Consider the following 121,466-nt stretch of genomic DNA (forward strand, 5'->3'; position numbering starts at 1 on the left):
ATGGTTTACCTACTCTTTCAACAATTAAATTCAATATAACCCTAATCTCTTTAACATCAAAACCTATTAACAACTACAAGGTTAAATCCTTTTTCAAATTCTCTAAAAACAATCCTACACTTGTTAAATAAAATCATCAGAATTATATAGATTAATAGAATTGAATGCTAGTCTCACCCTTACCTTATAGAATGAAATCGCAGCTCTCTAGGTGTTTCTCCCTTCTCTTGGCTTTTCTCCCTTTTCTCCAAAATTGGTCGTACGTTCTGTTTTTCTAAACTAGGTCTTTCCTACTTATAACTCCACCATCTATCTTATCTTATTTCTCTTTCTCCCCCCAAACTTTCTAAAATCTCATAACAACCCCTAAACTCAATATTATTTTATTTTCAAATCTTATTCTATTAAATAATATAATAAGCCACCTAATAAATCATATAATCATATAATATATTATAAACTCTTCTTAATAATTTCTAGACACAATTAAATAATTAAATAAAACAAATAATTCAAAGAGGACGTTACACAATATAGATACACCCTTAGAGAGTTCTTAGAGTGTCCGGAGCACTAATGAGCTAAATATAAACGATCCTAAAAAACATTGATACAATATTTCTACTTAAGTTTACGAGCCACTTCACTTATAAATTCAACATTTTCTCTAACTTCTTTTATAAATTCAACATTATATATATATATATATATATATATATATATATATATATATATATATATAAAAGTCACTTCACTTACACTTGAATTCCAATAATTTTTCCCATAAGTGTGATTCACTAACATGGGTAGATTTGATCCATACTAGAATCATGCTTCCTCACCAATCTAAATCATGATTTTGATGTCACTTGTTTTGAGTTCTTTTAATGATGATTTTGTTAATATTGTAACACATGGATGAAATATGACCGTTCCTAGCATTTTACGGACCTTAAGCATAGTATGAGAAAAAAGCCCCTTACATCATGAATTTTTTTTAGCTCCTTGTTGTGATTTTATTAACTCTTCAATTTATTTTATTTTTGCTTTTCACTACGAGATAAATGTTTTTTAGGCAACATTTTAAAATAAATAAAATACTTAATAGAAACCAAAACAAAATAAAAAATCGTAGAAGAAGATAACATGATCACATGCGAAGTAGACTGCAATTTTAACATCTGAAAATAATAGCGCCCAAAAAACAAAAGATTATCAACACTTAATTAATTAAATTTTAGCCTTTCGGACGTAGAATTCTCCAATATTAAACCCATAACAACAACAATAGTTGATACAAAACCAATGTTAAACTTTTTAGAGGAATAAAAAATGCAAGAACTCCTTTATAAGTTACAAGTATATCATTCATCTTTTTATATGTTACAAGTATCTCTATCAAGTTTATTTTGATTATATAATATGAGTGTTAGAATGTTGTTAATAGTATGTCTCCAATGAGGAATTTAAGCACACTTACTCACTTATATCAATACTTTTATCACACTTATGCTAAGAAATTAACTGAAATTAATGAGACATGCATAAATTTTGACACTTGATATCTCAGTTATGCTAATACCCCAAAATATTGTGTCAAATTCACCTCATCCAATATATTATTGATAAAAAAGAAAAGAAAAAAAAGTGGGGTGGGCCGTATGATCATGAATGCGTCTCACATTGTGTTTCATGATCGAATTCAATTCTGCAATCATTATTAGGAACAAATGTCCTAATAAAATATCGCTAATTTCTTGAATAATAAATTTCTTGGCATATGATTAGAAACAAAATGCCAAAAAAAATATATAGGGAGGGTGTTTATAGAAATCTATGTTTAATATGGGTGTATATATAGCAAATCGCACCAAAAAGGCCAAAAGATTAATAGACTTCAGCTCAGTCCGTCATCTTTTTTACAACTCAGTAGTCAATATTTGGGGCCTCTTGATACACTTTACTAAATATACCTCCAATAAACCAAGACCTGCTATATACACCCCTCCCCTATAAAAAAATAAATTAGAACCCTCCTACTGGAATGGACCCTAGGCCATCGCACCCTGGCCTATGCCTAGGTCCATCTATGGGATGAAAATATATATTGTGATTTATATGAAAACTCTACGCTTTATGTTGGATCACAAAGATTATTATTTGCAAGTTATGATTATTGTACTTATATACTAATAAAGAATGATCAATGCATATTTATTTCATGTATTTTACGTAAATATAAGTTTTATTTATAAAAAAAAAATTAATTTGTTAATGTATGTTAAGTGTATCGTATCTAAAATTTTAAAAAGTTTCACAAATGCATATTGTACTAGTTTGAGACCCGTGCCTGCACGGGAAATGTTTTACTGAAAAACTATTTTGTATATTTTATGTGATATAAATTTTAACGGCTCTTTACATGATTCTTAACTGAAAATACAAATTTTTGTGGTTGTTATAACTGATATGTTCGAGAACAGAGTTCAAGGATAAATTGGGTACGATACTCGAGTGATGGAGGAGTGGTACAGTGGAGAAGATGCTCCAATGAGTTTCCTGGTGATGGTTAGAGCGATCGACGAAATTATCTACAAAACAGACACATGCTTCGACAGTCAAGTGAAAAGTGTTCAAAGTTTAGCCTTAACTTTATGAGTTTGCATAAAGTGATCGTGTAAATTTTGTGTGGCAGAGGTGCCATGCTTGTATAGACATCGGAAACCAATAATGAATGTTGGATGGTAAGATGATAGATGAGGTCATCAAGATATCTCATTTCGTTTCGCGATGAGCCTTGAATGTATTGTGTGAGCGCCTTCGAAAGACGTTGTGATCGTTTGCAGATCTTAAATAGATGCGTCGTTGTAAGGCTTTTGATGAGTTGCTAATAGATCGTTGAATCATGAGGTCTGGTCCGGAACAAAAACAAACTCTAAGACACCTATAGATTAAAAGAAATCATATATAGTTAAATTAATATCTATATTAAAGGATATAATTTAACTTTGTAACATCAACTGTCAGAGTTCGAATCTCATATAAGACAATGGTAATTTAGTCATTAGTGTCACTATTATTTATAAAAAATTTCCTTTCTAATTTTTATTAATCACTATACAAAAAAAAATAACTAATAAATGTACCTAAGGTTCTCTAAAAAAAAACACTTATATTTTTTTTTCAATTGTAATACTAATATCAAAAACATAAAAATAGACCCAATCATCTTTTTTTTTACTATTGGAAAACCATACTCAGTACAAATGAAAGGGAAAATTAATGCTAAACAATACATATTTAATGTCTATTTATAGAAAGAAAAGCATGCCAAATTTAACAAATGTTAAGTTATTTATATGTTATTTTGATTTTTGATTTTGAAATAAATTAATATTTTAGAAGTGAAAAACATAGGGTTTGAACTCGCACCACACAAGAAGTTAGTTTTCACTCATAAAAACATAAATTGTTTTGGATGTATGTTATTATTTTTTTAATAATTATTTTATTGCAAAATTATGATAAAGTACTTTTTAAAAATAAAATAAAATAAAAGTACAAATAGGATTAGCTTCTCTAACAACGTGAAAGACAAAAACAAACTCGTATAAAAGGAGTGGAGATAGTCTCCCGTGAAAACTGTATCCAGTTAAATCAAAACCATCAATTTGTTTTTGTTGCAGGAAGTTATGAGTTAAAAAGACAATGAGTGATTGAGATTGCTCTCAGCACCCTCTAGTTAAATTTTCATTTCATAGGAGAGAATCTGATTCCGTATAAAAGGCAAGACAATTCTCTACAATAAATATTAAGAGTAAGTACTCTTTTCATCCCAAAATGAGTGACAAATTTGCAAAAAAAAATTGTTTCAAAATGGTTCTTTTTAATTTTTAATACAACTTCAATTATATTAATTATATTTTTTTTTAATTGTACTCTCTAGCTAGTAGCCTAATACTATTTGCATCACTCCTTTCACTTAAATTCCACTAAGCTTTGACTTTCTTCAAACACTCTTTCCGTCCATATAATTATGAAGCGCGATGCTTGTACAGATGGGCAAAGTACACGAAGACAATAAGCATGCTCACAAGAAAAGTTGAGAAATAACGGAATAAACGATGTTAATTACTACTAATGGCAAAAAAACGGAGAAACAGTATAAAAGATCCAAAGTCATTGCAAGCAAATTACATCCCAAAAACTAAAATTAAGATAGCAGTATATTACTATCACCACAATTAATCAAACTCCGAATGAACGGTAATTCCCTATAAACTAAATCATTTCCAATAACAAAACACAAAACACTATCAGCAGCCAGTCACCCATCTAAACAGCACGAAACACAGCATCCTCCTTCAGCAGCCTCTTGAAATGCAAGCACATCATGACTTTGGAAGCGAAGGTCAGTCTATAAAAACAAGAACCAAAATCATCAGAAACAACCAAGAGTCTTGAACAACTAAATGAAGTAAGTAATGAACAGGGTATAACCCTAATATACCATATAAGCAGTTTAACTTGAGTACCAGAAAAGATCACTTGGACATAAATTTCGAAACATCCACCATGGACAGTCTCAAGTGTGGATGGTTGGTTGGGTCTTTGTACATCTTGATCACGCTGCACTGCTCATTAGGTGGTTTTTTATTCAAGTCGACACTTACATAGATAACTATGTACCGCTCCTTATAAATCAGAGCCGAATTTAATTCCTGAGGGGTTAAAAAAAAAATAGTCTCTACCAGACACTGAAGAAGACTTCACTTCTATGTACAAAAATTTCTCTTTTCTTGCATCCCAAACAGTCAGATCAAATGGAAGCCCAGATTCTTTTGCTTCATTGCACCATTTAACTTCAATCCTTTCATTCTTGTATAGATACTTCATATACCCAAAAACAAACTTTTCTCCTATATATCCTACCTCTTCAGCCTCTTCCTTTGATCTACTTCTTGTGGGTATCTGAAGGATCTATACAATGAAAGGATTGAAGTTAAATGGTGCAATGAAGCAAAAGAATATGGGCTCCATTTGATCTGACTGTTTGGGATGCAACAAAAGAGAAATTCTTGTACATAGAAGTGAAGTCTTCTTTAGTGTCTGGTAGAGACTATTTTTTTTTTTTTTTTGCCTCTGTCCATACTATATCCCACGTAGTCATTTGCGCCCCTAATGCTTTCCATAACATAGGTAAAAACTCATCTTCATTAATCTACCACAATTCTTTCTTGCTATAGAAGCTGAAAATACAGTAAAAAACAGTCAACAACATTACTCCGATAGAAGTTGTAACACCCTCTCTAATTATTTGATTATTTTAATGAGTTTAGAATATACTTATATGATTTGTGTGATTTATATGATTTATTTTGATGAGTGATATTTTATTATGTTATATGTTGGTATTTATTAGCATAATATATATGCTATTTGATTTAGAAATATATATATGTTATTTAGAAATATATATGTTATTTGATTTAGAAATATATATGTTATTTAGAAATATATATGTTATTTGGTTTAGAAATATATAATTTGTTGTAGAAATACACATGATTTGTTGTAGAAATATATATGATTTGTTTTAGAGATATATTTGTTATTTGTTATAGAAATATATTAGAATAGAATATTAATATTTGGATATAAGAGAAAAATAAGTAGGTTAAGGATTTATATAAATAGGAGAGACCTAGTTTAGAAAAAAAATATAACGTACGACTGTTTTTGGAGAAAAGGGAGAAAAAGCCAAAAGAAGAGGGAGAAGACCTAGAGGCTGCGATTTTCATTCTTTAAGGCAAGGGTGAGACTAACTTTGCAATTCTATTAAGTATGTGAATCAATGGTTAGGTTTAACATGATGTAGGATGAGTTTTTGAGGAATTGAAAAGTGGGTTAAAATTGTAGAATTAATGAATAAACGGTGGAAGCTTGTTAGATTGATGTAGAAATTGTCTCTAGACCTTAGATAATGATTATGATGAATTCTGGAATCAAGGTTAGGCTCAAAACCATGAGAATTAGTGGTTTTTGTGAAAAACTGCACTTCTGCCCGTAGCGACATTCATCGCTCGCCTCGCGAGCAAACCTTACCCGCCTCGCGAGTTGCACGTCGCAGCTCGCCATAGCGAGCAGTTGAACTCGCCTCGCGAGCTTGACCAGAGAGCATGCAAGATTTCGTGATTTTGACTTTTGAGTTAATCCTTAGATGCCTTTGAGTGCCTGAACATGTCTAATATTGATTAGGAAAGAATGTAGGATGAGATTGAACCTGGAAAGGCTTAGAATGAAACTTTGAAGAATATGACTGAACTCGCCATGGCGTGCAGAGGCTCTCGCCTCGCGAGCACTAGTATTACAGAGTGCCTTGTTTAGGTTAAATGCGATCTTTGTCGCACGAGTTGTTATGAGTTGAACCTTGGGATAGTAATGAGGAATATATATGATATTAATGATGATCTGTGAAGTTGTTATATGATGATTTAAGGATATTTATAATGTTATATAATTAGATATATACTGCATGAATTATGTTTGATGATTGAAATGTTGATGACGTGCATTTGTAGTTGTTATATATGATGATTATTATTATTATTGAATGATGCTGTTTTGTTGTTGTGATGAATATGATTTACTTGATGATTAATGAGAGAATATTATAATGTGAATTAATGATTAAATGCATTACTTGAAATATTATTGAATGATCTAGATGTTGTTGAAATGAATTGATATTATAAAGTTATACCGTTGATGTGATCTGATTATGCTGCTATTGTTATTTAACTAATTTGCATGAGTCTATATAAGTTGATTAAGACGATGATGAACTCCAAATTATTGGATGTATAAGAGATTTGATGATTAAGATGTTTTGTTGATAGAGTCCATGCATTAGCATACATTGAGCTTTGTCCTGACCACGATTGGAGCTTTGTCCTCCCCACGATGCTGAAAGTATATTAATACTATGATGACGATTGGTACCACATGCATATAAGAGGTCTAAGTTACATTGTCGCATTTGTCGAGTCAAACTCGTTGTTGATGAATTATCATCCATGAGTTGTTAAGTTGTTGATGAATTATCATCTATGAGTTGTCGAGTTGTCTTCTACCCATGTGTTGTTAAATAAGTACCTATGAAGATTATACGATGTTTATGATGTGAATTATATGATGTTGACTGAGATGTTGCTATGTTGTTTAAGATATTGATTATGATATTGTTATGTTGTTATGATGTTGTATATGATACTGATTATAATGTTATGATTTTATTTACGATGTTGATTATATGATGTTATTATGATGCTATATGTTGTGATGTATATAATTGTTATTATTAAGTGATGATTATGTTGTACTATATATGATTATTATTATTAAGTGAATATTATGTTATGTTGTTGTAAGATGATGTTTATGTTGTGATGTATATAATTGTTATTATTAAGTGATGAATATGTTGTACTATATATGATTAATTATTATTAAGTGAATATTATGTTATGTTGTTGTTATATTATTATAAGATGATTAATATGTGTTGTTCATATCATTATAAGATGATGATTTATGTTGTATTGTATATGATTATTATTATTAAACGATGATTATGATGTGTCGTATATGATTATTATTATAGTGAGATGTTGATTACATTGTGTTGTTTTAAAGTTATTAGTGATGATGATTACATGATGATATCTATGAGTTGTTAAGTGTACTTGATGATGCTTATGTTAAGTTGATAAGTTGTCTTTTATTCATGAATTGATAATGAGATGTTTGATGAATAAGTATTATTATGAATTGATGATGTTACTTATAGTTGCTAACTTGTCTTCTATTATGAGTTGCTAATGAGATGCTTGGTGGAGAAATGTTTTTACAAATTAATGATGTTGTTATGTTGTATATGAATTAGAATTAATGATGTTGTTATGTTGTATATGAATTATGATTAAGATGTTGTTATGTTGTATATGAACTATGATGTGATGATCTATGTTGGTTATGATTTGGTTATTATGTGTTATATGATGATGTTTATAATGTGATGAATATGAAGTAAATGATAATTAGAAGTTGGTTGAGTTATTAGGAATTATTACATGAAGGATTATTATTACTAATAGAGGAAGTTATTTATGTTGTTAAATATAATTAATGAATTATATGCTTGATATTATTGTTTTGTGAAATCTCACCCCTTCTGCTTGAAAATGTTGCTCTTCGTATGAATACCTTGCAGGTAATCAAGTTTAGCTGTGAAGTGAGTCGATTCTCTCACTTGTGTCTTTAGGTGCTCTGATACGTAGCGGGATGAGAACTTTGTTATTGCTTTCTATTCCTTACGTATTGTTTTTGAAGATTTATGACTATGTTTTTAGAGTGGATTTTTATGAGACATTTATGAAGAGGCCTTCGTGCCAAAGACTGTTTTAGTTATTGAATAAATTCCGCTGTGAAGTATTAAAGAATTTGTTGTTGAATTTTAAAGGATAAATAGTTATTTATTCAGTTTATGATTTTAAGAAAAGAATGTGACATTCCGTTTATGTGAATACTCTGATTAATTAAATGAAATTTTTACGTTGGGAAAATCGGGTGTTACAGAAGTGAAGTGAATATTTGTTCTGGAGATTACCTAGACCATGCAGGAACGCGTTCTAAGCCAGCTAACTTATTTTTGGTTCCATCCACCACTTCAGCAAAAAGATTTTTAACTGCAACCTTCCAGGTAACAAATGAGTCCAACCGAAATACTCTTGTCAACTGATATGCCTTATCATGATTCTCAAGACTGTTCAAAGAAAAAAACAATAAGTTAATTATTCAAATTTAGGATATGCTTCAGATACCAAAAAACAAACTTTTCTCCTATATATCCTACCTCTTCAGACTCTTCCTTTTATCTACTTCTTGATCTCTGTTCTTTCTTTTCTTTCTACATAACAACAACAAAAAATAAAATTTTAATAAAAAAACTGAAAACTGAGGTTTCACCAAATACTTACGTTAGGGATATACTTCCATGTATAGAAATATTATCTTCATCCTTCTGCAAGTTCTCGTCTTCTCTGAAGTGGAAAGAGGCAATATTTTGTGCCTTAGAATGATAATGCGACTTAGCCTCTTTAAGTTTAGGTCTATATTGTCTTGGAGGTTGAGACTCATATACATCATCAAATTTATATCGGTATGCATTTCCAATATACTCGACTCTATTTAGATAGTCAGTGTGTCCTGTCGCAAAATCGTCAAGAGCTTTCTTATAACATTCTTCATCGTGGCTCATCGGCTCTTCTACAGGATGCATATCTGCACATGAGCTTCCGGAGGCAGCATATCTTCCTCATGATCTTCTACTAAACTAGCATCAATAAAATATAGTCTAATCAAATTCCAAGCAATGGAGACATAAACGAATTGAAAAATGACACACCCCATCATCAAAATATCTTTCTCAAACGACTCAAAACCCGCAAAATCCAATTCCTCCAGCAGAGAAAGAGGTCTGTAATCAAAACCACTTACTTTTCTTAACATGTCGACTATAGTTCCCTTCACGCTAAATCAACCACGATTTCGTTTCACAAAAACAGTTAATCCCCCAGGTGGGTCTTTTAAGAGGTTGAATAGGCATTTTACACTACCTGTCCATACTATTTTCCCCTAAGTTACATTGTCGCATTTGTCGAGTCAAAGTCGTTGTTGATGAATTATCATCCATGAGTTGTTAAGTTGTTGATGAATTATCATCTATGAATTGTCGAGTTGTCTTCTACCCATGTGTTGTTAAAGAAGTACCTATGAAGATTATACGATGTTTATGATGTGAATTATATGATGTTGACTAAGATGTTGCTATGTTGTTTAAGATATTGATTATGATATTGTTATGTTGTTATGATGTTGTATATGATACTGATTATAATGTTATGATGTTGTTTACGATGTTGATTATATGATGTTATTATGATGCTATATGTTGTGATGTTTATAATTGTTATTATTAAGTGATGATTATGTTGTACTATATATGATTATTATTATTCAGTGAATATTATGTTATGTTGTTGTAAGATGATGTTTATGTTGTGATGTATATAATTGTTATTATTAAGTGATGAATATGTTGTACTATATATGATTAATTATTATTAAGTGAATATTATGTTATGTTGTTGTTATATTATTATAAGATGATTAATATGTGTTGTTCATATCATTATAAAATGATGATTTATGTTGTATTGTATATGATTATTATTATTAAGCGATGATTATGTTGTGTCGTATATGATTATTATTATAGTGAGATGTTGATTACATTGTGTTGTTTTAAAGTTATTAGTGATGACGATTACATGATGATATCTATGAGTTGTTAAGTGTACTTGATAATGTTTATGTTAAGTTGATAAGTTGTCTTTTATTCAAGAATTGATAATGAGATGTTTGATGAATAAGTATTATTATGAATTGATGATGTTACGTATAGTTGCTAAGTTGTCTTCTATAACGAGTTGCTAATGAGATGCTTGGTGGAAAAATGTTATTACGAATTAATGATGTTGTTATGTTGTATATGAATTAGAATTAATGATTAATGATGTTGTTATGTTGTATATGAATTATGATTAAGATGTTGTTATGTTGTATATAAATTAGAATTAATGATGTTGTATGAGAATTAATGATGTTGTTATGTTGTATATGAATTATGATTAAGATGTTGTTATGTTGTATATGAACTATGATGTGATGATCTATGTTGGTTATGATTTGGTTATTATGTGTTATATGATGATGTTTATAATGTGATGAATATGAAGTAAATGATAATTAGAAGTTGGTTGAGTTATTAATAATTATTACATGAATGATTATTATTACTAATAGAGGAAATTATTTATGTTGTTAAATATAATTAATGAATTATATGCTTGATATTATTGTTTTGTGAAATCTCACCCCTTCTGCTTGAAAATGTTGCTCTTCGTATGAGTAACTTGCAGGTAATCAAGTTTAGCTGTGAAGTGAGTCGATTCTCTCACGTGTGTCTTTAGGTGCTCTGATACGTAACGGGATGGAAACTTTGTTATTGATTTCTATTCCTTTCGTATTGTTTTTGAAGATTTATGACTATGTTTTTAGAGTGGATTTTTATGAGACATTTATGAAGAGGCTTTCGTGCCAAAGACTGTTTTAGTTATTGAATAAATTCCGCTGCGAAGTATTTAAGATTTTGTTATTTAATTTTAAAGGATAAATAGTTATTTATTCAGTTTATGATTTTAAGAAAAGAATGTGACATTCCGTTTATGTGAATACTCTGATTAATTAAATGAAATTTTTACGTTGGGAAAACCGGGTGTTACAGAAGTGAAGTGAATATTTGTTCTGGAGATTACCTAGACCATGCAGGAACGCGTTCTAAGCCAGCTAACTTATTTTTGGTTCCATCCACCACTTCAGCAAAAAGATTTTTAACTGCAACCTTCCAGGTAACAAATGAGTCCAATCGAAATACTCTTGTCAACTGATATGCCTTATCATGATTCTCAAGACTGTTCAAAGAAAAAAACAATAAGTTAATTATTCAAATTTAGGATATGCTTCAGATACCCAAAAACAAACTTTTCACCTGTATATCCTACCTCTTCAGCCTCTTCCTTTTATCTACTTTTTGATCTCTGTTCTTTCTTTTCTTTCTACATAACAACAACAAAAAATAAAATTTTAATAAAAAAAACAAAAAACTGAAAACTGAGGTTTCACCAAATACTTACGTTAGGGATATACTTCCATGTATAGAAATATTATCTTCATCCTTCTGCAAGTTCTCGTCTTCTCTGAAGTGGAAAGAGGCAATATTTTGTGCCTTAGAATGATAATGCGACTTAGCCTCTTTAAGTTTAGGTCTATATTGTCTTGGAGGTTGAGACTCATATACATCATCAAATTTATATCGGTATGCATTTCCAATATCCTCGACTCTATTTAGATAGTCAGTGTGTCCTGTCGCAAAATCGTCAAGAGCTTTCTTATAACATTCTTCATCGTGGCTCATCGGCTCTTCTACAGGATGCATATCTGCACATGAGCTTCCGGAGGCAGCATATCTTCCTCATGATCTTGTACTAAACTAGCTTCAATAAAATATAGTCTAATCAAATTCCAAGCAATGGAGACATAAACGAATTGAAAAATGACACACCCCATCATCAAAATATCTTTCTCAAACGACTCAAAACCCGCAAAATCCAATTCCTCCAGCAGAGAAAGAGGTCTGTAATCAAAACCACTTACTTTTCTTAACATGTCGACTATAGTTCCCTTCACGCTAAATCGACCACGATTTCGTTTCACAAAAACAGTTAATCCCCCAGGTGGGTCTTTTAAGAGGTTGAATAGGCATTTTACACTACCTGTCCATACTATTTTCCACTAAGTTACATTGTCGCGTTTGTCGAGTCAAAGTCGTTGTTGATGAATTATCATCCATGAGTTGTTAAGTTGTTGATGAATTATCATCTATGAGTTGTCGGGTTGTCTTCTACCTATGTGTTGTTAAAGAAGTACCTATGAAGATTATACGATGTTTATGATGTGAATTATATGATGTTGACTAAGATGTTTCTATGTTGTTTAAGATATTGATTATGATATTGTTATGTTGTTATGATGTTGTATATGATACTGATTATAATGTTAGGATGTTGTTTACGATGTTGATTATATGATGTTATTATGATGCTATATGTTGTGATGTATATAATTGTTATTATTAAGTCATGATTATGTTGTACTATATATGATTATTATTATTAAGTGAATATTATGTTATGTTGTTGTAAGATGATGTTTATGTTGTGATGTATATAATTGTTATTATTAAGTGATGAATATGTTGTACTATATATGATTAATTATTATTAAGTGAATATTATGTTATGTTGTTTTATTATTATAAGATGATTAATATGTGTTGTTCATATCATTATAAGATGATGATTTATGTTGTATTGTATATGATTATTTTTATTAAGCGATGATTATGTTGTGTCGTATATGATTATTATTATAGTGAGATGTTGATTACATTGTGTTGTTTTAAAGTTATTAGTGATGACGATTACATGATGATATCTATGAGTTGTTAAGTGTACTTGATGATGTTTATGTTAAGTTGATAAGTTGTCTTTTATTCATGAATTGATAATGAGATGTTTGATGAATAAGTATTATTATGAATTGATGATGTTACGTATAGTTGCTAAGTTGTCTTCTATTATGAGTTGCTAATGAGATGCTTGGTGGAGAAATGTTATTACGAATTAATGATGTTGTTATGTTGTATATGAATTAGAATTAATGATGTTGTTATGTTGTATATGAATTATGATTAAGATGTTGTTATGTTGTATATGAACTATGATGTGATGATCTATGTTGGTTATGATTTGGTTATTATGTGTTATATGATGATGTTTATAATGTGATGAATATGAAGTAAATGATAATTAGAAGTTTGTTGAGTTATTAAGAATTATTACATGAAGGATTATTATTACTAATAGATGAAGTTATTTATGTTGTTAAATATAATTAATGAATTATATGCTTGATATTATTGTTTTGTGAAATTTCACCCCTTCTGCTTGAAAATGTTGCTCTTCGTATGAGTACCTTACAGGTAATCAAGTTTAGCTGTGAAGTGAGTCGATTTTCTCATGTGTGTCTTTAGGTGCTCTGATACATAACGGGATGGGAACTTTGTTATTGCTTTCTATTCCTTACGTATTGTTTTTGAAGATTTATGACTATGTTTTTAGAGTGGATTTTTATGAGACATTTATGAAGAGGCCTTCGTGCCAAAGACTGTTTTAGTTATTGAATAAATTCCGCTGCGAAGTATTAAAGATTTTGTTATTGAATTTTAAAGGATAAATAGTTATTTATTCAGTTTATGATTTTAAGAAAAGAATGTGACATTCCGTTTATGTGAATACTCTGATTAATTAAATGAAATTTTTACGTTGGGAAAACCGGGTGTTACAGAATTGAAGTGAATATTGGTTCTGGAGATTACCTAGACCATGCAGGAACGCGTTCTAAGCCAGCTAACTTATTTTTGGTTCCATCCACCCAGGTAACAAATGAGTCCAACCGAAATACTCTTGTCAACTGATATGCCTTATCATGATTCTCAAGACTGTTCAAAGAAAAAAACAATAAGTTAATTATTCAAATTTTGGATATGCTTCAGATACCCAAAAATAAACTTTTCTCCTATATATCCTACCTCTTCAGCCTCTTCCTTTTATCTACTTCTTGATCTCTGTTCTTTCTTTTCTTTCTACATAACAACAACAAAAAATAAAATTTTAATAAAAAAAACAAAAAACTGAAAATTGAGGTTTCACCAAATACTTACGTTAGGGATATACTTCCATGTATAGAAATATTATCTTCATCCTTCTGCAAGTTCTCGTCTTCTCTGAAGTGGAAAGAGGCAATATTTTGTACCTTAGAATGATAATGCGACTTAGCCTCTTTAAGTTTAGGTCTATATTGTCTTGGAGGTTGAGACTCATATACATCATCAAATTTATATCGGTATGCATTTCCAATTTCCTCGACTCTATTTAGATAGTCAGTGTGTCCTGTCGCAAAATCGTCAAGAGCTTTCTTATAATATTCTTCATCGTAGCTCATCGGCTCTTCTACAGGATGCATATCTGCACATGAGCTTCCGGAGACAGCATATCTTCCTCATGATCTTCTACTAAATTAGCATCAATAAAATCTAGTCTAATCAAATTCCAAGCAATGGAGACATAAACGAATTGAAAAATGACACACCCCATCATCAAAATATCTTTCTCAAACGACTCAAAACCCGCAAAACACATTTTCTACTAACGAAACCCTTGCTCCTCTCAAGTAGATCGGGACACTTAAAAACAGTGGTTGAGACACTATAAGAACTCAAAACAATATGTTAATTATTCAAATTTTAAGTATAAGAATAAGAAAAATAATAATAATCATTAAACGTACCGGACTAGGTTGATATGAAATTTGATGTTAAAAACATCTTTTCTATTAACGAAACCCTTGCTCCTCTCAAATAGATCATCGGGACACTTAAAAACAGTGATTGAGACACTATAATAACTCAAAACAATAAGTTAATTATTCAAATTTTAAGTATAACAATAAGAAAAAAATAATAATCATAAACGTACCGGACTAGGTTGATCTGAAATTTGATGTTAAAATCATCTTTTCTACTGACGAAACCCTTGCTCCTCTCAAGTAGATCGGGACACTTAAAAACAGTGGTTGAGACACTATAAGAACTCAAAGCAATAAGTTAATTATTCAAATTTTAAGTATAACAATAAGAAAAAAATAATAATCATTAAACGTACCGGACTAGGTTGATCTGAAATTTGATGTTAAAAACACATTTTCTACTGACGAAACCCTTTTTCCTTTTTCCCAAGTGATTAGCAAGTATTGTTAGAATTATTACTTTTGGTCCCCGTGAGCGTAGCTCAGTTGGCAGGGACATGCATTGTTATATGCAGGGGCCGAGGTTCGAACCCCAGATACCCCACTTATTCTCCTTGAAAAAAGAGAATTCTAGCTACTAGGCTACCTGACAAAAAAGAAAAAAAGAATTACTACTTTTGTTTTAGCAAATGAAATAATTATACAATTAGTTACATCTCATTTAATACCATTTGTAAGGTTGCCTTTTATAATTAGTGTCACATAAAATGGTGAAATAATTCTAAATTGCCAAGTGGCAAATTATTCATGTGGAAAGCCATGAGAAGAGAAGCATTTAATTTAGGTCATTGGAAAACATTCTCAATTGTATATAATATAGATAGATTACACCCATAATCGTCCTATAAATATGTGGGATTCATAGTCTACACCTCTCGAAACACAGTTGAAGTGGTTTACTTCTCAAAAATCAAAGTACTACATATTTTTATCATTAAATAGGCCATTTACCCACCAATACCATATATAAATGGTTAACATTTTGATACGATGAAGTTTGTTTGAGTATGTTTCGGATCAATATAAAGCTCAATACGAATAAGCCCAATAAGAAGGGTCCAATAAAGTCAAGGCCCACAAATTCCCAGCACCGTAAAGGTGTACGAAATGCTTCGTGCATGTCACCGCACATAAGAGCATCATGATCAATTTTAGTTGTTCATACCATCTCTAACAGCCTCCAGATTCACGCCACCAACCCGAAAACGATTATTGCTCTCCTCAGCTATATAAGGATGACTCCGTGTTACGCCCCAGACACATTTCATTTATCCTATTTTCGCACACAATCCACCTCATTCACATACTGACTTGAGCGGAGTGTTAACGTGCCTACATACACCATTCTACTCCGGCGACGAAGCTTGCTATCCTTCACAATGGGGCAACACAAACCACCGCAAGAGCAACCACGGTTCTTAGAGAACCACCACCTCATCTTTCTGATCTTCACCAGACATATCAAAGTATATACTCCTCATCTAATTCTCATATAAATGTAATTTGTTTTAACTTATTTTAAAATAAATTCAAATTTTGAATGAATTGTATGGCGCTCAACCAAATTTTATGGTCATTTTGTTTTATCAAGTAACCAAGGGTAATTGCTTTCATGGCAAAGGAGTAGCTATGGCTACCTCAAAGGAAAAAAATATTATTGAATGAGTAAGTATATTTTTATATTAAGCTACCTCTGGTAATATATATTTGGCTACCCCAAGTTTGATTTTAGGTAGAATAATTTTTTTTACCAACTTTACTTACTTTTCAATTGAACTCTAGATTACTTGATCATGTTTTCTAGAAACCAAAGGGTGAACACAAAAAAAAAATAGAGGGTTAACGCAAAAAATATATATATATATTCTTTGATTGATAATGAAAATACGACGCCAACAACAATAATCTATCCCTTTTTTCCAAAAAATTAAATCTATCACTAGTGGCCCAAATAGATTTAACGGTACTTTACTGACCCTTTATTATTGTAAAAACAAATCATTTATTAACACTTTAGTTCTTTTTTTTATAACTACAAAATAAGTAATTAGTACATTATAACCCTTTATAATCCGTTCTTTATTAACACTCATTTTTTCCAACAATTGGGTCTATGAAATTTGCGCGTGATGAAAATGACCATCTTTAAGAAAATGACACCTAGTAATAAAATACGAAGATTCCAACCAAACCATACTACACAAATCCACTATGCACCATCTTCATTTGCATGGTCATGCATTAATGTGAATTTTATTTTTCTGCCCTTGTTTGTGTCCAAAAATACAAAAATGTCTCATTTTTACAAAAAATTACATAAATGCCCTATTTTTTAGAATTTTTTGGTACTTTGCAACCCCCACTTGCGGGGTACCTTTAAATTTTTTTTTTAAAATTTTAACTACCCCGCAAGTCAAACCAGCGTGACATTTTTTTAATTTTTTTTTTAAAAAAATTAACTACCTTGCAACCCCCACTTGCGGGGTATATTTAAAAAAAAAATTAATTTTTTTTAATACCCCGCAACCCCCACTTGTGGGTTTTTTTTTAGGTTTTTTTTTTTAATTTTTAAAATACAAAAAAAATAATAAACAAAAAAGAAGGACAAAAAAAATAATAAACAAATTAAATATCATAATATCTACAATTATTATAAATGCCCGGCTGTCCCACACCCTCGTCTTCGACGATTTCTTCCGCGATTTACTTGAGGGTCATGTTGGTCTTCGTCATTGTTATCTGTAGCTGATTGTATTTGACTACCATAACCCAATGACAACGACACATCGTGTTCCCTTGTTTGCCATCCAATATCCAGAAATTGTTCATTGTTGTTGAACGAAGCCGGAGAGAAGTGAGATAATAGGTTTGTTGGTGTTGGTGGATGGTTGTAGTTTTGGTTGGTGTACATTGGGTATTGTGGGCTGTTGTAGGGGGGGTAATTGGTGTTGGACAGTCCAACTTGGTTTGGGTCATTATAGGAGAAGTAGTTGTTGTTGGATGTTGGAGCTTGGTTTGGGTCATTGTAATGATAATTTGGCATTGAATTTTGTTGGTAAGTTGACTGATAATAGGGCTCATATGCATTTCTCGGGGAGGTATATGGTGGTGGTTGGATGACATTTTGTTGGGGGGTGTCGAGAAATTCATACATTACAGAACCATGAATGTTTTGTGTTGTATGTGGTTGGGATTGATGATCTTGTAGTTGAGAAAAAATTTATTGATCCCAAAAATCATCATAAATTGGTGTTTGGTTGTTGTGAATTTCAGGTTCATGTTCCGGCTCTTCTTGTTCGTCTGGATCTGAATCTGATGGTTTTGTGTCAACTGAAATCCTTAGACGTGGGTTGCATGTGGTTGTCAACCACTCAATATATGCATGACTTGGGGTGAGTGATCTTGGCTGCATGCGAGGTAAAGTATAACTCTGTCGGTTGTCCCAATGTTGGCTCTCTTGTGGAAAGCGAAAACCATTTGATTGGTACCACGTCTTGAACCGTTTGTCCACCTTATTGAATTGTCGCATGTCTCTTGGGGCCCCGAGTATTTCTTGTGGCAAACCAAATTGAAGCTTGACCCTATCAGTTGGATGTCATTCAACTTTGTCAAAACATATAAGGTAAGTTGTTGCTGTCCATTCCCAATAGTCTTCAGGCTGGTTGTATGGAACCTTCTTATAAGGTCTCCATTTAAACTGGCACAAGAGAGAAGTTGTAGTGTAAGGTTAACAATTTTGATATATATATATATATATATATGAACTCATAATTCAAAAATCAATTAAAATATTACATCATGTGGTAGTATGTCATCAAACTTTTTTCTGTAAGATATAGTGTCATGGCTTGGATTCTCGTAGTATCTTGAACCTACACCTGTCCATCTAACAAATGATATAAAGAAATTAGTAGCTAATTTATCAAATAATAATATTAATAAGAAGTGAGAATATGTGAGTGGGTTAATAAAAAAAAAAAAATTGGCCTCGCTTACTTTAATTCTAGTGGCCACTGGAGTGGGTTATCATTTCTCGGAGCGATATAACTCAACTGACAATATCCCCAAACTTGTAACAAGAAATGACATCCATTTAGTGCTTTTATATTTGGATGTGAGGCCTCACACAAGCTACGATAAAGGTAAGCCAAAACTGCCGATCCCCAACTATATCTTCTTGTTTCATTAAAATCCATTAACAAATACAACCAAGAGGTGTGCACAAATAATCCAGTTGTATTTGAAAACAAGAACCCTCCAAAGAGGTATAGTAGGTACCTCCTAGTGTGTTGTATTTTTACCTCCGGAGGAGATTGTTCATTGAAGTTATTATCGACCAGATTATCCTTTAACCACGACAAGGAGAGAGTAAAACCATCAGTTTTGTGTGCCGGAGGAGTTATTCCCAACAAATGAGCACAAAGATTCCACGGAAGAGTTGGAGGAGCCGTAACAATTGAACCTCCAAAAGGTAAGCCGAGTAACATATAGACGTCTTCCAAAGTGATAGTACACTCACCCGTTCGAAAGTGAAAAGTATGGGTTTCGGACCGCCATCTTTCTACAAGAGTGGTTACAATGTGCCTATCAATTTTGTAACGCCCTATTTGAGAAACCTCAAAAAATCCAGCTTGACGTAGATAATCTTGAATAAAAGGACTTGGTACTATGTGTTGTCGTGTACGAGTGACAAGAGGTACACCCTCTGCATCCTAACAAAAAATAAAAAGAGAAGATATAATAAGTAATTTAAAAAATGTAAGTAAAATTAACAAATTAATATTCATATATACCCATCTTCTGATGTGTTCTTCCGTGGATCTATGATCATTTTCCAACCACAAGTATGCCATTTGTTACGTGAGTGAGTAAGGAAGAAAAGGATTGATATAAAAAGAATATGCGTAAAGAGTAAGAATAAGGTTGTGGTATTTGTAATGTTAAACTATGTGTAAAGAAATTGAAATAGTAGTGTGGTATTTTAATTGAAGTGAAGAAATCATGTGTTACTAATGCAATGCATGCAAGCCAACAGTGTTCAAATAAATGTAGAAATGACAATTGCATGTAAAAGCAGAAGCATGCTGTTCAACAGTATTGCATCTATTGCCTCATGAAATGACCATTGCATGCAAAAAATGCATTATTTTCTGCATAAATTTTTTGACTGAAATGACCAAACCATGCTAAATCACGTGCATGGTAAATGCATTATTTGTACTGACCAGCTATCTCTGAAGGGCCAATTAAACTGGCGCGTGTAAGTAATACCCCGCAAGTGGGAGTAGCGTGCTAGCATGAACTAGCGCGTGAGCGCCCCACCCCGCAAGTGGGAGCTGCGTGGTGCCCTACAACTAGCGCGTGAGCCAGCTACCCCGCAAGTGGGAGCTGCGTGGTACTCTAAGCTGGCGCGTGAGGAAGCATATGCAATGCCCGTTTTATTTTTTACACAATTTTCATTATTATAAAAGTGGTGAACCTGTTATAATTATAATTGTATCACACCACTCTACTTCATACTCTTACTCATTTCTTAACATCAAACCATTCAATGGCACCAAATATAAACATTTTTATGTACTACAAAGGAGAAGTTAAACAAAATGAATCCGGCATTTTTTTCCAAAGTCAGTATACCAAAGGTTTTAAAGTGAGCATGGCTAGTACTTACTTGCATCTCAAAAAAAGAATAGTGGAAAAGTTATGTCTCGGAGATAACATGGTTGTGTCTGAAATTATATGCCGGAATCCCATGTTTGTTGGAACTACCACAATGCACTACCAGGCGTTAAGAATAACTGATAACGACGATGTCGAGTTTATGTTTAACGTACATAAAAGTCACAGTTCTTTGTCCTATATAGAGCTTTATGTTATGTTTGAGATGAAGAATCCAACATCTAATGTTAAGTTAAATTACCCATCAAGTTCTAGTCAACACCAAAGTCTACCACAACAACAATATAGCACACAACACTACAACCCGTCATCGTCCGAACCACACTACAACACGTCATCCATTTATGGTGCATCCTTATCGCAACCTTTTCAGTCACAGTGGTCACAAAATGTGTACGAACCATCACAAAGAATAACTCAACCTCATCCATCTCAAACACCATCCCGTTCAACACAACCCGAAACTTTAAACGCTGAAATCGATATATTCACCTCCCAATTCCAAGACCAACGAAATGATGAAGTTCAAGATGATGAAGATGATGATGATGAAGAGCTCCTTGCTGCACAAAACGGTGATGAGAACGAAGAAGACGAGGACGAAGATGAAGAAGACGATCTGCCACAACTACCAATTTTACCAATCCGAGCTTCTTACAATCCACCAAGGTCCATGCGCAACGTCAATGATGACCACTCAACTGAACTTTATCATTCAATGGCTCTTCCGGTCGATCAAGGTATTGCGCCGGGGATGCAATTCCATAACAAAAATGATTGCATTCTTGCAATTAAATTTTATCACATGAAGAAATCAACGAATTATATTGTGAAAAAATCAGATTCTGAAAGGTATGTCCTCAAATGTAAAGATACAAAATGTGGTTTCAAATTGCGGGCCTCGTGGAGGAAAAAAACTGATAAATGGGAGATCAGCAATATGAATGATCATACATGTGTCTCAACAGAAATGACGCAAGATCATCACAAACTTAGTTACAATGTGATATGTGAAAGTGTTAAGTCACTTCTACATATGGATACTTCAATTAGAGTGAAGGTTATAATTGCACACATCCGAGAGAAGTTTAATTACACAGTTTCATACAGAAAGGCATGGAGAGCAAGGAATAAGGCGATTGAATCAATTTATGGTAATTGGGAGGAGTCTTATCAAGAACTACCACAGTGGTTGATGGTCATGGAAAAAGATTTGCCAGGAACAATAATTGATTTTCAAACAGTCCCATCAACAGAAGTGGTAAATGAGATCGTCTTCAAGCGTCTCTTTTGGGCCTTTCGTCCGTGCATCTTAGGTTTCGAATTCTGCAAACCCATTGTCCAAATTGACGCAACTTGGTTGTATGGTAAATACAAAGAATCGTGGAAGGCGAGACCAAGGAGGCTTGGAGTTTCTTTTTCAAGAATCTAAGGCAGCATGTCACCCCACAGGAGAACATATGCCTCATTTCTGATAGACATGTGTCGATAAAGAGCGCGTATGATGATCCACATAATGGATGGCACAGTGCTCCGACAAGCCATGTGTATTGTGTCCGACACATTGCACAAAACTTTATGAGATCATTCAAGGATGGAGAACTTAAGAAGAAAGTTGAAGGCATGGGTAAAAATCATATCTCTTTCCACGTAAATTCGACATATTATTTGTTTAAAAAGACACATCTAACTTTTTCCCAAACAATGCAGGTTACGCCATGAACATCCCTACATTCGAATATTACCGTTCTGAAATTGCTGTTGCAGACCGAAAGGCTTTAGCATGGGTCGACAATATTCCCAAACAAAAGTGGACTCAATCACATGACGATGGGGCCATATGACAAGTAACTTGGTAGAGTCACAAAACAATGTGTATAAGGGTATTCGAGGACTCCCGATCACAGCTATTGTGAAAGCATCATATTACAGGTTGGCGGCCTTGTTTGCTAAAAGAGGACATGAGGCAGCGGCAAGGGTAAATTCTGGTGAGCCATTCTCAGAAAACAGCAGGAAATATCTGAGGAATGAGGTGATTAAATCCAACAGTCATCATGTCACTCAGTTTGATCGGGATCGGTATACCTTTTCCGTCCGTGAAACCATTGACCATAGAGAAGGATTACCAAAGGGAGAATACAAGGTAGACCTGCAAAATAAATGGTGTGATTGTGGACGATTCAGAGCGTTACACCTACCATGCTCACATGTCATTGCCGCATGTTATAGCTTTTGTCATGACTACAAGACTTTTGTCGATAACAAATTCACGAATGAGTGTGTATACACCGTATACAACATCCACTTCGACGTGGTTCACCACCAGACATATTGGCCTAATTATGAAGGACTGAAGGTGGTTCCCGACAAGTCTATGCGTAGGGCAAAGAAAGGTCGTCCACCAATTACTCGCATTAGGACCGAAATGGATGATGTGGAAACTGAGAGAAGATGCGGCGTTTGTAGGATGCCTGGTCATTCCCGCAAAGATTGCATTAATATTAGACATCAGTAGAACTCTAGTCTTTATTTCATATTTATTGTATTTCGTATGTTTTTAATTTTGTAAATATTATGATTATTATTATAATTACTTTTTTATCAACGCCTAAATTTACATTATTAATATAAATTAAAATGGTATGATAAATTGAAAAATTAAACGAAGTATTTATAGTAGATGAAATAATACATGTTTGATAATAATCGTAGATATTGTGGTGTTTTTTTATTATTATTATTTTTGTTTAGAGTAGTATTTTAAAAATTAAAAAAAAAACCCAAAAAAAAACCCGCAAGTGGGGGTTGCGGGGTATTAAAAAAAATTTTAATTTTTTTTAAATATACCCCGCAAGTGGGGGTTGCAAGATGTATTTAATTTTTTTTAAAAATAAATAAAAAAATGTCACGCAAGTTACACTTGCGGGGTAGTTAAAATTTTTTTAAAAAAATTTAAAGGTACCCCGCAAGTGGGGGTTGCAAGGTATTTAATTTTTTTAAAAAAAAAAAATCGAAAAATGTCACGCTGGTTTGACTTGCGGGGTAGTTAAAATTTTTTAAAAATTTTTAAAGGTACCCCGCAAGTGGGGGTTGCAAGGTACCAAAAAATTCTGAAAAGTAGGGCATTTATGCAATTTTTTTTGCAAAAGTAAGGCATTTTTGTATTTTTGGACACAAACAAGGGCAGAAAAAAAAATCCATTAATGTTGGTTTCAATATTACTACTCAAGATATTGGAGAATGAGGACACAAAGATGTGTGCAAAGAATGACTAAAAAAAATGTGTTCAAGGAATGAATCGAAAATTACAAAAGTCTAAAGTCATATTTAATGTCACGGTAGATATGTCAAAATTATGTTGATCCATTCTGATTTACATAATCTATACAACTTCTAAAAATCACAATCAATCGTCATAATTTTGACATATATACCGTAAAATTAAGGTGAAGTTTAGCATGGGAAAGGCTAATTTTTCCCACCATGGGAAAGTTAGTTTTTAACCATTAGATCAAACCAAGAACACATCCTTATCATACTCCCTCATCACTAGATTTTGTAATTTTATTATTTTATAACCATTTTTTAAAAACAAAAAATATATTTCAAAATTAAAATAAACATATAAAAATAAAAAATAAATTTAAAAATATGGAAATTAATTTTCCAAAATTTAAAAAAATATAAATAAACTTTTTAAGTTTTTTGAAAAAAACTTGCTCAAAAAAAAAAAATTGGAAAATTAATTTCCAAAATTAAGTTTATTTTTTATTTTTAAATGTTTATTTTAATTTCGAAATATATTTTTTGTTTTTAAAAAATGGTTTTAAAATTACAAAATCTAGTGATGAGGGAGCATGGTAAGGATGTGTTATTGGTTTGATCTAATGGTTAAAAGTCACGGCCATTAGAATGCGAGAATTGTGATAAAAACGCCAAACCAAACATTGCATAGATAATTATAGCATATCAAATGTTGGTTGAATATTACACATTTGAAAGATGAAAGAGGTGTTTGTTTGTGAGATAATGAAGGAAAAGGACAGCGCAGTTGATTTTATTTTAGGCAGAAAAGAACCAAAGGAAATTTGTGAATTGCAGACGCTGTGACTGTGAGTGAGTGGGGGGCCAGTGCCTACAATTTATCTTCGTAACAGTAAATCCCAATGTGCCACGTGTCTTAGACAAGCCAAGACCAAAACACGTCCTCTCTGTCCAATCACAGTCCGACAACCTTACATCCCCAGATAAAAAGACATTCATGCGACCCCAAAAATAAACATTATTTTTTTGAGAAAAAAATATATCAATTTTCTAAAATGAAAAATCATAAGTGTCTGTCTACGTCGTCCTATGATAAGTCAATTAATAAATTAATTAACAATCTCTTTAGTATTTTTTGAAGAAGTATGATCAATTTAGTTATGTAACATTATCAAATTCAGAAAATATAACTGAATAATTTAAATTTGAATGAAAAAACTACTAGTTTACAATGTTGATGTTCTGGACTAACCAAAAGCTAGCATATGTTTGACGGTACCTTTCTGAGCAAAAACTCGACCACGAAGAGCCGATGTTCGAATACATCTTTGGTCAAAACACCTTACATGCTGCTCAGGCCAAACCTAACAAACTTTGAATCTTTTCAAAAGCACATGCACCTCAATAGCTAATATTAGATTTAGTGATCTTATAATCGTTGAAAGGTTCTTAACAAATGTCATAAAATCTATTGATATGGATTGAACGTAATAACCTCCTCCTTGATATTCTATGGCTCCACGCCTCAACGATACAAAAAACTCTGCCTGCAACATGTGTGCACATTTTCTGTCCTAAAAACGTCTAATTTTTTGTTCTCTTATTGACTTGAGCATCAGAGTGCTTGCAAATGTTCTCAATGCGTATTGCAACTACTATCGCTCACGGTACATCATCCAATGGTTAGGACCTTATAATTTTAAATATAAAATATAATGATTGGCTTAAAAGATTGACGAAGATTTTATTAGAAGGAAAATGTTAACAAGTGCCCTTAGGGCATTGTTTAATAACTTTTTCTCAAAGTTCATGAAATCAATGCATTGAAAATTGGAGTTTTTGAATTTTTTAAGGAATAATTTCTTTATTATGAATCCTTAAGGAGTGCCCTTAGGGCACTGGTTAACAATACCCTTATTAGAATCATAGGATTAAAAATCAAGATAAAAAGAACAGACTACTACATGGTTTTTTTTTGGGGATAAAAAGCTAGTATATGAATGAGTTTGGTCTTGAATGATGAAATAATGAGTTTGGTCTTGAATGATGAAATAATGAGTTTGGTCTTGAATGATGAAATAATTTTCAACCTAGATAAAGTTTTTCAGAATCATGAAATTAGGTGCATGCAAGTGATGAATACGTTACATCTAAAAAGACAAACTCAACTAATCCTTGAGTTAAATATGATGTGATGAAGCAATTCAGAGCATAACATTTGTCCAACTACTCCTATTCTCCTATGATATGTGGCTAAAGTCTAAACAACACTGATGTCGTAAAAAAGATAACTTAATTGGATATATCTTCTCAAAGGAAAAAAAATTAATGGAATCTATACATGAAATAATTTTACAACGGTTTATCACCCAAAAGAAAAATAAGGATTCCATAAAGACACTTTTTTATTTTTTTTTTATTTTTTATGGATTGAACGAAAATACTTATCAATCTATTCATTTATTTTTAGTAATATTTATTTTAATCTCCGAATGTGTAACGAGTAGTCACAATAGTTTCTTGATGTATCAAAAATTCAAAATAATCGTTGATTGTGCACCATATTAGTCAAAATAATCTTTTTTTTTTACAAATCAAAATCGAATATATTGCTCAATCGAAAAGTGATTCACCTCGCACAAGATATGTTAAAAGTGATGAATCACATAATATCTGATACAAAACATGGCACCAATATAGTGCTAAAATTCAAAATAATTTCTTCTTAAAATATTTCGTTAATATTGTCATATCAGCTTAAATATACTTACTTATTATCACATAAGTTTTTATAAGTACCTACTTAGTGTCATATTAGTCTTGATAAGAAAAGAGTTAATATCAACTTTGAAGAATTATTTTAACGTCATAATCTATTTTCACTAACAAAATAGGTATTCAATATTTTACAATTTTGATACATTGAATAATGGGTTAAATATGTTTTTAGTCCTTATAAAATTGGAAACTTCTAAGATAACCCTTACTTAATTTTAATAGGTTTTTTAGTCCCTACAAACAAAAAATTACTTCTAATTTTAGTCACTGTTACAACAAAATTTGTTTAATTATTCTTAATCTCTTAAATTTTTGAACAATTTTTTTGAGACAAATTTAGAACAATATTTTTTTTTTAAGAAAAATTTAGAACAATATGGAAGGTTCATTTACTAAAATTTAAATTTTTTAACAAGAAACGAATTAAATATGAATTTTTTAAAACAACAAAAGTTAAAGATAAAAGTAACAAAATCTGGACGTATAAATCAAATTTTGCGACAATTTTTTGTAGAGGAACTTTTAGTAATGTTCTTAACATGTATGTAAAAAATTGTTCAATAACCCAAGAATTTAAGCATAAATTAAACAAATTTGAATTGAGGATGGATTAATACTGAGTGTAGGAATTTTTTAAGAACTATTAAAATTAAGTAATGACTAAACTTAAGATCGTAAATTTTTTTTTTTTAATAGATGAAAGATTCCAATTTTATAGGGAACAAGAACATATTTTAAGCCTTGAATAATTAGTGTGGCTACTACGGTTAACTCTATTTTTTAATAAAACCATTTATTTCTTGCTAAAAAAAAAAAAAAAAAAATCACTTTTGGTTACTCCGTACACTGCACTCACGACATTACTGTTAACAATCTTCTGTTTTTATTACTACTTGTTTCTCTCACTCACCGTTGTTTTTGCTTTGAAAATCGTGGTCCATACCACCATGACGAAATAACCCTTTTCTTTTCTTCTCTGAAAACAAAAAATCCCCTTCTTCAACCAACATCAATGGCTTCTTCTTATAACCATCGTAGCTATTCCAAATCCCAAATGTACTTCTTCAAAATCCTTCACATCATTTCCTCAACTCCACCTTCTCCCATTCTTCCTATTGATTTGAATCTCTCTTTCTCTTCCATCACACAACAAGATTCTCAATCTTCCTCAAAAACCACTTCCAACAACCAAACAATTCATGTTCAAGAACACAAAACTGTCGATGATGACGTGGCACCGCTGTTGTTAGAAAACAAAAACGAAGAAAACCCAAAAACGTCGTCGTTTCAACGTCCACGTGGCGATAATAACTATCTTGATTTACTTATCGAAGCGGCTAGAGTGTTGTCTGAAAAGAACGGTTCAGACTTGGAGGAATCAGAGAAACGAACCGGAACGGAGTTAATGGCTCGGGTTGTTGTGGATTTGTATGAAAATGAACCGGTGGTTCGGTCTAAAAGAGGAAGGAACCAAGCTTTACCGTGCCGGTTTAGAGACTCGGTGATTGAACCGTTGAAACGCAAGGATCGGAAACTGAGATTGTCGTCTACTACTACTAATGCTAAGAAACGAAGTTACAACGTGAAACGGTAAAAAGTTTGTTTTTTTACTTTTGGTGAATGAATAAAGTTTGCTAATTTTAGTTAGTGTTTTTGTTTACGTTTATTTGAGGTGTTTGATCAAGACGACGTATCGTCTGAGTTAAGAGATGTTTATTGATTATTACATACATTTGAAACACGGATACAAACACCGATATCAGATATCAGATACGACACTGACACGTTAACGTAATTAATAGTTTAAGAAAATCATATAATTCAGTATAATTATGTGTTGATGTTGTATCAGATACGACACGTGTCCGACGTTGGAACATGTCTAATTTAAAAAGTCTTTATGCTTCATAGTTAACTTATAGGGAGAGAATATGTTATGTATAAGATTTTGGATTTGGAATTAGTGTTAATTAATCAAACAATTCTATCTAACTCTGATAAGATAGATAAATAGTATAGCTTGTTTACTCTCTCATTCTTATCTCTTTTGTCTTGGCAATGTTTATAGTAGTTATTCAATGACGATGGAAGTTGATTTATTTGGCAAAGTGGAAAGGGACAATTTGAAAGAATATGATTTGAATGTTGTCTCAATATTTTAATTGCCTATCATGATAGCATTTTATGATAAAGGGAAATTAATACAAAAGTAGGTTTAATGAATGCTGCATTTCTTTTAAATAGAAAATGTTGAATGTAAATTAATTTGGTATACTTATACTTTTGAAAAAAAATTAGTATGCTACCATTATCATTTTGTAACGAATACTTGATGAAAAATACTCCTGGTCACTATAATTTGAACAAACACATAAAATATGTGTTTTTTAATTATTTTAAAAATATATTATTTAATTATTTTTTATAAAAAAATATGTATGTCCAAATAATATTTGAAATACTAGTGACTATCTAAGACTTTCTTGTAATATAGATTAGTTTTTTTCTTTTCACAACCTCATAATAGATTATTTTGTCTTTTAGTTTACTCTTAGCGTTTATTTGGATGTGCGTTTCAAAACGTGTCAAATTCATATCTCGCATCCTAATGCACTTGCGGAAATTGTATAATGGGAAATGGCAGCTAATTTGTTTAGGAACTTTAAATAGTAAATTTTTGTCAAAGTTTATGAAATTAATGCATTGAAAATTGGAGTTTTTGACTTTTTTAAATAATAATTTATTTATTAAGAATTCTTAAAGAGTGATCATAGGACATTCGTTAACAAGACTGATGTATACTCCTTCCGTCTCAAATTGTATGTCACTTTAGAAAAAATATTTGTCCCAAATTGTACGTCGCTTTACAATACCAATGAAAAATTAATGTTACTTTTTCTATTATATCCTTAACTATTTATTACTCTTTTTTTTTTCAATTCTTTCATTTATCTTTCCCATATCATTTATTGAAGACAATTTTGTAAAACAACTCATAATATCTCTTTCCCACACAATATTAATTACATTTCTTAATATGTGTGAAATGCCCAAAACGTCATACAATTTGGGACGGAAGGAGTAATAGCTATTACCTCCGTCCCTATATATAAGACCCTTTTGCTAAAATCACGAGAATTAAAAAAGTGAATATTTATATTAAAGTTGTTTGTAATTAATATTGTTTTTACAATTTTATCCTTAAGAGAGAGAGTTAGATTATGCTTTTCACATACTATTTATTGCTGATCGAAGAAAAAAAATTATAATAAATAGTGGTATGTATGAAAAGAAATAATTAATGTAATTAAAAATAACAAAATTTATAATAAATAGTGGCGAAATTTACGTGTTACGGTGACTTTCTGCTGCAAGTTTAATGAATGAGAAGCGAGTCCAAACGTATACTTATAGCTCATTGATGAAGCATTGGGTGATTTGGCTTCACTCACGCGATCATCAACACTTTCTTCCTACTCCCAAACCTTCGGTTAAAAAGAAACTTTTGCCAACTTACAATTTTAGAAAAAGATAGTATAAGATAAATTTGTCAAAAAAATGTGGAACAATTTTGTGTAATTCATATTCATATATAAAAAATGTTGGTAATACTTCTTCCCTTAAAAAACAATGTTGTTGTTCCGTGAGCATAGCTCAGTTGGTAGGACAATGCAGTATTATATGTAGGGGTAGGGGTTCGAATCTCAGACACCTCATTTATTAATTTTATAAAGTAAATTATAGTCACTGGACTACCTAAAAAAGAAAAAAAATGTTGCTACTTCTATTAATTTAATTAATAATTAACATGATGTTTTGGACAGAAACAAAATGGTAAAATTTCTTTCCGGCAATTAACACTTGAGTTCACACGTAGAAAGAAACCTAGGCAGCTATGTTTTACTATGTATCAGTAATTTTACTGATTTTCCAGTCTGCTATAACTGTTTTAGTTAAGAGCAGTTGGGGTCCTAGTCTAGGCATTCAATACCCTATGTCATACACTCATACTTATACATGTGACGACGGAATATATGATTTCTTCCTTTGAATTTAGTTTATGGTTGGTGGCATGGCAACTCTAGTTTTCGTTTTGGAGAAAGAAAATCATCACGTTTAGACCAAGGGTACAAAGCATCATCTCTTGTACTAAACTACATTCATTTTATTTTATTTTAATCCAAAGAGAGAATATAATAAATAAAAGAAAAAGATACAAAGATTGGGGGACATCCGACTTGACCCAGGAATAACTTAAGTGGAGGATATATCGTGATAAATTAGTCCAAGTGGAACAACTCTAATTTATCCTAATAAAAATACACTAATCATTAGCGCGAAACCAGGTTAAAAAAAAGGGGAAAAGTTGGACAAAAAAACTACATTTATTTAGTACTAGTATTGGACAAAAGAACAGTGTTCAATGGAAGTGTGATTAGATTGCGTAACACAAAGAAATTAAGGACGATAACTAATGTTTTTGTACACCTCTTTTAGGTTCTAAGATTAACATATTTTCTGGATGGAAAAAAAATATTAACATATTTTCTAACTTAAATCTTAAGTTTTTGTTGGGCAACTTAAATCTTAAGTTAAAAGGAAGTAAATTAGACTTCTTGCCACGTTTATACAGTTGACATAAACTTACTTGTTAATCACATATATAGAGTTGTACCTAAGTCTAAAAGAATATGAAACTTTCTACTTTTTCTTTGAATGGGTGAACCTTTTTCTTTACCAACTCAACAAGGAAAATATTTACTATTAAATTGTCATATTATATATTTATAAGTAAATTGAGATTCTCCTGTGAAAAAAACAAAGCTAAATTGAACTTTTGAAAAATAAAAGAATTTATCCAAAATTTTGAGACAAAAAACTCTAACTTGGGTCACTAGAACATGCAAGGTAAGTGGAAGACGACAATCATATTTGGTCTTAGAATTTTAATTGATTAATACTTTTTTTACCCAATTATTTGTTTGTTGTGTCCTATGTTTTTTCTTCTGAAATTCTATTTGTTTGGATTCTGTAATCTAAATGATATTGTAGGTATTTTCGGATTACGAAATCTGAAAATAGTAAAACTAATCAAATGTGTTGTTATTAATATGAAAGGTTTCTGTTGACCGTCGTACGATTCTGCAAAAATCTGCAAAGCAATTTCAGAAATTGTATGATCGGTCACAGTCACCATGATATCATAAAACACCCCTTAACTAAAATATGAGAAAGAAAGTGAAAGAATTGATGAGAAGTGAAGAAGGGATGAAAATGTTGAAGCATGCAAGGCTATTTATAACCACATAGACTTATCCTACATTGTAACGACACTCAAATGAAATGTTTACAATGTCTAAACCTATCAAAAATGCATAAAAGACACCACAAACTGTCCAACCCTTTGGTGTAACGCCACCGTTCACAGTCTAGGATGGTTTGGATTTTATAAGTAGAATATTTCGGAAGTATTTTGGATTATATAATTTGAATTGTGCGAGACTGTGTTTAAGCTTGATCTTTGATGTATAATATTGGGGAAAAAGTAAATAGCATAATTCAATAGCATAAAAACAACATAATAAGATAAGTGATGATGAAAGGGAAGGTGTTCCTAGAGGAGTTTCGGAACTTGATCTAGGTGACCTGCCAACCTGCATGTTTCTATCGACAGGGCATTTGGATCAAGTTCACAACATACTCTTCATATGCAGATCTGCAAAATAATATGTCAATAATTCTCTTCACATATCAAAGTGATTAATCTCTTGTTTAACGATTTTCTGTTATCATTAGGTTTGGTTGACAGAGTCATAGATTTTGGGGATTGTAAAGTCTATTAACTTTTGATTGATTATACCACAATTCTGTCAATTCATAGTTGAATATCTCATTCATATTGAATTGTTGTTTCCACATTATATATTTCTTATCATTTATACTTTGTTCACAAATTCAAATAGTCGTAGGTTTTTAAAAAGGTAAATTTTCAAAACCATGCTTTCAGAAACGTATTAATCAGAAAAAGCTATTCACCCCCCCGACTTCTTCTTGCACTGTCATATAAGCCAACGATTTTGTGTAATAAGCTTATATGACATTGTACTGTGAAGATATGATCTATTAATAAAATAAAAGTTTTATTCATTTTTGTTTCATTATATTTCAATGTTCTTTAAATCATTTATTTTTTTGGAAAAATGGGAAATACAAGATTTCAGATTATATATGACGAAATCCTATTCGGGTTACATAATTCGAACAAAGAATATTTTAAAGAAGAAAAAAATATGACGCGTGAGAAACTCGCAGGATGGAAAAATTATTAGCGATTATATATAGTTAATCTTATAGCCCAATGACTTATAGATAGCCCAAGCCCATGATGAGCATACGAAGTAAAAAAAACATAAACAACTTCATCTTCTAGGTCATTAATGTGCTTCCTTAAAAAAAAATGTTTCCCCTTATTGCTCTTCTTCTAGTTTCATTTCTTCCAACAATACACCAAAAGGCTAAACCACCATAAAACTTCTCCCTTTTAATTTCTAGAACACAATGAGAGATTTGGAATGTGACACACCCTTCGCAATGGTCCTCATCAAGTTCTACTTGTGCCAAGGGTTGTGAATTTCTAGGCCATTCCTTCGTTGTGCTAAACCATCTGATGTTAACTAGATGAAGAAGTTTGAGCCTACCTATGATGCGAGAGATTATTATTGTAAGGATCCTTTTGTTTTTCTCCAATATTGTGACCTTTTCTCAAATATTTAGTGATAGGGTTTGAAAGTTGCTTTTGAGTTTTGATAATGAAATTGGTTGGAAAAAATCATTGCATCTTTCTCCTTAAAGAATGAATTGTTATTTTTTCAGCCGAAAATGATTATTTGCAACATTTTTTACCAACTATTTCATGCGTGGATTGGCATAATTTACGTAGAATCTAATCGAAGTAATTTGTGAGGATTTTGTGAGAAGTCATGATTGAAAGTTCATGGATAGTTCAAACAATTTGATACTTGTATGGTGAAGCTAATGGAATTGATAGCTTTATTGTGAACAAGAAATGTGTGAAATCATTTTAGGAAAGTATGATTCTATAAAATATTTTAGATGAAAGATTAGATCATCTAAGAAAATAGAGGATGAGGAGATAAATTCCTTAATTCTATCATGCTCAAGATAAGATATCGTGCGTCAGAAATACTACTGTGTATAATGAAGACATTTTTATAATTGTCATGCAAATATTACTACTAAGTTGGAAAAAAAAGAAGAAGAAAAAAAGGACTATGACCTATTAAATTTTTTTAACATAGCCACTCTCACACAATTACCCCTAAAAAGTTATGTTTTTTCAAGACATATAAAAAAATTATGAACATGAAAGTAAAGAGAACAATCAAAATCAATGATAATGTAGAGGTGGGGAATAACAGGGACTTTTCAATCACTTATTAGTGATGTAGGAGTTTATGAATATAGCTATCAGTGATTGCTATGATTTATATTTATTTAAAATATAAAAAAAAATATTATATTAGAAAAATAAAATTGACCAAAAACAAAAATAGAAAAATAAATAAAAAACACAAAACAACAAACCCTCTTCTTCATCTCCCTCTTTATCTCTTCCTTTGCTTTAAATGTTTTTGTTTCAACCCAACCCATTTTAAACCCTCTCTTTTCAATTCTTCTTCAATATAAAACCCCAAATCAAATTAAAACTCCCAATTTAAAAATTCAGATATGAAATTTTTGAGAAAGAAATCGACAAATTAGATCCAAAATTGAAAGGGAAAGCTTTTGAGGAAACATAAATTGTTAATCTTAGAGAAAGAAAGCATGATCCAAAACTTTTTTTTTCTTCCTCTTTTTCTCCCTCTTTCGCCATCCATTTCAATCATATAAGACAATTTTAGCATTTTTCTGCATTAATCCACAATGTTTTACTCCCTCCGTCCCTATTACTAAACTCTCATTTGATTTTATTTTTTTTTCTAAATGTAAACTCTTTTTAAATTACTAGAAGCATTTTCTTTTTTCTTAAACATACCCTTAATTAATACTACTAATTTGTCTTGAAATATGAAAAGTCAAATTTAATACAAATACAAACAAAAGGCAATTTGGTAATATTAACACACAAAACTTGCACATTAATTACACTAACAAATTTTCTTAAGAAATGTGAAAAAATGTAAAGGGAGTTTACATATAGGGACGTAGGGAGTAGAATTTAGACTGTCCTGAAAGTCTCATGACGTCAAGAAATGAGTGCCTAGCTAATTCCCAATACATGACCTGAATCTCCTGCTGTAACTGCTTCACGCAGTGGTCGATCTCAGCCATTAAACACTGATCCAACAGTTTAAATTTTTCTCAAGTTTTCAACATTTTGATCTCAACCACTAGAATTTGATCGGATGGCTCACATGCCTGCTATTAGAACAGGAAATCTGCTTCCCCAGTATATGCATTAAAACTTGTGTACCGATCAAGGGTCCTCTAGGAAGCTTCCTAATACCAACTAGACAACTTGCCAAATATGCATCAAATTATGTGATACATTTAATTATATGGACCCAGCAGAACCATGGCTGAAATGATTAGGATTGCCCGACTCAAAATACCGATAAAACTAAATATACGAGTATTTGAAATTGGAAACCGAATACACTGCAATTCATAGTTTGGTTGATTGAATTTGCAATATAAATTTCATTACTTTATATGATTTGTAAATTGTAATCATCATAAGTACCCTGTCATATAGTTTTGTTTGAAGACTACTCATATCATAAGATTATAAACACCGAAGGGAAGGCATACCGCATGCTAATTAATGCAATGGATATATTGCCACATTATTTTAGGGATTATACTGCAACTTGCTTGATGCATTGTTGCGTCAATGTCACATCTATTAGTGTGTTGTTTGTTATGAAGTCGGTAAATATTCAATCTTGAACTTGTACACAATAACTCACACTCTTTCTCTAAACCTAGCAGCCACACAAGACAAACACTCTTTTTCTTTTTTTGGGTCCACTCAAAAGAAGTGGTTTAAGGTTAATTTTAACTCGAAACCACTCTTCTAAATTGTTTTTTCTTTCATTTTGTGTTAAAAAAAATGATGTTTAAGAATATTTTGTTTTTCCTTTCGTGATTTCGTTGATTTAATATGATGTTGTTTTGCTTTTCTATCTTGTTGCAACGTTGTTTTTTTTTCCCTTCTTATTGTGGTGTTTGTTCGATTTATATTGATAGATTGACCTTGAATTAATGCATTGCAAATTCAATCAATAACATTGTCGTTTTCAATGTTACATATTCAGAGGCAAGAGTATTTCAGACACTTTAGTTTCGTCATATTTATAAGTTTTATCATATTTGTAGATATTTTACATTTGTATGTTATTAATCTGAATATTGTGAATGTTCGTATATTCATCCTTTTCAATTTTAGTGATTTTGAATTTGTAATGTTAAATAATTGTATAAATTCGAATGAACGAATGCCTTTTAATCCAAAAAAAATAAAATCACAGTTACGCTATATTCGGCTTATGTAAACAAAACAAAAAAGTGAAACAGAAACATGTGAGAAAAGGAATAGAAAATAAGAATATGATTTAGGGTTAATTTTATATTTACAGTGAGAAAACATAATTTATTGACGTGACATTTAACTTTGATGGTTTGTTCAACATTTCTTTAAAATTAAAAATAAAAAAAAGTCAAAAATCAGCACATATATGTGAGAGCAAGTCAAAACCCTAGTTAGGATTTCAAAAAATTTAACATTTTTTGCGTTTTTTATTTTTTAAGAAAAGTCATGGTGGCTATGAGAGATGGGTGACATACCAATAAATGATATCACATCCACATAATTCTGGGAGAAAATTTTGGTGGGCGGACTACCAAATCCAAATAGTAGAAACATAAGATAGGATACAAAAATCACTAAAAAATGGTTTAAAATCCCACAATCCAGTTATTAACTTCTTTTGAAGTTAAAAAGTGTAATTAAGTTTATTATTTTATGGTTCACTAAGATGATAAAATAATAAATAAATGCAAGAATAAAGAAATCTATTTGCGACTCGTATATATAATTCAAATGGTTAAATAATCAAAAGATGAATATGATGGGTTGTGGGTTCATAATTGCAATTTTCTTCACTTCTCTACTCCTATCATGAGTAAATTTTGCCACGAGACTATTTTAAATAAAATCAAAAACAACTTATTTGTAGAACAACATAAACATTCAAATTCTAGCTGAGATTATAGATAAACACTTTGTGTCAAGACAAGGCTTCAAATAATATTTACTTAGAGAAAACCTTGGAAAAATTTAAAAAGTAGTAACATAAGTATATCTAAATAAAATTGAGATAACAATAAGGGGAATGAAAATATAGAAGAAGAAAAATAAAAACAAAAGCAAAAATTTCAATCATGATATACAACCATTTTGATATTCAGAAGAATTTTGAACAGACTCCCCACAAAAAATAATCTATTGCGTCGGAGAGTACTTCATCATGACAATACATCTTGTGTTGGAGGGTGTGACAAACAGGAGACGGCGGTTCACTTCCTTCTCCGATGCGACACTTTCGTTAGCTTATGGCACCTTATTTATCAGTGGATTGGTATTTCTTTCATTCCTCCACGGTCGGTGGCTGACCACCTACATCATTTCGGTCAGTTAGCGGGTTTACCGCGAGTTACTTACACCTTCCTCAAAGTTATTTGGCACGCTACAGTATGGGTTCTTTAGAAGGAAAGAAACAACAGGATTTTCAACAGTAAAATACAGGATATGGCTCAGTTATTAGAAACAGTCAAGTTTATGTCTTATTCTTGGTTAAGGGTTAAGTCTCTCACTTCTGCCTTTAGTTACACTGACCGGTGGCGGCACCCTTTATTTTGTATGGGTGTTAGGAACTAGTTCTTTTTGCTATTTTTTCGTTGTGCATTTTGGCAACAGACATTTAACTTTATATCCCTCTTAGGTGGTTCTCTTTTGCACACCTTATGCGTGGTGAATCACTCTTGTTGAGTTTAATTCCATTACTTCTTAAAAAAAAACTTTGTCAATATATAAAGATGAAAAATAAGCAAAGGTTTTCGCTGATGAAGGTCATTAATTATTTTTGCAAGTGGCTTATCCATATGTAGTCAAGGAGACTATGACATGAAGGTCCACAGGTTGCATCAACGACGACAGAGAGCATATTAATAATGCATGGGTGAGCAATTTAACTCGTATTCATTGAATACTAGGCAAAAACCATGATAGATATCATTGTTATTCTGTTTAGTACTAAATAAATGCATGGAATTCTCCTTTAGTTAGTGTTATACAAAAAAAAAAAAAAGCATTAACTCATGTATCTTGTCTATAATATAGACCAGATACATCAATTAACCGATTAATTTAACAAGTATTTTTTGTTTTCCTTCTTATAATAGTGACTAGGAGAGTAGATAATAAAATTGATTAATCAAAAAAATACTCATTCCATTCCATAGCAATGTGATTTAGTATTATTTTCGGTAGAATTCTAACACATCAATGTGACTTTTTGTCTATATTTTTGAATTCTTTTCCGTCTCAAAAGTGCCTCTATTTATAGAAAAACTAATTATGTCTATTGGTGAAGAAAAACGATCATTTGAACCAATTTGTTGATGAATAGTCACACTACTTTAATTGCCAAGCATTACACCTTTTCATATCTATTCAACAATTGCAACTTAACAAAATATATTTTGGAAATTTCTCTCGCAATTAATTCTTTATTTTTTTATGTGTATATATAGACCGCCACTCTCTGTCACTTTACGTATAAAAATTAAGAGTCAGAGGCTCACAATTCAAGTCTTCTTCATATTTTTCATTCGTATTTTCCACTCTCTCTTTGTCTGGTTATGATAGCTTTCAATAACCATAAACCACAAAACCAAACCTCATCTTCTCCAACCCTTGATTTTCCTCACTATAGATATTTCAGATAACGTTCAAAACACCACTTACCACCATGTCCAACGTCAAAAACCACCGTAACAGCCATGTGGAAACTCACCGGAGAGGAAGACTAACAGAGAAATCATCATCTTTTCATGGTCACACTTCTGCAACACTGTCCAGTGCAAAACTCCGGCGGCCTAAGACTATGCCGGACCTTGTCCAGGACAGGAAACGTGCGGCAATGACTACGTTGCCACCGGAGTTTTTTCCCAGACAGCCGACGAAGTTACTCATTAAGGTTATGATGATGGGCAGCCTTGGTCCCGTTCAAGTGTTAATGACGATGGAATCTACGGTTGGAGATTTGATAGCGGAGGCTGTACGGTTGTATGTCAAGGAAGGCCGCCGTCCAATCTTGCCGTCGAAGGATGCTTCTTGCTTTGATCTCCATTACTCTCAGTTCAGCTTAGAAAGTAAGTTATGTTTCCAACTTTAGTTTTCATAGTTCATTTATTAACAAGTGAATTTTCACTTATAGTTCATGTAATAGTACTGCATCTAATTTCTCTGTCAACTGAGTTATGATCACAACGTGGACGTTAGGTTTTTATTTAATATATCTTCTGATTTAGTTATTATTTTCTGTTGGAGGGAAATTGATTTGTTTTATGTGTGCAGGTTTAGATAGAAATGAGAAGCTTAGGGAAATTGGATCAAGGAACTTTTTTATGTGTCCAAAGAAACTTGAAGAAAGTGACAATGGTGGAGACCGTAACGTAACGGCGTCGTTTAGTTCATGTTCCAGACAAGTTGAAAAAGTGAGCAAAGGTTTTGGTCTTTTAAAGTGTATAGATTTCTTGCTATGAAATGATTGGGTGAGAACAAAACAAATCACCACTTGCCAATGCTGCCAAAAACAGTTACTAGTATTTCCAATAATTTATTGTTTATTTATATACTCAAAATAAATCTGTAAATCAATGAAATTATTATTGAACAGTTGTATCAATGATCATTATACATAATTTTATACATGGTTATTTTCTTTTTTTTAAGAAACTAAACTACGCCACAAAAACTAATCCATAGTGATTACACATAATGATCAATGAGCTACGTAGTTATCCTTCAATTATTTGTGTTTGTGACGAAGCAAGTGTCCTCGGATATGAGTTTGCCAAATTTTACTAACATGTTGCTTGTAAAATAAGACGTCGGCTATGATAGTTGTAAATTTGCGGAAATGGCCAAACAATGCCATGTCCTGAATTGATCTATTGTCATGTTTTTTTCTTCCTCATTTTTCGTTTTTATTTCTTTGCGTTGTCGTTTCATATTTTTCCTCCATGTTATGTTACGCAATGCTGTCTTCAAAGTCTAAGATAAGTCTACATCGTTGATGTTGATATTTTCCTTGTCGAGGAATATCATTTATAATTGGTATACTAGGATAAAATGAAAAATAGTACTGTAATTTTCTTTTCTAAGCTATATGATAGTGAATATTGTTATGAAATTAATCAAAATTCAAAATAAGATATTGTAGACTATCGAAAGATTAATAAGAGATAAGCAGGAACGGAAAAAAAAAAAAAAACTCGCTTGTTACTCACTTTGTCATTTCTGTTATTAAATCTTCTATTGTATTTGATTGCTATGTTAAAATTATATTTGAAATCTTTGTTGAGTTTTGTCAATGCATCATCATTGAATGTTGAAGCTAAGATCTTATATTGTTGTTAAGTTTATTATTTTATGGTTGACTAATATGACTCTGAATGTACCATAGAAATAAGAAGAGACTCCAAACAATAAAAGAAATATAGTTTATATTCTTCCTTTTTATTTTTTAATACAAGGAGTGGTATTCATTTGATAAAGTATATCAAGATGAAACACGTATTCAACACCACTCAAAACGAAAATGATGAATCTGCGAACAGAATCACAACATCTGAGTTAATGATATAAAATGACAAAATACCTAAACATAATGTGGTGAAATTAAAGTGATCAAATATTCATGATTATGGATGTGCAATATTGAAGATCTAGTCATATGATTGAATATGTAATTGATTAAAGTTGACATGTCAATCCGAACTAAGTGTGTGTTTGATTCTGCGGTGGCAAAAATTGATTTTGATTTAATGATTTTGAGTAAAAGTGAGTTGAATAGAATTGTTTTATGTTTAGATACATTATTATGAAAATGATGCTCATCATTTCATGTTGTTTGGATAACTTGAATCAAAATTAATTTTAAATGTATAATTACCAAAAAGGGTTTGAATATATGTATTTACAATTATATTTCATTTTAATTTATGTAAATATTTAAATCTAATTTGTCCCCTAAAAAGTTCAATATAATTAGTATTATTAAATTTAGTTATTTATAATTGTCAAAATAAATTAGTTATTTATAGAATTGTTTTGACTAGACAGGATAGGATTATAATTGTCAAAATAAAGAGAGTGGGGGTAGCACTTATAGTAGAAAAGTTGATAGAAAATAAGCTTAGATAGTTTGGGCATGTAGAGAGAAGACCCGTAGATGCTGTGGTAAGAAGAGTATATCAAATGGAGGAGAGTCAAGTTAAAAGAGGTAGTGGAAGACCTGAAAAAACTATTAGAGAAACCATTAGAAAGGATTTAGAGGTCAGTGGGTTGGATCCAAATTTGATGTATGATAGAACATTATGACGTTATTTGATCAAGTAGCCGACCCTACTTAGTGGGATAAAGCTTGGTTGTTGTATAGAATTGTTTTGACAAAATTATTTATAGATTATCAAATCCTATTTATATATATATATATATATATATATATATATATTAATAACTGATCAAAAAATAATAAAAGAGACTTTTTTATTATGTACACCGTCAAAATAAATAGGACTGCGGTTTAATAGTACAAAATAAATTAACTGTTATGAAACTATTAGAATAAGAAGAACAAGAACAAGAACAAGATTAGAAGAACAAGAACAAGATTAAAGAGAAGAAGAGAGAATAGAGAGAGAAGAAAGAGGATTATATTATTCTCTTGTGATGTATAATTAGGTTACATATAAGCTCTATTTATAGAGAAATACAATGACTTTGGGAGCAAGCACAATATGGCCCAATAAGCTAACAATATGATCCAATAACCCAATTGCTATATGGACATCCACTTGTAATATTCATAACACTCCCCCTTGGATGTCCATATCGGATATGCCTCATTAAAACCTTACTAGAGAAAAACCCAGTGGGAAAAAATTTCAGTGAAGGAAAAAGAGTACAACATCATTTTGTGTTATAATCTGCCTCGTTAAAAACCTTACCAGGAAAACCCAATGGGATAAAACCATGGTTAAGGGAAAAAGAGTACAGAACACATCTTTGTCTCCCCCTCATAAAGACAATTATATATGAGACGAAGAAGTTTAAACAATCTTTTATGCTAGTTACTCAAAATCTTTACTTGACGGTGACTCTGTAGAAAGATATGATATATCTCCATACTCTTCTCCAAATTAGCAGCTCTTGTGATATCTTCATATTGAGTTGTTGAAAGAACCTCCTTTTAAAATTAGAAAACCACAAGTTTCTTGTATGTGTGAAATCATAATCCTTAATAAAGAGCATTCTCCACTTCCTTGACGTAGTGCTAACATTTTGAAATGATCGGATGATATTGTTGTTTCTCTAAGATACAAATTGTATGTTTGACTTTGCTGCAATATCTGTATTTACTAATATTGACAAAAAAATACCACAATATATATATATAATAAGCAAAATGCGTTCGTGTCCTCACCTGACCAATTCAAATTGTTCATGATTTTCTTGAGGACATGATCTTTACTCACATCAAGTGACATCACAATCATTCTAGTACATAATCAATTAGATTTGTCCATAAAAACATTTATATAACAAAATTTAGAATCTCTTCAGGAGTTCTAATATATATACGATTATAACAAATTCATTTCAAATCCTTAAAATGGACAAATGATGTCATCTTTCCAATAGATTTGATATTACGATTCACTCAAATGAAATCCTTCAAGTAGTTTCATATAATACAAATAAATTGTAGCACATTTTCATATAATTTGAGCCTTTCATGTGCTACTGAACTTAATCAAGTATGAAAAAGTTCTTGGATTCACTTCTGGTGAATATGTCTTTTAAAATAAATGGTAGGCATTTACCAATTCACTTCAGGTGAACATATCAAACTTTGTATATATGTAATTTACCATACTAATTCCTTTTTCGCGCGAAAAATCATATATAGTCATTTACCTTCACACCTTCAAATGTGCAGACTACAAGTCCAAACAAAGTATGCTTCATGAAACGAGTTTGATTTCAGTAGAATTGTCTCTTTCCATTCTGTAGATATTTTCTTTATCTATAATCTTTAGTCGACTTTAACACATGATCCTCATTATTACTTATCACATAGCGCTATATTATATGCAAAAACACATCAACGTTGACTTCATTTCGGTTCCATCTCATTCCATTGAGATCTTGTATTCATGACATAATTTATCAATATTTTATAAGTTTCAGGTACCTGATTAGTTCTTCTGGAACTGAAAAATCAATTATGTCAGAAAACTCTTTTAGAGTTTCTATATCCTCGTTTTGGGTTATCTTTCCTTTAAGCTCCTTTTCTTATTCAAAGCCTTTTATATTTGGAACCGATTGATCTATCATGCTTCAGGCATGATGAAGACTCATTTGCAATATTAGATTATCCGATATGGACATCTATTTCGATTGGAGCATACATTAGCAGTTAATAAGATTTGTTTACCTTTGCAAATGAGTTATATTTTGAGGATCAAGAAGAGACAATAATATTTCCTTTCAAATAATTTATTTGAACTTCAGGTTCACAATTTTTAGCTGCTTACCATCTCCCCCTAATATTGGAAAAACCAAACCATCAATTGATAATCAGCCTACTAGGCTGTAAACAAGTTGGCTCAATACAATTAAAGATAGATGGAGATTTATATCAAATACATTTTCCCAATATTCTTTCAAGATTTATCAAAATGCATTATATTGGAGCAATTGTGACATACACAACACATCCAAAAATTCACTTGGATGAAAAATATCAGGTTGTTAACCTTAAACCAATGATAAATTAAGGGGAGAACTTACATATAGTAATGTGTTGGCTTGATGCATATCAATATCTCAAGATACAAAATTATTGATTTCCAAAATTGAGTCTATAAGGCATGATCTCATAACCAAAACAGAGTATATAAGGTATGTTCTGATAAGTATCAATCATATAACTAACTTTAGACGTCAAAAGAATGGATCTTCCAGTCCATTTTATTAGCATATGCTTGTTCAATATCAATTTCAATTGAAAAATGATACTTATCAAATGATTTCTGAAAATTTCAGAAAATAAACTCTTAGTCAAATTTGTTGAGAAAATAATCTCACAAACTTCTGGTTGTGAATATACATGTGATCATTTAGTTGATGCATCGATTCAAATCATATAATATTCAAGTACTTCACATGATCAGTGTATTAATTTAAATAGCACCTTATATAAGTGAGGGACTCGTTCTTTTAAATTGTCAACTCTATCTGGGAAGTAGTAACACACAATAGTTACTAGATTGAAGAATCTTCTGACTCTTCAATATATATCCATTTTTTTTTTCAAATAGTTTATGCATCATAATAGATCCGGGATAACCCAACCGGTCTTGCCAACGATTTGTAAACTTATGGTTTACAATAATATGTGCTTCCACTGCACTAATAATATAATATGTAAACTTCAGGTTTATAATAATATTTGATTCATTTGTTCTAATCCATTTGAAATTTGAAACATGATTTGTAAACTTCTAGTTTACGATATTATGTGCTTCCATTGCACAAATAATATAATATGTAAACTTCAGGTTTACAATAATATGTGCTTCCATTGCACTAATATAAGTGTATTATAAATAAGAGACAAAATAAATTTTCACTCACTTATTTTCTCCAAAGTATATCTCGTAATATAGAGATTTTTAACATTAAAATTTTATGAGAATGCAATCTCAATGTGTAATGTAACAATAAATTAGCTCTTTGGGAGCCTTCAATAATTTATTTATTTTGAAGTGCAATGCTAACATTGATTCCTTGCATCATAAATTATGAAATATACTTTTGGCTCCCCCAAAATGCATGATTGAAACCACATTATAGTAGAAAATTTAATAACAATAAATTCAAATATCATAATCATGCTATAAATCAAATATTCAATTTCAAATGAAATAAACTTGAATCTTATATATACGAGAGAAAAAATCATGTCAATATTGATTCACTACATGTGAATATAAATATTTACCCATATATTGTAGAATCAATATTTCTCAAAATTAAAGAATCAAACCTTTGTATAATGTACTACCAAATTGAATCACAAAAGTTGAGATTCATTATTAAAATACAACAAATCTTCCACAAATATATATCATAACCAATTATATAGCATTTCTTTATTTATTTTATAACTAAATACAAAGTTTATACACATAAAATATGTGAATCAATTTTAATTTCAAATAGAAATTAAACAGTAGGATATAAAACATTATTATTATTTTTTTTTTAAATAAAAATAAATTTCAGAACAAATCAATTCACCTTAATTAAATTAAATCTTAATCTTTATTTGCTAACAACATATTTCCGTTTGATGTTATAATGATCAAATACCCATACTTAATAATTCAAAACAAATATTCGTATACATGACATTTATGTGCATATCGATAATGGATCATAAATAAGTTTAAATCAAAATCAACAAAGAATTGCCCAAATTACATGAAAGCACAACCATAAAAATAAAATATTTATTTGTCATCAAAAGAAAACACAAATATTGAATAGAACAAATAGATGTACATATTTCCTTATAAGAAACTTCAGTTTTTCGAAAGTATAGAAAATTTTCTATCGTGAAGTCAATTTGCTTCTAAAAATAATGATTTTATCCAATTTTTATTTCAACACAAAAAAATTGTGACAATCCACTAAAACAAAATACATGATTCTAATTGGTGTCTATCAATCAAATTGACAATTAATCCATAACAAACAAGAGCCATAAAGTCAGACAAAAAAAACGGAATTAGTTACATTATCTTTTTGAATTAGTTTCTTATTTTGGAAAAGTAAAAATATATAGAATTTAGAAAATAATTTTTGGATCAAATTTACAAATAAAAGATAATTGATATAATTTGAATCCTTAATTTTTTTTTTGTAAGAAAATAATTACATCTTTAATTTAATATTATATTTGAAACAAACTCAAACGTAAAGATATGTTTCAAATCAATAATAATAATAATAATAATATATATATATTTGGAAATAATCTACAATTAAAGGAAACAATCTCAATCAAATAGAGATTTTTAAAATTAAACCAAAAAGATAAATAATAATTTAATCAAGTGATAATTTCAACTGAATCTTAAATCAATATAACATGGAAATTTGGTGAAAAAAAAAATACACACCAATTCACAAAAGAAAATGAGTTTTTTCAAGAACTTTTGCATGAACTACTCACAATCAAATCAATTATTTGTGCAATCCATGCATCACTATTGAATTCTTCAGGAATTCATGGAGAATAAAATTGGTTGATTTTTAAGTTTTTTGTACGATCCTTCATAGATGTATCACTACTGAATTCTTCAGGAATTCATGGAGGATAAAGATTTGATTTTTAAGTTCTTTAAGAACTATGCAATAAATTTAAACCATAAAATAATTATCCAAGCAATCCTTCCTTCATAGATTAACGTTTTTGAATTCTTCAGGAATTCAAAGAGAAAATATTAAGTTCTTCAGGAACTACGCTGTTGAATTCTTCAGGAATTACTAAGGAATTCACAAAGAATATTAGTGAGTTCTTCATGAACCACACTTTTGAATTCTTCCAAAAGTCACATAGAGTAATATTGACTTCTCCAGGAACCATATGATAGATCTCTTTGATTTTATAATACGAGATCAATCCTTATGCAATACTTCAGGAATGCATATGGAATAAATAAGCACAATAATATAATACAATTCACATAATAGTGGTTCAATGTATCTCTAAGAAACTGATTCCAATTGATTGAATTATAATAGTATAGTCTATAATCATCGATATGAAAATTAAAACTTATTTTCATATAAATAGTTTAAAAAGAATTACATACCTCAGTTGGTTAGAGTCTCGTGCTGATAACGTGTTATGAAACTATTAGAATAAGAAGAACAAGAACAAGATCAGAAGAACAAGAACAAAATTAAAGAGAAGAAGAGAGAATAGAGAGAGAAGAAAGAGGATTATATTATTCTCTTGTGATGTATAATTAGGTTACATATAAGCTCTATTTATAGAGAAATACAATGACTTTGGGAGCAAGCACAATATGGCCCAATAAACTAACAATATGATCCAATAACCCAATTGCTATATGGACATCCATTTGTAATATTCATAACATTAACAATTTTTTCTACCAAAAAATATATAAATTGGAAATTTCTCCTTTTGGTGCAATTTATGTTAAACTGGACAAAAACTACTGCAGCACCAAAACAATTTGTTGAGTGAAAAGAAATATACTCTTCACGTATGCATTAGAAGCAAGGGATAAATATGTAAAATAGAGAGAATCCACTGGTATCAAATAACAAAACAATTACAGTGATTCTCACCGCAAACGCCAGAAGCTTGAAATACCAGCTTCGTCTGAAATCGCTTTTGATGCCAAAATCAATTTTGAAAATAATGATCCAAACACTTGTTTTTCATTAGACTCATTTTTATCACCTTTAAACTCACGTTTTAAGATCCCCACTCCCCAACCAAACGAGTACTAAATAAGCATCAAACCAAAACATAAAATCAACCAACGACAAACAAATATGATGAGCAAAGCAACGTCATACTTAAATGATAAAATCACGAAACATAAACCTAAATCTATGCGAATATTCCTATTTATTTATTGATAAAAATTCTTGATATCTTAAAATATTTTGGTCTGTAATAATTAAAAATGAATAAAGAAAAGAAAAGTGAGAGGCAAAGGAACAAGTATGACACCCTAATAGGTTTCTCTATAAATATGTTAGAAAACCCTTAAACCCTCTTCTCTTTCTCCTCTCCACCGTTTCGCTCTCCCTTTCAAATGGATCGACCAATGGAGTTTTGGGGTAAAATTCTACTCTCTATTTCTCTATTATATCTCTTCATTTCAATTCAAATTTCACTTTTAACCACTGCATTTTCACTTCATATCCCTGTTTTTCTTGCCTCAATCACAAAATTATCGTCATATTTTGTGTTCCAGTAGTATTATACAAAAAATCATATCAATTATGCAATCAAATCTGAGAAAAATATATCCAATTTGAGAAAACTGATTTCTCTTTTTCAAAATTTGTAACAGTATGAATGTTGCTAGTTCATATTCTTCTTGTGTAATTCGTATTCACCATGGTATCACGGTGGGTATTGTAGCTTCTGCAAAATCATTGGGTTATCGTGATTCTGGCATACCCAGTGTGACACCAAACATACCCGTAGACTATGATAACGTAGTTTTTTTACCGGTTTGTAAGGCGAAGGGGTGACACTCTTTATAAACTCTATTAAAAGTCATATCTTTTTTCTAATACACCCCCCTCACATCCAACAATATTGGGTTTAATGCGTTATAAATGGTGGGTGACTTGGTTTTACAATTATTGATGGAACTCATTTTTGAGAGAAATGTTTAGAAAAGTGAACTAGAAAATAATATTCATTATGAGAGAGTTGTTACATCAAATAGTACATATCTAATAAAATCCACAACTGTTTTTGTTCTTCTTTTCTTTGCTATAGTTTTTTATTTTAGTTCAATTGTTAGATAGAAATTTTTAATTTCCCATTGTTAGATAGAGATTTTTAATTTACTAAATTAATGTTGCAATGTTTAATGTTGCAATGTCGTCTTATTTAACATTGGTTTGTATTTTAGGTGTTGAGGTTAAGGCTGGACAATCGGTTAAAGTTGATCCAAATGATCAATGTACGGGATACATTCACATTTCTCAAGTAAGAATTTGTTTATGTTATTTCCACATTATGGTATTATTATCATTATTAGTTATCTAAGAATTATTATAATCAGGTTTTGAAATATTATACTTGTTATCTTTAGGTTGCACTTGGGGAAGGGAAGAAAGGCGAAGCAAGTGAATCTGTTGTTCTGTATTTGAAAGTTGCTGATATGAAGTTTGTTATAGGAACTCTTACTAAGGATTCCTTTCCTCAGACTACCTTGAATATCGTTCTAGACGGGGAGTCTGAACTTTCTCACAATTCAAAGGGCGCAAGTGTCCATTTTTCTGGATACAAACTTATTTGGTATCTTTCACACTCTTGATTGGTTATATACTTTTGTTTAGCGTTCTTTGATTGGTTATATACTTTTGTTTAGCGTTCTTTAGATTAGAGAATGTTTTGGAGATTTGATTTGATTGACCAATGTTTTAAAAACCTAGTTGAAAACAAATGAGACCTTTGAGTCATGATTCAAATGTATTATGTAAATTTGTTTAGCTTCTCTTACCCAATGTGTTTGGAGATTTGATTTGACCAATGTTTTAAAAACTGAACTGGAATTGTTGACAAAGTTTGGTCTAACACAAAACTATGATTGAACCATCAAAATAACCAAACTTTATTAACGGCTGGTTCAAGGTTCAACTGGCTGAATTATTTAGTTCGGTTTTTAACACATTGGTCTGGACCTGTTGTATTCATTTTATTTGTTAATATTGATGGCAAAGATTATTAGCTTATCATCCTAATAAATGTGTAACATGCCTCACAATTTTTTTATTTATCTTTCTTTTTCTCTAAATTTTGTATGTGTTCCTTGTGGCAGCGGTGGTGATGATGATGACTCTGACAGTTCTGGTGAGACTCAATTGTTTCTTTAAAAATGTTATATTGTTCTGGTTAAGTTGGTTGCTCAAACATTATTTCACTTTGTGTTATTTGGACAGATAGTGAACCTGAACTTGCTCCTTTGGTGGACCGTGGTAGATGCTGTCTCTTAATCTGAAATTTGTTGTTATCTGTACATAGTATAATGCTTGATAAATAACTAATAATTACCTGCTTTTATGAAACGTTGAATCAAAAGCTCAAGCTTTGAAGGCTGCTAATTCTGGTAAACCTGCTGAACCTGAAGAAGAATCAGAGTCTGATTTTTCTGGGTCTGATATTTCAATCAATGAAGAGGTATATTAGTAACTTCAGGTTTAAATTGCACTTTCTTGTAATTTGTTCTTTATGTGTGATTGACGTATCATTATTTTTCGTTGAAATCAATCCATTGTATGCTAAAAGGAAATAAAATGCTTTTTCTTAAGAGTTTATTTGATTTTTCTCGGTAAACATTGGTTTTACCCGGTATGAGAATTGATTTTTTCTTGCTAGTATAAGTGGTATTCAATGTTTTTTCTTATAGTAAGTTCTTTCATTTGGCATTTTAGAGTGATACTGAGGAGAGTGAGAGTGAAGAAGAGACTCCTGCTAGTGAGAGTGAAGAAGAGACTCCTGCTAAAAAGGTAATCAACTGTTGTAAATTGCAGTTCTATGTTTTGTTATTTATTATCTTATGATTGTATTTTGCACAAACTACACTAGTACTTATACATGGTTTAATGTTTTGAAGGTGGATGAGGGCAAGAACAAAAAGAGAACAAATGAGACCGGATCACAAACTCCCGTTCCTACCAAGAAAGCTAAAGATGCTACTCCTGAAAAGACTGGTAATGTTATTATTCACACTGCTTTGTATTATACAATTAGGGTCGTGAATGGGAATACATTTAGCACTTATTCAATTAGTGTTTGGCATATGATAGCTTATGCAACAAATGATTAAACATAAGGTGTTGTTCATAAGCTTATTGAAATAAGCTAAAAAATTCCTACAGGTGCTTATTTTTAGAAGCTAACAAACAACACCAAGTGCTTATGTCATCGTCACATGTTAAATACTCAAATAAAATCCAGTGAAGCTATTGCAAATGAGTCTTAATTTACCTCACAGTTTTCTGTTTTAGATATCTAATTTTACAAGTCTGTTTTTACATGCTTGGTTGGTGCTGAGTTTACGCCAATGTTTTTTTTTTTTTTTTTTTTTTTCATTTGTGCCTTAATGATAAATGGATTCGTATCGAGTGCATAATAAATTTATACATTTTCCATGCCATTCTCTGTTTGAATGATAAACGTGTTTGCTTATAGTAATTGTTTATATTTCTTCCTGTTTAAAGATCCATTATGCAGTGATCATCATATCTTAATTAAATTTGTGTTGTAGATGGTAAAAAAAGTGTGCATATAGCAACTCCCCACCCTATGAAGAAGGGTGGAAAAACTCCTCAGAATGCTGCAAAGGACCAGAGTCCCATTTCTAAGAAGTATGTTTTTTATTTTGTTAACAAATATCATTTGAACAAACCTTCTGAATAATTTTGTTGAGTTAGATTATCACCTAATTGTGATTTTTTAATGCTATTTCCAGGCCTGCTACCACCAAATCTGGTCAACAAAATAAAAAGTCTAAGCAAGATCGCCGTTGATATTTCATGTATTACAGTTAGTATGGTAATGTCTGATGTTTTATCCTAGCTTTAGAGTTGGTACACTGGAAAATTTAAGGTGAAAACATAGTTTGGAAATTTTGTTGACATTGTTGAACCCCCGATATTTAATCTTGGTAGTAAATTTGTGTCTGGGTTTTGGAGAGCGTCAAAGTTCAACATGTACTTTGATATAATTTTTTGGTTGAATCTAATCTGATGCAAAGCTTTCCTTTTACTGGTGTTCCATTTTTAAGTATCATAAATTATATTGCTTTCATTCGCTGCTAAGAAAAAACTACGTGCAACTAGATTCTTTAATAAAACGTGCAACAAAGTGTTTTTGAAATGGAAATGATCCCAACTTGTCATGTGTATTTTGATTTTGTTTGAGTTTTAAAGTATAGTGTTTGCATGCTGTTATTCTGCATTGTGATTGTAAATTCACTGTTCTATTTTAACAATCACTAAATCAAGGTATCAATGAATGTTGATGATAAAATAGAAATTGTTACAAGATCATAGAGATGTGAATACTTTGCTACTCTAGAGTCTTGTTGGGCGTGATGTCTAAGATTAAATTATTTAATGTCATGTCATTTTAATTTAATTATTGATTTAATCATCCAATAAAACTTGTTGGTACTAAGAATTCTATCTAAAGAAATCAGACAGATAGCTAACAGTAGTAGTTTGTTCATATTTTACTCTATTTACCTATATTCCGTTTATTATCAATTAATGGAACATATAAATAAATGGACTCCATTCTTCGTTCGGTCGAAACTTAAATATGTATTTCTCTGTTTTGTGCTTTTTTTAAAATGTTTTTGGTCGCTGTAAGCAAGATTTGTTTTTAGTTCTCATGAAAAAAAAAAAAAATGTTCCTCCACGAAAAGTGAGTTTAAAATTTGATTTATGGATCCGAATTTTCGTTGCTTAGTCTTGAACTTTTGGCCTTTTAAAAAAATATATTTAATTAATTTTTCTTTTGAGGCACCAAATTTGCGAGGGTTAATTGCATGTTAAAAAATTATAATTTTTTTATAAAAAGAGATTCTTATAATGTTATACCAGAAAAAAACTATTCAAAAATTTAAATTTTAATAACAATTAAACAAATTTTAATTTAAATTCATCAAAAAAATAAATAATTAATCTTCGTGAGCTTAGCTCATTTGGTAGAGATATTGCATATTATATGCAGGAGCCAAGGTTCAAACTTCGGACACTCCACTTTTTCACAATTAAATTATGTGAATTCTAGCCACTAAAAAAAGAAAAAAAGAAAAATTAATTAAATTTTAATTTAAGGGAGATTAAAATCATGTGCATGAAACTTTTATAGAGATGCAAACATGCAATTTTTTTAGGAAGATTAAAAATACACACACTAGCGTAAAGACAAATATATTGGTGTCTGTCTTAAAAATACACACACTAGCATAAAGACAAATATGTTTTGATCTCTATAAATACGTAAACTTTTCGTTTTATTCCCTTTAAAAAATTTCTTCAACTTTTAGTTCCTCAAAAGTTTTCCATCTTCATTTTTGATCTCTTCTTTAAAGTAAACTCATATATAAAATTCATATTTTGAATAAATTTTGCTGAAAAATTTATAATAATTTTTTTTAACAAAACATAAATTTTTATTATGTTTTTGACGGTTAAAAATTCATTTTTTGTTAAAAATTATATTTGTTTTTGGAGAGATTTTTTCAATATTCTACACAATTTAATTAACAGATAAAAAATTAACTTTAAAATAAGGACCATAAGTAGTGATTGAAAATTTATATGAACTAAAGTTGAAGTAAAATTTTAAAAGGATTGAAACAAAAATTAACATACTTAATGGTAATCTAGAATTCCGTGAAAAGATAAGTAAAATCTGAAAAAAGATTGTTGCACAAATTGGACTCTATTCTTCGTAAACTAATGCAAATAAATAAAATAATATAATTCACAAAATAAAAGAAAGAAAAGAAAAGAGAAAGGCGGGGAAGTTGAAAAACCCTATTATTTGAGTATAAATATATGTTAGAAAACCCCTGAATGTATCCTGTCTTTTCAATTTCAAACGGAACTCATGGAACCACTGTCAGAGTTTTGGGGTATATCCTCTCCTCTCTATGCCATTTTTTCTTCTTCATTTCGTTGCGATAGTTTTTTCTAATTCCATAATTTGTCGAATTTTGTTGTTGCAATGTAATCTTAATTTGAATTTTTTAGGTGTTGAGGTTAAGGTTGGACAATCTGTCAAAGTTGATCCCAATGATCTATGTGAAGGATACATTCACATTTCTCAGGTTAGAATTTATTTATGTTATTTCCATACTTTATATTATTATTATTGAATCTAATCTGTAGCACTGAGACTTCTGATTGAAGCTGTGTCCTGTGTCCGACACCATACACATGTGATTACGTTCAATTAATTCATTTTGAAAAGCTTTTATCAGAGTCGGCGTGTTTGTGTCAGTGTTTTATACTATTAGTTATCTCTTTAGCACCGATACTTCTGATCGAAGACATGTCCGGTGTGTGACTCTCACATGTGTGATCACATACAATTATGTTATTTTCTCAAATTACAACCGGTGTCGGTGTTGTAACTATCATCTGTGTTAGTGCTTCATAATTAGTGATCTAACTTAGGTGTTTAAATATTACATTGTCTTGGGAAGAAAAAAAAAAAACTTCTAAATTGTTACTTGTTATCTTCAGGTTGCACTTGGAGAGGTAAAGAAAGACAAAGCAAGTGAACCTGTTGTTCTTTACTTGAAAGTTGATGATCAGAAGTTTGTTCTGGGAACTCTTATTAAGGATACCATACCTCAAATTGCTATGGATATCTTTCTAGACGACGAGTCTGAACTGTCCCACAATTCAAAGAATGCTACTGTCTATTTTTCTGGATACAAAGCCTTTCGGTATCTTTCACACTCTTGATTTATTATAAATTGGTTTAACAATGTTTAGAGAATGTGTGATTGAACTTTTGTATTCATTTTTTGTTTTTATTTAATATTTATGTGTATGGAGCTTTGACCAATATGTTTTAAACACCGATTTGGATCGGAAACTAATGAGACATTTGAGTCTTGTTCAACTACCCTAAACAGCTTGATCCGAGACAAAACCATGATTAGACCGTACACATAATCCAACAAAAGTAATGGTTGGTTCAAGGTTCAACCGGTTGAATCGTTTGGTTCATAAAACACTGGTTTGAACCTGTTGTGCTCATTTTATTTGTTAAAATATCAACGTGTAACATGCCTTTACTATTTTACCATTTATCTAGCTATCTTTCTTTTTCTCTTAACTTCTGATGTGTTCTTGGTTGCAGCATCGATAATGCTGATGACTTTGACTCCGACTCTTCTGGTGAGACTCATTGTTTGTTTCAAATTGTTATTATTCTTCTGGTTAAGACGGTTGCTGAATCACTGTTTTGCTTTGTGTTATTTGGACAGATAATGATCCTGAACTTGCTCCTTTGAGGAAACGTGGTAGGTGATGTCTTTTAATCTGAAATGTATTGCCAGCTGTACATGATAAAATACTTCTTAGATAACTCACAATTATCTTCTTTTATGAAAAGTTGAATCAAAAGCTCAAGCTGCAAAGGAGGCTGCTAAATCTGGAAAACCTATTGCTGAAACTGGTGCCTTGGCAAAGAAAGTCAAGATTGTTGATCCAAAGACTGGTAATATTGTTGATCCAGAGAAATATGAAGAAATATCTGAAGATGAACCAGATTCTGATTTTTATGTGGATGATCATTCAATTTCTGATGAGGTATTTTAGTAAGTTCAGGTTTGAATTGCACTTTCACGTATTTTGTTCTTTATGTGTAATGTTTTGTATCATTATTGTTTCTTTGCAATTCATTGTTTTCAAAAAGTAAATAAGATGCTTTTTCTTATAGTTTATCTCACACTCTCAGTCTTCTTGGTAAACTTTGGTTTTTATTGTATGAGAATTGATTTTCTCTTGCTGGTATAGTGGCATTCAAGGTTGTTTGTTGTAACTTGTAAGTTTTTTTATTTGGCATTTTAGATCGATACTGATAATGATGAGAATGTTCCAGAGGCTCTTGCGAAGAAGGTACTCAACTGTTGTACAATGCAGTTCTCTGATTTGTTATTTATTATCTTATGATTGTATTATGCACAGGCTACACCAATACTTATACATGGCTTAATGTTTTAAAGGTGGCGGCATCGGCTATAAATGCTGAGATTAATACTGATAATTATGATACTGATTTATCTGATACTGATACTACTGATTCTGATGGTGATGAAGAGACACCTGCCAAGAAGGTATTCAAATGTTGTAAAACGCAGTTCTGTGTTTGGTTATTTATTATCTTATGATTGCATTATAAGCAGACTACACTAGTACTTATACATGGTTTCATGTTTTGAAGGTAGAAGCACCACAAGCTTCAGTTCTTACCTATATAGCTAAAAATGCTACTCATGAAAATATCGATACTGATACGAGTGATAGTGATACTACTGATAGCAGTGATGAAGAGACTCCGGCTAAGAAGGTATTTAACTGTTGTACAATGCAGTTTATGTTTTGTTATTTATCATCTCATGATTATATTATGTACAGACTACACTAGTACTTATACATGGTTACGCGTTTTGAAGGTGGATCAAGGCAAGAACAGAGAGAGATCAAATGAGGCTCTATCACAAACTCTAGTTCTTACCAAGAAAGCTAAAATTGCTACTCCTGTAAAGACTGGTAAGGTTATTTCACACACGAGCACACACTGCTTTGTATTATATAATTAGAGGTGTGAGTGGGTATACAATTTAGCACTTATTCGACAAGTGTTTGACATATAAGAGCTTATGCAACAGATGATTAAAAATAAGCTATTTTTCATAAGCTTATCTGAAAAACTTAGTGAAAAAAGCTCTGAAATGCCTATCCCCCTCACACAAGATCCAGAGAAGCTATTGCACATGGTTCTTAGTTTACATCATATTTTTCCATTTTAGCTGTCAAGTCTGTTGTTAGATGCTTAGTTGGTGCTGAGTTTATGCCAATATTTTTTCACATTTGCGTGTTCATCATAAATGAGTCGTATTGAGCGCATGCCAAATTTATACATTTTCCATTTCATTCTCTGTTTGAATGATAAATGTAATTTCTTATAGTACTTGTTTATATTTCTCTCTACTGAACGATCGATTATGCAGTGATCATATCTTGATTAAATTTGTGTTGTAGATGATAAAAAATATGTACATATAGCTACTCCCCATCCTATGAAGAAGGGTGGAAAAACTTCTCAGAATGCTGCAAAGGACCAGACTTCCAATTCTAGCAAGTATGAGTATTTTTTCTTCGAGAAATAGTAACACGATTTGATACAAACCTTCTTAATAATTTTGTTAAGTTAGATTGTGTGACTTAATTACGATTTTGAATTGTATTTCCAGATCTGCCTCCTTCAAAGCTGGTCAACAAAATAACAAGTCCAAGCAAGGTCGTCAGTGATTTGCATTTATTGCCATATTTGTGGAGTAATTTTCCTTGTATTACAGCGAGTATGGTAAAAACGCTTTATGTTTCATCCTCGCTTTTAGACTAGTAAGCTGTGCAAAGTTTAAGGGAAAACATAGATTGGAAATTTTCGATTGACATTGTTGAACCCATATATTAAAATTGCTACGTTAATTATATCTTGGTAATAAATTTGTGTTTGGTTTTTGGAGAGCGTCAAAGTTTCTTTAGTTGCTAACGAAAAACCACATAAACTAGATTCTGAATTGCTTTTTCAGGAAAAAAAGAAAAACTAGATTCTAAATCAAATGAGTAACACCATGTTTTGATTGGTGGTAGATCACTCAATCTCACATTATAATACCCGTGCAATGTGTATTATGATTTTGTTTGAGTTTTAAAGTTTTTGCATGCTGTTATTATGCATGCTGATTGTTGAATTCACTGTTTTTTTTTATTTTTTTATTTATTTATTTTTTTTTATTTTATCTAAGTTCACTGTCTATTTAAGTATGCATACAATCACATATCAATGAAACAAAAAAAATGATACAATATTAGATAAATGAGGGAGGGCCTGTGTGTGGGTCTTTACCGATGTACTGATATAGAATATAGAATAGGTGCTATCAATCGTGAAAATTGTTGTTGACACATTTGGTTTGGCTGAGAAACACGAGTAAATTACTCAAATGTCCCTCGGCAGTTAACTGCCGAAGTTTACTAGAACCGGCTGCAGTTAACTGCCGAGGAAAACCTCGGTAGTTAACTGCAGATGAACTTCAAACATGAAATTAAACATGATCTGGGCAAGGAAGGAATGCTACTATCCATTGATGTTGTCGCCGTTCCAAACCCTGCACGTCAATACCATCTACCGAAAATACTTCCTCCGCCGACATGGGTGTTGCAATTGTTTTGATTCTTTAAAAGTATTACAAGTTTAGATTTTTCAAAAATTAGAGAGAAAAATTTCTAACCTCTTCCATTTTCATCCAATATTATTTATAAACCAAATAAAAATCAAATAAAAGTCAAATAAATCTCCTTTGGTGCATCAAATTTGTTGTTGTTATGTTAGTATGTTACTGTAAATGGTTTAGCTTCTTATTAATTATATCATGTGTTCTTTTCTGCTATGAATTCAATTTTTTGGGGGGTCTATTAATCTGCTATGAATTTATGTTCTGGGTTCCTTTTTTTTCAATGGGATGAATAGAAAATTAATTGAAAATGGGTTTAGCTTGTTATATGAATCGAAGCTTTGAAAATTTAAACCATAGTTGTTGCAGATTTGTGAAGTAATTGAAACCATGTCACCGTAAATTTCGATGATTGAAATTGGTTGGTATATTGCTGTTCTGCATCAAAAAGTGTTGAATTTATGAGGAATGAGCGATAATAGCCAGAAGAATGAATAGAAAGGGATTTGAGAAGTCCGGTTTGGTAGTTGTTTTTATCATCGAAGAATGAATTGTGTTTCAGATCTGCATCCTTGTAATTTCATGTTTGAAGTTTCTCGGCAGTTAACTACCGAAGTTTTACTCAGCAGTTAACTGCAGCCAGTTCCAATAAACTCCGGCAGTTAACTGCCAAGGGATATTTGAGTAATTTATCCACATCTCTCAGTCAAACTAAATGTGTCAACAACAATTTTCATCAATCGTGGATATAGCAAACAATAATAGTAAGGTGTAGTATTTGTTCAAATTTTACTATATTAGTATGATATAGTGCCATATACAACAAAACTTTATTTTACCATATTTCTATCTAACTTATTAATTTAATTTTTCTTAATAATTGTTCCAAACTTTCATATGTTTTTAGTGATTTGACTACCCTCTGTCTAACTTACTTTTTTAATTACATAATTTATGTCTTGCCTCAAGTGGTCATGCCACCAAAGTCTAATTTCCGCAATCTCAAATGATCTTATAATGGACACGTGTATCATATTGCACAACATGATTGTTAGAGATGAACGTGTCATATATGGTGGCAATTTTGATTTAGTCTTTTGATCATATGAGCAATGACCCGGCTACACCGCCAAACAAATTCTAATAATGATTTTCAAAAGTTCATCCATAGAAGACACCGTGTTTGCGATAAGCAAGTTCACCAACATCTTCAACAAGACTTAATAGAACATGTATGAGAGCGTTTTGGGCATGAGAATAACCACAACAAGAAATTATTTTAAACATTTAGTATATTTTGAGATACTAGTTTATTTTAATGTATTTTTTTATAACTTAATTGTGTTATGTAGTACATTATCGATACTGATACGAGTGATTGTGAAACTACTGATAGCTTCGTGGAAACCACGCATCACTGCAGGAAGCAAAAGAATCTAACAATGACAAAGACAGCACAAAACTCCTGAACCGCTATGACACTCCATCCATATACTCCTAAACCGCTTTGATACTCGATCAATAGACAGAGCCAGACAACAAAAAAAACTAGAAATCGAAATTTATCCTACTCAATCGAAACTGATGCAATCATAAATTTTCCGAAATGAAAGATCTATAATTATCACACGAAGAGTAGTAATGCGTTCACACACATAAATAAGTTGCAAAGACAAACCAGAAACTAGTCTAGAATAAAGTAATAAACACCAAATTGAAAAATAATCTTAGTAGTAATATAGTCTTATGCAAGGTCACTTCATCGACTTGCAACACCGAAAATATTCTAGAATTCTAAATCATTGTTGAAAAGAGTCTGGAACCTGACATCATCACCAAAATGGAGTACAGTTGTGGTCAGGAATCTAGCAAGTTTCAGAAAATTCCAGCATTGCCTCCCACCTTTTGTTTTTTTGCTTCGGGGGAAGGGAGCTGTCTGGTTTTATAATGACCCTATAATAAGGGCCAATAGCATGGTAAACTTCTCTCATTTCCTTTATTGTCGCACAAGTTACAGCCGGTAGTGGGAGGTGATTGGATCTTGGATGTTTAACTTTGTCAAGTCGGCCAGACTTTTTGTAGCTACCGATTAGATCCCGCAGAATTCTCTTGTAGTCATTTGAATCCATGCTGTCGGATACATTGAAAGAGACTGGTCCCTTTTTCCGAGTTAAACAATGATTAAGATAACACTTACATTCAATGTAGCTTGAAACATCCACACGAGTCTTTTCATGAGTCTTTTCCAAAAAGCATAAATCTGGAAACAATCTGTACTTGTACTTCTTGGTTGATGTTGAAGTTCTGAAAGGAATTGGTACTTCACAGGATGTTGGATGTTCAAGAATTTTGTCATGTTGACGCGACTCTGAGTTGCTTGAAACATCCACGGAAATCTGAAGAGTATTTGAAGAGAATGTCAATGACTTTACATTGGCAAGGCCTAGCAACCAAATCAATAGAACCATTGGAGGCTCGTCCCAATGTAAATGAATGTTTGCAGCAATATTTACATGTTTCACAGAAGAAAGACCGCTTCCACATATTTTCTGATCAGGAATACCGGTAAAAGTAAAGGTACAAAGACTCGGACCAGATAACTCAATTTTGGCAAAGTCGGATGAATCATTATGCATAGCTAAAATGACAAGTGTCTTGCTTGATATATTTAGGATATGTGTATCCTTAACCGTACAATTATGAATTGCCAAACTATTAAACCTGCCAAAGGCCGAAAAGGGCTCTGCATAATCATTTCCATCACGTTAAAGGCGAAACTCGTCAGATTCAAATTGGCTGTCGATACCGACAAATTCAATGATTTTGGAAATACTGTTTTTCATCATTTTAATAGGATGAAGTTCATAATAGATAAATACCATTTTTTCATCGTTTTAATAGGATGAAGTTCATAATAGCATGCACATCACACAAGGCCCTTCATCAATTAAGGTACCTTATAGGATTATTATAATTTAGTTGAAACATTAACTCATGCTATCATAGTTTGTAAATTAGAGCTAGCTGAAAGATCAATAATTATCACACAGAGTAGTAAAGCGTTCACACATAGAAATAAGTTGCAAAATGAAAAGAAACTAAGTAGTACTATAGTCTTTAAGCAAGGCAACAAGTATATATAGTTGTTCGTCATGAATCAATAACTGCTGTCCTAATCCCAGCCTCTGACTGAAATCTGTGCATCTCAGTCAGTAGTTTCCTCCTTGTGCCTTCAGGCAAACCCCACTCAGTACCAATAATGACCGTCCAAAAGGAGCCAATATCATTGTAAAGATTTTTCATCACCTCTGGGGTGCAACAAGGCACGATCGGCAATGGGGTGTGATATCTTGGATGTTGAATTTTGTCACGCCGTCCCTACTTTATGATGCTAGCTATTAGTTCCTTCAGAATTTTATCGTAGGACGGCGAATCCACATCTTCGGATATGTTGAAAGAGATTGGTGCACCTCCCTAAGTCACATACTGATCAAGCAAACTATGAAATTCTTCGTAGCTTGAAACATTAACGGAAATCTGGATTACACCCCTACATAAGTTATGAAAACAAGGGTTTGAGGAGTTACAAAGACTTCTACAGTTTGAAAAGAAGAAGGCAATAATGGATCAAAATATGGAAGGAAGTAAGAGAGGACTTACATTCTCTTCTTCTCGTCTTTCTTCTTCATCTTCTTGTTCATGTTAACAGGAAGAGAAGAAAGACCAGCGAACATGGTTCTATGAACTACCAATAATCAAAGGAAAAAATAAAATAAAAAATAAAAAATGTTCTAAAACCCTAATCACTTTGAAAAATGTATATAAATATAGATGTACCTATTTTGGAGACTTTGCCTTTTACAATTTTGTTCCTGAACGGTTGATCCAGAGCAGTAACTGGAAAAAATAGAGAAAGAAAACATATATGGTCACAACTACCATCAATAATCAAACGAAAAAAATTAAAAACCAATTTCTTAAACCCTAATATAGCTTAAAATAAGATGAAATAGAGTAGAATATATGTTCTTATTGTATTGCAAATTACATCTGATCATAGGGGTTTTCTAGATGAGATTTGGGAAATAGGATATAGTTTAGGGGTTAGTGTGTTGAGATAAAAAAGAATGAGTTTATGATGATAGAAGATTGAGCAAAACAGCAGACAATATATTGGAGCAAACAACACTGTTCAAATTATGCTTTTGATCTGATCTGTTTGATGGAATTAATGTTTTGTAGATGGTAAAAAAGGTGTGCATATAGCAACTCCCCACCCTATGAAGAAGGGTGGAAAATCTCCTCAGAGTGCTGCAAAGGACCAGACTCCCAGTTCTAACAAGTATGTTTTTTATTCTCCTTCGGGAAACACTAACAAATATGATTTGAACAAACCTTCTTAATAATTTTGTTACGTTAGATTATCACCTAATTGTGATTTTTTAATGCTATGTCCAGGCCTACTACCACCAAATCTGGTCAACAAAATAAAAAGTCTAAGCTAGATCGTCGTTGATATTTCATGTTTTACATTTTGTATGGTAACGTTTCATGTTTTATCCTAGCTATAGACTTGGTACGCTGTGGAAAATTTAAGGTGAAAACATGGTTTGAAAATTTTGTTGACATTGTTGAACTCCCAATATTTAAATCTTGGTAATAAATTTGTGTTTGGGTTTTGGAGAGCGTCAAAGTTGAATGTGTATGTTTTGCTATAATGGTGGTCGATTAAACCTCTGATGCAAAGCTTTCCTTTTACTAGCATTCCATTTTTCAGCATCATAAATTATATTGCTTTCTTTCGCTGCCAACAAAAAACTAGAGCAATTAAATTGTTTGCTCCGTATTTATAATACACATGCAATGTGTGTTATAATTTTGTTTGGGTTTAAAGTACAATTTTTACATGCTGTTGTTCTGCATGTTAATTATCAAATTCAATGTTGTATATACATTCATTGGTATCAATGAAGGTTGATCGACCAAATAGAAATTGATACAAAGATGTCTTGGTAAGCAAGACATCTAATGTTCAATTATTTAACTACATGCATTTTTTTAATATTTAATTAATTAAAATTAAATTAATTTTTTTTTCTTACTATGCATTGTTACTTGATAATAATAAAACTCTTCAGTACTAACGAATTCTCTTTAAAGAAATTAGGCAAGGCATATGATTGTGTCTATATGAAATTTATTGGTATATAATTAGTGTCCAATGGTGAATAGAGAACAATTTGGTTTGTTCAAATTTTGCTATGATAGTATCATGCACTCTTACTATAATAGATTTTTTTTTTATTCCGACCTCCTATCAGATTTATTTTCCAAAATGACCCACTTTCTATTTTTGTTCGTTTTTTTTTTTTTTTTTTTGTCGTTTTCCTCATTCCCGCCATTTGAAACGGCGAGAATGAGCCCCTCTCTGACGCATGTCTGCGCGTGACAGGTTCCGTAGGTTTGACTTGCTTTTTTTTTTTTCTATTTTTTTTTCATTCCCGCCGTTTGAAATGGTGGGATTGGATATTTGATTTTTTTTTTTGTTTGTTGTTTTTTTGGCAACATATGTATATTAAAACAAACAAATAATAATAAATAAAAACATATTAATGATAATGATGATAAATATTAATTTAATTGAACACATAATACATAACGTTATTAACTACCAGTTATTTATACACGGACAATTTTTTCTAATATGATCGGTATGTCGACACAACCCACATTGTCTCGGCGTCGAAGTCCTCTCTACCACCTCCTCGTCCATTTCAGTCCTTATGCGAGTACTATTGAGTCGACCTTTCTTTAGTCTTCGCATGTTTGGATTATGGCAAAGCAAGGGACCGTCGTATGGGGGCCAATAACTCTTATCGTGGACTACTTTGAATGTTGTGTTGTAGATGGAGTAAACACTCTCGTTTTTTAACACAGTTGGAATAAGGGTTGTGTAGTCATGGTGAAATGAAGAACACGCGGCTATGACATGGGAACAAGGCAAATGTGAAGCTTGATATTTCCTTTCTCAGTCAAACTGTTCGACATGATGGATGTTGCACTTAACAATGTCATCCTTAATCACATTCTGGCAATATTCACTGAACAAATCTCCGGAATCTACCCTTGCAAACGCTTTTTGAGCCCTATCGGCAAAGAGACATGCCAGCCTATAGTAGGTCGATTGGACTATAGGTGTAACAGGTAGGTTGCGTGTTTCCTTAAACACATAGTTCATGACTCAACGATGTTGCTTGTCATGTGGCCCCATCTTCGACCCTCGTCATATGCTTGAGTCCATTTTTCTTAAATGCATAAATTAATATTTATCATCATTATCATTAATATGTTTTTATTTATTATTATTTGTGTTTTTAATATACATATGTTGCCAAAAAAACCAAAAAAACAAAATCAAATATCCAATCCCGCCATTTCAAACGGCGGGAATGAAAAAAAAAATAAAAAAATAAAAAACAAGTCAAACTTGCAGAACTTGTCACGCGCAGATATGTGTCAGAGAGGGGGCTCATTCCCGCCGTTTCAAATGGCGGGAATGAGGAAAACGACAAAAAAAAAAATATGAACAAAAATAGAAAGTGGGTCATTTTGAGAAATAAATCTGATAGGAGTCAGATTGGGAATTTTTTTGACATACAGGGTCGGAATAAAAAAAATTCACTATCATTTGACATCACTTTGTTAGGAAACAATCGTGGATAGTTAAAAATGTTACTTCCATTTTAATTGTCATTTTAGCATTTTTTTCTCTATATCTCGTAAAAATTGTTACTTTAGAATATTAATGTAGTATTTATTGTTATTACCACTTCCACCCTCCGGTCACTATTATAAGCAAAAATTGACATTTTAGGTTCATTCAATAAATGATGTATGTGGTCTTTCTAGATACATCATTTATTGAATGAATCTAAAATATCAACTTTTGCTTAAAATAGTGACTAGAGGGTGTATATACTTTTATTTATTGAATTCCACTTGTTTAACTATTGCACTAACTACATTTAATGATTTGTAGAAAACAAACTACATTTAATGAGGATGTTTTAGTAAATTATTAAAATTTTATCATTAAAACCAACTTAACTAATCTTTTTGTTAACAACTACAGACAACTCTAAAACGACTATTAAAATAAGACACATGAAGTATCTTTTTATCATTAAGAACCAAACTTAATATTTTTATCATTGAGAATTAAACTTAGTGCTATGAATTTACTACAATTATACACACTATGCACTAATCACTTGCATTAAAACATGTTGTCATATCAAAACTGGTCATGAGATTGAATAAAATAGGTGGTCAAAACCTAACAAAAAAGTAGATAGAGGGAGTCAACAAAATGGATATTTTAACCCACTTGGGTTGATCAGATGATATTGGTTTGAGACTTGAGAGTGTGTTTCTCCTCAAAGTCTCATGTTCGATTCTTTCCAATGTCAATTTGGGGGGTTAATTTAGTTTCTTAAAAAAAAAAAGAGGATGTTTTCGTTGTATTATAAATGGATTATATGGTGTGTTTGGGATGGCGGGTTCAAACAACGATATCAATGTTATGCACCAATCTAATGTATTCAACAATGTTATGCAAATGCGAACACCTAAGGTCTATTATTCAGCCAATCATATTGGATACAACACGAGTTGTTATCTATCAGATGACATTTATCCTAAATAGACTACATATGTGAAAAACATCCCAATGTCACAAGAAAATAAGAGAAAATTGTTTGTCGAACTCGGATTAACGAGTCTCGATATATTTTTGTAGTGATTAAAAGTTTAATTATATTTCGACAAAATTATCTTTGATCAATAATTCATTAAGATCGATGATAGTTGAATAATTTAAATCGTACGTAATTCTACTTTATTTATCTTTTTTGAGGGAATTTAAAGAGGAATACTTCATTGGGCACAAAACCAAATGTAAATATTTGGGCACACACAAAACCAAAAAAAATTAAAGGAAAATAAAATTACAATATTATCAATTGATATATGACTAAATACTTTTTATTTAATTTTGTTAATTGTATGTGAGTGTGTTCAAATCATATTTATTTAATCTCGTGTTTATGAAAGAGTTTTTCGAATTTAAATTTGTTTTTAAATAAAAATATAAAGTTTGTAATAATAATAATATAAAAAAAAAATCCTTCCGATCGACAACAAATTTAGGTGATATTTGTCCTCGATTTTCCCGCAAGCAGGTAGCCGGTAGGTCATATTTGTCCTTCTTCTTTCATCTCCGGCGCCGCCTATCACCTCCTTCACGCACCGCCGCGCTGTCTGGAATCTATAAAAATTCAGCTGTTTTTGTTAATTGTTAGTGGTTATGGCTATTGTAAATGAAGAAAATGTTCAACAAGAATTTAATCCACCGAAGAAGAAACCACCTACTGAGGATGAGAAGAGGAAGAAGAAAATTGTAGCTGGGAGTTTGATGAAAGCTTTGATTAGACCTGGTGGTGGTGATTCTCATCCTTCAGATGCTGACCAGGTTTGTTTCCGACCCAAACACAGAAAAACTAATTAGGGTAATAGTCATTTTGGTAGCTCAATGTGTAAAATAGTTCCTTAGTGCTAACATTAACTTTCTTCATATAGAGACTTATACGACAGTAACTAAGTACTTATGGAGACTTGTATGACAATGAGTAAGTATATTGATGGACCGACATGACAATATTGACGAAATATGACTAACATAGGGCGCAATCAAGATTATTTTAAAATTTTGATACATTGAGAGACTATTGTGGCTACTCGTTATACATTCAACAACTAAAGACGACCATTACCTTCAAACTAATTTGTCCACAATTTTAAAATGTCACAGATTAGTTTAAGTGTAATTTTTTTGTCAAGAGCTAAATTGTACCACGAGAAAATTGTCGGGACTAAATCGGGGTCTTTGAATGTCAATTCAAGGTCTTGATAAAAAAAAAAATCAATCTGGAACACCTAAATTCGATAACTTTTTAAATGGTTAATGCAGCTCAGGTTGGAACCAGGTTAATGATTTTGCATATTAAATGGTTAATGATTATATTAAGATTGGATCACTCATTAACCATCATGTTAACTTAATTAACTATGAATTTGATTGAACATTATTAACCACGAATTCAGGTGCTCCAATTATAAGTCGATTTGAACAATTGAGTATCAAGGTTAATCACATTTAAATTTGTGTTAATGAAGTTCAGTTGATGGTTAATGAAGTTCAATTCCTATATATATTAACGAAATCTAACATTTCATTAACTACTTTTGGGAATTGTGCTAACCTTAAAGAAATTGTCAAGTTTATGTGTCCCAAATTGATGTGCAAATAACATTTATGTTTTGGAATACATATAGGTAAGCTAGAAATGGTTTGGTAATGCGGTCAATAATTGTAATAGGCAATGTATTATATAGTGGATTGATGTTACGCAATGTAATATAATATCATGAATCTCAGGTTATCTATCATTCCACAATTCGAACTTTGGATGGAGTTGTTGTGGAATCTACCCGATCCGATCATGGAGGTATGCAATTTTAACCTGCATGCGGACCTTTTTTTTTACGTCTTTTAACTTGGAGGAATGATGATAGTTAGTGCTGTTGATTGTCTTGCTTTTTCTTCTGAAAAGTGACTGTTTTTTGTTTTGTGATTTTGGTAGTTGCTTACTTTATTTTGGTTTGAGAGTTGGCATGGGCGAAGTACTTCTTGTCAGTTTGTTTTGTCGACTGCTAGGGTGTGTTTAGTTTCAGTTTGTAGACTAATTCTCTGGAATGATTTGGGAATACTAGATTCTTGTGTGTGGTGCAATCTGAGAAAAATATTTACTGGCATTATTGCTCCCTAGGAAAAGAACATGCTCAAGATTTGCTTGTTTTTTTTTCCCATCACTAAGGGTGAGTTTCTTACTTTCCCTTTGGAATGTAAGTTGTTTTGGAACCCAGACAACTCTGACTTCCACTCCAACTTCCTCATGCCACATTCTGTCTTCCATTTTTTAGTCTTTTTTGTTTGGTATGAACTGAAGAAATTTCTAGAATATTTTGCAACAAATATTATAACCGAACATATTTGTTAATTTACCTGAGAATAACAAAAGCACCCTAGGGATTACAAAACCTTGACTTGAGTTCCTTGGTTTTAGAGTTTGAGGCACATATTTCTAATTTCTAAGAACACCTGCTGTAGAAAATGTTTGAATTTGGATCTGCAGATCTAGTAGTTAAGTTTGAAGTAAAGTTAGTATTCATGCTGTATTTTTGTCTTCTGCGGTAGACATAATTGATGGGCTAGACACTCGTTGTCATCATTGCAACAGGCAAGGGAACACCAATAAGACATGTATTGGGTAAAAGCAAGATGCTATTGGGCTTGCTAGAAGGAATTCCAACGATGTTTAAGGGTGAAGTGGCAATGGTAACATACTACTATATATTAGTTTTGTCTTTCTTATCTATAAATTTTTGCTGGTGATTATTATGAAATCATCTTGTCTTTATAAAATCTTCATTGGTCTTAATTTACTATGTTAGTGGTTTCCATTGGGGTTTGGCTTTGATGGATCTTTAGTTGGATACGTGAACAATTATAATCTGATGGCCTTTTCATTTTCCTCATTTGCTTTCTGTTAAGCGGATATCTTATCCACTTAGTGATTTATGTATTTAATTTTTCACTTTAAAGGAGGATAAATTATCTATTTGTACTGAAATACTTTTTCAATTACTTCCAGTTCAAGATGAAGCCTCAGCTGCATTATGGTGAGGATGATTGTCCTGTTTCTGCTCCTGATGGTTTTCCTAAGGATGATGAACTCCATTTTGAAATTGAACTGATAGAGTTTTTCAAGGCCAAGGTAAGGATATGATCTTTGAGTTTCATCTTTTATTCCTTTTGTTTACATTCTCTATCTTTTTTTATCCTGATGAATTTTGGGTTTCGTTATACTCTGACCACTTATTAGCTGATTGAGTTTTTTTAAACTGATTTTAAAGATATCCTTTTCATGCACAAAAAAAGAAATTTCTTTTAAATTGTTTATCTTTTTATACACTCTACAGTTTTGTATTATCAGTGTTGCTCATCCTTACTTTTCTCTTCACTAATATTGTTGGTGTTTCTTAGTACTGCAGTACTGGTTTTTAGATTTATTTGATTTTTTTCCTTGTTTTCAGAGTAACTATTTATCTTGATCGAAGTCTTTCTTCTAACCCTCATTTGTTGCTTTTTTTTTTTTTTTTATATTTCCAGGTTATCACTGATGATTTGGAAGTGGTTAAAAAGGTATAAGTGTCTAGAATGTATGACTGCATGGTTAATAAAATTATTGTTTTTGTGTTCCCATTATCTTGGATGGCGCATAAAATGGAAAATGTGAATGTCAGAACAAAAGAAAATAAATAAAGGAAAAGAGCTGTGTTGTGTATAATGCAAATGTTCAATATATGTTCAACATGGAAAATTGGAAGTTGGCATCCTTATTTTTGGATTGTCTATCTTTCATAATTTCATATCATGATTTTAACTTGTGGTTGTGATTGCATTGAAGGGAATCCGGATGTTATACAATTCACACCATAGCTAGGTTTAGGATAGGTCATATCGATTTATGGGTCTGTTGTAGATAGCTATACCTGACATTTACAAGAGATATTGATTTGACGACCTGAACCGCTGATATCCAGTGACACAGAAGAAATTCCAACCTTTTAACCCAAGGCTCCCCTTTGTTCTCCTGGTTACATTGCAACTGCCAAAGTGTTGGTCAATGTGATCTAAAACTGCACCGTTATTACTTCAATTGTGGTTGTAGACCTTGATTTAAAACACTGCTTCATGCAGGAAGCCTGTGAGTGCATTTTTAATGACGATATTCTTCTGAAATAAATATTTATAAATTTCCCTGTTTCATATCAAGATAGAGTTCAATGGTTTTGACGCGTAGGTATTGATTATAATCTTGTAGATATTCACAGGAGATTGTTTTGGAAATTTGGATTTGTATCATAGCATTCTAAAAAAAATCGTAAAATTTGATGTCACTTTTATATGTTTTTGTGTTTATGTTTTGTGCTCAACAAGTCATAATGAAAAAGGAGTCAATCAAGAATAACATCACTTTTTGCAGAAAGGTGTACATTTTTTCACCAATCGACTTTCTTTTAGTGTAGGTTGTACGTGAAGGGGAGGGTTGGGAATCTCCAAGAGAACCTTATGAAGTGAAGGCTTGGTAAAACAAATCTTTGCTTCCACCTTGTTCATGTAAGGCAGTATAATGCATTGGTGGAAGTCTCTGATGATTTTTGTCTGGTCATTTTACAGGATTTCAGCAAAGACAGTTACTGGGAAATTGATCATGTCACACACAGAAGGAGAACCATACTTCTTCACATTTGGAAAATCAGAGGTAGTTAAACCGCTTCACAACTTGTTTTTTTAATAATGCTATAATGGTGGAATACCTTGCACTGATGGTAGCTGGCCACTCCTAGCGTGCCAAATATTTCAGCTATGATCTGATATGGCTGTCCCCAAACTTTTTATTTCCTGATTCCACATGTGAAGCAGCTCCCCCAAAATAAATACAAATGACAATAAATTTATTTATTTTCTAGGCATTGTTTTGTTGGCAATATCTTACAAAATGTTTTAATATTGAGTAGCTTTCTACCCCTTGCATTTGGTGATTACCCTGCTGATACACTCAGGTACCTAAAGGTCTTGAAATGGGGATCGGAACAATGGTTCGAGAAGAAAAAGCTGTTATATATGTTACAAGTCAGTATTTAACTGAGTCTCCTCTGATGCCTGTTATAGAAGATTCTGAAGTCCAGTTTGAAGTGGAGCTTGTTCATTTTGTTCAAGTGAGCATGATCTTCCTTTCTAATGAACTTTTTAACTGTTGTGTCATGTATGTATTGTATATAGTAAGATATAATATGATAAAAAATTACTTTTTCTCGGCATTCTCCAATCATTATATACTTTACTAGTTTTACTGTGGCATTCGTTCATTTAATTGAGTTCTCTATTTTTACCTGATTTCTAACATGTATGTAATGTGGTAGCTTTTGCATTCCTTAAACATGGTGCATTAGTTTGTATAATAAGCACCGAAAGGTTTTGGTATTGGGGCTTGGAAATATACTCCCTTGAATTTAGTGATTTCACTTTCTAGGCTTGATGGAAAACCCATTTGGCAACACTTTTTTAAAACTAATAATACAAAGGATGGGAGCTCATTATTATTATACCAAAGTAAAAATGTTAAAAATAAAGTAATACTAAATTTATTGAAAGATAAATACTTTTTTTTGTCAAGTAGCCTAGGGCCAAAATTACACCCATTAAGGTGAATAAGTGGGAAATCCAGGGATTCCGGCCCCTGCATATTGTGATGTCCCTACCAACTGAGCTATGCTCACGGGGATGAAAGATAAATACTTTTAATATATGAAATAAAAGTTACCCAAGTTACGAGGCATTTTAGTACAGAAAAATAAGGATAGACTTAATAACAGAGATTTGAATTACTCCACAAATGAGAAAACGAAAGGTGTATGCTAACCTCCTAGTCTGAAAGCGCTATAAAAGTCACTTACTGAATGTCCTCTTCCCTACCTTTCCTTCCTAACTTTTAATACTTTGAAAACGAAAGGTTGAATACTACATAACCTCTAGGGTATGCTAACCTCCTTTTCTTCAAATACTTTGCTTTTAATAAACTTTGCAAGGAGGATGAATAATCGGAGAAGTTACTAAATTAATGTCATGTCCAATATTTTGTACATGAAATATGGATTTTGTCATGATTATAGACATACATAAATTTGTATGTACTATAATTTCTCTCTTCATAGTCATTCAGAGACCTGGATTTTATCCTTTGTATTATTAGTTGTGTCTGAAACACGTGCTTTTGTATTTTTGATTATTTTCTTCGACCAAGATGTTTAGCATGTGAATTTTCTTGCTGGAAATATATCAACAGGTGAGGGACGTGCTTGGAGATGGACGCCTAATAAAACGTCGGATTCGTGATGGAAAAGGTGTGGATTAAGAATATAGTTATTTACTAGTAGCATACAAAGAACAGAGATTATGGGATCCTTCATGATTTCTCTTTAGCCAAATAAATAAATAAAAAGGAAAGAAATAGAAAATAATGTTGTGAAAATGCCTGGCTCATGCTTGAGTTACACTGTTAAGATGCTTCAATTATACAAATTCAGTATTAACCTTTCCTTTTCTCAGTTTTCATTCTTTTTATTTTTGTAAAATGGTATGCAGGGAGACGGAGCCAAATTTTTATTCTTATGCTTACATTTACAAAGTCTATGCACCAGTTGATCATTTATGTTCAGTTATTTTAATGATATTGTATTTTGTTTGTAAACAATAGGTGATTTTCCAATGGATTGCCCCCTCCATGACAGTCTACTTCATGTTCATTACAAGGGTACTGTTCTCAATGAAGAAAATAGGGTTTTCTATGACACGAGAGTTGATAACGATGGCCAACCATTGGATTTCTGTTCTGGAGAAGGACTTGTGAGTTTACAATTTAATAAGCATAAACCAACCAATGTTCCATTTTACACTTATTATTTATTTTATTAAAGGTTTTGTCTGAAACTTCCATGCGCGATCGCTTATTTAAAATGTTTGCCTTTCATTTTCATGCAAATAATGAACAATTACATTGTAATCTCTTTTGTTTTTCTTTTCAGGTACCAGAGGGATTTGAATTGTGTGTTCGTCTGATGCTACCTGGAGAGATGGCTCTTGTCACATGTCCGCCAGACTATGCTTATGATAAGTTTCCAAGGTTGTTGATGAACTTTTAGGTTTCATAAAGCATTTTACGATCCCTTATTGAATATGTTCTTTATGTTTTAATCCACTGTCATTTTGTTCAATGATGCTTCATGACACTATAGGCATGCTATTTATTTATTTATTTTTTAATCAGGCCTTCAAATGTTCCCGAGGGTGCTCATATTCAATGGGAAATCGAGCTTCTATCTTTTGAAATGCCAAAGGTAATTTGAAAAAATATTTAGTTAATTTCTAGTTATTTACTATAGTGGATGTACATTTATATGTGGCAATAATAGGACCAACAAAAATGCTGTGGTATTGAATGTTCAGTGAAGTACTGACCGTAGCAAAAACAAGTTTGGCAGAAATTAGAATGCTGAAATGTCATTTTTGCATTGATTTTTAAATTAAGATTATTTTGTGTTTTGGTGGAGTTAGGTTTCCATACAAATATTCTCGAGATAGTTTTGAAGTTTAGATGAAATACAACTGTTCTATGAAATAAAACAGCAGGTGATTAATCACCTATGTGAGATTTAATATTTCCTTCTGTAACAATAATTAGCTTACACAACTTAATAACCCCGTTTTGGTTTCTATTTACATGTTGTTTACTGAACTCATTAATATGCCTGATGCATTATGGACATGGTCCCTATTACAGGACTGGACAGGAATGGACTTTAAAAGTATAATGAACGAAGCTGAAAATATCAGAAACACGGTATGCAAATGAACCTACACAATTTTCTACATATGATTGGTCTTCTATTACTGGTGTTTTGATGGTACAAGACATAATTGTCAAACATGCTTACGTACATGGCTTATGTGTGTTTTGTGCAAAGTATGGAACTAGGAGCTAATATGCTACACCTTTTGTAAATAAGCTTTCAATTTCAATTGTGCAAATTTTAATTTTAATCCTTAACGTAAAGATATCACCTTTCTGATCAATCAATGAATTAGTTTTCTGGCTTGGTTGTAGTCCCTTTATTTTAGGCTAAGTGGAGAGGTTTTTATTGAAGGTAAATAAATTTGTATAGATTGGTTTTAATAGACAGCTAAGTTACTTATAGTTGCACTTGCACTGAATGCATTTTAAAGCAATTGAAGATTAGTTGACAATGTGATAGGATTGGATCAGAATATAGATAAAGAAGTGATTATTGGCAGAAATTCTATTACACCCTAGGTATTTGAGACCTAGTTCCTTTCCTCCCTAAATTTCTCCCCAAAACTGAAAACCCCTGCTTTTATTTCCTTTCATTATGTATAGCCTTTACCATTAGCATTTATACAGCAGATCATTGGTCACGAGTTCTACTCCCAGCCATGCCATTTTTTGAGGGGTAACCTTGGCGCAACTGGTAAAGTTGTTGTCATGTGACTGAAAGGTCATGGGTTCAAGTCCTGGAAACAACCTCTTGTGTAAAACAGGGTAAGGCTGCGTACAATACACCAAATGGTGGGACCCCTTCCCGGACCCTGCATATGCGGGAGCTCTAGTGCACCGGGTTGCCCTTTGACAGGGTAAGGCTGCGTACAATACACCAATAATGGTGGGACCCCTTCCCGGACCCCGCATATGCGGGAGCTTTAGTGCACCGGGTTGCCCTTTATGTATAACCTTTACCATTCCCTCGCTAACTATACAAGTATTTGACTAACTACGGCCGTCTAATCTACAGTTTCAAACTGCCATTTCTGTTACTAACTGATTAAAGCCCTGTTGAGCTCAATGCCCCTCTTTAGAAATGAGTAGTGCTAGCAACACTCTCTTTTGAACACTCTCTCTTATTGGTTTAAATCATTGTGAGTCTACACTTTGGAAATAGAACCCACAAAAAGTGGTGGGACATGCATGGATTCCATCCAATAAAAGAGTGAGTGCTAGAGAGTGTTCAAAAGTGAGTGTTGCTAGCATTCCTCCTTTAGAAATATATGAATAGGTGTCTTTAGGTAGAATTTTATGAAATTTCATTTTCTGGTGTAGTATTGTTTTTGAACTATGGATAATTATTGATTATTTATTTCCCTATGTTGGGGTCCTTAATTTTTTCCTTGGTAGTAGTTCATTTTTTGTAGGCATTTCACAACTCAAGGATAGAATCGTTGCCATAGTTTCAGTTAAATTCTGTGTTTAATCATGATAAATACGAATTATACACCAATTTCATTTGGCTATGAGAATCTCTCATGCTGTAGTTATTACAGGGTAACAGGTTGTTTAAAGAAGGAAAATATGAACTTGCAAAGGCAAAGTATGAAAAGGTATTTTTCTTTCTTTCTGCGGCGTGTGTTCCTATTTCTTGTAGAGGTGTCAGAATTTTTAGATAGTTCAATTGTAGATGATTCTGCATCTGGACCGCAACTATGTGTTTAAGTCCACACAGACTAGAGATATAATCAAAGTAGTCCTTATAAGGCTTGAGAATTCCTCACATATTGAGCTAGAGTTTAGGGTTGAGGCTATTGTACTAAAGCCTATTCTTGATATGTTATTGGTACACCCATATTTGTTGACCCTCCAGATGTTAGCCCCGGGTATGCAGGTATGCAGGTATGAGGGGTGTCCAAATCCAACACCGACTATAGATATTACCAAATTAGTCTTTATATAAGGCTTGTGCAATCCCAACATCTTTTAGCTAGTTTTTGGACTTGTGTCAGGTCTAATATGCTACTGATAAGATTTGCATCTAAGGATCATAGTAATTGAATTGTACTTAGTTAAACCGTGATGTAATGGCACACACCTGTGTCAGGGTGTAAACTGCGGCTGCTCCCTTGCCAAGGTCCTCAGGGTTATAATTTTTACATGGAGCATTAGCTAACTGCAAAATACTTCACCTACATTTTGACAATTTACTTCTATTATCTATATTATTATTCACACATTATCATTTTTTCGTAGAGTAGGCCAATCTGTTTGTTAGGTATCGACTAGTTGGAGTGAAATCAGAGGCTAAAGAATAGCAGTGACCTAATTATTGTTTGGAAGGAAGAAAGATGAGATACATGTGATGGAATCCCTAGGTCAGAATTACACATAGGAGAATATTATATTAAAGGAATCATAAGCATAAGTATTAAACCATTTCTCTTTTCCTGTTCCATCACATGTGCCTCATCTCTTCCTTCTCAAAAACATTTACATCACTGCTATTATTTAACCTTGGATTTAAAGCTTCCGGAATCACCGTACAATGTAAATACATAAAACCAGCCCATAGTTACCCTATTACATAATTTCTAAAACAATTTCTTAAACTCCCGTATAAGATAGAGCATCTAAATCTTAGCACAGAGCTTGTTTCTGATAGGTCGAAACTGGGGTATCGCTTCAACAAAAGATCTGTTATTTCTGTCAATTATGTTCAAGTTCTACCAAATTTTCTGCGCTAGGATTTGAAAACTACTAAACTCTACTCAGATTTTGTCTCTGTTGTAATATCTAAACTTATATTGAAAGGATTGGATTTATAATTTACTTGCATTTGAGTTTTGTTGTACACCTTAATGATCACTTGGATGTTTGTTCCTCACTCAAGGTTTCCCGGTACCATCAATCTTATTAACATTATCTGGTAGTTGGCAACAGGTGCTTCGAGAATTTAATCATGTTAATCCTCAAGACGACGAGGAAGGAAAAATATTTTCAGATACACGTGTACGTAACTGGTAGATTGATTTCTGTTCATATTAAATATTTTATTAATAAAGGGGAAGCATGTTTTCCTAACTTATGACTGATAGATTGATTTTTTTTTTTTTTTGACAAAACTGATAGATTGATTTTTGTTCATACTAAATCTTTCTCTCTTTCATGATTGAAGAATTTGCTACACCTGAATGTTGCTGCATGCTATCTAAAGTTGGGAGAATGCAGAAAGTCCATTGAGACATGTAATAAGGTATGTTTTATGGCCTAAGCTATCATGTAGCCTTTATTTATTTCATTGGAATAAAGTTAATGAACAGAATGGCTTATAGCAATAATTGGTTTTTCTATTTCGAATTTGTAGAATACGATTCATTGGCAAAGCAAGTCATTTGTTTTTTTTTTTCTATGATTAAGAAGTTCCAATTACGATGCAGTTTTCTGTAATATAGAAAATGCAAAATACCTTATTGCTGAAGCCTGCATTATTTCAAACCCACTTAAAACTACTTCCCTTTGTGATTCATGTTATCATGGCTCCATGGTTCCTACCATATATACAAAATAATACATATATTAATTACATAATTATTGGATTCAGTCCAATTTAGATGAGGATATATTCTGTACATCTGGATTCTTAGAGTTCCATATCTTAATTTTGCCTGTCGTCGTGTGTTCTTCAATGGACCATGCAGGTTTTAGAAGCAAATCCTGCGCACGTTAAGGGTCTTTATCGTCGTGGAATGGCCTACATGGGCAATGGAGATTTTGAAGAAGCAAGGGCTGATTTCAAAATGGTAAACCTTCATACTCAACTTTCTTTAGAGTATAAGGTATAAATGTCATCCGTTTCTGAAGTCAATTGTGTGCTTCTATTTTAGATGATCAAAGTCGACAAGTCAACTGAATCAGATGCAACTGCAGCTCTTCTAAAACTGAAGCAGAAAGAGCAGGTGAGATTGGAATTGCCAATCAGTTATTCTCTTATATATGCTTGAGACGTCATAGGGGGTCTAGCTCAACTAGTTTGAGCTAAGGGTTAAGGAGTTGGAGGTCTTGGGTTCAAACCCAGATAAAGGAGGAATTACTAACGTTTCCCATTAAAAAAAAATAAAAATGCTTGAGACGTCACCGCAGGAAACACTATGACTTTATTCTTACACGGATATTGATTAATTTGTAGGAAGTTGAGAAGAAAGCTCGGAAACAGTTTAAAGGGCTATTTGACAAGAAACCTGGAGAAATTGCAGAAGTTAAAGCTAATGACGATGAAAATCAAGTCACAAGTGAAATCCAGAAAGATGGTGAGGTACATGAACAAGACTCATCAGATGGAACGAATTCGGAGGATTCACATGAAGCTGCACCTGACGCAGATCAAAGGGGTTGGTTTGCTCACTTTTGGCCTAACGGTAGTAGAATTTTTTCGTCTCTTGGGCTTCATAGATGTACCATACTATAATTCAACTTAGACCATTGGCCATAATACGATTTTCAAATGGAGGCATTTCAGATCACTGTATTACCAGAGTTTTTAGAGAGTTCAGGCATGTTACCAGGAATAAATTTGTGTTCAATTTTATATTATCATCTTAAACACTTGTAATAGTTAGTTAAATAAAATTGTATGCATAATAGGAAATAGCAGAAAGTGACCAAAGTGAAGTAGTTGTTAAAAGTGCTACAATATAGTTGTAATATTATTATTTTAACTTGATGTGAGGATAGACATGATATGTAGTGCAATGAAAATGATGAATTTGGATCCTCTTATGGGATTTAATGTTGGCAAAGTTTTCCAAAAAATTTGTATCGTTTAAAACTAAGGTATATGTCACTTATCCTAAGGCATGATAATCATTTCAAGTGATAACTTATCTTTTATGGTTATCTTTATATGCTTATATGAGGCTTACTAGCTTAGAGGTCATTGATAATTTGATCTGATTTAGCTCCAATTATTATATTTGAACAAGATCTCAAAAGGGTTCTTATTAAGGCTGGGGAAGATGTTTGGTTGCTTTTTTGGGATACTTGCATCAACAAAAATATAATATTTGTGTAATGAGTATATGCCTTAGTTTGTACTTTGTAGGAATTAATCTTTCTTCACTTTTGGTTTCTACTAAGAATTCGTAAGATCTAATAAGTCAAGAATAACACTACTTGAGTTTTAATTTTTTGTTAAGAATTAAATTGCTCCGTACCAAAGTCGCTTATATCTATTGACTTACAAGTAGATATGTATGCACAAATTCTCCCTAAAAATAAAATAAAAATGTATGCACAAATTCATCGACCTAACTCTCACAGTTCTCATGAAATCTTTGAGTTGGATCTTATGTGATCTAGGATTCATCAACCAAGCATGAAACTCTTTATTTGATTGCCTCTTATAAAATTCAAATCATAATAACTCTGAATACCACAAACTTTTGTATGTTATTCAACACAGGGAGAAGGAAAAGTCATTATTGATACTCTTAAGTTTTCTAGTAAAATGCAATATCGATGAATAATATAATTAAGTTGACCAAATCTAATGCTCACATCCTAACATAAAGGGTTTCATTGGACTAAAAACAATGTTAGAGAAATACAAAATTAGAACATTTACAACATGAAATACATGAACATATGATGTACTCGTCTGCCAAGCCTCTCCCTCCTGTCATGTAGCACTCCCCTTCATGCGAATCCCTCTTCTAACCTACCATCAAACATATGTAATACATGACAAACTAAATGTGGTGTCTCTGTAACTATTTTAAGCCAAAAAAGTGGTTGTAAATTTCATAATTTTCATTTTTTTTTTTATGGTTTTGTCATGCATAATGTTGAAAATCATTGTTTAATAAATGATTATAGTATTGTTGTAACAAAAAAAAAAATGGTTATAGTATTAGTAGGTATATTTGATTGTTTATATTAAAATGTATTTATGGTTCTATTACAATGTTATAAAATCAACAAGAAGATAAATTAAGTATTTTCTTTCAACAATCTATCTGATACGAAAATGAGAAGTCAAAATTATTTAAGGTTTTGATTTTGTCTTTCAGAAGCAATAGCTCATAAGCATAATAAATATTATATATATTTTTTTTGTCATGACATATTCACAATAATCCATCACTTACTACTACATTTATAAGAAAATATATACATGATTGTTTTATTGTTTTCTCAAAGTTTATAAGAAAATAATCCATCGCTCTATGTGTGTGGGTGTTTGCACGCATGCGCTTGCGCGCACGTGTGCGCGTGTTTGTGTATGTGTGTTTTGTTTCATTTTTGGTTAATGAGTGATTTATGTCAAAACCGATTTAAAGATATAATGAATCAGTGTTTTTATTTTTATATATGATACTGCAATTTTATAAATATTAATCATTTAGATAATTAACTTTTCTTACATCGCACTAGTCAATTACTAGTTAATAGTTTTTTTTTTTTGAAGGATAGTTAACAGTTAAAGAGACAACATATTTAGTTGCCATGTATTACATATGTTTGATGGTAGGTTAGAAGAGGGATTCACATAAAGGGGAGTGTTATATGGAAGGAGAGATTCGACATACAAATGCACGATACGTTGTGTGTCTCTTCTCATAACATAAATTTAAAACTAAGTCACAATAAAGGAAAATACGACTAGTAGTTTCCTCCTGCCCTTGACGAAAAAAAAAAAAAACACATAGAAGAATCCTCTTGTGAGATATAACACCACACATTGCCAAATTTCACCTAGTCGGAGCACGATCAAGAAGAAGCTTTCAAGAAAATGCAATCACTTTTGATGAGCTGGACTTTTCCACAACACCTTGAACACTCTATCCTCCACATCACCCTTACTACCTTCCAACAACAAGTCTTCCAACATATCATAAGTCGACTTTACCGAGAACTCACCATCACTAATCATTCGCCATAACCACTTATTAGAATAATCACCATAACTCACCCCCTCCAGAAGCTACACTTACTTATTCAAAAGCTCATCCATCCCCTCTTGGTCTCTAAGTCGAACATCCTCCACCCTTGCCCCTTCATATCAAGTGTTTGTTTGGTTACCCAGTGAAAACAATCAAAGGCGCTTTCTACTTATCAAACGCGATTTCAACATTTTTGGTTCTCCTCCCACACTCTACCGTCGTCGTACGTTTCCATATTCAAAATTGATTATGAAATAAGTGGCTATTCCTAACTTCTTGAAATTGAGTCTCTCTACCACATAAGCACACAACACCATTTGTCTATTTTGCCCTTGAGTCTCATCAGTTCCTTTCACATAACTCTTTATATTTGACAAATCTCTTCACCTACTTGCCAAATCTGTTACTCCATCTCACTGCTGATTGTGGTTCCCCAAAGAACAAGGTTGAAGAAGACACCGTTGTGGGAGGAAACATGGTTTTTGGCTCTCTTTGTTTTCTTGCTCCAGCCCATCAGAAAGCCTTTCTTAATGGCGCAATAGCTTTTTAATAATCTATACACAATTGTATATTAAATGATGAAACATCAAATTAGATAATTAACTAAACCTTCTTTAAAAAAATACTAAAAATGCGTAAAAAAAATAACTAACTAAAAATGAAAATGAAATTTGTAAAAGAAAATCAATGAAATCTGTTTTAAATGCACCATATGAGGAACCCATTTTGGTCATCTATATAACCAAAAGCAATTTTGACACAAAATATCTAAACAACATATTTCATACAAATCACTTCTATTGTAAATATATCTAAACATAAAACACTTTTCATTCAAACTAACTTTTAACCAAAATCAATTTTATAAAATCAATTCCACCAAAATCAATTCTCACCACCGCATAACCAAACACATGCCAAGTAAATTTAAAAGAAAGTGACTCACATGCATGAACAGAATTCCTATGAACTCCCTTTTGAAGAAAGAAAAATCCTATATACTCACACATAGACTAATATATGTCTCTATTCTTTGTATTAAGCTAACATATTATTTTATATTAAAAATTAGTATAAGAAACTATTTTCTTAATAAGTGTACACATTCAAAATTAGGGACATGATATCAGACTAATGGAGTAACATTTATCGGAATGACAAAAATAATATTTGATCTAAACAATACACGGGGTAGTAACAGTTAATTTTACTTTTTAGATTATGTGGTTTTAATAAATATTTAATATTATTTTTGTAAAAAATTAATATTATACAAATTATAAAATATTTAACCACGTTTATTGAATTTCTGGATCCGTCCTTGTTTAAATACCAATGACAAACATAAAATATATTTTGAATTCAAACATTGAGCCCTTCATTTATCTCTATCTCACAAGATGATTAAAACATACTCTAAATGAGCTAGGAATCAAAGCAAAAAAAAAAATAATCATAAATAATAATCATTCATGAAACCTATGAAATTCCATAAAATCTCAAATAATAGATGATGTTACAAATAATATAAAAAATACTGACTTACGAATCAATGCTTGAAAATAGGACAGCTATATTATAGGACACTGGGAGGATCTGATTCTATGTTGAAAATTAAAAAACAATACAAAATAAGTGAAGCAATCTTATGACATGGAACAAAGGTTGAAACTTGAAAAGCCAGCTTGCAAAGAAATATATAGTATTTGTGCTCAACATGAAATATATCGTGTAAAGAAGAAAAACTAGCTGTTGCTTTGAGTTTGACCTTTGTTTTATAGCATTAGGACAAGCTTTTTCAGAAGAAGAAAAAAATAATCTTTACTTGAAAGTTTCTATCAAATAAAGAGGACAATCATTGTAACTTACCTTTTTTTACTAATGTGTAAAAATTACCCTGGCCTTTTCAATGATCTTAAGAAACTTAATTTAGCACCTACTTTATTATATTACCCTAAAGTTTACTAGTTTAATGAGATTGCAATGTGGTTGGAGATTAGAGATACTGCCATTCAATTAGAGGTCATTATAATGTCCCATAAATTCACTTTGCAAGTACACTTACTAATAAAATATTGGATTATTGGTAGATGTGGATATAAAATTAACGAGAAATTTTATTTGAACATCCAAAAATTAACAATTATTTAACGATTAGTATAAAAATATATCTTTTATAACTGTTGATGTGACTATAAAAGAGAATTAATTAATTACAAAATGAAATAGTATCTATATAGTATAGATATACGTTGTTGGACAACCGAATTGTTGTCAATATGACATTTCTCAAAATTAGTTTACATTGATCAATTTAATTTATAAACATCGACAACGTAAACTATTTTTATACATGTGTGAAATTAAATCACACTATGATGTCATATTTTTAGATTAGTTAGTAAAATATTTTCGTAACTATCTCTATGAGCTTAAGTCAGTTAGATTAGTCAGGAAAATCTAGCCACTAAACTACTTAAAAAAACCACAACTATCTATTTATTGTTATTTGATTAGCTGCATGTGTAAAAAAGTGTTACACTTTCATTGCACAAGAGAAATTAATTCCTACATTAATAATGTATGTATCATTTTCTCTAATATTTTAGTGTGGATTGATTGTGGGGGCATATAATTTGCAATGTTAAACAAAACAAGACATTAAATTAAAGTGATAAAAAATGGAAAAGGTTCACAGACAAAGACACTTTTGCTTGAAGTAACAAAAATGACAATCCATCATTGTTGTCATCACAAGTTACATGAGAGGATACCTAAAAGAAGCTACATTGTTTTTTTTAATCCTTTAGTAAAACCCAAAACGATCCTTTGCTGTAAAAAGAACATCATCATGCCTTAAAAGACATTGTTGAGCAAAAGGTTGTGAACTTGTGATAGGGCTAAAATTAATTGAACCAATTGCATGGTGACAATTGGCATAAGAATATTGGTTAGTAGAAGCACAAGTCTAGTACAGATGGAAAGAAATTATGATTGATGTTGTGGTCTTATACTTTTATATATATACAACAAACAGCACATGATATGTTGCATGTGAGTTCTTATCCTAAAGTTTATTTTTTATGATATAATTGAAGCTATGACAAAAACTGGAAAATGGTATCCCATGCTTTACTCACATAGTAATATGTCTATTAAGTAATAATAAGGGTGAAGAAAAATGAAAAAGATGAAAATGACATTTTACTTTTGGACTAGTGAAAATGACTGGATGATGATTTGCAATGATTTTACTGTGTGGAAGTTACTGAATTCAAAGATTTTTTTACTCAACTCAATGAGATTGTAACTTAATTTTTTTTAAGTGTTAATAAAGAATTAAGCACAAGGTTTGTCCGAATAAAAATTTAAGCATACGTCCCCTAAATTGTAATCGAGTGGTATAAATTGAGACGAAGAAATACTAAAAAGGATGTCTAGATTCGTCGACTATAAGTTAGAGAATTTGCAAATCCAATATTATAAAAACTTTCTTCGTTTTTCGTTACTATAAAATCTTGAGGAATGGTAACCCCAAATAGTATTTTTCTATTCTTTTGTATAAATCAAATATCTTTACGCACAATTATAAAAACTAATTCATTGGATTCGTTAAGATTACACACAACAAAAGTTTTCCCTCAAGATTTTTTTCCCACAAGTAATGTTGTCAAAGGATTGCAAATATGCAGATGAAATTGATTCCTCAAGGGGAAAAAAGACAAATAAAATGTATCAAAAGTGCATAATTTATCCACCCAATTATTTGTCACAAATTATAGAAAACTAAATAAATAAAGGTCCAACAAAATATATAACTGTAAAAATCTCACCAAACAATCTATGCAAACAAAAACCACACTATCTAACAGTCTAAAGCTCTAATTTAAGCACTTTTTTTTTTTTTTTTTTTTATAGATCTTGGTTGTCTTCAAGCCTTTGTACTCCATTGATTACTTCTATCTTCTTGATTGATGACAATGAAAATCTTGGAAAGAACTTCTCCTTCCTCTAAATTAACTGTAGATTTGGTGCAGCGTTTCGTTGCTCGAAGAATTTTAGACTCCCTTCTTGTACTTTGTAGAGGAGAAACTAGGACAATATCGACACGACACTTACGAAACTTTAAGGATTTTGGCTCAAAGTGGTTTTACACTATGGTTCCAACATAACCAAATCCTACAATTGTGAAGGTTAAGGTTTGTAGGAAAAGGTAGATAAAGTAGTTGTGTTTTCCATGAACATAGTCATAGCATCCACAAAAGAAGAGAAACACTGCAAATCCTAGCTCCAAGAAATTAAGCCTGCAAATCGGAAAAAACCGCAATTTTAATTAAGACCTCTACATACATATATGATACTTCAAAAAATTTGTTAATAGTGAACTATAGTACAAAACTAGGACAAAATTCCCTTTTGTTTGGAACTAAAATCACAAGAAAACAGAAAAATAGAACCTTATAATATTATGAGTTCATTCTATAATAATTCTAATTTGGGTTTTTTTAGAATCTTCTGTCATGTGCATATGGTTATATTCTAAAATCTTCTGCAAGTCTCATGTGCATGGAAGAAATGTGTATACCTACTTAATCATTCTTAAATGACAAAATCACAAGATAAAGAATAACAAAAGAATCAGTTACTAGAAACAACAAAATAACAAGGGTGTCACACATTATTAATATTTCCTTCAATCATGAAATTATTGGCCAAACTACAAGATTCCTATAATGCCAGCTAGTGTGAGTGACAAGTGACAACCACAATGAAGATGTAGAATTTGAGATTTAGACAAAGATACCAAAAGAAGATACAATTATTTTGATTAATAAATAGATAAATATGTAACTAACCTTTCCATAAATTTGGATCTTGTTTTCTTTTGAACTTTGACATTGGTTTTCTTGGCTGCATCTCCAGATTTGTCTTTTTTATTGTTGTTGTTGTTTACAGAATCTCCAAGTTTTTCAGTCACAACCCATTCGTTAGCCCTCCCATATTCTAGCAAACCGATTAGGGTTGCCTTGGTACGATGCAAAGACATGACATTCTCGAAAAGGATCCAATAGAACAGAAGGTGAATTGACCTGCAAAAGTTTCACACGATGAGTTTGATATAAGAACGGTGAGTGTATGTTTGAATTGACTGCACGAAACATGGATATGATAACATGATAGAAAAGTAATCGGACCTTGGTGTTCCGACTGAGTTGAGAATGGTGATGATGGAAGGAATGTAAACAGCTCCCCAAATTGGAACATGAACCTCAGGAACCAAAATTGTGAGGGGAATTACAAGACAGTAGAAGAAGAAAGTGACCATGTGAGCTACGATCTTGCGAACAAGGAAAAAGCTGTATATAACATACACTTTCTTCCAGAACTTCACTTTCTGCACACAAAAACCAAAACAGAACATCATTAAAATTCGGAACATAAATGAAAATAGAATTAAGTTCTTTGTCTCTTCATTCTTAATCTTAACAAACAAACATACCTTGTTCCTTATAATCTCCATCGCCATTTTGCGGAACAGATTAGCAGGACCACACGACCATCTGTGCTGCTGGAATCTGAAGGCTCTCAGAGTACTTGGAAGTTCACTGTTTGCCTATAACAAGAAAATTGCAACAATAAATATCATATTGTGATATAAGAATGATCTTATGCATTAGTCTAGTCATTACAATCAAATCTCGACCGCTGAATTAAGGTATAATCCAAATTCAATGGTCGATGTTTGAATACATTGACTAGTCTACTACAAAAGATTATGAGCACGGAATAAAACCATCATAAAATTCACAATCTATAATCTAGTTAACTTAAGATAGAAGATTTACCTGGAGGTCTCCAAGGTACAAAAATTTCCATCCCCTAAGACTTGCTCGAACAGCGAGGTCCATATCTTCAACTGTTGTTCTATCTTTCCATCCTCCTGCTTCATTGATAGCAGCAATTCTCCAAATACCGGCCGTCCCTGCATTCAGGTTCCAAAATATGAAACATTAGTAAGTAATTGATGTGATCACATTATCATGACTAATAACTAATTACTAACATTTGTCGATGAAAATTAGAAGGTATAAAGTGAATTACCATTGAAGCCAAAGAAAGCATGAGTAGCTGATCCAACTTCTTGCTCAACTGTGAAATGGTAATCCAAAGACATCTCTTGCATTCTTGTCAACAAACATTCATTTGCATTCACTGTCACAAAAACCATTCTCAATATTAGTATAATAACACATCAATAATTTGTTACTAGAAATTAATTTAATCCTGCTCTATCATTAAAATGTAAAAATCACTACATCATAAAACAATGGTCTAAATAAATAAAAAATTTACACTAAGGTTTTGACTTTTTTTACTATATATGTTTTTGTTAATTAACTTTAACTTTTTCACAAGGTAAGGTTTATCTTGATGACCAATATCATTAGGTAAGGCAAAGTACAATATCACAGGACAAATGCATAATTCCGTTACAGTGGCCAACCAAAAGGTAAGATACAATAAAGATAAAGTCAGCTTTGGCCCCACATAGACACATGAATTTTATTTAGCAAAAAATCTTACAAAAAATTAAAGACTACAATATTAGAATAATGAAAGCAAGATTTAAAGTAATAAAGTATACCTAAATAAATAAACTAACACCACTACTACTTAGTATTATTAAATCACATAAATAAATGAATTAATATATATATTAAAATACAAGTACCTAACCAAATATTATTATTATTATTATTATAAATGAAATTAAGAAATAGTTTTGTTGTGAATAGTTGAAGTGTCGGCAAGGAAGGGTAAGGTCGACCATAAGACACATGGTGCTACCCACACTGACACATATTATTATTATTTTATGTTTTTTATCTAAACCCTAAATATACTGCAAAACCACGTGGGAAGTGCCTTTGATGGAACTATAGTAAACTTTGATATTTGGATGCATTCATATATGACTTTTTTACCCTTCTTTCATTTTCTTTTCCACAAATTGAAATAATGACAGTTAATTATTTAATTATATTTTACTTTTTTTATCAAGTTAAATTCAATTTGCACAAAATTGAAAATGAGTCAAATTATTTCTTCTAGTAGAAAAAGACTTGTAATACATAATTTTCACCTTATGAGAATTAGACCCATTACTGTTTTTTAGTTGACCCCACATAATCTTTTTGCTAAATTTAGAAGTTCAACTAAATATCATAGCCGCCCAGGTTTTTTTTGTAACATTATATTTAACTTGTTAGAAAAGTAGAAGTTGAACTAGTTGTTTTTTCTATTTGTTTCTACTTAATAATTAATAATAATTTTCCACTTTTAATTTTATATTAACACTAATCAAAATTCTAAAGTATGAGTCGTTAGTGTTCCCTACCCGTGATTGAAGGGTTTGTTTTCGTGGACCCATTCCCCTAAACCGGGCCAACCCAAGTCAAACAAGGACAAAATTGGAAAAAGCAAAAAGTACACTCTCCTACACAATCAATATAAAAAACAACATCACATAATCATTTCTATTTTTTTTCTTCTTCTTCATTTTTAATAAATGCCAGCAAGCCACCGACACTATGAATCTAGGAATTCATCAAACATAAAAATAAAACCTTAGTTTTTTTTTACTATAAGTCAAATATATTAGTTTATTGTAAGTGTAAAATTTTTGTTACACTATTAATCAATGTAATTGTCATATACACTTAAAAATCATTTGACTTTAATCATATCATAATTATTTCTAAAATCACATAGATTTGTTGAATAGTGTAACGATTTTATCGACAATGTATCAAAATTAAACTCGATTAAAAGATGATTAGTGTTGTGCTTACCAAATCTCCAACGACCTTGAACAAGAGCAATTTCAGGATTACCAACAAGAAAAGGAATGGCTCTTCTAAGAAAATCAGGAGGAGGACTAAAATCAGCATCAAATATGACAACATATTCACAATGCTTGACATAGCTACGTTTTAGTCCTTCTTTCAATGCACCTGCTTTGTATCCACCTCTTGTTTCTCTAATTTGGTATGTTATATTTATTCCTTTACTTGCCCATCTTTGGCATTCCATTTCCACTAGTTGCTGCATTCATTCATGAAATCAAACTTAATTATTTTTTTCTTATTTCATTAATAACAACAAAACGTACTAAGGATTTAATGCGATATTTAATTCCTCAACACCCTACTTTTTAGTTAAAAAAAATCTAAATTATCAGTTTTGGGATTGGAAATGATTTTTATAATCAAAGACTTGATCATCATTTACTAAACACAAAAAAAATTGAGTCAAATTGAAAGAAAAAAAAAACTATTGTTGGGACTATAACTTTGAATAGAAAAAGTATGAATTTTATACATTAATAAACACAATTAGCTTGAAAAATGACATTAAGCTTGAAAAAAATTACCGAACATCGGTAATTTTGTAAAAGCTTAAAAATGTAATTTTTATCGAAATCAGTGTAACATATCATGATTATGACAAACTCACTGTGTATTAAAGTATGGAGTAAGAAAATGCAGATCCTTATTGGGTGATTGAAGAATTAAACTGGAAAATTTTGACATGAATTTTTGGAATACCTTAACAACAGGGTCAGTAGAATCATCAAGTACTTGGATCACGAGTCGATCCGTCGGCCATGAAAGCCCGCAAGCCGCTCCAATTGAAACCTTATAAACCTGTAATAGAAAAACAACATTAATCAGAATGCACAGGTCTTTTACTAGTTTATACTGTAAAAAAAAAAAAAAGTTACCAAAAGAATCCAAAAGAACAAAAACAAAGAACATAAGAGAATCTTTCTCTGACCTCTCTTTCATTGAACATTGGAATTTGAACAAGAACAACAGGAAAATTCTCGCCACCAAGTTCTTCATCATCTTGAAGAGGCTCATACTTATAACGTTGTTCAGGTTTTTTCCAAAAAAGCTTAACCAAAATGATAACAAAACCCATATAAACTCTTTCCATAAAAAGCATAAGTGCCATTGCTAATGAAATGTAAACACAAGCATTCAAAAATGGTACAATTAATGGTGCTTTCATTACATCCCATATCATCTTAATTTGACTTGACACATCATAGTTCACTTGAAATGACTCTGGTATATAAACTTTAGGTTCTGACTCAACCATTTTGATTTTTATGAGATCTCTCTCTATTAAAATAGCCCTTTAAACCCTTTCTCTCTGCACCCCCTAAAAATCAAAACTTGTACACAATTTTGACTCCTTAACCTTAAGAATGCCTATGAATGTGAAACAAACAAAGGCATTCTTTCTAGTTCAAGACAGTGAGAGAGAGAGAGAGAGAGAGTAAGAGAGAGAGAGAGAGAGTGTGTGAGAAGGGCAATGAGTGTAGAGATAAAGAGGTTACTTTATAGTCAGACACTATGGTGATAGATTTTTCCATCTACCATCAATGTTTTTTAATATATTTAATACTGATATTTATTGTGAATTATTGATTGGTTCATTTTATTTTTTTTCCTTTTTTATTTTTTTTAGTCTTATTCACAGAGTGTCTTTTGCCTCACTGGAATGGAATATGCTGCTCTGTGCTTCTTTTTTAACTAGACTATAATTTTATTTTGACTAAGAATATAATCTCTGTAACTCAAGTTTGGTTTAGTTTTTTAACCATTGTTTTCTTTGACTTAATTTCTTGAATTTGGTTATTTTGAAAATAATTTATGTCCATTAAGGGATGACTGGCTCAAGTAATTAATTAATTTCACCAAAGAATGAATAGTTTGATAGAGCTCGACATTGATTACGGGTTAGAACCATTTTAATCGCACTTTCTTTATCTTTCGATCGAACTTCCAATCACTAAAACTTCTTTCTTTTGCGAATTAGAAGGTTAGCACAAAAAAAATTGTTCACAAAAATAACTACTTGAATATGAAAATTAATTTATTTAAAAAGATATTAATATAGAAAATATTGAATGTGCACTATTCTGGAAATTATATTTATTTAAACAAATTATTTGACTATTTAGGAAATTTCCTTTTATATAGTAAAAATAAAAATAAATTACCTTTTATATTTCCTTAATTGCAGAAGGTTATGAAGTACGATTTCTGATATGTGAATTACCTGAAACTATTCTTAATTTTTTTTTTGGTCAAACCAAAACTATTCTTAAATTTGTCCTCATGGCAAGGGATAATGCACAATATATGTAAGGACTGGGGGTCGAACTTCGGACACCCCACTTTTTCATCTTAAAGGTGAATTTCTCTAGCCATTGCGCTATTGACAAAAAAAAAAATAAAACTATTCTTAAATTTAATAAGTAAGTTACTATTATTTTTCTACTGCAATAGGTTATGATGAAGTGTGATTTCAGATATGTTTATTCAACAAATGTCTTTTGCTGTAATTTTTAAAATATTGAATGTAAATTCTGGATTATTTCGTTCGTATTAAGAAAAAGTGTAGTAATTTACAACTTTTTTTTTCTTTTTTTTTTTAGGGAACAACTTTTTTTCTTATGTGTTAATCCAAACGAAATAATTCAGAATTACAGCTTTTGATAACATTATTTGTCTCCTTTTTTTTTTAGAGTTATTTCTCTTTTTCAATAATACTCTTATTAATTTATTATGTCATTTCATTTAATTATATTTTGTTTTGTCCAAAATTTTTTTAATTATATTTTGTAATAAATATTTAAAGATATTATTGAAAAAATATAAGAAAAATATAAGGATAAAGAGGGTATATTTCTTAAAGGGCTTGAGATAGTTCTATTTTTGTTTATACATGAGACATTAGAGATTAGTTATTCTTCTTCCACAACAAAAAACTTACCGTCCCTCAGAAAAAAAAAACAAAAAACTTACCGACTCTATAAAAAAAGCATAAGAAAAATAAACCAAAATTCAAATGTATTTAGTACAAAATTTAGATGAAAATCATTTGACTTTTCATCTTCCTTTTTCTCGGGGAATGACATCATGTGATTTCAATGCGAGAAACATAAAAATGTCAAACTAATAAAGACTATGCAGTTAATGTGAGAATAGGAATTAAAACGAGACAATCAATTTTAGAGCTAAAATTTAAACAAAGTACTCAAAAGTGCTTACATGAAATGACACAAATCTCTTTTAACTTAATTAATATCTTTGAGTTTCAATCAGAATCCTGACCAAATTCATGATAGAAAGGTGACTCATTTTGCAACAGAGGACATGTAATACGATTTATGAGATAGGTAGCAAGTAAAATTGCATAAGACCAAAATTGTTTATGTAGTTTTGACTAAAAAAGTAAAGATATTTCCACATTCAAAATGTGTCGGTTCTTTCTTTCCACCTCTATGGGTTTCAACGCAACTAGTTTGATGTTATATGTCGTAAGCAACATAAAACTCAGGCATAGAGAACTAATGACCATTATATGTCCTTACAGTTTTAATTTTTCAAAGTTAAATGAGGTTTATCAAATAATGAGACAAATATCCTAATCTAAAATGCCAAAGAGCTTCTTGTGGAATAAAAGTTAAATGAGGTTTTGCTTGTGATAAGGCTATAAGCTATGTTGGCTAGAGGTGAAACTTGTAGAACAAGGAAGTACAATCCCTCAATCAAATCAGCCAAACCAATCATCTTCAAGCTCGTCTTTTCTTGAATCAAACATTTATCATTATTAAAGGTTACTATACAATAAGCATCTATACAGAATTTGGGCACAAATAGATTATCTATATTAATCTTGAGGACATATAACACATCCAGTGCTATCAAACCAGGTGAGGATTGTACAATGTCTGAGAACTTGGTTGTTGCCTACCATTTGGTAATCTAAAATGTACTAGTGAATTTTGCGTATATGAATAAAGAATATTAAAGAAGAACATATGTGACAACTTGCACCAAAATCTACAATCCAGGAACCAATTGTAGAGTGATTCAGATAGTAAGAGACTCTAAATATAACTGAAGTAATGTGATTATTCACATGAGTTGCTAAAAGTTCCACATTGTAATTTAGAGATACAAATTTAATTACCTTGAAAGAATTTTTCTTTTGTGCATTGTGAATGTGAGAAAAATACAAGAAAAGGGGGTTGAATTGTATTGAATTTTTCAAACTTTTTCTAAGTTTTCACTGATCAGAGTCTGAATGGGTTCACAGTCTGACTTAGGTTCTGAGTGCATCAGATTAAATTAAACACAAAGAGAGAAAGATAGACACAAAATAATTATTGGTTCCTTCTACAAACTAGGAGTACTCCAATCCCCTTGCACTTCCAAGGAATTTTCACTATAGTCGCTAAAGATTATAAATGCTCAAGCACACAAACAAAAGACTTCAAAATTTTCAAGTACACAAACAAGAGACTTTTAATGTTCAACCACAACTGAAAGAGACTTCTTACAATCTAACTTAATCAAATAAAAGATTGTTTGGTTTTACACTTGATATACAATTAGATGTGTAAGTAATTGTTGGTGTAAGCCCTAGAGGCCAATAGTTTATGTTAAATCTATCTTATGTATCATGACTTTTATTATTGAATAATATATGGCACTCTTTATTATATTTAGATAATGTTAATAAAGTCCTTAGAATAGATAGTTCGTGTAATAATATATTAAGTGTGACTTAATCATGAGATTACATTATCTTATAGAACGCTATTCTTAAATGTATCCGTAGTCAAAGCTTTAATATGAATAAAGGATAATAATAAAGCGTCGAGACTATTATGTATGTAGACTGATGACCGCATCTCATGGGTCATAGATATGAGATATTAAGTCTATACATAGATATAAATATTAGAAGTAATATTTATATTGGATTGACCCACTGTGAGAATACTACATAGTAAGTTATGAAATTGTCATAAGATATTCTCACAATGATAATAATGTATATTGCTCTTAGACCTGAAACCACTATGATCTCTAGATGTGGACTCAAGTGCTTTGTTGCCATTCTAACGTTGTCTGTAAAAGGATAACAATAACGTTGGTTGATGGGTACTTGATGAATCATGCTGAGGGGCATGAGTGTTCTAGATGGGATTTGTCCCTCCTCATAAACAGGAGATATATCTTTAGGCCTCTTGATGAAATATGACTATAAATATGCATGGCCATGCCGAACTAAGTCAATATAAGATATTGGACTTATTCGTTAAATAGTATATTTCGGAATCAAGATAAATAAACATTGATCTATACAAGGGTGACACTATCTATGCCTTGAGATCAATGAAGATATTGAGACAAAGGAGTAATTATACACATATGTGTTATCATGAAAGGTTTCGTCAGATCACTTGACATTCTTGTCACTTGGGTAGCAATGATGTGTTGCTAGATACCGCTCATTGTTTATGGTATTAGATATTAGATTTAATATCATTGCCAACGTGACTAGAACCTAAAGGGTCACACACAAAGAACAGTCAAAAGAGATATATATAAGTACGACTTATATAAAGGGTGCGCTTAGTAAATAATGCTAATGATTTAGCAAAATTTACTAAACTCGTATTGGGCTTAGTGAAGTCAAAAACGAGTTTGACTTGAAAAGCACATAAGGAGTTCTATAAATAGAAACCTAGTGCAATAGTTTGCGGTTACGTTCTTCCTTGCAGAAACCCTAGTTCTCTGACTTCCGTCTTCTTGGCTAGCACCGAGGTTTTGGAGGAGCACTGTTCGTGTGGACTCAATAGAGGCTCTGCTGTTTGCTTGGCTGTGATCGAGATTCCAGTTCGCAGATTCCACCGATCGCTTTCAGACTATTCATTTTAAGGTAACAATCGAATCACTGGTTCAAGTTCCAATTCGTAATGATCCAAGGAAAGTAAATCGAAATTTTATTCCGCTGCTTATTCTGTTAATGTCGATTTACCTTCAGTAATTACAAAATAAAGTAAGACTTTTAAAACTTTAGAATTTCTAAGATATGAACTTGATAAGAAATTCTTAAGTGTTTGCTTTTGAATTTGATAGAGTAAAAACACTTGTAAAAACTGCAGAGTCTCGTTGATTTCTCCAAGTTTTCAGCTCCTTATATAAAGAAGGATTTTAGAGACGTTGGAGAATGCCAATGCATTAAGAGTCCTTGAGAAGCTATCAAATCAAGACGTTAGAATGTTGTCTGGTATGGTTAATGCCATTTTAAAAGACATTTGAAAACCATTATTGCAATCAGAATTGTCCGTTTAATTCCTTTTGTCTTTGAATTTGACTTAGCACGTGTTTCAGAAGAAGACAAATTATACTTGGTCAGATCCTGAAAGTGACCCTTCTTAGAAGAAGACAAATATGATGTGGCTTCTAAGTCCTCAGAGTCCGGATAACTCAGAGTCTGGGTGACTTAGAGTTTGGGTGACTCAGAGTTTGATGATTCAAAGTCTGGCCTTTAGTAGCTTCTGGATGGATTCTTCACATCTGATCACATGTTGACTTCTGATTGACCTTGCTTGTCTTGTTCTTCAGATGCTCTCATACATGTTTAGACCTTGATAAATTTTAGTCCATAGTCCTACAAACTTAAACATATACTAGCATATCCAATTGTTCTTCAATACTTTGTTATCATCAAAACATCAGAGGCATTGTACAAATCCAATTTTGTTCCAACACATTACATACATCAATTTCATTTTTAAGGAACACAATGCTTAGTGCAATGGATTCTTCGATCGAGCTCATAATCCAAGAATGCATAAGCATGTTGCAATGATTCCAAGCCTTGAAACATGGATCAAACTCCAATGGGACTAGAATTGAACCATAAACCAAATCAAACTTATTCTTACCTCCATGAGTTTTCCTCATTTGAATGAGCCCAAACGTGATAATTAGAGTGATTCAAAACCGGTGTAATCACAATAGAAGAAGGTCCATTAGAAGTATAAACGTAGTAAGAGTTTCCAAGTTGTTGAGAAGGATCAAGAATCGGAGAAATCACATTTCCACCAGCGTTACCATTGATGACTCCAACACCACGAACCATTGTAGAAGAAGAAACAATCGCATCAGAGCTCAAAAGAGATTTGATACCATCATGAAGTTCGTCATTATGATGATAGAAGATGAAGAAAGTGCAAAAAACACAGAGAAAGAATAATTATTTTTCATCAAGGAGGAGTTTGTATATTGAATGAATTAATGAATTAGTTACAAAGCTTCTATATATTGAAGATGAAAATCAAACTAACTAATAGCTATCAATAACTAATTATAAAGGCTATGTTAATCTATTGCCTATACACAATAATAATCATGTAGCTAATTGAGTATGTTAACCCTAAACAAGTTAACACATATTGAACTGTATATCTTAAGTTTAACAGCTAAAACTGAAATCTATCAGTTTGAATCAGGTAGAAAAATCAGCGTCCACATTAAATCCAACCTTTTTCTTTTTTTTTAATGAAAAATGACTCTTTTTTGGTCTTTAAAATGTAGTTTGTTTAGAAGTTTTTGTATATTTTTACTTGTTTTTAAGTTCAAAATAGTAGCAATAATAATAATAATAATAATAATTCTAGCAAAAGTTTTGGCAAACCGATTAAGGCAAGTTATGAGTACAATTATTCCTGAGGCACAGTCAGCTTTCGCGAAGGATATGTAAATTCTTGACAGTATCCTTATAGCTAATGAGGTAGTTGATGAGGCTCAAAATTTGAAAAAATATTTGTTGTTGTTTAAAGGTTATTTTGATAAAGCTTATGACTTTGTTGATTGGGGTTACTTGGATGATGTCATGGGGAGGATGGCGTTTCATACTTTGTGGCGGAAGTGGATGAAAGAGTGCGTAGGTACAACAACTGCCTCGATTTTGGTAAATGAGAGTCCTACTAGCGAATTTCCTATGAGAAGAAGGTTAAGACAAGGTGACCTGTTTTCCCCTTTTCTTTTACTAATTGTTGTAAAAGGTCTGAATGTTATGATGACTGCTGCGACAGAAGCTAATATGTTTACTGGTTATAGTATTGGTTCAAACACTCCAATTGTGATCTCTCATCTGCAATTCGTGGATGATACTCTTCTGTTAGGCGTTAAGAGTCGGGCAAATGTCAGAGCCTTTAGGGCTGTCCTATTTCTTTTCGAGGCCATGTCGGGACTGAAAGTAAACTTCGATAAGAGCTTGTTGGTTGGTGTAAATATTGATGAGTCATGGGTGCATGAGGCCACCTATGTTCTGTCGTGTAAAATTGGTCGGTTACCATTTATTTATATGGGCCTTCTTATTGGGAGTGATGCTAGATATTTGATTTTTTGGGAGCCAGTAATTTACTGTATTAAGGCTATATTGTCTGTTTGGAAGAGTAGAAATATGTCTTTTAGTGGTCACTTGACTCTTCTTCAATCCTTCCTGTCTTCTCTTCCTGTCTACACCCTTTCTTTTTTCAGAACTCCCTCAGGTATATATAATCTCCTCTCTTGAGTCTATTTTAATTAAAAAAAATTGGGGTGGGAGTGAGGATTATAGGAAAATTGTTTGGGTTGATTGGAATTTTATTTGCATGAGTAAGGAGTATGGGGGTTTGGGGTGCGATTGCTGAATGAATTTAATATTGCTCTATTAGGTAATTGGTGTTGGAGGTGTCTGGTGGATAGGAATGGTTTATGGTATAAGGTGTTGTCATCTCGTTATGGCGAGGAGAGAGGGTGAATTAAAGAAGAGGGAGGGATGGATCTGCCTGGTGGAGGGAGATTGTGGAAATTCGTGAAGGGATTGGTGTCGAGGGAGGAAGTTTGTTTGAGGAGAGCATTCAAATGAAAATTGGTAATGGTTTAAATACCTTTTTTTGTCTGACCGTTGGGTGGGGGCGACTCCATTTAGGGAGAGGTTTAGGAGACTTTTTGATTTATCTGTTGACAAGTATATGAAAGTGACGGAGATGTATTCCTTGGGTTGGGATGAAGGAGGGGAAGCATGGGGGTGGCGTCGGCAGTTGTTCGCGTTGGAGGAAGATTTAGGGGGGGAGTGTAGAACTCTGCTTTCTAATGTTACCTTGCAGGATGTTAGGCAGTGGCATCCTAATGTGGGTGATGGTTATACAGTCTGTGGTGTGTATCAAATGCCCATGAGGCAGGAGATGCATAATACATACGCAGCAGCTACCGCAGTTTGGCACAAAAATGTTCCTCTTAAGGTTTCAATTTGTGCATGGCATCTTCTTCGCAACAGGTGGTCTACAAAGGATAAATTGGTTCGTTGTGACATCATTCCGTTTGATTCTCAATTGTGTGTGACCGGATGTGATTCCAATGAATCAGCAGACCATCACTTAATTCATTGTCCCACTTTCGGTGAGATATGACAACATATCAAAACTTGGATCGGTGTGTATTCAGTGAATCCCCAACATATAATGGATCATTTTATTCAGTTCGCTTACCTTCAGGAGGCTTTAAACCCCGTCGATCATTCTTGCAATTTATTTGACTTTGTAGTGTTTGGGTGATATGGAACAAAAGAAATCATATGTTGCTCTCTAACAATGCTAAAACAATTATGCAACTTCTGGAAAAAAAAATCAAAATTACTTCTCTTCAGTGGCTGAAAGCTAAAAATGTCTATTTTCCTTTTGGTTACCATATGTGGTGGCAACAACCTCTTGTCTATTTAGGCATTGATTGATTGTCTTTTTTGTATATATTCAAGATACTTTACTGTATTTTGCTTTGCTCTTCTTTGCACGCCTTGTGCTAGAGAGTAGAGCTCTCACTTTGTGGTGATATATCTCATTTTTTGTTGTCCAAAAACAATGTAGAGATAACTATATGAAAGGACATAATAAATAATACTCACTCCGTTTCATAATACTTGTCCATTTTGGAGAATAATTTTGTTTCACAATACCTGTCTCTTTCAAGTTTCAATGCAATATTAATTATTGTCTTGTCAATAATACCCTTACATATTTATTGTAGAGAGAGAAAAAATAGAATAAAATAATAAATGGTTAAGGGTATTATAGAAACACACACATAATTTCTTCAAAAATAACAAAATTTATTTGGTTTCTTGGTTAATACAATTTATCCAAAATGGACATGTATTTTGAAACGGAGAGAGTAATAAATATTATGATACAAATAAAGATAAATAATTCTATGAAAAAATAATAAAATTTATTGATACGGGTAAAAATAATTTTAAAACCCGCAATTATAAAAGGAAAATAGGCTTTTTTGATGATTATAAAACTCTCACAATTTTGTACCAAAAAAAAAAAAACCTCACAATTAAGAGTATTCTCTTAATGAGCTCTATTGTTTGCTTTTGATGATTTATCATAAACTTATATATCAAAAAATGTTCGATTAGTTTCTTAATTTTGTTTCTTCTTCGGACTTAGACACTCTATTGTACTTACAGAAGAGAGTAAAAAGAGGCTATAGAATTAGATGAAATCAGGCCGCATGTAATGGCAGACCAGAAGGCGTATTTCATGTTATTTGCATTGTAATGAGTCCAAATTCAAGCTTTGTCTTATAGTATGATGAATGAATATAAATGAAGTAATAGAAGTTTCTTTTTTTTTGTTTTTTTTTTGACAAAATGAAGTAATTGAAGGTTGCTGATTTTATTTGTATCACCCTAGACGGTTTGATAAGAAGACTGTCCAATCAAACACGTTCCATAACTGAAAGTCCTCCTGAGCCGTGAACGGGGGATATTACCGCAATTAACTCCATACCTAAGAGCTGAAGCATCTAAGATGGCGGTGCCTACTAGTTTGGTTCCTCATACTTGAAAGATTCATAGACTTCTCAAAATATTCTTATTTTTTAAATAATTTAAAAGTTTCATTTATAAGAGACATAAAAAAACACGAGAGTTTCATAGATTTTTATGTTTAGGGGTGTAAAAGTTCTATAAAAAAAAATATCTTGAAATTGAAAATCATTGAGCGACTGTAAAGGGATAAGTGAGAGAAATGGAGAACATTGGAAGTTAAATTTTTTAGTCACTTTTGTAAAATATTTAGCCACTTTTGTAACACTCTTGATCAAAGGGAAGGAGTGGTTTGGGTAGCTCAATCGATTTGATCTAAGGGAAAATGAGTTGGAGTTCATAGGTTCAAACCTTAACGAACAAGTCAAAATATTAATTTAACAAAATAACTACGAACGTTTGCCATTAAAAAAAACTCATGGTCAAGGGAAGAAAACGGGGAAATGATAGAAATTAGGTTTGCTTTTCTAGAGTTTGTTGAATTTAATTTCTTATAACTCTTTGTATCTGAACCTAATTAGGTTTGCCCTCTCCTTGAGACATAGGTCAATTTAGGCTGAATTGGATAAACAAATATTGATATTTTGTTCTTCTTCTCTATATCTTGTTCTTTGGTTCGATTGTGATTTTGTTTTACTCTTGATTGTTATATTATACCTATATTTGTTGTTGCTAGAGATTGATTTGTTTATTTGTTGCTAGCGATACTTGCTTCGCACATGATACATCTAAGTTTATTGCTGTGATTTAAGTCCGAATTCAGAACGGAAAAGAAACCCCATCTTTTGTTCAACATTATCAATCTCATAAATCAAATTTTCCAGCAAAGCAGATCAATTGAAGAGATAGATGAATATTGCATCTTTCACCTTTTTCAAGTCTCTAGGGTTTACCTCTCACGAAACAAGCGTTTGTCGGTGCCTAAGGAGAATAAGAGACCTTTATAGCGCTATCAAAAGTCTATGAAGAAATTTGCGGTGCTCAACTGCTCATCAACCATTCAAGCTGGTCACAAAGTGAGTAGATTTGCGGCAAAGCAGATATTTTTGTCCACATTGATTAAAGATTATATGTTGACTACATAATTTTATAGTGTAAAAATCATGGTCATATATAGAATGTCTCATCTAAAGAATTGCATTCAATTGTAAATTCATGTCTTTTTAGATGGGAGACTTTGGATTTGATAGGGAAAATGTGAGAGAAATTTTTAAAATATATTTGGAAAGTTGCAATTGTTAAATAGAGATCTTTTAGAGAAAAAGTGTATTGTTTGATAATTGAAACAATGTAACTATTCATGAACAACTCTCTTAAATAGTTGTTTTTCTTTACCAAAGGACATAAGTTTCTCTATAAATAAAAATATTTTTGAGGCAGAAAAGAAGTCAGAAAAAATAAAAGAAAAAGAGATAGAACATCACATTCTTGTGTGTCTAAAATTATGTCAAAAAAAAATACTAAATCATTATTTCTTTTCTGTAGTGCACGAGAGAAATTGACAGAACTTTATTATGTAAACTATCATTGATCGATACACTTGATGTGAATGTACAAGGCACATCAATGATTCAATCATATCCTGAAGGGGGATTCACCAGTATACCCCTTTGCATCCGGTTGACATTACTAGTAGGGGCAAATGGAATCTAAATATTAGTGTGTCTACACACGCTTTGAAATTTATGTGTACTCTTCATCATGTTCATCTTCATCATCTTCTTAGTCAAACTATTACAGCAGACCCCAACACAGATTCTAACAGAAAATTCATCGCATTTCATCAAAAATATATAAGTACATCTTATGCAATGTGGGATTATTACACAAATTGGTTTGAGGCAGTAGCTTTTAAAGGAGACTACAAAGTACAACGTAACCTAATTTTAAGTGATCAAAGATCAATATTTGTTTATAATAATCCACTTAAGTTTATTTGGTGTTGACATGAGACCTAAAAGTGTGCTCCTTCTCAAATCTCATATTTGATTCTCTCCAGTGTTAATTCAGATAGACTAATTTCATTTCTTAAAAAAAATGTTGGTTTACAATGTAGTTGATTATGCATAAGCTAAAAAATATAAATATTTACATTTACTCCTTATTATGCTTGTGAAAGCGACAAAGTAGAAGCCATGAATAAAATTATTATTGGTTTGGTGAAGAAACTTAATAGATCAAAACTAAGAAATTAACATAATATACATTAGAACAATGTTATGGTATATGGCATTAACACAATGTTTAAGTTAAAACCAATCTAGAGTCAATTCGGATTTAAATAAAATTATTTTAATCGTTGAATGTGTCAATCGATATCATTATAATCCATGATTAACACCTAAACAACAAAAACACACATATCTACGTATATAATATTAAAACTACAAATATCTACAAATACACATATTTAAACATGCACAATGAACACATACATGAAAAATGAGAGACGTATAGAGAAAACAGATAAATGTGCTAGACGAAGAAAATGAGGAAAAGCAAACAAGCTGTGAGTGTAATCATATAGAGAAATGCGCAACATAGTTAATGGCTGTGACAGAGCGAAGACGAGAAGGGGGCATGGAGAAGAACGATGAGAAGAGGAGAACAATGGTTTATTTCCCAAGACCGGGGAGAAAGTTTCGAGGGTTTATAAAACACATTTAACAGATTTTAAACCGGTTGTGCAAGTAATGGACATAAAAGACATACTTTTTAAACCCATTATCTAAATAATCAGCTTAAAACAATGTTTTCAACTTAATTTTAAAAATGTCACCATGTTTATGTTTTATACCAAATTTGCATAACCAACTAGCAAGAGGCATCTTTTAATCCGGATTTCGCACTAGCAATAACACCCTTTTACTATGTACAACAAAATAAAACACAACATTAATAACAAAATGCTATAACATGAAAGCATTACAAACATATGAATCAAATGTTGATGTCTGTTGGCTATAATAAGAGGTTGTTGTATATTTACTCGTGACATTGAAAGAGACATGAGTGAAGTTAGTGAAAGAAAAAGAAGCACGTAACTATGGGTGTGGGGGGCTATTTTTCACAAATGAGACAAGTGAAGTAGGGACAACATTGTCTTCCAAACAAGGGTGAAGAAACATGTTGTTGGTAAGTAAAACATCTACAATTTAATGATATATGCTTGCTGTAATTCACTTTTTCTATATGCTCATTGAATAAGTACATCATTGGAAAATTATGTGTAAAAGTACACCGACAACCACTATTCTGCAACCAATTCTAGATAAATCATAATGAAAGGAAAAAAATGAGCATTTTTCATTTAACTTTAACCCTATTCTAATTCAAGAAGACTCTATAAAGTATAAAATGACTGATCGATTGAGCACGTCAAAAAAATTATCCCTCACTCCTTTTAATGTTAGACCCAATATAGAATGAATATTATGTTAGTTTTTCTTTTTTTTTTTTTTTTTTATGAAGAAAGAATGAATTTCATGTTTTTCTTTTAATAAAGAATGAATTTGTTAGCATTACCGTTAAAAAGTCTCACATCGGATAAGAGATGATCCTGACAATGTGTTTATAAGTGGCAACAACCATCACCTCACATGCTGATTTTGTGGGGCTGTGTTAGGTCCAACCAGGTTTAGGGACTTGGTTAAAACTTTTTTTGGTTTAGAGACTTATTTGTAAATATTCGAATAATTTAATATGATATATAAAGTAAAAATATATTAACATTTATAAATATGAGATAGAGAGAGTGAGAGAGAGGGGATAAATATATGAAAAAGGGAGAGCGAGAGATGAGAGAGATAGTGAGAGAGATAAATGGATAAGAGGGATATACGAGAGATGGAAAAAGAAATTTATTATGCATCTCTATCTCTATCTCTCTCGTCTATCTCCTTCTCGAAGGGAGACAAAATATGGGGGAGAGAGAGAGAGAGATGGAAATAAGATAGGATATAGACATATTCAATAAATTCTCCCTCTCAATATATTTCTCTCCGCTCTAAAATCCGCTCTCTATTCACTATATTCTATATCTTTTATATATCTCTATCTCTTCCCAATTTTTCTATGCTCACCCTCCTATCATTCACACACACAGTCTCTCATCTATCTTCTTGATTGATAATTAATTACATTTATAAACTTTATTTATATATAATATGTTGTACGTCCTTAAACTATTTGAGGATTTTCAAATAAGTCCTTAAACTAAAAGTTATAATCAAGTTGAATTATTATTATTTTTAATTAGATATTTCTATTATAGGTTGATTAATCATTGATTAACATTAGGGTCCATTTTGTTTGAGAATTAGGAGGGGAGGGTAGGGGAGGGGAGGGGATAGAAGGGAAGGGATTTTAACGGAGAGGAGGGGAGATATTTTAATTAAAAACGTGTTTGGTTCGCAAGGGAAGGGGGAGGGATTTTAAAATTATTTTACTGTTTTATCCTTAAACTTAATTAAATAAAAGAAACTACTTGTTTTTACGATTTCAGAGATCGACGAAAGACAAGGACACACCTAAGCTGCTTATTTTATCTCAAACTGGTTCATATCTTTTGCACAACAAGACATGAATAGGTGAATTAACAGTGAAAAATAAGGAACAACAAGTAATAATAAGCTGAATTAAAATAAGATAATAATAATAATGCGGCCGTTGATAGCAACAAAGTAGTAGTAAGAGTGGTTTGAACATGTAACAATAAGAGTGATAGATGATATATAATAATAAAAGTTATTACAAGGAAAATATAACAAAATAATAATAAAAATTGTTATAAGAATAAGATAACCTTATAATAATAAGATTGTTACAAAAATAATACAATCTAATAATAATAAAAGTTGTTACAAGGTTAATATTGAGATTTGAAATTAATTTAAGGATAATTATGGCAATGCAATAAAATTTTAAAGAGATTTGCTCTCCTCCCCTCCCCTCCCCTTCTAAAAATTGAACCAAACACTTCAAATTAAAAATCTCCTCTCCCTTCCCCTCCCCTCCCCTCCAAAACTCTCGAATCAAACGGAACCTAGTATAACAGAAGGACCTAATTACAAAAATACAGAAGTTTAGAGATATGACTACAATTTTATTAGTTTTGGGACCTATTTGAAAATACATGTAGAATAATCATAGCAAAAAATCATGCTTGCTTTTCACTTGAGGAGATTAAATTTTGACGGAGTCACATGTCGATTTCGTTCTTCTAGATCTCTTTTATTATATCTCTATAGTCAAATAAAAAATCATTTTAATAAATTACTTTTATATTTTTTTCTTTATTTATTAAACTTATCTCCTTAATTTTTCCTAAACAAACCAAGAGTTACGACCAATTGAGAAATAATAAGCGTTGTTTTAATATCTTTCTTTATAACTAAAAAAATCAGAGGTCTTCGTATCAACACTGACATTGAGATTCAAACTCAAACTTATTTAAAAAATAAACTATATTTTTACATCAAGTAAACCGATATTCGTTGAATGTATTCACATAAATTTTTCATTTGAGTATGATGTATATACTATACTTTGTGCATTAAATGTATATCTCAAGTGGATTGGTCAATTAACCATAGTATCCTCATGGGTGGCTAATCATATGATAATATAACGTAATATAGTAGAAAGTGACATTGAAGTCAAAATTTGCATATGACATGGGTTGTGGGGCGTGTTTCAAGCCTAGAGCCATGTGTAAGGTCACTCCGGCACAACTACTTAGATAGTGAGCTTTTCTTTTTTCCTTTTTTTTTTTCTTCTTCATTTTATCATATATTTTACTTGAGGTATTGAATACTCCTTTTCTACTTGTTCCATACTCTATATTTGTTGCCATTGTTGGGTGAAATAGAAGCATCAAGTACACTCAATAACCTTATTGATTTCATATCACACGACTTACTGACTTAGAGATTACATATACGTTAAATTAATGGACCGTCAATATATTTTTAAGGGCACAAATGCCTTCAGAAAAGTTTAGGCATCCTTCAGAAGAGTTCTTGAAGTCTAGGAGCGCCGCCTCAACAGGCTTCTAGAAGCTTTTAGAGCACTGTAAAATGACTTAAGGCCCAGGTTGCTTGAGGCTTAAGTCACGAGAAATCAAGCCCACGGAAGACTATAAATACTACTCTTGGGATCATTCATGATCAATACAGTAATAAACCCTAATATCTGATATTGTACTTACTGCAAGTACAATAATTAACTTTAAACAAATTTATAATTTTTTGAAATCACACTCTCAACAATAATAACTATGTGACACAGTTACAGTTTTTATTTATCTCTGTATCAAACTTTGTGATAATTGCTCACTCAGATCGATACTAATCAAATCTAAAATCTTAAGAGGAGTATACTACTCCAAGATCTCAAGTCAATACCAGCATGTCAATGTATCAAATTTTGTTAACATCATGAGAATGTCCATTGCATTGGGTTGTTTAAAACTGTTTTTTCCTTCTGTTGTTTAAAACAGTTGTAATTATATTGTAATGCGTCGAGTATTCTTTGTACTTCCTTCTAATAATATTTGTTTTCTTATCTAAAAAACATAAGAAACTTTGTATCACTGCATCTTTCTTTATTTTGTTTAAACCCCTCTTCAATGATCATATGTACTTTGTAACTGAAATTCTAGTCGCTTTCCTTTTTAAGACTAAAGTTTATTGGATTGTTTCCATTTTTAACCGGAGATCAATAGCATAACCAAAGTGATGATGTAATGGAATCTCTAGCTGAAAAAGAAAAAATGCACATACGCAACACGATAAAATAAATCTAGTGGAATTTTCCATTTATATATACTACTACTCTAAATTGCATAAACAATGACCACTCGATTAAACGTTTAAAGCTTGATAATTTAAAATATTACTAGAACTTTATTTTTTAAACAGTTAAATATGACTTGAACGTCTCTTAATTTTAAACAAATAATAAAGGTTAGTAAAAAATAAATAAAAATAGTAAAAGGACTTGGAAAGCTGGAAATTCAACTACATTTAAAAAGAAGGTTTTTAAATCCACCAATGGCTATCCAAATATCAGTCTTTATTTATTTTTTTCGAATAATTCTGGTCTCTATGTTTTGCCTTTTATTTAATTTGGTAGTCTTTTTTAATTTCTCCCCTCAAATTTACCATAAACGACACAACTAATTGACATGGTATATAAACACGGATTTTTTTATTTACGAGGCTAAAAAAGAAAAAAGAAAAAAAAAAAGAAGAAGAGAAATCTATATTCTACGGAACCAATTGTTTCCAATGAATTAGCTGTCAAAAGGTCAAATAAGTCTGGTGAAAGATCGTTGTAAATCATGAAATTTGAGGAGGAAGAAGCTCAAAGCTTTGCTAAGAAGTCAATACAACTATTATCTTCCTGAAGGATGTGAGCAATGGATATAGTCCAGTCAAGGTTAAAAAAATTCTTGATGTCTTTAATTAAAGTAGCATGTGGCAGTAGCGCGGTGCTGGCTGCTTGAGAATGTTAACACAGTGGAGAGAGAGTCCGAATAGGAAATAATATCTTGAAAGTTCACCTTTATAGTCAGGGAAAGCCCTCGATGTATTGCACGTAGTTCATCTAGAAGGATGTCAATGTTTTTTTTTTTCTTTTCTAAAGAAGCTAAACTAGTTAACGTAAATTGACAACGAAGATAATTGAACTTGAAATCTGGAGAAGGAGCACACTACAAGGTCTCAAACCAACACCATAAGACTTATCCAAGTGGTTTAGAAGGGCGACAGTGTTATGTGCAATGTAGCATGAGAATCCTAAAATCCATGTCTCAGAAGGAAGGCTTAGTAAGCCGCTAAAGCCTGCTCTGATGGGGTTACATAGAATGTCATCAACATTGATAATAATGGAGATGGGATCAGTTATGTTCCACTGAACCCATCTATTCAAAGATCTAGTAAGGGGTGTGGGATAGAAGAAAGAATTTAAAGTGGTAGATAAATTTCCAACTTAAGTTGGTACCGGGGCATCTAAGAAGCAAATAGAACTTCTATTTCTCTAAAATCACCATACTTCTGCAACAAAGATGTTGGAATTGGGTGAGGAAAGGGCATTCTTTAGCCAATCACAGCGGTCCATACTTTTTTGAACTCGAAAAATCTGTAACCTAGAAAATGCCAGATATTTTTGGAGACTGTCTAGTCTTTGATGCAATGGAGGAATATCTCATCAAATGATAGACAACGAGGACAAAAGCCATTCAAGGTAAGATTTCGATGACTCGGAAAAGAAAGAGCAGGGACAGAGTCATATAATGCTAGCCATACAAGAAATTTGATTTTTCTTTTTTTGGAATTTTAAGACACCAAATCCAATACCATGAAAAAGTCATGCATATATTGCTTCAAAATCCAAGAAAAATCGAACTTGGTAGTGCAGACACCTTGGGTGTTATCCAACCAAATAAAGGCATCTTCAATGTTGGGGTTGAAATGAAGCACACAGTTGTTGATTTTATCAGTGATGGGTTGTGGGAAGTTAGCGTAGAGGATTGCGAGATTAGGCGTTGATGTGTTGTAAAATTCATTGATTTTTAAAGCAAGGTCGTTGATGCGTACAAATGGTACGTGGGAACAAAGAGGGCGAAATAAGGGTTAATACCAAAATTAGAAGGAGGAGCCACCATATATTGTGCGCCAGTGAAAGCCGTCTTTGAGGACATTCTTAGCTTTAGTGATGGATTTCTATGAAGGCGAGTCAAATGTGGAGCTGGAACTAGCAAGGATACTAGCACTTGAAATGTATTTGTGAAACAAAATGTTGACCCAAATCAATGAAGGAAATCCCAAACAAGCATACTAAGGAGGGATAAGTTAACGTCTCTTGTTGTTTGAATGTCGAGTCTTTCCCAAATCATTGTTTTAGCAATTTTATCTCAGCACACCAAATTAAGACTGATATTATCAGAACTTTTCCAGATGAAATTTTGAGTTGCTCTATCGACAAGATCTCAAGCGCTTAGGGGAAGATTTGTGATCTGCATACAGTATGAGGGGAGATAACATAACTAAAGTTGCAAGGGCCAACCTTTTGAGATTGTTTAGAAGAGGATGCTTTCACAAGGCTAATCCGATTTGGATCTTCTCAATGATAAAATTGAAGTTGCCTTTTTTTGCTTTGCCTTTGAAGATGGGGAAACCAAGATACCTTTTAAGAGAAGTCCTCTTCTGGATGATGGATATAATGGTGATGTGTGTGAATTTATCATGGGGAACATTTGAAGACTATATGGTCATGGATTTAGCAAGGTTATTCTTTAAGCCTAAAGCCCAAGTAAAAGTATCAAAGAGATTAGTAATGGATTTGAGTTGATAGTTTTTTGCCTTGTTGAAGAGGAGAACATCATATGCAAATAAGAGGTGAGAAATATGTTGAAGAGCCGGTTAACCATGACTTTGACAATGATTTTGTAGACAATGTTGCAAAGGCTTACAGGTCTAAGTTCCTTAAAGATGGTGGGAGTTCCAACTCCGGGGATGAAGGAAACGAGAGTTTTAGACATAGGCGAGTCAAAATAACCAGTAGAAACGACATTATAGACAAGGCGAAAAATTTCCATCACCCACCATGTGCCGATATGTGCTAAATAGAAGTTACCCTTGTCCTTATAGAGAAGCTCAAGTTGATTAAATGGATTTTAGAGATTTAACATGAGAATCATACTCATAATTTGGAAGGTAAAATGAAAGATATGAAAGATCACATTTCTTCTCTTTAATCTAAAGGGGAGGAGGGCGACTTTGGGGAGGAGAAGGTGGAAGAGTTACATCATCTTTCAGCTTATTTGTTTTATGTGGCTAAAACTTTTACAAGTATGCAATGATAGAAGACGTGCATTAATTGGATTAAAGATAGATACGTGACTTCTAATTTTTTCATGAGATAATGTCAAACATAATAAGGATAAATTCGATACTTTCTTTCAATGTTAATGAGGAGTAGTTCAATGGTGTGGTTAATATTCACACTGAAATGTATAACCATTTTGAGGCCCATTTTAAGGCTGGTGATATGGTTAGACACGGGGTAAACATTATTAATATCAAGAACCTCAATGTGCTAGAACGGAGAGACTTGATTACACCATTTAGTGAGGAGGAGGTTAAGCTTGCAGTGTGGGATTGTGACAACTTCAAAAGTCTGAGATTAGATGGTATAAATTTTAGGTTTATTAAGGACTTTTAGGTCAAGCTTAAATGTGATGTGATGCGGTTCTTATTGGAATTTCATAGAAATGGTAAACTTGCGAGAAGCTTGAATTGTACCTTTATAGTTTTAATCCCAAAAGGTGGATCCACATAGAGTGAATGATTTTTGACAAATTTTGCTAATTAATTGTATGTATAAGATTTCGACTAAAGTGTTGGCTAACCGTCTTCAGAGGGTAATTGAGAGTGTTACCTCTAACTCATGATCAACTTTCATTAAAGGAAGGCAGATTATTTCAGATACCATTCTAATTGTAGATTCTGGGTTAGCATTCTATAGCATATATGAAAGCATCACATTACTGATTTAAGATAGATGCTAATGAGTGCTCTAAATACATTCTTTAAGGTTTCGTATTTAGGGATGGAGGTAGTAAAATATTTGACTCTTTTAATAAATAATTTCTTAATAAAAAAATCTTTAAAAAATACGCTTAAAACACTAGTTAACAAGACCCTTGATTTAAGACCGAGAGGATTATACCCACTTGTTTATTGGAAAAAATCAACGTATACATAACTATTTTATATAGTTCTATTTTTAAAGTGTAGATATAAGTTGATTTAAAACAATAAAAGACTGAATGTTGGAAAAAGAGTTTAAAAGAAAATGTTGCTAGTATCGACCGATTATTAGATGATGTGCTCACATGCATAAGTTTAGTTATGATGCCAATACCATAGTAATACATACATTGTCTTTATTCTTTCCCAAGGAAAAAACTAAATGCATTTGGAAGGCTTAGATATGGCTATATTGGGGTTCATTCACACTAAAGTCTTAAATAGGGTGTTTACTCAATCTTAATTTATTGAAAGTGTCGTTATCAAGAACGTGGTATGTGCTAAGACTACTAAGTACTAACATATGGAGCGGTTTAACCAGATAATCTTTCACACTAACAACCATTTTTTTGTACCACCGACACTAACAACCTTATTACTAGTTATTACTATTACTAATACACCATCCTTTTGCTTTTTCACACTAACAACCGGAGTAGTTCATTTGCAAATAAATCGTTAATTTAATCACTAAACTATCAAGTAAATCATTAAATTAACACATGTTATATTTATATAGTAGTTTAGACATTAAAATGAAATTTTGAGACTACACTACAATTGAGTCATACACACTGACAAAAACATTAACATTCGCAAGCTGGAAAAACTAATCATGTGAGCTATTAATGTGTGACATGAAATTTAGTGATCTGGACATATATATAATTTAATTATCTGACATTTATCAAGCCCTTGATTTAGGAGTCATGTCTGTCATGTTGTCAAAATTTTGGGCTTCTTTTTGTGATTGTTGTTCTTCTTTAATTTCTGTAACATCCTCAGGAAACAAGATGCCCTGAGTTCCAGACATTACATGCAGCATCTACAATCTGAAAATCATAGTCCCTTTTAATTTCAATTCTCCTAAAAAAATTAGTAATTAAAGTTTTTCTTATTCATGTGAAAAATTGAACAAATGTGATTCTCTATGTTAAACCTATCTCCATCATGGAACATTATTCTTGAACTTAATTACCTATAAAGTATATATTATTATCATTAGCTCAGTCCTGTAACACATTGATAATGTGAGCAATATATGCTTAATTAGGTGAGGCACAGTCTGATTGAGATTAAGATAAAAATATTTATTTAAATCACTCTTCAATTAAACTAAGAAAATGAACCACCATTGGGTGGCACAAGTAATAGTAAACATTTGGGGTAGCCTTAACCATTTGGTTAGGGATTCGACCGTCGATTGATGCGTATGAAAAAACATATATTAAGAGAGTATTAATTTTTAAATAGACTTCAATTAGGTCAACCATTTATATGAACTTTGATCACGTAAAAAAATGGATATTGTTAACGAGTGTTCCTGGAATACTCTTTGTAAGAATTTTAAATTAAAAAATTATTTTTTAAAAAAGTTAAATATTTCAATTTTTAATTCATCAATTATACAAATTTTTCATAAAAACTTACCATAACCCTTAAATAGTGTATCCAAGACACTTGTTAAGTATTTACAATTGCAAGATAATACTCCCTCCGTCCCTATATTTAAGCACGCGTAATTCATTATTTTTGTCCCTAAATGTAAACCCATTTTCAAATTACTAAATGCATTTATTTTTTTTCTTAAACATACCCTTAATTAATACTACTATCTTGTTTTGAAATATGAAAAGTCAAATTTAATACACATACAAACAAATAACAATTTCGTAATATTAACACACAAAACAGACACATTAATTACACTGACAACTTTTCTTAAGAAATGTGAAAAAGGCAATGAGTGTCTATATTAAGGGACAGAGGGAGTACTTTGATTTACCAAAGAAAATGTTCCAACTATCATCACAAAATCAAGTCCAAGTCAAACTCAATATAACATGTTGCCCTATCCATTTAATGCAAGCCATTTATTTTTACTCAAATGAGTGAAATTTATAGAGAGATTTATTTTAGAGTCTGCAGATTCCAACATATATAGAAACTATCAATCTATCATTCTTAGACCCTTTCTCAAAATCTAGCACCTGGCATAAAGTTTTGAGTTTTCTTGATGTTTTTAGTAGATGTTCATAACTATCATGTGAAAAAGGGTTACAAATACAACCTACCACATTGAGTGTGTACTACTGTGTTTACCTACCCTACTTCTTTTGTTCTTTATCTTTCTTGTTTACTTTATTTTCTTTATTTTAAAGTTATATCTTTTTTTCTTCTTCCCTTGCAGAATATGTGAAAAAGAGATGGATACAATACACCTGCATTAACTTTCTCAAATGTAAAGTTAGTAAAGGAATTTGTATATCACATAAATTATGTGTGTTTGTTGAAGATATATTCCCAAAGCTAACAATATTCAATGAAAAGATTGAAAGGAATTAAACCCTAAAACATGATAAAACATGTCAATTTATCATTTTTTTTTTGTGCCCTCTAAAATATGAGGCTATGTTCAATTTCACACTCTATAAATCCGCTAATTAAGGTGTCATACAACTTAATTTCCGCATTAAATCTTTTTTAAGTTTAATTAACAATAAATATCAAATCAATGACATTATCAAGAATTTTTGGAGGGGACAAACTCATTTTCATTTCTTCTTTTTCTTCACTTTTTCTCTTTTTCTTATGCGTGCAAAAGAAAAACACAAGTTTATTTTTCTCAATTTTTGATTTGTAGGCGTCACAAATCACAAAATACATGCAAACTACAAACACGTAACTTTCAAAACAACAAACTTTGACAACTCTTAAGTTAATTAATTGTTATTGCTATGTCACCTATAATTCTCCCAGCAATATACGCATTATTTTGCGCTATTAAATTTGTGATATTGAGCATTTTGCTTGTAACTATTAGTTGCTATGATTTGGATCTTTCACCAAAAAAACAATAATCAATAATTAGTATTGGACATATTAATTTTGTCTCGTGTATGTATACTCACTTACTCACTCATATGCCTCTTTCTCAATGTCCTTTAGGTGGGGGTAAGTAGGTCTTTCTTTTTTTAGATGTCCAAAATTGGAGAGGCACAAAAATAAACAAGTGGACTTGCCAACCACAAAAATCAATAATCTATATTAATATATATGTTAAAACAAGATGTGACCCTTGAATTCATCTAGATTTTTTTTTTAAGGAGGAATTCATCTTGATGTGCATAGGAGTGTAGGACTGCTGGCCCATGAAGGCTACTAATGCCCTCCCTATAGGTCGCATTCATAGAAAGACACATGGTTAAGAAGATTGTGACAAGGAGATATTTAACACTTACTCTCCTAAATATAAGTTTTTTATGAGATTATTTTTACATTTGTATAAGATTTTTTTATCAATTAAATAAGCTTCTTAAAAAAAAAAGATTTTTTTTTATCAATTTTTAACTGTATTAATTATTTATTTACTAAAATATTTCTTTTTAATTTACATTTTTTCATGCAAAAAATCATATATATTATAATATCATAAAAAAAAAATTAGGAACATTAATCAAATCTATCTCTTTAAGAGTAAAGTTGTCAAATGATGTTAATTGTTAGTAATTTTAATACTAGAACTAATTTTTTTGAGTAGGTAGACAAAGTGACAAACAACTCTTAAAATTTACGTAAACAATTGCGAGATTTTGAGTTTAAATCATGATAAAAGTGTTCATCCTAACAATAGAGCTGGGTCTTACAGACATGCATCTTTTTTAATTTCAGTAATTTAGTCAATAATCATATATTTAATTATCTAATTATAGAAGATGTAATGTTTTAATTAAACTTTTTCATAAAAATATTTTAAATTCACACACACTTATACTTATTTGTTTGGAGTTGACTTTAAACCTCTACATTGAGATTATATATTGTGTCGGTTGTGTTAAATTGGACTCATCTTTCATATATGCTCATATGAATCCACCTAAATAAATCATTGTATACCTGCTTTCAAGGGTTAACTGACCAACTACCCCTTTAACCTCTTCAACGTGAGAAGTCTTATTTTAATTATGTGTTAGTTCTTTTTTTTATTAATAAAAAAAAACTATGTTTTTATATGTGAAATGTAGTTCAAATGAAACAATAATAAGAGTATGATTGTTGTTTGTTTTTGACAAAATATAAAAGTATTAATAATCAGAGTATACAAATTATACGATTAGTTGGTAAAGTCTATTATAATTTCTTTCAAATTTTTATAGATTATTAGATTAATATTTTTGATGAGTGTCACGGAGCCGTCGGAAGCAAATTATGAATAATGTTTGTGGAAATGGTGAAAAGATTAAAAAAAGAAGAAATGGATTAATAGCCAAATTATTTTACTAGGAAAATAACATGTTTGTTTGGAATTAAAAATGAATAAAATATTTATTTTTTTATATGTTTCCTTCCACATGCTTAACGAGCTCTTGATCTCATCAATTTTCTCCTTCGTCAAGTTTGAACTCAGAACATTAACTTTATATTCTTTACTTCAACTTATGCACTTGAGCTATCCAACCCCAAGAGTTGTTTAATTTGACTCAAATAGTTAATGATATTGGATTAGAGTCAAATTGTTCGTGAGTTTTTCTCGACTAAAACCAAAGAGTTAAAATAATAAAAAGAATTCTTAACATTAAGAGATTATTAAATCATAACTTTTAGGTCAAATAACTTATAATATATATAGATCTCTTTTACTAGGCACCTTTTTATATATTGAGGTATTCTAAGGCACCTAAAAACCCCTCCCTGCCTTTTTTTTTTTTCTTCTATAATCCATTTTATACAAGCAAATGGACAAAAATTTAAAGAAATAAATGAAAAAAGTAAACCCATCAGATACAAAATGCTCAATTATTTAGAATAAGAAATGAGAAAAAAATGAAGTATCAAATCTGATCACAGGGTCCTACTGTATCCACCAAAGAAACCCAATTTATGCTATTTTATATGACTATAGCTTTAAGATTTAGGTATTATTTTTTATATATCGTCTTGGAAATCATGTATAAGTACTATTCAAGTAATGAAACTGTCGGTAGCCAATAAAAATCATTCCCAAATCTAATTATTTTACCATTGATAATTATGTGTAACTTGTATGAACTCTAGTTATTATTTTCTACTAAACAAATGCTACTTGCTTTTTTTTTTTACAAGAATAAATACTAGCTACACCATTCCTAATTTTATAACTTGACTTGGAGCATTTTTATATTGTTCTAACCAAAGTCCAATTTGAAAATCAACAATGATAAATCATATATCTCCAAATTTCATACAATAATTTAACACAAAATTTTCTATCCATCTCTCTTTTTCTATCATGTCATAATAATCAATGAACTCTCATAGAAACATTGTGATTTGGTTAGATCATCTGTTTCTGTTACACCTAACTAACCCATTTTGTTTTATACGTACTATCACCAAACTTGGTCATACATACCACTATCTCCAAAGCCAATATCTTTTTCTTTATCTTTTATTTCGTCCTTTCCGATATATTTTTTTTCTTTCCAAAAGATAAAGAACACACATTTTTTCCTCCTTTGTTTTTCATTCCGATATAAGTATAATATAAAAATATAAAATAAAATTTGATGTTTACATTCACTCGTTGTCACATTTTTCGGGGTAATAACAGATACCCTAGAATCTGAAACTTCATTTTGATTAAGACTATCTGAAGTACATGAAGTCCCCTTTGTTGCCCCCTACAAAAAGGGAGTCATCTTGGTGTTTTGTAAAGCAAAATATTTATATTTCAGTGGAATTAAATGTAAACTAATATACATAATTATTTTTATTATATTTGATGATATCATATCAAAAATATCTTTTTAAAAAAAAAATTAAAAGCACAATGATATTAAAGAGAATAGAAGGCGTCCAAACTAGACTTTAGCCTTTTGCGCTCGTATATATATTATTAAAAAAAATAAAAAATACATAAGAAAAAAACTGAGGGGACATAAACTTAACTTTTTAAATTCACACAAAAGTGTAGGTTGACCCCAAACTGATAATACAAAAAATTAAAACAACACATGCAGATTAGTCTCTAATTAAACTATGATTTTTTTTAGGGGCTGAAAATTTATTTTTTCAATAACTCTTTTATCCTAATAAAATAAATTTTCATAAGTCCCGTGAGCTTAGCTCATTTGGTAGGACAATGCATTATTATATGCAGGGGCCAGAGTTTGAACCCCGGACACCCCACTTATTCACCTTATAAGGTGAATTCTAGCCACCAGGCTACCTGACCAAAAAAAAAAAAATTCATAACGATCAATTTTAGTTCAAAGTTTTTTTCAAAATTTATTTATTTATTTTTTACTGTATAAAGTTACAATATAATGAATATTTAATTTGACCTAATTTAGTAGTATATTATTATTTTTTATAAAACTTTGTGTATATACTTATGTTTATATAACATACATTGTTTAATTTTGTGCAAATACTTAATTCTCTCAAATAAACTTTGCCTTTGAGAGAATTAAGACCGTGATTTGTGATGATTATGTGAGTCTACTAGACAGTGACATTAACCGTAAACGAATTTTGTGGACAATAGCTGCGCATGGTAGAGAACAATGAGATAATGGCTAAAATTATCGATTTTGATGGAGATAATTGTCGGAAAAAGAACACACATATACTCCTAAACATTTGACGTTTACATTCACTTGTTGTCACATATGTCCAGATTTTTTTGACAGATGATGGAGAGATTTAGCGGAAGGTTATTATGAGAAACATTAGTTCCATTTCCATATTGGTAATAGTTTATTGAGATTGTTCTCGTAAGCTTAGCTTGGTTGGAACAATGTATTAAATATATAAGCTTAGCTTGGTTGGTACAGAAAAAATAGTTTATTGGAATTGATGGATAGTCCATCCGAGTTTATAACTAGCATCAAGATCGGCATTAACGTGTTTGTTTATCTGTTTATTGATGAATGTCGATAAAATGGTAAAAAATTATTACACTAAAACCAAATATTTCCTATGAGGTCAAATTAATGTTTTTTATTTTATTTTTATTGTGTACAAGATTTCTCTTACTTATGTGAATTGTTTCCTCCTATTATTATGAATTGTTCTTATTTTAATTGGATTTAATTAATTTTTTAATTGAAATTTAAATAATATTCTAAAAATAATAAAATAATTTAAATAAAACAAAATTCAACCAAAAAAGCGTATCCCTTTTATATTCTACATCTAATTGCAACTCATCGATTTGTACCGAAAATATATGTTCCATTTTCTCGTAGTATATCGCCTCTTTTTAAAATTCATTTCAAAAACAACAAAATATTATCTTTAAATATAAGTCTTATTTTAGAATATTAAATACATTTATTATTTTATTTATTCTACATTTTTATCATAACTCCTACTACAAATTTCTTTTAACATATATAAGTAAAAATGGAAAATGGCTTACACTAAAAGAAAAACTAATAGATTTTCCTAAAATAGATCTCGACTTTGCAAAATAATAACCACGTAATCCAAAACATTCACCGGGTTTAGACTTGGAGTATATTTGGGTGGAGGGAAAAGCTATCAACTGGATTGACCCATCCTAAAAAGCTATCAAGTGGAAATAAGTGAATCTTCATAAGGATATAATTTATCACTATAGGGGTTGAAGAGTTTACAATGGAAACATGTGGAACTATGTAAAAGTCTAGTGTAGTTTGGGCACATGGATCTTCAAGAGGGCATAAGGAATTTCAAAGGTTGAAGAGGTAAAGGTGAAAAAATGTGGGTCTACATAGTGTTGTTAGATGCAAGGTGAACGAACGATCATACTCTGAATCTTGTGTGACTACTAAGGGTGGTTGGTGCAAGTTGATGACTGTGTCAAGATCAAGGTTTAAGTGGGGATTGGACTTGATCAATATTGTCTTGAATAGTAGTTAGATGCAAGGATAAGCAGCAAAGTGGCTGATGGTTAAATTTATACCACCATCAATTTAAAGGCAAGATGAAGATTTATTGAAATGTGTCTTGAAATCTCATATGGATGTGCAAAAATCTTATGTTGTTGACTTCAATGTATGGTGCGATGGGTAGAAGTTGTTGCACGAGGTGTAGCTGTTTAAGCATTCCATTTAGGTCCACTTTCGTGGCTTGTGCAATGCACCAGAGAGTTGCATGATGACTTAATTGCATGTTTGGTTTCGTATGTTTATTTTAGATTTTAAGTTGGTCCCTTATGTTTTTAAAAGTTTCAAGTTGGTTCAAAACGTTACTCACATTGAAATAAGTTAGTCTCTTCCATAACTTGTCGTTTAAAGATCCGGGTTGACAATATGAGTGATGAAATTTAACTTATTTACAAAATCAGTTTTAAAACATTTTTTTATTTTTTTGTTTTATTAAACACAATATTATGTCGTAGAAGGGACTTACTTATTATAATGTGAGTAATGTTTTGGACCAACTTGAAACCTTTAAAACGTAAGGGAACGACTTTAAATTTTTAAAACATAAGAGACCAACTTAAAACGTAAAATAAACATACGAGATCAAACATGCAATTAAACCTTGTATGATGCATATGGGTTGCATGATGATGATACATAATGAGGAAGCATGATGCACATGTATGGTGCCTGTTATATAAATAGGCAACACAAGTTTTAGGGTTATGTGTGTTAAAAATGTGAATCTTGGGGGAACCAAAATACATAACTCTCAGAAACTGGTTGGTGTATATTGGGGAGATATTCATGAGGTGAAAACATATGGGAAACACATGAGAAGGTGAGAAATTTCTATGTAACTTGGGTGAATATTAGGAGACTAGAAGAGAAGATCTTTAGGAAATCAAATGCTAAGAATTGATTCCTTTTATGGATATATTATAGGTTGGGAAACACTTGTAAACAAATTGGGTGGTGAAATCACCGAGTCTCTTGGTCAAGGGAAGAGAATAGGGAAAACAACATAAATTAAGGTTTGCTCTTAGAGAGCTAGTCATAAGCTAATTTCTTGTAACCCCTTTATCCCTTTGTTAAGAAATCATTGATTATGAATTGGAGAGATCTCTCATCTCCATATAGGTTAAATTTGAGCCGAACTGAGTGGACAAATATCATAGTACTTTCTTAGTTCAATAATCTCTTTTATCTAGCTTGTTGTTCATCATTTGAACTGTGGTTTTACTTTACACTAATTTTAGATCTATAACTATTGGTTGTGATTGTTTTGGTTATTTGTTGCCACTAACCCATGCTCCATACATCTAAGTTTATTGGTATGAGTTTTGAGTTCATATTCCCTAAGTCTGGGGCATCTAAAAGAGAAGCAAAGGTACACGACATATCCACAAGCCGAGTAGTATGACAAGCACCGTGAGTAGTCCCCACCCCCACCAAAATGGGCATTGGATCCCCCTCACCGTGCACAAGAGCATTAGAGAAAGAAGTGGAAGTCATACTTGTCCCCCCGAAGGAGACAGACGAAGATCCGCCACACCATGCCTTCCCGGAGAGTCCCTCGAGCTCCCCCTATGCTCTCCATCCCCAAAGAGCTCACACGAAACACTTGGAGCTCCCTCCTTACTTAACGAACCTTTCCGCTTCGGTCTCCCTTTAGGCTTCTTCCTAGGCCTCCCTCCTTTCATCTTCTCCTTAGCATCTCTGGAGAAAAACACCGGTTGTGGCGGTGACCCCGAACAAGCCGAAGAAATAGAAGATGAGACAACCCGTGGATTTGATATTTTGCTAGTTGAAGAAAAATCATATGCTTGCAGATTTCCATATCATTCAGCATCTGGATTATTTTTTTACTATTGTTTAATTCGTTTATAAACAAAGTTTTTTTCTCATATCTAGCGGTACAAAATATAATCAAATATGTACAAACTTTTCATTTTGTAACTATAATTATTCTTAAAAAATGTTATTAAATTAGATTAATATAAATTATTTTCAATAATTTTGTAACTCATAAAAATGAAGAACAATGTTTGTAAGACCTACTTCTACTGACAATATCGATGTCATTTAGTTAAAGCTCTTCATCCAAGTTTAAATCTGAGACTTCACTATTATTTGTTAGTTTTTGGTGATACTTTGTCTGCAAATAAAAATAATGAAAGAGCAAAAAGAAATATAAGTAATTGTAATAATATAAAAAAAATATGAATTATGAGTAAAATTTCTTAATTTGGGTGAGCTTAGATATTTTGTTTTAGACAATTATATTGTAACATTTGAAAGTGACAGAAGGTTTTAAGGCTAGTGTACCTCACGTGGGAATTTTCAAAAACAAAGGTGTTCCACCATGCAACTGGGTCCAAGTCCAATTTATAATCTCCACAATTTTTCACATCATATTCTCCTCCCTGTCCCAAGGATACCCCCCCAAGTCGTGAGAATTTAGCTGGCTCTCTCAGAACTTGTCTGCTCTAAATTCACGCTAATGTCTTATAGTTATAGGTAACCATTGGATGGTGAGTCCAGCGGAAGGGTGTTTAAGTGGTTATGTGTGATGGCGTTTCCCGGAAATGCTCAAACTTCGTGTCAAATTTTTGCAGGTTTGGTTAGGAAGGGGAATGAGTCGAAGGTTTATTGTTGATATGATGTATGGTTGTGTTGTTAATTTGGAAGGCGAAAAATAACCGTATTTTAAACACTAAATCAACTTCAGCGGGATAGACTATCGATGCAATAAGAGTCTATCATGGAGTTGGTTTTTCAGGAAAAAATTAGGAACCCGTTGTCTTTTTTTATTTTTTTATATTTTTTATGAATGGATTACATTACCATAAGATTGTATTCTTAGATAGCTTGGAAAATATTTTTGATTATAACATAATCATTGCTTTGATAAGGTGAGACCTTCTTGTACTTTATCCCCCTCAAGAAAACTTCTTGTACTTTATCACATCTTATGAGTTTAGTATCTATTATTATACATATTTCTGAACTTAATAAATTTTCTTTGTTGTTAGGAAAAAAAAAATATAATCGAAGTTTCAATCCAGGCAGAGAAAGGTAATAAAATTTAGTGTTCTACAATCTCCTATGATCTCTCGAATAAGATTACATCTAATGGTAAATTCATAAACAATAAATAAATAAATAAATAAGGCTGTTATTCCACCCCTTCATTATGGTTTCAAGGACCAGTTATTCTATCGTGTTTTTAAGACTAGGATCTTGGGATCTAGCAAGGCAATGATTTTGGCCCATGCAACTGAGACCCACAAAAAAATGTACCACTTACATGCTTCCGAAAATGAAAGAGGTTAGAAGAAGTTGAGATAATTTTAATTTGTGAATTCTTTTCCCGCCCTTTTCATCTATCGCGCGTCCTCGAAGGTTTCAAAATTATTCCATTTTAGATTTTATAGTCCGAAGCATATTTAATGTCTTTTCGGTTATAAAACCCAACAATATTTTAGGTTGAAATAAGTTAGGCCGATTTACACTTTGTAAAGGCCAAGTCCGGTGTGTCACAAATCTCAAAGTTCAAGT

General features: G+C 31.6%; 6 protein-coding genes and 2 long non-coding RNA genes across 9 annotated transcripts; 5 read left to right on the forward strand and 3 right to left on the reverse strand.

The window, feature by feature from the left end:
* Nucleotides 1-38,689: 38,689 nt before the first annotated feature.
* LOC11430299 (uncharacterized protein At4g22758) lies at nucleotides 38,690-39,841 on the forward strand. Its single transcript, XM_003606217.4, has 2 exons — nucleotides 38,690-39,285; nucleotides 39,491-39,841. The coding sequence occupies exons 1-2, from the start codon at nucleotides 38,883-38,885 to the stop codon at nucleotides 39,676-39,678; spliced, it is 591 nt and encodes a 196-aa protein (XP_003606265.1). The 5' UTR covers nucleotides 38,690-38,882; the 3' UTR covers nucleotides 39,679-39,841.
* Nucleotides 39,842-47,943: 8,102 nt separating this feature from the next.
* LOC11434564 (histone deacetylase HDT1) lies at nucleotides 47,944-51,761 on the forward strand. The gene is made up of 10 exons (XM_003606218.4): nucleotides 47,944-48,091; nucleotides 48,901-48,977; nucleotides 49,084-49,289; nucleotides 49,813-49,844; nucleotides 49,934-49,969; nucleotides 50,074-50,171; nucleotides 50,426-50,500; nucleotides 50,608-50,704; nucleotides 51,262-51,361; nucleotides 51,466-51,761. Exons 1-10 carry the CDS (start codon nucleotides 48,067-48,069, stop codon nucleotides 51,521-51,523), a joined length of 804 nt encoding a protein of 267 aa, XP_003606266.1. The 5' UTR covers nucleotides 47,944-48,066; the 3' UTR covers nucleotides 51,524-51,761.
* Nucleotides 51,762-53,506: 1,745 nt separating this feature from the next.
* Nucleotides 53,507-57,274, forward strand: LOC11434112 (histone deacetylase HDT1). 2 transcript variants are annotated; one of them, XM_024783062.2, is made up of 12 exons: nucleotides 53,507-53,640; nucleotides 53,759-53,835; nucleotides 54,254-54,459; nucleotides 54,879-54,916; nucleotides 55,006-55,041; nucleotides 55,134-55,330; nucleotides 55,592-55,639; nucleotides 55,747-55,857; nucleotides 55,965-56,090; nucleotides 56,197-56,293; nucleotides 56,786-56,885; nucleotides 56,998-57,274. In XM_024783062.2, exons 1-12 carry the CDS (start codon nucleotides 53,616-53,618, stop codon nucleotides 57,053-57,055), a joined length of 1,119 nt encoding a protein of 372 aa, XP_024638830.2. In that variant the 5' UTR covers nucleotides 53,507-53,615; the 3' UTR covers nucleotides 57,056-57,274. The 2 variants fall into 2 exon arrangements, with proteins under 2 accessions (XP_024638830.2, XP_039688869.1); XM_039832935.1 differs by having other exon boundaries at nucleotides 55,146-55,330.
* A 3,731-nt stretch (nucleotides 57,275-61,005) lies between these two features.
* Nucleotides 61,006-62,321, reverse strand: LOC120580031 (uncharacterized). Its single transcript, XR_005645656.1, has 3 exons — nucleotides 61,822-62,321; nucleotides 61,645-61,729; nucleotides 61,006-61,534 (listed from the first exon to the last, which is right to left on the reverse strand). It is a non-coding gene; the product is annotated as an uncharacterized lncRNA (long non-coding RNA).
* Nucleotides 62,322-66,349: 4,028 nt separating this feature from the next.
* LOC11418774 (peptidyl-prolyl cis-trans isomerase PASTICCINO1) lies at nucleotides 66,350-78,304 on the forward strand. Its single transcript, XM_003606223.3, has 19 exons — nucleotides 66,350-66,514; nucleotides 67,481-67,550; nucleotides 68,343-68,440; nucleotides 68,757-68,879; nucleotides 69,275-69,307; nucleotides 70,195-70,253; nucleotides 70,346-70,430; nucleotides 70,732-70,887; nucleotides 72,015-72,072; nucleotides 72,426-72,574; nucleotides 72,754-72,851; nucleotides 72,996-73,065; nucleotides 73,509-73,568; nucleotides 75,062-75,118; nucleotides 76,449-76,517; nucleotides 76,684-76,761; nucleotides 77,207-77,308; nucleotides 77,393-77,464; nucleotides 77,695-78,304. Exons 1-19 carry the CDS (start codon nucleotides 66,350-66,352, stop codon nucleotides 77,971-77,973), a joined length of 1,881 nt encoding a protein of 626 aa, XP_003606271.2. The 3' UTR covers nucleotides 77,974-78,304.
* A 1,791-nt stretch (nucleotides 78,305-80,095) lies between these two features.
* Nucleotides 80,096-82,232, reverse strand: LOC112421226 (uncharacterized). The gene is made up of 2 exons (XR_003011408.2): nucleotides 81,993-82,232; nucleotides 80,096-81,000 (listed from the first exon to the last, which is right to left on the reverse strand). It is a non-coding gene; the product is annotated as an uncharacterized lncRNA (long non-coding RNA).
* A 1,940-nt stretch (nucleotides 82,233-84,172) lies between these two features.
* Nucleotides 84,173-89,861, reverse strand: LOC11418775 (glucomannan 4-beta-mannosyltransferase 2). The gene is made up of 9 exons (XM_003606225.4): nucleotides 89,285-89,861; nucleotides 89,056-89,154; nucleotides 88,300-88,552; nucleotides 86,549-86,659; nucleotides 86,293-86,429; nucleotides 85,947-86,060; nucleotides 85,642-85,841; nucleotides 85,303-85,536; nucleotides 84,173-84,750 (listed from the first exon to the last, which is right to left on the reverse strand). The coding sequence occupies exons 1-9, from the start codon at nucleotides 89,609-89,611 to the stop codon at nucleotides 84,597-84,599; spliced, it is 1,629 nt and encodes a 542-aa protein (XP_003606273.1). The 5' UTR covers nucleotides 89,612-89,861; the 3' UTR covers nucleotides 84,173-84,596.
* A 6,365-nt stretch (nucleotides 89,862-96,226) lies between these two features.
* LOC112420850 (uncharacterized) lies at nucleotides 96,227-97,781 on the forward strand. The gene is made up of 3 exons (XM_024780592.1): nucleotides 96,227-96,878; nucleotides 97,044-97,125; nucleotides 97,301-97,781. The coding sequence occupies exons 1-3, from the start codon at nucleotides 96,227-96,229 to the stop codon at nucleotides 97,779-97,781; spliced, it is 1,215 nt and encodes a 404-aa protein (XP_024636360.1).
* Nucleotides 97,782-121,466: the final 23,685 nt, after the last annotated feature.

Source organism: Medicago truncatula, chromosome 4, assembly GCF_003473485.1.
Source record: "Medicago truncatula cultivar Jemalong A17 chromosome 4, MtrunA17r5.0-ANR, whole genome shotgun sequence".
NCBI lineage: Eukaryota > Viridiplantae > Streptophyta > Magnoliopsida > Fabales > Fabaceae > Medicago > Medicago truncatula.

Excerpts from the sequence above, each read along its gene's own strand:
- LOC11434564 (XM_003606218.4), top strand. The coding sequence starts at position 48,067 with ATGGATCGACCAATGGAGTTTTGGG. Across the intron at positions 49,290-49,812 it reads TCTGGATACAAACTTATTTG|CGGTGGTGATGATGATGACT; the intron begins GTATCTTTCACA and ends TCCTTGTGGCAG. Across the intron at positions 49,970-50,073 it reads TGCTCCTTTGGTGGACCGTG|CTCAAGCTTTGAAGGCTGCT; the intron begins GTAGATGCTGTC and ends TTGAATCAAAAG.
- LOC11430299 (XM_003606217.4), top strand. The coding sequence starts at position 38,883 with ATGTCCAACGTCAAAAACCACCGTAACAGCCATGTGGAAACTCACCGG. Across the intron at positions 39,286-39,490 it reads CTCTCAGTTCAGCTTAGAAA|GTTTAGATAGAAATGAGAAG; the intron begins GTAAGTTATGTT and ends TTATGTGTGCAG.
- LOC11418775 (XM_003606225.4), bottom strand. The coding sequence starts at position 89,611 with ATGGTTGAGTCAGAACCTAAAGTTTATATACCAGAGTCATTTCAAGTG. Across the intron at positions 86,660-88,299 it reads TCAAGGTCGTTGGAGATTTG|TGAATGCAAATGAATGTTTG; the intron begins GTAAGCACAACA and ends TTTTTGTGACAG. Across the intron at positions 85,537-85,641 it reads AACTCAGTCGGAACACCAAG|GTCAATTCACCTTCTGTTCT; the intron begins GTCCGATTACTT and ends AAACTTTTGCAG.
- LOC11434112 (XM_024783062.2), top strand. The coding sequence starts at position 53,616 with ATGGAACCACTGTCAGAGTTTTGGG. Across the intron at positions 54,917-55,005 it reads CTTTGACTCCGACTCTTCTG|ATAATGATCCTGAACTTGCT; the intron begins GTGAGACTCATT and ends TTATTTGGACAG. Across the intron at positions 56,091-56,196 it reads AAGAGACTCCGGCTAAGAAG|GTGGATCAAGGCAAGAACAG; the intron begins GTATTTAACTGT and ends CGCGTTTTGAAG.
- LOC11418774 (XM_003606223.3), top strand. The coding sequence starts at position 66,350 with ATGGCTATTGTAAATGAAGAAAATGTTCAACAAGAATTTAATCCACCG. Across the intron at positions 66,515-67,480 it reads ATCCTTCAGATGCTGACCAG|GTTATCTATCATTCCACAAT; the intron begins GTTTGTTTCCGA and ends CATGAATCTCAG. Across the intron at positions 77,309-77,392 it reads CAAGGGCTGATTTCAAAATG|ATGATCAAAGTCGACAAGTC; the intron begins GTAAACCTTCAT and ends CTTCTATTTTAG.
- LOC112420850 (XM_024780592.1), top strand. The coding sequence starts at position 96,227 with ATGGCGTTTCATACTTTGTGGCGGAAGTGGATGAAAGAGTGCGTAGGT. Across the intron at positions 96,879-97,043 it reads TTTTTTCAGAACTCCCTCAG|GTAATTGGTGTTGGAGGTGT; the intron begins GTATATATAATC and ends TTGCTCTATTAG. Across the intron at positions 97,126-97,300 it reads CGTTATGGCGAGGAGAGAGG|GGAGAGGTTTAGGAGACTTT; the intron begins GTGAATTAAAGA and ends GACTCCATTTAG.